This window comes from Nothoprocta perdicaria, unplaced genomic scaffold (genome assembly GCF_003342845.1).
Source record: "Nothoprocta perdicaria isolate Ctin4 unplaced genomic scaffold, notPer1 scaffold_96, whole genome shotgun sequence".
Lineage (NCBI taxonomy): Eukaryota > Metazoa > Chordata > Aves > Tinamiformes > Tinamidae > Nothoprocta > Nothoprocta perdicaria.
The window spans coordinates 651,054-787,361 of record NW_020456265.1 but is presented as its reverse complement, the minus strand read 5'-3'; the positions used below and the strand labels follow the sequence as shown (position 1 = coordinate 787,361).

Sequence of the window (136,308 nt, the reverse complement as noted above, 5' to 3'; positions counted from 1 at the left end):
TTGAAAAAAAAAAAAAAAAAGCCAACTGACAAAATGGCGGCGGGGCGAGCCCGTTGCTACGGCAACTGTCAATCACGCCGCCCAGACTCCCCACCCCGGGCGGGAGCTGACGTGGGGAGGGCGAGAGCGGAGGGCGGGGCCTCGGTCGCCGCGGCAACCGCGGGTGCCCCGCCCCCGTCGGCGTGTGACGCCACCCGCGCCAGGGCGCGTGGGGGAGGGGCAGCCGCTTTCGCGCCGCGGCGCGAGGCCCGTGACAGTTTAACGGTTTAACGGTCTGTGGGGAGGGCGCGTCGCCGCTGTCGCCTCATGCTGATCCGCGCGCCTTCCCCTGCTTTCCTGGTCCTCGTCCAGATGCGGAGGGGCCGAGCCCTGAGGCGGCGGAGCGGGCGGCCCCGAGGGGAGCAGCGCTCCCCAGGGATGGGCGCCGCTGCGGCAGCCCGGGTCCAAGGTAAGGCGGGGGCCGCTGAGGCAAGGGGTGGGTGGGCAGGGGGCGACGCTGCAGTTGGTGTCCTCGCCCAGAGSTGCAAGAGGGAAGGAGTGTCCTGAAGTGCTTGGTGGGTGTAACATTTCTCTCCATCTGACAGAGATATATTTAAAAGCATACATGCCTTCTTAATAAAAATAAATACATGTTAAATGAAAACRCTAAGGTGTTTCCTCATGGGGCGTTGATGCTGTGGATATGTGAGGAGTGGAGAAGGGATCTAGGGTTCCTGGGGGAATACTGACTTGATTCCACTGTATATTATATACATCTATGATTGAGATTCTTGTTTTTTGTTTGTTTGTTTGTTTGTTTTTATCTAGGAACAGCCACAAAGATCCAAAAAGTAGAATGTGGCCTTCACCTAATATTTTAATTCTGATTTTCTTTAACCTATTTGTTTTAGCTCACAGTCAGCTTTGTCCCTTGAAGAAATCGGGACATGTTACAAACACTTGTGCTATTACTCCTTCTTTCTCTGTTCCCTTACTGCTCTCTGAATTTCAGAGCTAGAAATAAGCAATTTAAGGTAGGTACATTAACAGCCAAAGTTGTATGTTCTCCAATTATCTAACCGTGGCTGAAAAACAGCAGTTTTATGAGGAGTTCAACTGAACTAAGATTTTGCCGTTTGAGAATAACAGTCCACACCGTCTTCACCTTCAGCCATTTAGTCCGTCTGTCCATTTCCTACAGCGAGAGGAGTGCTAGCATTGAGTAATGGACACACTGACCCTTACCAAAAGGAAAAGTCATATTTTTTCCTAAGATACCTGCATGAAAAGTCTCTCTAGCACAAGAAATGAAAAGTATCTAGCAAGCATCAGCTGTCTTGCATCTGCTCAGTCCAATGGACCGGTAAGGAAGGGCAGCTCATACCTTGGTGACAGTGGGATTTGTCCCCATCAGGATTTTGTAAACCTTGCTAAAATCTCCTTGCTGCTCTGCCTGATTGGTGGCATACATGCAACAGTGGAGTACTGGAAGATTAGCTCTCTTGTTCAATGCAACTGCAAAACTCATACAAATGTATTGTGGCATTTGCTGTATGTTGTAGCGTATGTAACAAGTTATATAATTTGGGGGGGGGGTGTCTAGCAGACTTCTCATGCATTTACACACTTGCTCAGTAATCTTACGCTTTTATTTTGCTGGTTTTAGCCAAGTTTGCAGAGATGGATATGTGACAACTGGGGCTGAAAACACATACACCCTGTAGGAGAAATTTAAAATGTCCTACCGGACGTAAGGTGGTGGCTTTTTATCATTATTATTATTATTCCTCTCCTGCATATAACATCAGCCTTGTCTTGTTCAGGTAATGTTCTTGATAATGAATAACTTGTACTGGTCTTTTCTTGTACAATAGTCTTTCCTTAAATGTCCGTTACATTAGAAGCACATACATATGAAGATACACACCATGTAACGTTTTTTTTTGTCTGTTCAGCAATTCAACAGGTAAAAAGTGCTGAAGCTGCTAACAGTTAAAATTAAGGAACAGGGCTCTTGTGAACTAGATTTCCACCAGAATCTCCTGCTCTGGCCACAGCTCTAGGATGAGAGTTGGTATCAGGATGAGYTTTTATATCTGTTTGCATTGGTGGGAGGTTTTGTTTCTTCTATTGCATGCAGGTTTAAGGCTGGGCCTAGKGATCTAGGCTTGCACCCAGTCAAAATCTTGCCCGCTTGCACCCTATCAAAATCTTGCCCGCCTAGGAAGTTGGCACATAGGCTAATAGTAGGAGCTGGAAGTCTTCCTATGTGCTGAAGGTAGGAGAAGAGGGTCTTCCAAGTGGGACGCTCAGCTTCCATGCAGGTAAGTGCTTTGTTTTGTTTTAAAACTAGGTCAGCTCCCTGATCTATTGTCTAATAAATCCCACAAATGGTTTTACCAGAATAACCAAGACATGAGAAGAAATATACACAATAGATTAGAACAAACGTAAATGAAATAATGAAACAGTATGTTCCTCTTTAGTTCAGTAAGGGCAAAGTAAAGAAATCTGTAACATTCAAAATATCCTAATCAGAAATTTGCRGTCAACCTTTGTTGATAAGTCTGTCTTTCCTTCTGCCTGTCTTTTGGTAAGATTATAGTAAAAAACATAATCCTTCCTTTTTTTCTCTACTTTTGGTTTACGTTTGCRCCTATGCTGCCAGCAAAGTAGACTTGAGACTGGTATGTAAAAGGTTGTGATTCTCTGAACCTAAAGAATCCAAGAGCTTTCAAAAGCACAGGCTAGCACAAAAAGCATACAGTCAAAACAAAGGTTTTCCAAAATTGGTGGTTATTATTATCAGTATTGGGAAAACACCGATTTTGTCAGTATTGGGAAAACACCAGTTTTGTCATGTAAAAGAAGAAAAGGATAAGGCATGACAGATGAGTATGTTGATGAATAAAATAAATATTTGTGTTCCTATTTCCATGCTCTTTTATCAAGTAAACAGAATAGAGAGATCAATAAATCATAGGGGAAAGGAGAAAATTACATGAATTTTCATGCTTTGGGGCTTCTAACTGATAACGTTTAGCAAGGAATTACTTGCCAGGTCTACTTGTTTGCTTTAAAATTTCTGGTGGTGGAAGCTACTGTACAAGAGACAGCGCTGAAGTGGATGGACTCCTGGTGTGATAAACATGGCCCTTCTATGTCCACAGCGGCCAGTTCTCATTTATTTCTCAGCTRATTTGCTTGCCTCTGTTTAGGGGCACACTGTACAAGTTGGCCTGTGAGGCCTATTCTACCTATCTTAGCTTCCGGATGCTGGAAGCAAMAGACAGTTCCAGAAACTTCTCACTCCTTGTCAAAGACTTACCAGGATGTCATTGATTTTGAGTTAGGAGTTTCTTACGAACACATGAATTGCATCAGTAAGTCTCTATTTACAGTTTCTGTGGTGAAGACATTTTCCTAATTAAGGGGTTTRGTACTTCCCAAGTCTGCTGAAGTTGTTAAGTGTCTTACCAGCCTGGTTCCATCTCCTTCTCCTGCTTCAAACTATAGATAATCATGGAGCTGTTTCGACCACATATTATAGTATGATTATGGGTTATGTTTGCCATTTTTTCCTTGCCATATCGAGAAGGAAGTGTCCACTTGCCTCTTGGCCATATGTGCTGAAACCATAGGTGACTTTATTTTGTGATCCAAATCCTACAAAGCACTGATAGCCATGCAGTTTTTCCTTTGGAGCGTGTGTGCTCCTCTCTGAACTTCTGTCACACCGGTCATGGGGTCACTTCCATCTTTCCAGGGGTCAATATTTGCACCTTGAGTAGATGCTTCAGTCTAGCAGATGCGTCATGCAAGTATCATTCAAAKAGTCCTTGGTATCATACATATCTGCTGTTCAGAGCCCGCCTTATGCCAGTAGACCTGGCTCAGAAGACCTTTAGAGAAGGTCTCTCCATGCCGTAGAGAAAGGAGGTGTCCACAACTCTGTGAAGCCATGGCTGCTGGGCAAGGCCACGGCGTAGCTCAGTCCCTTTGGTGCTGGGCCAAGTGCAGCCCCAGGAGGGGTTCTGCTCCCTGGGTTACAGCAGTGGCGCCTCAGAGGGAGCCGCGGCAGCTCTTGGGCAGGCTTGACCGGGCATCCACCCGTCGTCTGGAGTGAGCAGCTGGTGTTTCGCCTGTTGGAAGGGGCTGCTGAGGAACCCTGGGTCCATCTCTGCCCAGGCTGGAGGGGTTGCCGTGGTAACCTGTTTGCGTGGCGGTGGAGAGGCCTTTGAGTCATCCCGGAGCCCGGCTGGCACCGCACGRGTGCCGACTGGCAGCCAGCGCTGCCTGTTGTGTGGGCTGGCCCGCCCGCCTCTGGAGCAGAAGGGCCTGGAATCGCTGCCGGCTGAGGCTGCCAGCAGAGAACATGCGCTGCTCCCCGGCTTTTCTCTTGCGTTCTCTTGAATGGTTGCGATTTATTCACTTCATACGGAGGCAGGTTGAAAATTCCAGGTCCAAGTATGACAAGTTGCATCAAAGTCCTTCCCCAAAACAGTGGAGTCCCTGGGAAAGAGGCCATGGCATTTATCTGAGGTGAGATGTCTCCTTTAAGGTGCCATCAYGCAGGTCGTTTTGAAGCCTGTTTCTCTGATAAATAAATATGTGGCAGTGAGAGTGCCAAACAGTTTTAAGATCAGCCATCCTAAGGAATTATTCTTAGGAATGTTGTGAATCAGGAGTCTTGTCTCTCTCCTTTCTGGAAACCTCTTCAGATCCTAAATTTCCAACTCATAGGAAGATCTGTTTTCCCTTTATTTGGAAAGATGAAAAAGGCATAAAGTAATGTAATCCTGAAGTTCCACTCACATGCACAAAAGAGTACAACACAATGCATTTCTACCTAAAAAAATGTATTTGGTTCTGCCAATTTTAACACAGTTGGGTTAAGTTGACCTACAACTATTCCATGTAAAGCTTTTGCTTCTCTGTAGGAAATTCCTGGAAGAGTCAAAAAATGTCCTCAGTCCTGTTAAAATTAGGTTCTTCCTCGGCAGCTCCTTCTGAAGCTTCTCCAGTGATACGAAATACCGTTTCCTCACCCGGGAGCTGTGCAGCAGAACGTCTGTCTTTGCTGGCCAAAACACCAACTTTGTTCTTGCTGTCAAGAGGAAGCTTCTCGTGTTCCCTYGGGAGAGCTGAAGCTCTGACACATGATATTTGCAGTGTCCTGACTTCACAGACCTGTTCAGGAAAGTTCTTGGAAGCGTGTTCTGCCGGTGTACCCACATGGCTGTAAAACCTCCTGCTGGCTGGGACAAAAACGTAATCGTGGCAGGTTTAAAGTTACACTTCTCTGGAAGTGGCCACGGAGCTGAACGTAGCGCACTAAGGAATTGTTCGCTAGGCATTAGGCACAGCCAGGGCGGGCCCTCTGCCCCCTTCTCCTCCTGCACCCCCTGTCCCCTCCCTGCCCTGTATTTTATTCCACRTTTCCACATTCCCCCTGTACCCGAGAAGCTGAAGTGTGAGTGGTCCAGCGCGTGAGCCCGCACTACCTGAGCAAAGGGACCACGTCACTCAGGGTTCRCGTGGGAACATGCATGTGCTGCTCGGCAGGCCAAGCAGGAGCCGGTATCGGCTAAGGAGAGAGCAGCTTCCCTGCCACACGCCGCACCAGGGACAGGGACAGGGACGGCCGGCGCTGACCCAGCACTGGCACCATCTCGCAGCTCTGCGCCGCACCGGGGAGTGCAGAAGGGCTGCGGGCACCTGCGTGGGAACCACACGTGCAGCTGCAGCTCCGACGCCACGCGGGGAAGGATCGCGTCATGTGGCTGGATCGACTGTCCTGCGCCCTGCGTGCTCAGTGCCCGCTCCCGGGAGAGGCCTGTGCGGAGCAGGAATCCACTGGGTCTGCAGTGAGCCGGGCTGACTTGGCTCTTTGTCAGGCCTTACAGTTCTCCATTAAGTCCTCTCTTAAGGACTTACATTAAGTCCTTAAGACTACATTACATTACATTTTAAAATTACATTACATTGCATTAAGTCCTCTCTTAAGGAGGCTGTAGGATTTTCTGTTACTGCTGTCACTCCAAATTCCCTTGTGCTGGGACCCATTAAACTAGCTATTGAGCTGCTGGGATGGGAGGGAAAGAAAATAAAAGGTTGAACAAGTTAAGGCTTTCAGGCATCAGAAGATGATAAAGCTTTGCAAGGTGTTCGTGTCCCCTGCAAAACCAATCTGAGGTAACAGTAACGCATCCTTCTTCCACTGAGGTCTGAAAGTCTGATTGCTCATTTAGTCACTATGGGTATGCTTATGGAAAAAAAAGAAAACAGAAAAAAAAATCAGCAAAAATGACTGGAACTCTCTCCAAACCAGCTCAAGAAACACTGAGCTGGACCACGTACCTGCATTTTGGCCACGCTTTCTGGGCAAGAATGAAGGCAGTAACTGGCCCATAGGTTTTGGTGAATAGATGGTTGGGCTGTTTTTTCAGTGGTTTTCTCTCCACGGGACAGTGTGTTGCCCTGTGTCCTTTCACTAAGGTCAGCTCCTGCCTCCATACATAGTTAAACCTCTCACACAACAAGCATGGCTAGTACTAGAGCTGCCTGAAACTAGTGTGGTCACCTTGATCTGTTTAGAATCGTCTCAAGTATTTAAACACCGACCGTCAGGGCTGCAGGTYGCCTAAATATGCAGCCAAGTATTATGGGTACCACTCTGTTTGGAGCACATTTCTGAATAAAGCTGTAGATTTAGATTAAATATAAATGCCTAAACCTGTATTTAGATACTTAAAATGGCAGTGGCCTGGCTTTTGGGATGCCAMGCATTTTGAACCACCTTTGACCTTATGCACCCCCACTGACATTCATATTACCTCTCTTGTGTCTATGTAAATAGGTATAGACCTATTTACTCCTTTAGTAGGGTAAAGAATTTACTCTTAACTCTTTTAATAGGGTAAAGAATAATACCCTGCATAAGCGAATGGAGGAAAGAATGTACTGTTAGACTGAAGTGGTAGAACATGATGATGATGCTATAAGTAACAATGCTAGKCAGCAAATGAGAAACTTAGTTTTACTTAGGCAAGTAGGAGATAAGATGGTCAGAATTTAGGTCAGAATTCACTGGAGCTGCAAAATTTCCCAGTCAGAAACGAGGTGGGGTATTTCATGGGCAGAGTTCAGACAGCCAGCTTATGCAAATATATGTTTATTGCTGTAAACAAAATATAAATAGAATTTATACTGTAATTGAATATATTTCTACAAATTATAATAATAATGCTTCATATAAAGTTATTCAATTGGGGGCATAGGATCATAGCATAAATCAGGTTGGAAGGGGCCTCAGGAGGTTGCTTGGCCAATTCATGCTCAAAGTATGTTAAGATCAGAGGTTGCACCAAGTTGTTCATTGCTTTATCCCATCTGTTTTTCAAAACCTCCAAGGATGGAGATTCCCGTTCATTGCACATTCCAGCTGAAGCACAGCAGGTCCCCCCCTGATGTGGGAGCGGCTCTCACGGCTGCCCCGGCCAGAGTGGCACAGACAAATGGTAGCCTGTGTGCCGAGCCTGGTGTTTCTTGTACTCGTCTTGATTCAGAATTGTGCTTGCCGATCTCCACACTTATTGAATGGGAAGAATATCAAGTTATCAAGTCCCTAGACTGTTGGGACAGTTGGAAAAAAGGACCTTGTGTACACACGCTGTGTAAGGCACAGGCGCAGCGAAGAGGCAGAGGCTCCACAGCCTCGCACCTTGGCTGAGCGCCTCCCACTTACCACGCGGCTGGACTCCGACTTTCCAGGAGCCCGTCAGGGAGCTGATCCAGACCTGACACTGCTCCTGGCTGCTCCAGACCAGCACGGCTGCGCTGCTCCATGCAGTTACACGCAGGGCTGCYCCAGGAGGGAAGACGAGCTGGGAGCCAAGGGTGATGGTGACACAGCAAGGACAGCGACYTTCCCCATAAGGACACAGCGCCACAGACTTGGGAACAGAATCTAAGAGCCCCGTGACCATGGGAGAGACACAAGGGGATGAGTCAGGCACAAGGACAACGCGGGAAAAGCYGGGAATGTGCTGGGATGTGGGGCACCGCGCTAGGCCTGATGCTGCCTGCAGCACGCGCGAGGCTGCACACCTGGGCCCTGCGCAGCCGGCAGGTCGGTGCCCTCGCGGTCCTGCAGCAGCCCTCGCCCTCCTCGTAAAAGTAAAAACAAAACAAGTTTTAAGGCCGAATTTGACAAAATCATCAACTCCGGTATTCTGTCCCTGTTTTGCAAACACATCAGYGTTCATAACTTTTTCAGTAAGTAAGCATTGAGCTGGATTTTAAGGTGGATTCTGTTCCAGAGAGAAGAAAATACAGCACTACAGATACATTTTGTAGTCTACGAGCATTTCTTCAAGTTGCTGAGGTAAAGATCGCCTCTGTGGCAATTGAAGTCAAATGCTTTAATCTCACAAAAGTAACATTCCTCTATAAAAGTAACATTCCTCTAAAATTCCCCACCACCAAGCTTTATTTTTTTATCTTACAGATGAAGACTCTGTACAGTACCTTACAGAGAATACATATAAGAACTCAAGAGAACCAACTTTTCCATTAAAAATATTCTGTTTTCCCTTAAGGATGTATAAAGTCAATGGTATGCAAAGTTTGTTTACATRTATGTTCATTTAATAAAAATGTGGGTTTTTTTTCCAGTGAGATAAAATAGAGCATTTTGAGTCCCTGAAAATGCAAAATATGCTCATTTTAAAAACAACTTCTTTTTTCTTTCTGCTAGCGTATCTTTCGGTGCTAGGCACAGCCACCTCATATTGCTGGCCAAGCTCTGCAGCTCGCACACTACTGCCATCTTCTTGAACTCACCTTTATCTCCCGCTATCCCGCTCACCAGTACTAGCTGTGGAAGGTGTATATATCACTATGGGATGTATCGGAATAAGTATTTTTATAGGGGGGATGACAGCAGCCTGTTGAGTGTTGGCAACATAAAGCTGAGGTGCAGTTTTGTCCGACTGCTGTGGGAGCTGATTGCGACGCCGTTCTGCTCATTCCGAGCGATTTGCTGCTGCTTTTCGTGCATTTGCACTGRTTGTGTTTTATAAGTAGCATTTTAAACTGCTTCACAACTATTCCTTTCATAGAAAATGTCCATTTTTAAGTTGTGGCACAGAGTGGGTAAAAAGCCTGCGGAGATGTGGAAGTATATCCACAAAAGATTTTATCTATCAGCAGCTGCACATGAACTTGCGTGCCAGTGGTTGTACAAAACTACTTCTCAGTTCTCTCTCAACTGCATTGCCCGTAAATCTCTTCCCTTCTAGAGAATAAAATTAACCTAACTCCTGAGAGCTAATATTTTTATGTGTAGGCCCATCATGTTTATGAATGCACAGACCATATATGATGCTTATGAATACACACATCATCGAGTTTAAAGCATAGCATGTAACAGTTATGCTCACAGCACATAACTCTGGGTGTATAAAAAGCAGTTATAAAAAAAAGCAGAAAAAAATACTTCAAATCCAACTTTTTCACCTTTCCAATCTACATAACGTARCAAGTCCTTTCAAAGTAAGCTTCAAACAACTTCTGTATTCATTGACATATTTTTTCCTAAAGATATCACCTCAGTTATATAAGATGGTACTACTATAGCCAAATTATAGGCAGAACAAAATTCTAAAAACTTATAAAGTTATAACAAAGTTAAATTAAACTCAGAAAATGCCTAAAATATGAATATGACATATGACATTCATACAAAGATCTCACTAACTTCAGGGAAAACACAGATATATCCATTTTTGAAGCTATTTTCTTTAAAACTACCTTATCCTGGATGTAACCAAGATGCATCTGCAGTCCTGTAAGTATATAAAAAATGATGTAACATCCCTACTCTGATTTTTAAGCTTATTCTAAGTGTGTTGGTATTAAATGTAAATCCTGTGTTTGACGCCTAGAAGTCTGGATTACCTCCTATTCCAAAGCACCGATCGATACTCATATCCATGTCATAAGACGCTAATTACATACATGTCAGACAAATAAAAATAATGCTTTAACTTAGGTGTTTTATACCTGGAATAGAGAGACATAGTTCCTTTTCTATGTGAAATTCAGTGCAGAACATTGTGTTGCTTCTGCTCTGTACTAACCAGTCCCTCCAGCTAAGCCTAAGAGGGCAGATCCTTGCCCGTCTCRGATCTTCTTTACCTGAGGTATTCAGATACATGAGCCAGGCCCAGCAATATGCTTTGCCCAAACCAGCAAGCTAGGCTCGTGTAAAATGGACAACCGACACTGGGAAACGTCCCAAGGCTCCCYCGGTTTCTCTCATGTGAGCTCCTGTGCAGATGCCAAGGCGGGTTAGAGTTTATAAAAAGAGTCCTAAYATTTCAGTGGCTTAGAAACTGCAGCTATGATGTAAAGCGAGGTTGGAAAGGAGCAATCCGACAAAGAACAGAAAAGAGGCCTGTGGTCCAGGACCSATCTTAGGGCTTTGCCCTTGGCTGAGGTGGAAGCTGCTGCTTCCACCATTCAACTCCACCATCTCCTCACGCAGGGAGTTTATTATTTCCCCTGTTCCCCACTATCCCCCAGCCTCAGGAGCCCCATTCCATGTCCTTTCACATTCAGTGAGGTGCTTCCTCCTCTCGGGCCTCACTAGCAGAAATGCTCCGTGTTCTCTGTGCTCGTGCCCAGAGCTCTGATGCCACCCCAGGCCAGAATGGGCCATTTCCATCCCAGCCATTTCTCTGTGTTCGTTACAGAAACGGGACTGCTGGGGAATTTAGCAGGTTTCCCCTGAGCATGGGCAAGYTTCGATTCTTCAAAGGTTTGTAATTTTGTCTGGGGAAGGTAACAGGAAAGGCAGGGGGGTTACGTGTCACATGTTACGGAGCCACTGAGAGCGAAGTCACYGTATAGGGCACCCAGAGCCATATTCTACACTACATATATCAGATGTCTTGGACCTGCCGCACCCTCATGCACAATGTTCAGTCTCGAGCACCCTCAGTGTGAGCYCTGGGATAGATCTCCAGGGCACAGAAGAAACTCTCCCTCACACCCAGGCACCTCCTCTACCGACTGTGAACACCCGGGTCTGGGTAGCTCAGCTCTAAGTTGAAAGCCCAGGAGTTTTATAGAAATTTTAAATACTGTAATTCCTCCTCACTTCATTCCGAGAAAAAGCTGAAACATTTCTGGTCTTGTTTGTGTATGTGTGTGTGTGTTTTGTTTTGTTTTCTGCCCGGAATATTCAGGCTGACGCCTTGTTTGCTTCTTTCCCATTGTTTATAGGTTTGCCAAACTCTTAACTACTTGGAAGAAGCTCCCCATCCTGGCTGGTGCCTCCGGCTGCCTTTTTCTTTTCTTTTCTGAGAGGGAAGGAGAATGGGGAGATTGGGATTAGTCTGGAAAGAGTAACATTTCAGTTTGGGAAATTTAAAATTGCAACTGCAAAAAAAAAAAAAAAAAAAAAAGGGGGGGGGAGTTTAAAAGTCAGAAAACAACAGCATAAATCTGTTATTTTCTCAGGAAAGAGATTTCTTTTTCATTTTCTTCTTGTTCATGTTTTTCAGGGGAGTGGAAACAGTACATGGCAAGTTATGGTAAATAGCCCAATTCTATATATGTTAGTAATTTTCACCCAAACCCCAGATGACCCTAAGTGGACAACAAGTGTCTCTTTATGTGTTCCATAAAAAGGAAAAAAAGACAAAGCTTAAAAGTTACTTCTGAGTTAGGAATGGGAAAGGTTCTTTTGTTCTATACTGCATTAGTATAGATATTTCAGTTTTAAATACTTGTACCATGGATTTGATTTGCTTCAGACTTGCTTTCTCTTCCATCATGGCCCCACAAGCCACTCTTCATCATTTGTGTTATGGTTGTGTGACTTTTCTATTTGAGATTAATGGTAAACATAGTTTCCTTCATGGTATATATTTTAAAAAATAACTGATTTTGCTTAAGTTCTCAATAATTCTTGAGTTGAAAAAAAGCAAAAAAAGTTCCTGTGCAAAAGGATTTTTTTTTAAATAACAAAAAGGGGAGCTACACCCCTTACTAATACAGTTCAGTGCAACAAGCCTTGTGATGACATGGTGAATGTGCAAACACCTGAGGTAACATTTTCTTACRTACGGTCTGTTCTCAGGCTATCTTGATGCAACTGAATGGAAAAGTTTAATTCAGGCTGCACCGTAGCGTTATGCCACGTTCTCCCATACACCTGAGGACTGGGAGAGAGAGAAGTTCTGTGTGTACAAAGGGAGGAAATTACACTTTCTCTTCTGGCTGCCATGCTCCCTCTTGCATTTTTACTGCCCGTGGCTGAATTCCCCTGCTCCTCACAATGGCAGCATATCACAATACCCACCTACACCCGAAATGTGTGGGACAATTAATGGAAATTTCCCCTTTCTCTTTGGAGAAGAACTTSGAGGCGCTCCCTGCGACAGTCCTTCCTCTTCCATGGGGCCTTCCGTTCGCGTTCCTGCCTCCCAAGGCTCCCGCTCCGCTGGGGCAGCGGGGCAGAGAGCGGCCGGCCCCACGGCCGCCAGCAGAACCTGCAGCTCGCGGCGGCCCCTCCTTGCAGAGGCCACTTTCTCTTCTCATTTCTCTTGATGATTTTTAAGAGGCCACTGCGAGGTACGTACGCACGCGTGACCTACTTCACTGCCTAACTGCTTTTGACACCATTCTCCAGCTATGCGGATTAAGAATTTTCTTCCTGAAGACACTGGTGTCTCTCCTAGCCTTTCATGGCTCCGAACCATTTCATAACCTTCAACGTTTTATTAACTTACAAGTGTTCATGAACTTTGCTTCCACAGCCTCTGAATCTTCGGTGTATGAAGAATCATCATGGTGTGGATGTAGAAATCCGCTCGGTTGGTATCTGGTTTCCAGCAGCAGCGGCAGAGGATGCCCTGCAAAGAGCCGGAGAACAAACCGCGCGCGTTGTCCCGAGCGCTGCCCGTGCTCAGCAACCTCTGGTGCTGCAGCGTGCGAGGAGGTGGCATGTTCTCCTGTTAAACATTTCACAGGCTTTTCCTCTATTATTTTGTCCAGCTTTAACTCCTAAAGCTTTAGCATCTTACAGTATCTTGCAGCAAAGAGCTCTGCACTTTTTGGAGAACCCTTTTTTTTTGGTTTAACATGCCTCCTACCAGCTTCACTCATCCCCTTAGTACTTGTATGTGAACAAGACTACTGTAAATTACTGTTAGTGCCAGTAATATAACTGCTCGCTGCCTCCTGTAATTTGGTAGACCTCCATCATACCCCCCTCAGTCCTCTGTTTTATTCAGACTGCAGAGTTTCAGACCTCAGAGCTGTCCTGTTTCTTCCATTATCCTCATCAGGCTTCTCTGAACGACTTCCAGTTCCTTTATCTGCTTTCTGAGGTGTGGAGAAAAGACACAGAACTTTGACACAGAACGCCCCATGTGTATCCAATGTGTGGATCGATGCTGGGCTGGAGGCATTACAATGTTCTCTGTTTCGTTCCCCGTTCTACTTTTGATAATTCCAAATACTTACTATAGAAACAGAGAATCTTAAGGATGGAAGGGACCTCTAGAGRTCATCTAGTCGAACCCCTCTGCTCCAGCAGGGACACCCCGAGCACGGGGCACAGGGCGGCATCCAGGCGGGTYTGGAAGATCTCCAGAGAAGGAGACTCCACAGCCTCCCTGGGCAGCCTGTGCCAGGGCTCTGGCACCCTCACTGTTAAGAAWTTTTTTTTAAGTTTCTGTGGAAATTTTGGTGTTTCAGTTTGTGKCCATTTCCTCTAGTTCAAGTTGGTTTGCTTTTCTGAGGAAATGGGGATAYAGAGCCGATATTTTCAGGGAACTATTCATCAGAACCCAAAGGTCTCATTTGGGAGTAGAAAGCCAGCTTATAGCTCATCACTGTRTTCTCACGCACCTGCATGTCATTCCTCAAACTCATTTTTGATTTGCTTTGCAGTATTTTATATTAATGTGCTGAAATTTGTAAATCCATCTGCTTTCTTCATTTCCAACACAGGATCCAAGGGATACCTTCCTGTTACTAACAACCTCATTACCTTGCTGTTCAGCCATGCTGCCTTCCAGTTCTTCTGTGTCTTTCTTAATCTTGTAGATGCTTCGGTGGCCCAATGCCACTCAAGTGGATATCCGCTCATATCCACTGTTCTGGGAGAATGAAAACTAGGCCTCTCTTAAATACTACAGAATAGGCCCAAAGAAAGGCTGGAAATTACCTTCGAGAAGCAGTAACTTTGCATCTTTCTGGCAATACAGAACTTTTCTCAGCCATTAAAGGATCCTTCCTCCACTTACACTCTCCATCGTGCCACGTCCTGCTCAGTTAGCAGCAGCCTCTGCAATGCTGAACACCAGCCTAACTTCTCATACACATCTCAAATACATGTGGGCCTGATCCTCCTTGAAGAAGAGCAGGTAACTTGACCTTGCAGGCGCCTGTACGTGTCTGTATGGACCCTAGGGATAATTTCCATGTGGTTCCTCACCCCCTTTTAATCATGTTGCCATCCCAACATAAGGAAAGGCAGGTCAGTAGGAATGGGTAGTGATGATAACCTCATCGCCAATTGCACATGTAACTCCAGTATGCGAAAGGAAAAAACTATTTTAGGGACCGTGTTGCAGTTATTTTTATGGCACCAGAAGAAAACTAAAAAAGATATATGCGCTATCTCAGCTAGCTCCCTGGCCCACCAATCAGARGAGTATGGCTGTAAATATCCAGTCATTCACATACCTAAAATTGCATGCCCATTCCCATACTTCCTACAGCCAGCAGAAAGAAACAACAGTGGATAAAAAGTAATCCATAAATTTAATTTTAGACTTAGCGTTCAAAAACCTATTTATATCACATTAAATATGTGAACAGCTGAGTGTATTGRTATCGATTACTATTTTGTTTTCTTTTTTTCCAGTTCCAAATCAATATTAAAAAAAAAGAAAAAAAAGTTACTTACAAGTCTCTTTTGAGGCCACTATCAATTTAGTTATGCAARTCTTTTGTTTATAGCAGCTGATATAAAATATGAGGTTTATATTGCATTATTAGCAAGTACACGTATTTCCTTGCATCCTTGGATAACATGCTAATTTCTGCTGCTCTAACCTGGGTTTAATGACCCAAGGTATAAAAAACAAAGATCAAATTAGATCCAACTAGTGAGCTGTCTGATCCAGGATTCTGCTGTCTTTGAGAAGCGCCAACATGAGACTTGGAAAAATTCATTCTAAATAGACAGATTTTTTGATTTTTGCCTTTATTTTCCCTGTCCTTTTTTTCTTCCTCTGCTTAACTTGAGTATGAATGTTTTTAATATCCATAGAACACCAAATAATTTTTCAAGTGCTATTAGCACTCACACAATTAAATAGTCAGTTGTATACATTAATTTGGAGTTAAGCAAAATCTTTAAAAAAAACCAAACTTTGTCTAAATTTATTTTTGTTGGCAGAATATGAAAGTTTCAGTAGGAGAATGCAAGTTGCCTTCTACTTTTTTTTTATTCTACATATTCATATCCTGCCATATGCTATCTGGCAGCTTACCAAAGAGTTCCTCTATATTGATCAATTCTCCCATAACAGTCTGCAAATGTTAACTGTTTCATAAAGAATTTATTTTTTCCAGATCATTTTTAAGGCTATGAATTTCCAGGTCATCRGACAGAATCATACAGCATCCAGTATCAGCCTTTGGTCACTATGAAAAATTAATATTTATCTCTACACTTTATATTCTGATTCTCAAGTTCTTCCTTAAAGGATAAAACCTTCCCTGTCACTAATTTCTTTTCCTACCAAATTGTTCCAAGAATTTTGACTGTCTACACAAGATATATAAACTTGTTTGTTTCTATTGACTGTTACTTGTCACCCTCTACATATCTCATAATACTAAMATTTCCAAAATTTCCAAGATTTGCAAAAAGTTCTCACAGGAAATGCAATTCTCAAACAGCTCTAGCCCTTTTAAAACCACCCAGTGAAATTTGTTTCCCTCTGATGCAGGCCATTTGGTTGAAAAATGTGCACTTTGCCTAGATATCTAGTCACTTCCTCCTTAAAGGCCTTCAGAATTCCCAGGCGAATATTTTCTGATTTATGGGATTAATTGCACGTGGTTGGTGCTGGTTCCTTCTCCATTCCCRCAGGTCCCCGCGCAGCTTCATCCCTGAGCAAAGGTCCCTGCAGCCTCTGCAGGTTCCGGGGGCCACCAGCCCGCGGCGCCCTCGGAGCCACCAGCTGGTGCCCAGCGGGCAAACCAGCAAAAATCTATCACGGATTTCCATTGCACTGAATGCCCKTTTCATTCCTTTTGCCTCCTGCTAGTCGGATCTGGCTCTCTAATCTATACAGTGTATGTACGTGTGCATTCTTCTTCTTTGTTTATGCCTCTTGTTTTCAAGTCCTTGGGCATCTACTTTTCTCTTACTCCAGTAATTATAACTTTACACACTTTCTGGCTTTGATCAGGACCCTCTGTGTGGGCTTTTCTTCAGCTGAGCTTCATCCTGACTGTTTTCAAACTTAAAATTAAAATTAAAAAAAACCAAATTTGTACACATRTTGATATCTATTTGTAGTTTTCAATAGCCTTTTCTTGTCTGTATATATGCATAAAGAGAAAGCTTTAATAAGAAATTTCTATGCCAATGGAAACCAATTTTTAAAATTGGTAGGCTTTAATGTGTTTGTAGCTCCTCTGTGCAGTATGAAGATTTTAATTTCTTTATCTTTGACCTTTTGATTAAATTCCTCATTTCTGAGGCATTCAGAAATTATAATTTCTGARTTCAGAAATTATAATTTCTGAATTACTGAGGCCTTTAGAAACGCTACTGACCACTTAAGTGTTGGTATGATGTCTCCAACAAAGACCCTGAATTTAAATATTAGTCCAGTTGTTTAGTGGATCTGTTACAGCTAGTTCTTCAGCTAAATCCTTCATGTTCCTTAGGAGGAAAGAAGAGCCTTTCCCATCATGAGTTTCAAAATAGTATCTTTAAAAGCAGTCATTTCAGTTTATATCATCTCTCTGATTTCCCTCAGTGGTATCTGCACCCTGTGCTCTCCTACCATGAGACGAGTACTTCAGAGGATGCCTCCATTCCTCTGGCTGCAGCTCAGTGTACGTGCACCACCTGCACAAGTTATCCCACCGAATATCTTACGGTACTGCTGCTCTGTAGACTGCAGATATTGCAAAGTTATTAAATAAGCAGGAGAAGAAATATGTTTCAGCACCCCTATGGATATGTATCCATTTTGCACTGAYTAGACCTTGCAAGTTATAAATGCTATAATTATTTACCAGTCAATACATACATACAATTTGTTTTGAGGCAAATATAAGTCTGACCATTCTAAACAATAAAGAGATTTGTTAAAACAGTATCTTGATGGCGACCAGTTAAATCCAGAGACCAAGCGCGTGTCACATTCTACCACAGTTAACAGAATGTGTCCATTTGGTTGAGGTTCATCTGTGATAAGTTGTTCTAGCTCAGTGCTAATTCTGGCTTAGCAAAACGTGAAAACAATGGTTGACGTTCACAGTCAAGTTTGGGTTTGCTTCAGTTGCATCCATAGAGTTACATCCAGGATGAAGTGAAGGCTCCCATTTACTCAGAACATTCGTGCACTTCTGGTCTTCATCTTGGTGACCAAGTCGAGAACAAGCAGGAYGGATCTATTCAATTTTATTCTTGTAGCTGAATGCAGCACTGAATGAACCAGCAACATTAATTATACAAATTAAATAAGTAACAAAGAGCTGTCATGTCAAATATCATGTGTATTTCTACATCAATTCATATCTTCTAAATAAAATTATGTTCAAAAAAAAAAAAAAACAGGAGGAAGAAGAAAACTCCTTTAAAGGAAACAAATACTYGGTATGATTTTTCTCATTAAAATGCACATGCAGAGAGAGCATCTAAGGATTAGAGAAAACCTTAATATCATCATTTCCTATGTGACTCTCTTAACTCTGTAACCCTAATGACACCTACAAAGTCCCAGAAGCTGAAGAAGGCTCCAAACAAACAGAAGCAGCTCTCGAATTCTCCCATCTGCAGTGGTTGTGGCTCCTGAGGGATGGTCACCGGCGGGCTGGATCCTCGGCGGTGCAAAGGAAGCACCTCCCGTTGGCCAAATGCTGTCTAAAAATTTTCACTCTCACCAGTTGTCCAAATTTGGGGTGGATTTTTCAAGTGGACGGAGGCCGCACACTCCTGACAATRAGAGGAGTCGCTGCCAAATCGCAAGCCTTTGCTCTAAGGCTTCAACCGTGCAACTGGTTTGGCAGAAATCCTTCAAAGATTCCATACGAGGTGGATATTCAGCCTGGAAAATTTATTACTTTCATGAACTGGGTTAAATCAGGTCCTATGAAGAGTTATAGTTATGCCTGTAACCAGTAGCATGTTCAAAACAAACAGGAAAATGTGAGTGATGATCACCTATTGATCCATCATCTTCCCCTCAAGCAGCACTTAACCATGATAAGTCCCGTCTTTAATCTTGGGATAAAAGTGGTTAAAAGCAGAAAGTGAAAGTGAAAATCACACTAAAGAGAAGTGAAAATCTCACTAAAATCACGGTCAGAATCACGGTGTCAGATTTTGSGGAGCTGAGCTAGAGGTGAGGCTGGTTTCAGCTCTGGATTGCCCAAATCCGCCGCACTGGAGGTCACGCTCACCAAAGAGGTCCCTAAGGCCGGCAGGGCAGCAGGGATCGCACGGAGGGACTGGCCCGTTGGCACCGAGCCCCCGTTTGGCCTCAGCATTCCCCGGGAGCCAGCGCGCTCCACGGGGTTTGTTTGTGGCGATCCGCGTTGCCAGGCAGAGCGGCGGCTGCCGCCTGCACCCGCGGGAGCTTTTTCGGGACGCGAGGCTCCAGTTCCTAGAAATAAGTAACTGAAGTCCCTTTAGAGAAGTCTCCTAGCAGTGATAAACACCTGATTGTGGAAGTGGCGGCAGGAAATCGGTATGCTCAGAAGACAACAACATGGGCTGCCAAATATTTTTTTTCCTTTTTTAATTCTTGTTAGGCTAAATTACAAAAAAAAAAAAAAAAAAATACAACTAGCAGTCAGTGTTCCAAGTTAAATGCTCCTTTTGCTTTGCACTTAGCACTTTGGTTCTACCTTTGACATAAACGCTCTGTACGGGATGTGGAATAACTTAGCTATCAAACTTCTTTTCCCAGAACAATAAATTCCAAGTGTGCCGGCTCTTACTCTGCTAAGCTTTCTATAAKCACTTGGGCTGCAAGGGGGTACAGGGATGATGAGGTGGTCTTTCTGCTTACAGTATTAGTATTAAAACATGCCCATAGGGGAGGAGGATATGACCATACCCTTGGCTTCACATAGTGAAGAGGACAGGATGCAGACATGGAGCTTTGCATCAAATTTCATGCAACTTGCAGGTGCTTCCCCATCATTCCTGGAGTTTGTTCTTGCTTAAGAATGATCTCTCCGCAAGCTGTTGCTGGGTCATGTTAACCCAGCACTGATGGGGGCTCTGTGTTTATGTTTTTTTCTTTTTTTTTTTCTTTTAACTATGTGAAGCTAAAAAAAAAAAAAAGTAACTTTAGATTATTATTTCTAAATACCCATCTCTAAAAAAGAGCATTTGCTTATGCTAGGCAATTAAATTAAAACACACACTTCAGAGTTCTTGAAAGGTTTATTCATTCTCTAAAGTCTTCAAGACTTATACGTGTAATCAGTTTTCACTGGGAAGTGTAATAAAAAACCCGCTATGATTAGTCATCAAGCTCAGGTCAAGAAGATCTCTAGCATTGAGGCTTTAAGGATCTGTACCACCACCAGTTAACAGCTCCAGGAGTATCTTGGGCCACCTAAAGACGTACCGGAAGACAGAATTTCTGAGACAAATTCGACTGTAGCCCTCAGTTGCCTTCACGTACATTTGTGAGAGCAGGGCGAGCTGAGAGCAGCCTCACAGTCCCAGATTTTTTTGTCCAGGCTTTGGGCTGCCGTTATTTTGGCTCACAGTACTTGAAAAACAGAAACCCACCACAACCCACTCCAGAAACTAGTTACCTCAGGAGCAAACGGAGCAACTCCCACCTTCTGAACAGAAGAAGCAGAACTTACAGGCTAGTAAGATTTGTGCTTTTAATGTTGCAGTTAAGTGGTTGCCCCCCTCCCCCCCTTTCCCTTTTTTTTTTTTTTTTTTAAGATGGTTGGAGTAGCAGCTTTACAGTTTAGATACAGCACTCAACTTCGGAACAAGATTTATGTTGTGCAGATTTCCTCCAGGACTTAAAAGTACCAGTGATGAACAAATTCAATCCTCATGTCATGGGAATTTTTTACAGTCCACATCGGCAAGGCTGAACTACCTTCCTCGGAGCCCAAAAGTKACCACACACGTTAGCTGTTCACCTGCTACGTCTTCCAGCCAGGCTGTTCCTTCGCCCCAGCTGTTAAGAAAACGTATTTTATAAGGCATATCCTAACAAGTATTGCCTTTTTAAACWCCTGGCTGCGTGGGTGCTCCCTCCGATACAGCGCACAGCGACCGCCTCTGCGGCCTCTCCTCCCCTCTCCCGCCCCGCCGCAGAGCGCCCATGCCCCCGCGCCCCCCTCCGCCAACGGCCGCCGCGCGCCGCAACCACTGCGCACGCGCCAAGCCCTACGCAGCCAGCGCGGCCGTTACGGCGCCGCGGATCCGCGCATGCGCAGCACTGCCAGCGGCCACCGCCTTCCCGCCGCCAGCTCCTACACATCTCAGCATGCACTGCGGTTGCTCCCCGCCCGCCGGGCCCAGCCGGCCGCGCAAGGCACGCTGGGAGATGTAGTCTCCAGGGCGCGCGCGCGGCGTCAGCGGCGCCTCGGCCGGGGCGGCTCCATCTGCGGCCGCCATCTCCACCCCGCCCAGCCGGTGCCAGGGCTACCGGGAAATGGCGCCGCGGGGGGGACCCGGATGTCGGCGGGACGCAATTCCTGCTCTTTCTCCTCCCGGCCCGGGTGGGGCGCCATCACATGACGGCGGAAGAGTGAGCGGGGCGGCGCGGGCACGTGAGCGCGCGGGGCCGCCGCCGCGATGGGCACCGCGCTGGACATCAAGATCAAGCGCGCCAACAAGGTCTACCGGTGCGGGGTGAGTGCGGCGCCAACGGCCGCAACCGCCACAACCGCCGCCGCGGAGGGGGCTGCGGGGCAGGGGGGCTGCTGCTGCGGCACGTCCCGAGCCTCTTGCAGCGCCTAAAGCGCGTTTCGCTTCCTCAGATGCCCCCGGGGGCGGAAAACTGCTCTAAGCAAACCCGAACAGGGCTTACCGAGCATCTGCTCAGCGGCAAGGGGCTCTGGGGCTAAATTACCGTTCTGTGAATCGCGTGTCCTTTTAGGTGTCACGTCGAAGTGGTAGAGGTTGCTTTCTGCGTCTGCCTGGCATTGCTTTATTAATATACGTTTCTAAAGAACTTGGTTATTTCAGTATCATAATGCTATGCCTGTCTTCATTTTTCTCCCCACTTGCTTTAAAGCTCTGTGAACTGGAGCTGTTTTTACACAAGGAAAGGATACGTCTGCTGTCTTAAAGTCAAAATTAAATGGGCTTTTATAGTAACTATATGTGGCAGAATTGTTTGTTTGCTTCTATTTTAACTCCAAGGGAAAAAGGCTTACATTTTTAGTTGTTTGGCTGAAATTTGGAGGTATGAGTGATGTGAAGACACAGTGATGAAAGAGCTGAGCCCTAGAAGTGCAGCATGAATTATTGATAGACATTCCCTAGGCACATTGCATGCAAAACAAGGAGTTGCAAATTTATTTTTAATTAAGCATGGAACGTATTCAGCTTTTCTTTTTGCAGAAATTACGTGATTGCTATACACTTAAGTGACGTGAACTATCCTAATAATAGCTTCAGCACTTTCATTAGTAGCACTTGAAAATGAAGAGATTCCTTAAAAAAAAAATCGTAGTTCACCCCAATGTGTCTAACTATTCATCTGAAGGCAATAAGTCTGCTTATTGTGAGTTATTTTTGCTTTTCTTGTTTATTTAAAGCTACATTTGGAGATGAAGGAAGGTGATGTCTAAATTTATGCACTGGTATAGTAGTATCCCCTTATGCCTCTAACAGCTTAATATAGGAGCACAAAAAAAATTTACTAAGACATATTTAGCTTTCTGTGTCCTAACTTAAACACTGAATGCCTTGATTATCATGTCACTGAAACCCTGATTAATCCCGCGTTGCTCTGTAGTGCCCCTCTCTTTCCTAATCATTCAGTTCTCTTTTTTTTTTTTCATTTTTTTTTTCAAAATATTCTATGCAGAAAAGTTTGGCTCTTGTTCTGAATTAATTCTACTGCACTTATTTTATTTTAGACCAGTAATACTTTTCTGCAGAAGATAATTACTGGCAAAGATTGGATGATAATTGTAAAAGTTTTACCGCCAATTAAGCTTCTCCATAGAAAGGCAGAAAGGGGTCAAACAAATTTTGCAGGTATCTTTAGAGACTGCATCTTGTGCTTAGCTGCTGTCCGTGCGTACAAAAACAGTTGTCTTCAGTTAACCACCTATTATGTTAAACCAGCTTAACTCAAGTGTGTTTGCTGTTTGAAACGATCCTTTTGCTAAGCTGAAGTTTCTTCACTTCCTATTTTTTTTTCATTACTCAGTATTGAGTAGCTAACAGCTTTGCTCTTAGTAGTTTCTTTTTGTTTCTATATATTTTTTAATGGAAAAAGTTTGGCATGCATTTTATAAAATAGTTAAGCATTATGCAAGTCTGTACAGGCTGTTACATGCTTTTTAAAGGAAATAAAATAACACTTATAATCAATAGGGAATTTCAGTGTTGATTATTTGTAATTTTTACAATTTTTTAAGAAAGTAAAGGCCAACCTGGCAAACAGAAGAACTTGTGGAAGAAGTTGTGGGTCTAAACCAAGATTGCTAATTGTTGGGCTGAGAAAGAGTACAGGTATGCCAACAGCTTCGGATTGAGAGAGGACCTGGTTTTCGTGCGTAAAGGGGCGAGGGAGCTCCTGCACTTCACAAGTGATAGCAGGCTTCCCCACACACACGAACTTCAGCTGTCTCGCAGTATGTAATAGAAACAGCTCAAGTATAAAATAGTTTTGACTCCTCTCTATTCAAAGACAGTGGTTTTTGAAGAGCTTGTGTTAGGAAGGGTTTCTGAGTTGCCCTTTAGTTCTTAAGAGAGGTTCAATGTTAGAAAATAAAATGTTAACTTGAAGCTGTTCTTCTCCCATTTGTCCCAAATACRGGGAGTCTTTCTGCGTGATGCTCTGTAGATAGTAGCTTGGGAATGGGTTATGCTCAGTGCYAGGAAATTGGCCTTCCTAAATAAAGGAGTTCATATGTTCAGGATTGTCCTTGCTGCTTATAGTTCAGCTGTGCCCATTTTTTGATGCGATAACCTAATTGCTTTTGCTAATTAAAACCTGTTAACAGAGCAGCACAGAATTAGGGCAGCTCTTGGTCACCATCCGTTYGTGCTGGTGCCGGCTGTTCTCGGGGTTGCTGCAGGGCCTCCGCTTGGACTCGCCGTGCGTTCCCGTCCCCTGCCCCGATGCTGCGAGTTCTGCCGCTGCCGTGCGGGGCTTCCTGCGCCAGGCCCGCTCGCGCCGTCGTCCTGCCTGTTGTGCAGGCAGCAGGCTGGCAAAACTCGGATACCCTCAGCCAGAGATGCGCACAACTAGGCTGGGCTTTTCTGACAAAGTTAGAACATCTTCTGGGAGCAGTTTCCTCAAGTTCTCTGAAAATTAGCAYGCTACGTATGCCACTGCAGCTTGAGTGACAACAGGAGGAGAAATAGATTTAAATATATGTTCTTGTGTATTTTTTTTTTCTCTTCTTAGGAAATTCTCTCGGGAGTTGTGGTCATAACAAGTAAAGACACAGTCCAGCACCAAGGTATCTCGTTAACAATGGAAGGGTCAGTGAATCTGCAGCTTAGTGCCAAAAGTGTGGGTGTGTTTGAAGCCTTCTACAATTCTGTCAAGGTAAGAACCGGKGCAGATTACTGTCTTTAGCAGCAAATTTTTGTCTGGGTTCTTAAATCTTTCCTTAGTAGTTTTCAGGTAGTTATAACCTCTGATAGGAAGCAGAGSAATCTCAGCATTATCTATACTGTGAGGTTTCACAGAATCACAGAAGGGYTGAGGTTGGAAGGSACCTCTAGAGATCATCCAGTCCAACCCCCTGCTCCAGCAGGGACACCCAGAGCACGGGGCACAGGGYGGCATCCAGGCGGGTTGGGAAGATCTCCAGAGAAGGAGACTCCACAGCCKCCCTGGGCAGCCTGTGCCAGGGCTCTGTTACTCTTACAGGGAGAAAGTTCCTCCACACATGGAGRTGGAGCTGCCTGTGTTTCAACTTGCACCCATTTCCCCTTGTCCTGTCACTGGCCGCCACCGAGAAGGGCTTGGCSCCTTCCTCCCTACATTCCCCCTTCAGGTATTTATACATATTGATCAGATCCCCTCTCAAAATGTAGTGGGAGGAGCACACATTAGATGCAGAGTTTTCTTCGTGGCTGAAATGTAATAGCGTAAATAGTATGGTCACTGAGGATATGCTGAAGGAGCAGGATATTTAAAAAGAACAGAAAGCGTAGAGGGGAGAGAGAGGCACGAATATAACGCAGTTAAATTTAGTGGGACTTCTGTCATCCGACTGTTTTYTGCAGAGCCCCTGAGAGTGTTGCTAGGCAAAGTACAGGACCTGAACTGCTCCTGGTGACACTCTTGGCCTGCAGAGTCCTTGAAGGCCTCTGTGCTGCTGCTTTGAGTTTGGAAGTGTAGTCTAATCCCTGGGCATGGCCCTGCGCTTGGATTTTGCAGCGCCAGGGATCCCGAGCTCCATGTGCTGTGGCTGCGCTGGTGAAAGGCAAGGCTGGCTACGTCCAGAGGCAGGAGAGCTGTGCAAAGGGACTGGCGCCAGGTAGCCTGGCCTCCTTGCAGAGTTCTGAAGCAGTCTTCATTTGTATCCTCATTAATTTGTTCACAGTCTGAATAATCAGCCCCTGAGTGACTGAAAAACAGTAGAAGCAAAACTGTGGGTATTTTATTTATTCAGTCTAGTCTAGCAGAGGGAAAAGACTTGGGGATCAGAGGAATTGGACCCTCAAGGTGAAGCTGCGCTAAGCGTGCCTCTTCATAACAATGTCACATCCTTTTCTCCCGAGTGTGARGTCTGGATTTGTTGATTTAGCTTTCTTTTAAAAGAGAGATAGAAACTCTTTTGAGACAAAGGAAAACTTATTTTATAATGGGTGAAAATGATCTAGCTCACTGCCCTTGGTCAGCATTGCATCTACAGCTTTGGCCTGGCGTATTCTGGTTGATCCGTTTGACTAGGCTAGTGGAAAGAGAGGGGTTGCTTTCAATTTTTGTTTTTGTATTAGCTTTTCTTTGTTTGTTTGTTCTTTTTGTCCTGATAAACCAGTGGATTGGTTGACACTACTGACAGCTGAGATGAATGTCCAAGTCTGGCACAAAAGTAGAGTGACACAGAAGAAGAAAGGGAGCTACTTCTTTTAGTGTCAGTGAACTGTTAGATTGAATTGGTTCAGACATTGCTGTTTCCCATATTAAAAGCACAGGTTGGAATAAATGTAAGGGGATTTCAGCTTTCATCTCATTACATCTCATAGTAATGTGAGTAACACTAATAATTACTCCAGTTCTAGCAGTTTTAAAAATAAATATTTAAAACAACTGAAGAGTAACATGATGGGCGTCACCACCCTTAACAATGAGAGTTTGAAGCAACTTAAGTGTGTTCACCAGAAATAAAAACCCTGGAGAAAACCAAAATGCTTCAGCCCATACTGCACTGGGTATGCACACAGTTTCCTTCTCATCTGCTGGTTTTGCAGGGTTTGCTCTATTCCTTTGCATTTAGCAGGCAGCTGTCAGGATTAGCAGGCTTCCCCAGGCAAAAGGCCACTCACAGTTACCCATAGTTACAGGGAGAGACTAGTGGTAGATACAGGTCTTAGGGCAGGGGAGGGAGGAAGCAGAGAGCTACCTGCCCAGCTGGCACCGACCTGCTCTCCTGCCGGTCCCTACCGCTGCTAAGAGCCRTAACTTGGGAAGTGGAGCCCTGCTTGCTGGGGTGCTTGCAACTCTGCTCTTTAGCTCCCCACTTAGTATTGGACACAACTGCAAAGCAGGTCACAAATACTTCCCTTGAGGAAAAGCATTCTGAATATTTTTTTTTCGTTGTAAGGTTGGAGAAGTGCACATCAGAGAAATGCTTGCATTTGGGGGAACCTGGGAAGTCTGTTTAGCGGATGTTGCTGGTTCTTTTTGAAATCATGAGGCTATCACTTTGCTTCAACTTAATTCTCTTCATATTTATCTTTGCAGCCTATTCAGATTATTAACAGCACTATTGAAATGATCAAACCAGGAAAACTGCCCAGTGGAAAAACAGAAATTCCTTTTGAGTTTCCCTTGCAAGTGAAAGGCAACAAAGTTTTGTATGAGACTTACCATGGCGTCTTTGTGAATATTCAGGTAAGGCAGTCAGATCTGTACATAAAATCTGAACTTTTCTTATATTCTGAATATATTTTAAAGCATCTCTTCTCCTGTGGAAGTAGAGGAAATTACAGGAGACTCTTTTCATAGTGTGTGACTTATAATATTTTTTTGCTTAYGTCAATTCGAAGAATGACCAGAAAGCTGGAGATCCTTTGAAGAAAGTACCTTTTAAGCAGCTCTTTAGTAATATAGTATTCTTCCCTTATGTACAGTATTTTCTAGGTATGACTTAACATAAAACTAAAATCATGTTGACAAGCAATCATTACCTCCAGGTACTAGTTTTTTGTTTTGATTTTATTTTTTACAGATTCAGTATGAAACTGAAATTTTACATGCTGATAGTTTCATCTAGTTTTGATTTTTATGGTGAAAGAAGTTGCATTTCCCATGTCCACACTATATAGTGCATAGCCAAAAATAAATGTTGATATGTTAAAAAATAAATTTTGATCTAGTTTCAGCATTAAAAAACCCCTTGTTTCTGCTAATAATATTTCAAAATACTAAAAAATGAAGCGGGCTGGCTCACCAGGTCCATCTTAGACACAGGCACAAATCCTACTGGGACAAAGCTACCCATGTTCAGAGTCTGTTCTCCCGTGTTCCCTTGTCAGAAGCATCCTCCTGCTAGAGGAAATCTTTCCATGGCTCTTTGATTCAGCCCTTCCCTATTGAGCAGGTAACCTAGGAAAGATGGCAGAAACAGAACGGTAACGAGATGGCTTGTGTGAACCCCCKCCCGTCGCCGCTGTTTCAGTAGCTAACCACTTCTGCAGTAGTCACGTTGCATCCGTTATTCGGCTGAATCTACTCCCTTCGTGACTAGAAACAATACCCAGCTGTGTAATTGTGTAAGGAGGACTCCAGTCAAAGTGATGAGAGCTTGTCGCCTCTGCAGAAACATAAATTGTTTCCTTCTTGTAGAGATGCAGAGTAGAGTTTTCTGCCCGAACCTCTGTGTACAGCACAGTTGCAACACAGTCTGTGGAAATAGTTTTGAAATTTTACTTTTCTTGGTTAAATACCAGTTTGCCAAAGTGTGATTTGTCTTGGTTTGGTTTTATTTGGCTTTTCTCGTTTGTGTTGGGCAGAGGGGATGGAGGGCAGAGTCTTCCCAACTCTTGCATGTGCCCATTGCGTTAGCTGAGCCATCGGAGATGTGTCCTGTGTGCTCAAGAGGTGGAAAGACAGCCACTAAATGAAAACTTGCAGATCAGTACTAATAAAAAGGTATTGGTTATTAAAAAACAAACGAACAAACACCTTGTAAGAGCTTACTGAGAGAATTTGCTTTGACACTATATAAAATGTAGCTGAACTGAAAAGTTTTATAGAGAACAGTCTTGAATTAAAAGATAAACCAACCTACTAGCTTACTGGAATTAACTATAAGAATAAAGAATGTAAAAGTCAGGACRGCAGTAGACCTGTAGAATTAGACATTGATTTCTTGTTAAACTCCTTAGCCATGACCTTGTTTTCATGGAGTACAAAGAAGTGGCAGTGGTAGAAAAGTCTCAGATGAAATCCTTTTGTTCCGTTCTTAGATATTCGGTCTGTCTGGACATTGAATACCATGTGTTTTTCAAAATTGTATTTAGTGAGGTGATGTTTTTGGTTTACCTGCATCTTTTGCATCTTTTGCACGTGGCATCTTTTTAGTTACTTACTTTGAAAATGTTACTGAAATTTTAGATTTGATGTACACTTTGAGTATTATAATAGACGTGTAGGGTTGGCTTCCAGTCCAGCAAGTTTAGCTGCATCTAGAGAGGAGAGAGCTTTGCAGCAGTGGGCAGGGGTTACGTGCCGGGGGAGGAGCTGTGTTATTTCCCCATCTGGGAGCTCTGCGTGGTGAACAAATGGACATCACCACTGTAATAAAGCTCCTAGTCTTGTCTGAATGTGCGTCGCCTGCTGCAGTGTTTTCATTGCAACTTCTTTGCTTTTGTTGTTGTTGTTTTCATTGTTGCAGAGAAAATAACGATCCTGTTTTTCCTGCTTTTCAGCACAGGCAGGTAGGTGATGCTTTCTCAGTCATGGCAAGAAAACCCTGTCTGAAGATCTGGTCCTTGTCTTCCAAAAATCTAATTCACTGCTCTCTACCCAGTTTTGYCTCCAGCTCTCTGGCAAACTTTGTTCTTATGTCTGCCAGTCTTCAGCATCCATTAGAAACTCGCAATTTCCAGTACAGGGTTTTGGTTAATTCACAAKCAAGTTAAACACATTTCTGAAAGCTGGCCCTCCAAGCCATTTGCTTATCCTGCGTTCCCACCATTTGCACTCTTCCCACTGCTTGGCTTTCCGCCTAATGTAGCATTTGTTGTTTGCAGTAGGTATGTCAAAAATGGTGCCAAGCAGGTTGAGTTGCTTTCCATAATCCAGATAACTTATGATAAATACCTGTTGTTTTAAGATATGCTTTAACAGTAAATGTTTCTGATTTTTTTTTCTCGTTTACTCAGCTTCTTTTTACAGCCTGAGAATAAAGTGTAATTAAAAGGTTAATGATTTGGTCTTAGCCAATATATTTTTTTCTTAAATACCCTAAAGATGAAAATATAGTCTCTCCCAAGGCTATTTATTTGATAAAATTGATAAAACAGTTGCATAGATGAATTGGTGGAGTTCATTGGATATTTCTTTTTTTGGCGTTTAAGCAATTCAGGCTTGAATTGCTTAAAAAATTTCTCAAGCTTTAAATAAAGAGACCATTTGCTTTCTAGCTTGTTTATATTTCTTCAGACCACGAAATGGAAAAACAGACCATCAGCAGTACAAGGGTGCACCACCTATGTCCCCTGTGATGTCTGCGTAGCTAAAGGTGCTGTTTAAGAGCAGCTTTGGAGACCCAGCTGGTGAGGTGGATGGTTCATGTGCTACCAACCACCCTCCTGCTCCTCAGCCGCGGGCTGGTGGCTCCCGTGGGGAGCAGTTACCAGCAGAGTTAACCTTGCTCCTCCTTGACTTCCTTGTGCCCTGTTGCTGGGAAGTTCAGCTTCTGTGGTTAAAGGCAGATTCCTATTGAATAGGTTTCTGTCTGTTACCACCGTTYCCTGTGGGAGCAAAGGCAGAAGGGCTGTGGATATGTCCTACTGACAGCCGCTTGCGCAGTGCGTGGAGAGCGGGGCCGTGTTCGGTCTCGGCTGGACACCCCTCGGCTGCTCTAGCCCCACGGAAGTTCTGCTCTGTCAGGGAATCAGTCCCCCAGTCTCGTAGGTTGTTATCGTGTATTCCTGCAATACACAAAGTATTTGTGGGACTGTAAATACAAGCACTCTTTMATCTGGGAGCATCTAAAATCAGCGTCGTCTCATCTCCTCCCTTTGCACTCCCTTCTRCCCATCACTGGTACATGTGTGTTGCCCGTTAATCTCTTGTAAATGAAGTCTTAGGTATAAATAACCAGTAGCCTTCTGCACATATCCAGCAAAAAGAAGAAAAAGAGGCTTAGGGAGATCTTAACTAAGTCTCTTCCTTTTCTCCTCTGTCTYGTTCCTACCAGTACACTCTACGGTGCGATATGCGACGTTCTCTGCTGGCAAAAGACCTGACTAAAACTTGTGAATTCATTGTGCACTCGCTGGTAAGAATGCTTCATGTTAAATATATGAGGTGATTTTTTTTTCCCTACCTTCATTTAAAGTGAACTTCTGCAGTGCTTTTCATAGAAACAAGTAGCAGTGCTGCAACTTACAGTGAGAACACCTCTGATGTGCATGAGTCAAAACAGCTCCTCTTGAAACCAGAGTGCTCAGTAGAACAGAGGTGTCTTCTCTGCTAGGGGTTTCTTCTGGATAGAATTACACCTCTGTTGGTTTTTCTTCATTTAGAGAAGTCTTACCTGGTACAAATGTGATTTAGATAATAAGATGCTTGTATTCGTTTTATTTTCTTACTCATTCTCTTCACTTCTGAGACAGTGGTAGCTTTAGAAGCTAAACATTACAGTGGTCTCCTAAACTGCTTCAGCCAATCTGAGCCTTTCTTAGGCAAAGATGCCAGGCAGCCTCAATGTCAGTGGCGGAGAGGGGAGTGCAGTGGTGAAGAAAAACACCTGTCTTCTGTTCTGGAGATGATTAACTCTGCTTTAGAGCATTAGCTATCTCRGAATGCCCACGTTAGGAGGGCACCAAGCTGGAAATAGGTTTGGCACCGTAGTGTTATAAAGCAAGCCCATGGTTGGCAATATAGTGAGCACATATACCCGGGGTAACTAATGTTCAGATCCTGCAGATAGCAGCACTGAGACAGTTTCCTCCTGTCGCAGTATCTTTGTGGGACTGAAGTTTGCCTGTCTCACAGGAAGTGCTTTGTCCTGTGTTATCTGGAGGTTCCCATCCCAGCTTGTTGTTTCGAGTTTTCATTGGCTTAAACACATGCTCAGAGCATCTGATATCAGTACAGACCRTGCAGGCCTAATTAAATACTTTTCTTTTATCCAGAACTTGCTAGAACATACTGCTTGCATCGCTCCTTTGAACTCTGTAGCAGGGCCCKAAAGCATTAGCTTGTTTTTATCTTATTCACAAATACTGGTGAAATTGCAAAATGGTGAAAATGTTACTACTGTGGTACTCCTTTCAAAGTTTTGTCTAGGTGCTATGTAGAGGGCTCCTGTTGATAAGGTTTCGTTATTTTCTAAAATATATTATGCTGCGTTATATAGGTCCATTATTAGAAGTAAGCCATGGTTGTCAAAACAGTGAACAAATTATATATTATGCAGTTCCTGGTTTCATTTCTCGTTGCCAGTGTAGCTCGTGCTGGATCGTGAGTCAGTAAGTCAGGCCAGATCTCCCAGGCAGGGAGAATTAATGAGGTCTGCCTGCACATACCCTGCGCACTGGCAGCGCTCGCTGTACCGGGTCCTTTAGCCGCCTGCTTGACCAGGATTTGTCGGTCACAGAAAATACAGTCAGTCTTTCTGCTGATGCCTCCCATCTTGCAGCTGGGCAGCAGGAGCTATTTTGAATTCTTCGGTAGTGAAAGCAAATCCTAACTGGAGTATTTTCCAGTTCCAAAGTCTCGTTTTGCTCGATATAGCTAAGAAGCTAAACTGTAACACTAAAACAGCACTATACTGGATTCCATCAACTGAGGATCTCCTAATAAACTTCAAGATGGCTTAAGAGACACAAGCCCTTTGCTGAAAGGGCAGCAGGTAAAATGGGAGAGAAGGAAGATCAGAGCACTCGCAGGTAACAGAGGCCAGAGGGAGACTTTACAGAACATGGAGGATACAGACTTATGGGCCAGGCTTATTTATAATCCCCTTCCCACCTTGAATCATTTTTCAAAATCCTAATAGTGAAAGGAGACATTACAAGGGGCAAATGAATTGTCGTTGTTTATAAACACTGAAATGTAAAATTGAACTTTGTTGCAYAGTGCTCCAGGATGTGCTTCAGGGAGATTAGCAGTGCGTTTTCCAGGAGTTTCCAGGAAGTTTGCAGGTGTCAGCTTTGGTTTTGGCCTTCAATATAGGAAGGGTTTATGCCAGTGATTTATGAAGGGAGACCTTACAGTGGTTTGGTGCAATGACAAAAACATCCACAACTTAATGCAGTCTATCTGCACATTCAAAATTGTGCCTTGAATTTAGACAGTATCAATAATGAAGGTAGGAAATGTCAGATCCTTCATTACATAGATGCATCCTTTCAGCATTAACAGCCCTAAAAAACAGCCTAGGCAACAATGCTCGACTTCATTGGGTTTTTTTAGTAGTCAGCAAATATTTTGTAAATCATGTAGCTTATAGTTGAACTTTTTTGTCCCTCTATAGTCACAGAAAGGGAAGCTGATGCCAAGCCCAGTAGACTTCAAAATTACCCCTGAAACCTTGCAGAATGTTAAAGAGGTAAGTTTCTAACCTATATATAATGTTCAGGTAATTCTAAATGAGAGAAATAAAATAATGATTAAATGCCTTCCTGTAGGTAATTTCTTCTTTTTCTTTCCTTTTTTTCTTCTCTCTTTTTAAGTAAAAATCTGTTGTCTTCTGGTTGTGTGACTCATGAGAAGTTGCATGGTGAAGGAAAGAGCTAAAGGTGTGGGTAGAAAACGTGTTGTTTCCGTGCACCCCCCGCGCTGGAGCTCCCCTGCACCGGGAAGTATCCGGGGGCCGCCCCAGGAAGCCCCACAAGCTCTTACAGGAGCTGCGAGGCTCTCGCAGCTCCTGGGCTGTCCTCAGGCAGCTGTGGCCGCTGCTGCGAGCTGGTAGGAGAGCAGCCTCCCTCCAGCTGCTCTGAGCGAGTGTCAGCACCTCTGCAGTTGCCTCCTTTTTAKCAGGCAGGAAGAAATGCTGCTAGAAGGGTGATCCCGCATCCACAGCTGCGCTGTTGTCCAGCTCTTTAACCGGTGTATAACCAGCATACAGTACAATACAGTTTGAGTCAGATGAGCATGGCAGATGTCCTTTCCTTCCTTGCCAATATTTGCTGTTGGAGATAAGGTTGCAATGCTGGGAAGAACGCTGAAATGACGGCCCGTGTTGTAGTCCGCGACAAAACAAGGCACGGTGCCGCTCCTCGGAGCGCTGCCCAAGCCGACCATCCCTTCCACTCCTGCCAGCCRGTGGCTTCCAGCCCGCATCTCCCGCTCCGGGATGCGCTGCAGTGTGGAAGCGGGGTTAGATCCTCCCAGGACAGATTGCCCCTGGGCACGGGGATGCTTCAGAGGGGCAGTAAGAGATAATATCCTAATGCATCTGTGTACGGAGGCCTATTTAAAAACATGCATTAAGAAAGTTACTTGAGCCATTTCTGATTTTATAACCGCAATAGATAACTTTTCATCTTCTCTGTAAGGATGTGTTTTTGCCTCTGGCACTTCTTACAGTTATCCTTTGGCTTTGTTCCCTTCCCTCCCTGCCGCCCCGTCCTTTCAGAGAGCCTCGCTCCCGAAGTTCCTCATCAGAGGCCACCTGAGCTCCACCAACTGTGTCATCACGCAGCCGCTCACGGGGGAGCTGGTGGTGGAGAGCGCCGAGGCGGCGGTCAAGAGCATCGAGCTGCAGCTGGTGCGCGTGGAGACCTGCGGTGAGCTCCCTCCCAGCACCGCGGGCAAACCCTGCACGGGGCTCCCTTGGCSCCGGCAGCTTAGATGTGCTGCCTTGGCAGAAGTCCTGCAACTCAAAAGACTTTTTTGTGTGTGTCGGGGGGAATTAAAGCTGTTGCAACCAAAGCATAAATTAATGTAAACGATCTCCACAGTGCTAAACTCGAGAGCTCTCATCTGCAAAGTTACGGCAAAGGGCAGAATGTTTTGGGGTTATTCCCTGGTAAATGTGTGTTTGAGTTTTGACTACTGCTTTGCCTCTTCTCTTTCCTGCTCATCCTGTGGATCCCTCCCTGTCTCTCCCCAGGCTGTGCAGAGGGCTACGCCAGGGACGCCACGGAGATTCAGAATATCCAGATTGCAGATGGGGACATCTGCAGGGGACTGCCCATTCCCATACACATGGTGTTTCCCAGGCTCTTCACTTGCCCTACGCTGGAAACAACCAACTTCAAAGTGGGTGAGTGCAGGGGCCGGGCTGGGCAGGCATCTGTGCTCGGAACGAGCCCCACGTCTCCCTTCGGCTCCTGGCGGGAGAGGTAACGAGAAAATCGCTGTCAACAGAGCAAGAGAGCGGAGGGAATAGGTTCTCCTCTAGAGGYTCCTCGAGCAGTACTGTCGTACTGCTGTGCTCCTTTTTATTCCTCCTCCTTTCTGTTTCCCACTGTCCTGCTGCACAGATCGGAAGTACAGCTGCTACAAAACTTCACCTCTTGATCTTCATGGGCCCCGTCTTACTGCTTATTTTTGGCCAAATCCCGCATTTTCATTAACAGACACTTAAAGCCCAGGTCCCTGTCCCAGGCTTTTGTTCTTCTGCTTTGCAAGTCAGATTTTCTAATTTGTGCAGCATTTCTTCATGATCCTCCATGACAGCCCGTTGGTTTCTTGTGGATTTGTTGGGTGTTCCCAGCTGTGCCGGGCTCGAGCTACGAGCCTGTCGTGCYGGGACCGCCTCCGCTTTCGTGCTGCGTATCTTTGGACAAATGAGGGAAAATTTTCCAGTTTAGAGTGCCTGTTTCCTCAAAAACATGTTTGCACCTAATCTATACAGTGATTTTTTTGTTTTTTTTTCCTGTGGAATAATCAATAGCTTTCTGTTCTACGTGTAGCACTTCTAGTAATTTATAATGACAAATTGCGACTGTTAATACATCKCTTCTTCTCTGAGAAGAGCCTTTATATTCTGTTACAAAGATACTGAAAAAAGGATAACAACTTATTTATATGCATTTATTATATATAAATACATACGTTATTATATATATCTTTCTCTCTAGTTCCTTCCAGTTAACTTCCTGTGATTTTTGTATTCTGTCTCCATTTAAAGACATAGCTCTGATCCRTGTTCTTTTTGGAACAGCATAGAATACAATTGGGTACATTTTCTTTTGAAAACTTATTCATGGAATGCAGGTCATCATAGTTTTTTAATTTACTGCTTAGGTTCCTTTCCTGTAAAGGCCAAAATGGTCTGAGAATATTGTATTAAGTTCTGTGTGCGCTGACAGCACTAACAACCAGGTCTGTCTGCCACCTCTTTCACTTCCTACTTTCTTCTAAACAACAAACATGGTTTGGAGAAAGACACCCCAAGCCAAAGACTGTTTTTAGGGCGATGTTGGAGCTCCCAGCAGAGCGGGATGAGCCAGGGATCTGTGTACGGGTGGTCCCGGGTGTTGGGGTCAGGTTCCGCCTGCAGCAGCTTGCTCTTCCCTACGCTGCCGSACTACTTGGCTGCAGAAGAATCCTGAGTCTTCCAGCAGCATGGAAGAGCCCTGAAAAGTGATGTACGGGAAAGCAGGTGGAACCTGCTGCTGATGCCAGAGTTCATGCCAGTTGGAACCTGTTCTTTTTTCCCTCTTCCCGCAGAGTTTGAAGTTAACATCGTTGTCCTTCTGCATGACGATCATCTCATCACAGAGAACTTCCCCCTGAAGCTCTGCAGAATGTGAACAGCCACAGGAGAACCCTCTAAGGAGCTACCCAAAAAGGAGGAAATGCTTCCAAGACAAGGTGGAATTTTGTCCATGGATTAGCTTAACTAAAATCCCATTCCTTCTTCCTTACTGCGGGTAGTTTTCATGTGTTCAGCGCTCTGTGCATCTTCCTGAAGGCTGCCCCTCTGCTCTCAATACGTGAGGCAGGAGTGTCCCGCTGGTCGCCCTTGCCACCCATCTTTCTGACTCAACAGCTGKGTCTCCCTGCTTTTTCTCAGACAAATCCGGAAGGGTTTGTGGGTTTTGGCACTTCTACAACTTGCACGATGTAGTAAGTTGTCTCTGGAACAAGTACTATGTTCTGAAATACGCAATGTTCTTTAGACTTCTTAAATCTTTAAGTCCTGTTATATACTGTGTATATTATGTATGGGGAGATACTGAATGTGTGATATAATGCACAATAGAATGGTCTAAGATATAATAAACAGTGCTGCAAAAATATCACATGGAGTTGCATGGGTACTACAAGGTGAATGTGAAATAACAAGAAACAAAGATTCTTCTGGTCACACAGGGAATATGAATCTGTCTGGAACAAATGATCTTGGAGATGAAGTTGCTTGTTTTGTGTGTGTGTGTGTGCGTGTGTGTGTGTGCGTGCGTTGTGTGTTTTGTTATTTCCTCCTCTATTGCATTGGCTCTTCCTAGCCTTAGACAAATTATACTCTTTAGCTTTGCTGTTTGCATGAAATAGCCTTAAAGAACCAGGATCAGTTGAAAGTCCTAACAGGGGACTCTACTTGATGTATTCTCTGCATCATAATCTCTCCCGCTTATACTTTCAAAGCCCAGTGTTGATGTGAAGAGGGGCTTTGTAAACTCTTGTGTTGGGGATGACAGCCGGCACAAACTGCCTTGTTGCCTCTTCTGGCCGACTCTGCTCTGAAGTAGGGAAAACTGCTTGGAAAGATGTTCCTGCTGTGGCAGGTTGTGACTGAGTGCAGGACTGGGCACTCCAAGGGTGACTAACCCACTGCTCTTATTAATGAACTTAATTAATATTGGCATGCATCTCAGAGTATAATCTATGCTAGAATGGTAGTGAAGGAAATCATATTCATTTACSCTTTTAGAAACTCATGAAAATGTTTCCCAGTATACAGCTTAGACCTTCCTGTGAGCAAGGACAGTGAGTAGAGGGGAAGCCCAAGAAATAACTTCCCTCAAAAGGAACAGAGAGTGGACTTTGTTTTGTAAAGTTAATGTAACAGCCACAGCTTTCCACTTACTTAATCGTTTTCAATAAAATTTTGTGTAAGGAAGGTGGCAGGCTAAGAAGGTGAGGAATAACATAAGGTTGTCACCTTTTTACTCATACTTAAAGCAATAGCGTGAAGAAAACTACTCAGACAAGTTTTCCTGAAGCTTTATGCAGTGATACGGTGGAGCTGGAGACCCATTTTGCGCTCTGTATATAAGAATAAGGACCCGTGCAGCCCGCTCGAGSTCGCCCCTGCGCCCCGCACGGCAGCGGACGCCGCCCCGGCGGTTACAGCCGTTACAGCCGTTACACGGGGCGCGGCCGCTGCCGCTCGGCGCGGGGCCGCCCCGCCCTCGGCGCAGGGGCCGCCCCCGCCTGAGCGCGGGCCGCGCGGAGCTGCCGCTGGCGCCGCGCGGCGGTGCCGGTGCTGGTGCCGGTAATGATGTCGGTACCGATGCCGGTACCGCTGCCGGTACCGATGCCGGTACCGCTGCCGCCGCTGCGGCTGCGCGAGGCCGCCCCCAGGCGTGACGGCTGTGCGGTAGGGTGCCTTGAGCCAGCAATGGCGGTGATAAACCTGCCTTACAAGAGCCTGAGGGATCTGCCCTCTTGGAACTTGGTCTGAAATGGCTGGCGCTGTTTACCTATTCTAAGGCTTTCTCTTTAAAGAGGTAGAAAGACTTGCCTGTAAATAGCACTAGAATCCATTGGGTATTTAGGGAAGAGAAAGGACCAGGTTCCTGGAACAGTAGCTGCCCTGGCCTTAGCTGGGCTGTGGCATGAGACCTGAGGAGGAAAGGTACYGTGGCTGGTCACAAAGGTGCCTATGGGGAACGGCAATTCCTGGCCCTGAACAGGCTCARGGCGCTGCCCCTTCCTGCTCACGCAGTTTTGGCCCTGGGGGCTGATGCCCAGAGGGCCCCTTGGGGCAAGATCTGGGATTGTCCCTTCCCCTTTGGGGAAACAGGGAAGGAAGCAGCACAGCTGGCAGAGCAACCCCCCCAGCCTCAGCTCCCCCTCCGGCACCATCCGCAACTCAAGAGACTCAGCAAAAATAAAGGCAGGAAAGCGCAGGGGYTGGAGGAGTAACTTTATTTTGTCACAGAATACCAGTTATCACAGTAGCAGGCTGAAGCTTTAATCAATAGCTTACTCCATTTGGGAAACATACAATCATCCTTAGCATGRGCTACTCTAATCTCTTACCATCAATGTGATCCTGCTTGTACCGAGGCCACAGGCSTTCCCGCTTTTCCTGAGTGCTTTGCTGGACATGATCTGACTGGTCTTTGGGCGATCTGAGGCGAATCTTACAATAAAGAAGGGACACAGGGAGGGATTCCAGCCCTTTAGCTGTTTCGCTTCTCTACCTCACTCTTAGCATTCCTGCACAGAATGCACCTGAACAGTGTTGCCTCACCAGAAATAAAAGCCCTGTAGTTCTGATTGAAACAAATCAACTCTTGACCGAGGAGGGAAATTTGAGGCCCCTGCAGAGCTGAGCTGAGCAAGATTGAGCCCAGGAAGCCCAAGTAAGGCTATGCAACAAAGTCATAAGAATGCTTAAATGCTTTTTATTTTTGCTTCAAAATAGTACTAAAAGAAATTGTTTAAATGGGTTTAATTTGAGCTGATGATTTATACAGAGGCTAGAGCCACAATAATATCAACTTCATTTATAATGTAATTAGGCTTTTCATGATCATTACCAGGAAAAACGACGAGGAAGAAGTCAAAGCTGGGCTGTCCAGAAGACTGCTGGCGTGTCCTGCACATCACCTACTGTATGATACTACATTTTATTTGTAACATGTCAGCTCTGGAGGGCAGCCTCCCTCCCTGCTGGAGCTGTGCCCAGGCCTCACCCTGTGCCGAGGGAAGGCCACAGGGAGGTCAGAGAGCCCTCAGCCAAGAGCCTGAGCGGCGGCTCCCGACACTTGGATTTAGGGATCTGGGCCTGCGGCAGCTCCAAAGCGGCCGCCTGGCAGCTCCGTGTCCAGTAGCGCGGGGGGCACCGCGTGTGCTGCTCTCTGCAAGCCAACCGGGGCGACATCCTTTCCTAGGCTCCCCTCACCCCTGCTTTGCTTTCCCTATCGTGGTGGTTAGTTAGTGCAGTACCAGTGCATTTCCTTAGCGTTTGATCAAATAAAGCGAGGTTAAACGTRTTTGTTTCGCGGAGAAAGTTCAGGAAAGTCTTCGGGTAGCAGCGCGTGAACACGGCAGATGGGGCAGGTGCTCGAATGTTCCTTGAGCCACGTTCCGATGCACTGCAAGGAGAGGGAAAGCCAGAAAACAGCTCAAGGCTGGTGGGAAGCACTCACCTCAGGTAGGCTAATACTTACACCCTCGGCAAACCGCTTTCCAAAGGGTCCTGTAGCCTCTTGTTAAAATGTGCAGTCAGAAAATGGCTCTCTAACTCTGATGCCGTACTAAGCAATCTACACTGGACGCTATTTTCAATAACAAATAAGCAGCAAACAAATGTGTTGGTGGATAAAGATCACTAGCAGCAGTAACAAAWTATTAAAATATGCGTTTTTTTACTACACCAAGTTGTATATGCAGCTACTACCAGGTAACAAATACAGGTTTTGCAGTGCTAGTCCACGCTGTAGATATTCTGCAAACAGAAAGTGGGACTTTAGCAGGGACTTAGAAACCAAGCTGACTTAGCCCCTGAGGAGGAAGCTTAAACTCATTCTCATCAGTTACTACTTTGGGTAAGAGCTAAACACCCAAACTGGAAACAACTCACAGRGTAGGACAACTCCTAGTGTACAAACTACATAAAGGAAAAGTGTGTGCACTTTTTAGCCATTTTCTTTTGGCTTTCAGGAAATGTTGTGTCCACGTAAACTCACACAGAAAGGAGAGCATAAAATCCTTACTTCTCTGTGAAAGTGATGTCCACACTCCAGCTCACACGAGTCTCTGCTTCGCTCCTCGTGACATATTATGCAGAGTTCGTTGTCGGAGGCCTGTAATAGACAGCGTTGTGTCATTTGAAAGCTAGCACCAATTAACTATCCAATTCCAGAAAGCTAATGATTATAATGTTAATAAAAGCGCCCACGACATCCTTGGGTTATTCCATGTCTCATGTTAGCCACAAACAGTGCATGTTAATAACTTCAAGGCCAGTGAAATGGTAGAGAACTTACCGGATCATCTGACTTTTTCCATTTGGACCTGGATGTTGCTCCAATCTTTCCCCAGGGCTGGGAATTGGGCCGAGATGGATGTGGGTTTTGACTTGTGGCGCTTCTAGGCCTTGCCTGGCCCGGGCTGGGCACAGGCTGCTCCGCAGCTGCTGCTCGAGCTCCGCTCTGTCCTAGGGCGGCGGGAGGCACCGACCTCGCAGYGCTCCCTGCTGAAGCTGGAGCCTGGCAGGCAGCGGAAAACAGGATTGAGCAGTTCCCAGCCCGGAGCTGAAGAGGGGCTCTTCAGACTCCGCCAAGCTTGTCTCCCACCACGCAGAAACATCAGCACGTTACCTTGCTTTGGTGGTCCAGAATGAGCTCCGTCACCCTCCCGAGGATCTCCTCCAAGCCCAGGCCGGACAGCGTGTTTCCGTTCTGCATCTGAACTTCTTTTACGAAGTTGACCAAGTCTGAACTGAAAGACAGGAGTAATTCSAGGCTGTTGATCCTGCGGCTCCTGGGCTGAGCGCAGCACTAGAGCCTGCTGCCTCCTCGCTGCGCGGCTCGTACCAGTAGAGCCTGTAAGGGACGCCAGCTTTCCCTATGCGATGCAGCCCTGCTCGCGAGAGCCTGCTTCCAAACCCCCTCTCAACAGCCAGGCTCTAGCCAATGTAACTGAATATAAAAAAAGCCCCAAATATTAAAGTGGTGGTTCTAGTAGAAAAAGAGGTCAGCACTGTAGATCTATTCCCTTATGGATCATCTCCATGGAAAGAACAGAACCCCTTCCTCTTCCTCTCTAAAATTAGAGAAACATCTCATGAAACATCCACTAAGACACAAGACATATAACTAGGGAAAAACATTCTTTTGTATTTTATCCTTTGAGGTCTAGTGAAGAAATGCATTAAAGAAATACCTGCTGTAATTTGGGAAGATGGCCTGCAGACTGGCAATGACTCTGTCAAACGCTTTGGGCAGCCCTCTGCTGTTGGGGGGCGCGGGTGGCCCCAGCTGGGCGGCCGCGTCCCCTGGACGGCTCTGGTTGGGCCGGCCCTTGTGGGAAGCTGCTCCGGGGGCRCGGGCCGGAGGCGCTGCCGAGGCTCCACCGGAGCGGGCTCCTTCCAGGGGGCTGGCGGGCGCTGGGGCCGCGCTGCCGCTCGCAGGGGCCGCGGCACCCGCAGCACCCACGCAGGCAGCAGCGGGAGGTGGCGGCACCGCAGCCGAGTAGGAGACAACGGCCGGGTCGCCGAGGGGAGGCCRGCTCTGCTGCCCCTGCGAGGAAGCAGATCCCCCAAGTCGGTAACGGGCCTGGGCAAACGCTCAGCGCGTGGGGCAGGAACGGGCCGTGCCCGGTCCCGCCGGGCAGAGAGCAGCTCCCGGCAGTTCATCTGCACCGGCCCACAGCCCCTCGGCSCGCGCTGCCCTCGGCCCGGCTGCTGCCGCTCGCACCGCTGCCCTGGCCCCGTTTGCTCCCCAAAGATTTGGTGCCCGCGGACAGCTCCGGCTTTACAGGRCGGCTGCAGCGGAAAGGGCTGCTCCAATAAATGCCCCCAGCCTGGCAACAGAGCACCCCCCTCTCAGCTGGTGGGGCAGCCTGCACAACGCAGCGTTGGGGCACACGCTCTGCCCGCTAGCGTCAGTGTCGCGGAAGTCGGAGCTGGCGTCGCCCAGGAGGACTTTTTCTTTTCCTCTTTTTTTTTTTTTTCCTCCTCTCTTTCTTTTTTACCCTAGCTACTCCCTTCCATAAATGGAAAGAGCTCCTAAAAGTGAGCTTGCTTGTTTGACAGCATCGCTGCTATCTGCTCCAGACCTTCACTGCTTTAAAAATGTTTTCCAAGCTACAGAACTAAAATTCTATAGTTATTCAGGTTTGAATTGTAATGACGGGTTCTCAGTGTTTTGGTTTAACACCTTCCTGAGGTGATATTTTACCTKCTCTGTCTCCTTTGTTTCCTTTGGAGAAGGCAAAGAAAGTAACTAACTTTTGGAATAAGGTATTGATCTATGAAAAAAACAGAAAATCCTACACTTTCCTGAGAATATGAATTTGTTTTATATTTATAGGTTATCAATCTAGTTTTACCAAATCAAACATATAAAGGATGAATTTAAACATTACATAGTAAAGCAGTCTCAGATTGCTAAAACCGAGATGAGTTTTTATAAGTTTCCATATTACTTAGTTCATAGCCTTATTTATTATATTTATTATATTTTTTGTGTACAGAGAAGCCTAAGCTTCAAAGATAAACTTAAGTAGTCAAGAAAAAAAGGACTTTTCATCACTAATTTTTTCATTTGGATTCACTATTYACATATGAAAGTTTTGAAGCTGAAAGAATTACAGGAATATCTGTCCTAGGAAGCTAACGTTGTGTCTCTGCAGGGACCAAAATGTTTCCAGTTGTGTTTATCTGGGATGCGGCCGCTCTAGGTTAATTCCCATAAATGGGATAAACTCCCTCTAGCTCACGGCAGATGCAACCGGGAGTTAATTTGGGCATCCGCAATCAGTTACACGTGTGGGCAGAATGGGGGCCTCTCTCCAAGGATTTGAGTGCGACAAGCAAGTCCCAATATCCACGAACGTGCCTACTAATTCAGATTGAATACGAAGGGTTCTGAATTTAACCGTCAGCACTCGCCCCTAGAAGGGCTCGGGGATTTGTTCCTCACTGAGCTTCATCCTGCTGCTCTACGTCGGTTAAGCTGGAGATGAGCAGGGCCGGGTGACCCTGTGCTCACAGCTGCAAATCCTGGTTCTAACGCACCTGGCTTAGGAAAGACAGCCAAGCTGAACCTCCTGGGTGCCTGGGAGCACGTGGCTTGGAGATGCAAGGTACGTACCAGGACACAGGGAGGAGGCGGRAGCGCTGCCGCCTGCCTTTTGGTGAGGCAGTTCCTGGCACCATTTTTCACCATCTGAATTTTTTCTTCATATTGAGACTGCAGACAGAAAACAAATCCCCTTCCCAATTAGCACTAATTTAAGCTCTTTCCTTAGTCAAAGTTGCATAAACATAACTACATTTTGCAGAACAATAAAAACACCATGCCTTTCAAATGGGATAGTCGGGCTGCAATTTGGTATAGAAACATATCTTTGGTAAAGTACTTGCATTAGCCTGAAAGGGTTTGGGAAACAGAGCGTGCAGCGTGTTCACTTCCACTTCTTAAACTTACCCCAGACATTTTAGACAGCTTTACTCTTCAAACATAACAGAAAATTCACTCTCACTATAAAGAAGTTGCATGGACTGCTGATGCCCAAGAATTGACTGCTTGGACTTGTTTATCTGGGAACCAATTTTGAAGTTCTATAAAGAACTTTTTTTGCTTTATAAAACCCTAAGCCGTTAATTGCAACTTAACTATACTTTAATAATCAGCATTTATTGATGCTTTCTTTTAACATTACAAAACTACTCTTCAGTATTTGGAGGACAAGCTACTGAAGCTTTAAAGTCAGTTAATAAAAAAGGGAAAKGCAGAATCATTTAAGAGACACTTGTGCTTCTCCAATTTCCAAATTGGTTTGGCAAGAGAAATCAAGACTTACCTCTACTTCTTCCATTTGTTTCTTAATACTTAGAAGAAATGTTTCCCAAGAATCTATTTGTGACTTCTGCTGGGGTAATAGCGCTGCTGAACTGCGGAAATACAAAGGTTTTTGGTTAAAACTCCAACATTCCCACTCCTTTTAAGACTAGTATCTTAGGAGAGCCCTTCTCCCCCCATCTCCCCCCCAAGCTAAATCCAAGTTATGGACTGCAAGGAATTTATATTTAAACTACTGGCACCTAGATCCTATCCACTTAGAAGTGGACTCCTCCAACAGATAGCAGTATATGGGCAATCAAAACATGAGGAGGGCTTTTCAAGTACCCCACATCCGGGTAAATTACGACATCAAAAACAAGTTATACTTAATACAACACAAAAACCATCTCGAGTAATCACGCAGCAGTTTCTCTCAGTAGGCAGCACTAACTGCTGCATTAAGTCCCTACCTGCCCCCCGACTTCAGCGCCCGGAGAGCGGCCTCCGCGCTGGCAGCCGCGCTGTGCAGCCTGCACAGCTCCGCTTCCTTCCAGTTTTGGAGTACTGACACCTGGAAAAAAATATATATATATATATATTTGTTTTTGTTTTATATATTTTGTTTATATATATATGGTTTTGTTTGCTTTAAATGCAGTACAAGCACTACTTCGGCACCAGGACTAAAAACTCGTGCTAGATTCCAGTAGGCATCTCAAACAATAGTTTGCCGATGCCGAATGGGAAACCCATTCGTATTAATGCGGCTTCCAGGGGCAAGGAAGGCCGAGTGCAGGGACAGGCACCACAGACCCTGGACCAGAGCAGGGGCTGCAGGTCCAGCAGGAGCCACCTGCCTCTTACAGCAGCATTCAAACCTTTTGTAAAAGGAAACCATACTTCGAGATAGTTGTTCAACACATTTCCAATATAAAATATATTGGATGGCAGAGATCTTCATATTTATCAGCACTCCCTTCCTTTCAGYGAAATACTCAAGTGAATTGTTGAATTCTGAGTCTACGTGCTACAGAGGTAACTGTCTATTCACTCATCATGACTTACTTCTAAAATGAATTCTTACTTTCCTTAGGTTAATGCATCTATTCATAATTGTGTGCGTGTGTGTGTGTATATATACATAATATATAAAAACAGGATAAGTATTAAACTGTCAATCACTAACTGCATTTTATTTGGGGCAGTCCTAGATGCCCCAAGCRTTCTGTCTATGCACTTTTAGTATTAAGCAATGATAAAGTGCCTTGACGAGCTGAAAAGTTTGGCAGGGCAGTGTCACAAGCAGCAGTTGTCAATATTTAGCACTTTTGATGTATATTGCTAAGGAGCCTTAGAAGCTACTTAAAAGCAAAMAGTCTTCATTAAAACTTCTCACCAAGTGTTCTCCAGGCCCCCACCTCCTGACCCAGGTTCCAGCAAAAAAGTTTGAGGATTTTTGGTTTGTTTGTTTGTACCTCTGCGGATATCGCTCTTTTCACCCACTCTTGGCAGTCAGCCTGGCTCTTTTTTATAAGTTCTTCCAGTTTTCCTTTTTCATTAGCAAATTTATTACTGTGGGGAAAAAAGAAAAAAAAAAAAAGTGATGATTTGATCATTTGATTAACCTTTACAGCTAATGGAGCAGTGCTGAAAAGCGGGGGCAGGTCTGTGCCCCTGCATCAACAGCGCAGTGCTGCGCTCGGCAGCCCCACGGCGGCCCTGGGGGCAGCCCCACGGCGGCCCTGGGGGCAGCCCCACAGCATTTCCCAAGCACATTCTGCTCTGCGGGGGGAGAATCTCAGAGGACTCCGAGTACAAAACTGTGATTGTTCTGAGCTTAACACAATCGGTATAAGAGATGTATTTGTAAATGACATCCTGACTGTACAATACACACAAATAAATAACTTTTAAAGTATTTAAGATGCATTTACGTAAAGCTAGAACTAGACATGTGCAGAGATCCTAACTGCATACAACATCAGTGTGTTTGTCCCACATGCAACTTSTAATGTGCTCTAAAATACATAAAAATACCATATATCAAAGGAACTACCTAAGAGTATTTTTTAAAACCCTTTTATTTTGAATTCTAAATACCTATCTAACATTTACCTGTGCTAAGGAACCTGTATCACTTATTCTGTTAGTCTACTTTTTAGCATGCTTATTTCTTCTGTGCATTCACTCCGAATGAGTGAGACCGACAACTCTAACAAGGACAAGTCAGTAGAAAAGTGTAAATATTGCTGAAGGGTAAGAGAGTTTTACCTGGTCTCGAGGCATGTATTGAAGTACAGCTTATACTGCTTTTCCTTCTCCTCAATGTTCTTAGAATACCTAGAGTAATGAAACCCTTATTAAACATGCTCTGAAAAACATTTCTTCACTCACATATAGGTTTCACATTCCTCTATAGCCATAGTGGACAGTTATGCAGTAAATCTATATATCTGATTTATAGGCTGTTCAAGTACACTGTAAGGGTGCATATATATAGATATATATTAGTCCTAATTAAGGACTAATCCAAGAACTGCATTTAACACATTTTCAGAATGATGCAAGTAGGGTCACAAGTTTGGGCTTTTGCTCTGCGTGCTTCTCTCAGCTACTCAGTGTTTTTTTCATGCTTTTACATAAAAAAAAGAAGTTTATTATTATTTAGCTGCAATCTAGAGTCACTACATAAGACTGAAACTTATAAGTCTGTTGGATACAACATTATTTACTATTGCTTGAAGAACAAGGTACTGTAAATCTGCATTCAAAGCGAGCACCTACGTGTCATTGGACTCAGTGTGCTTTTTGATGCTGTGCCTTACTGCTTTTAAGCTCTCTTGGTTTTCTTTCTTCTCCTGCTGCCATTTTTTCTTCCTTTTTTCTAGATCTTGATCCAGCCACTCCAGCTCRCTCCTTGATATCTAGGAGCAGCAAAGGAGAAAGCAGAGGGCATCGTTTCCGAGAAGCCCTTTTCCCACAGCATGCGCTAAAACGGATGGGCTGCTCCGTGCGGGAGCGGGGCCACACGCGGCCAGTGCTGCATGTGCTGCCCCGGGCCCCTCCGCGCTGCCCCCCTGCACGCCTTGCCCGTGGGGCAGCCTCCAAATGGGCAGCCCGGCCCCCCGGGCCGAGTGGGGCACCCAGGCACCCCCAAGCGCAGCTCACAGGTCTGTGATGCAGCCCTGCAGCTGCCCTGATCGCGTTGAAATCACCACGTCAGGAGGGAAACGGGCGCCACGAAGCCCAGACACAGGCACCCGCATCCGCTGCGGACAAGTCCAGCTGTCCTGGCCGGCTCAAACTCTCCGAGTTTCCGTTTTGGGGAGCACCCATAGAGAAGCACGGGCGTGAGGCTCCGTTCTCCCCGCTGGGCAGTTTGCCAGGCCGCTCGTGGCCAGCACCAGCGCGAGAGTTCGGGAGGTGCCGAGGGGCAGCGCAGGGATTTAGGCCAACACGAGCTGCATCTCCTCAAGGAGCAGGGAGGCAGCACTGCAGAGCTCTTCACTCCTTGGATCCAACCCAGACCGAGGCCTACCCAGGGACAGAGGCACCCAGGCCCCGTGCGYGCGCTCCCCAGACGGGCAGGGTCTTGGGGGTCACTGAGCTGGGCTGCACGGGCGTCAGCTCTGCCATTTAGGTCTCCAAAATACAGTGAATTGATCACCTGCAACATGAAACTAGGGAGTCTGTCTTTACTAACCAAACTGCTGCAGGAATAAAGACGTTACCTCTATTTTTTCTGCACTTTTTTTTAAGAGCTCTTTTAAAACGCTGATTTCCTCTGAGCTTCGACCTTGTAACTGTTTGTATTTTTCCTGTGCTTCTTTAAGTTGTTCTTTTAATACCTGGTGCTCCTTTTCCATACGCAGCATATCTCCCTGCAAATCAATGAGGAAAGAGACTCCAATGGTCATTATCCCCAGGGCAGCAAACATCCAGGACAGGTCTGAAATGAGCAGTCTACTTCCAGGTGAGATTCAAAAAAATCTGTAGGATTTTTCAGAGGAAGCTGTGCGACAGTCGGAGTAGGTTTCAGCAAGTTAACGTTCACATCTGAAACTAATGCAATATGAAGAGTCTGAAGGCCATATCCCTGCTCATCTGCTGCTACAGGCAGGAGACTGACACGAACAACAGCCTGGGCTCTCTCGGTGCCCAAGTGGAATATTTGAACAAATTCRAGATTTTTGAGGGGAAGTATCAGGCAATGCACTTTAACATCTACATAGCTACAAACAAAACCCACACACCTCCAAACCCACCTTCTTTATGGACCTGAGGTTTATACCAAGGGCAGCGAGGAGTATGTCCCAGCATGAAGGGCTGAAGGCCATAGCTGTTATTTGCATCTCATTTGCTATCTTATTTAGCTTATTTGTTATTTGCTATCTGAATTGAGGAAAGCTGTTTTTGCACTACTAGGGACTCCTTTAATGTGCCTCACGAAAAAGGTAAACACGCACATAGGTCACTTACCTGATGCACTTCAAAAGGATGAAATGGCAAGGTATTAGTTTCCCTGTCAGCTACTTCACGAGTTACCTGGAATACAAAGCATCCTTAGCCAAGAAGTGCTCCTGGCTGCGTGTACAACTAGCAGGACAGTTTTCCTGCCTTGGAGGGCCTAGGATACCTAGCTGACAGTCTTACAAGTCCACCAATTTGCAACACATTCCTCTACACTCTAAGAAGAAATTAAGCAAYTGTTTGCAGTCCATCTAGGAAAAGCACCTTAGTACTTTCCAAACTGTCATGYTCTTTTTGACCATGACTCTCAGAGAGATAACTCAAAAATGAGTTGCACTTTCAGCAGAAACATGGGGAAAGATGCTGAACATTTCCATTAATTATTAAAAAGCACTACAAACACTTTTTCCATCTTCATTTCTTACCTGAAAAGCTACCATCTTTGTATGAGGATTGTTTTTCATTAAAGGTTTCCCTTTCCTTTCTTTTTCCACCTTGATAGCTGGCACGCAATGCTCAGCTTCACTCATACTATTTGCTGCAGCAAAGCTGTCTTCAGCCAGGGCGTTATCCGGGTTCTGGGGCAGGCCCTGAGGGTCTCTGCACGTCTGTGTTTCAGTTGGCGTAAAATTATCATCAGAGACATTTGCATCTGTAACTGCTGGTTCACTATAATCCTGATGAGCTGCGTGACCACCATAAACATAAGGTTGCTTGGCAAAATCTGAAGCGAGAGGCATCTGGAAAGGTTCTGGCAAAACTCCTTCATACTGATAACCCAGCGAAGTCTGAGGCAAAGATGCATCCAGATTTTTAGTATCAAGGCAGTCCAGTAAAGCATCTGAAAAGGAAGACTCATTTTCTATGGTATTCACAGCATCCAAAAAGGAAGGCTCGTTTTCGATGGTATTCATATTCTGACTATGGAAAAAATGCATTGATTCGTATGAAACAGGTARCGAATAGGCCAGATATTCGGGGATCTCGTAGCTTGTGTCTGATCTGTCAGTAGAGGATGAAACACGAGGCTGTTGAGTGTAGGACAGTGGCTTGAATTCCTTAGCAGTTGGATTCAACTGTATTTTGCTCCGAGATGAAGTTCCTTGAGTATCAGAGCATGTAGAGATTCCTGCTTCCTTATCCCCGCACTCATTTAGATGGGTAATTTCTTTAATCAGCGCTGCATGCCCTAGTAAGCCAATAACATTATCGATCATAACGAAGCGAAGGGAGCYCAGCAGAAAGGGCTTCAGACCACCTGCATCTTCAACAATTTTGCGAGCTTCTTCGGGGAAATCTTCGTATTCTCCAACTAATAACTTATCAGTAATTTCCATGGGACCATGCGCTTCCAAGATTTGAGAAAAATAGCTTTAAAAAGAATATATRTAAGTTGTTAATCAAAGTCTTTTAATTAAATTAATCAAAGCACCAACACAGGATAATTCAGTCAAACAGAAGCAAGAAGTATGGACATTAAACACATTCAGTGATCTCTAATGTAAAGCTGGTGACCTGTAAGTTGCTAATACACATAGATGTATATCAACATAACCATTAATAACATTTGTATTTAGGTATGTACTACCTTATATGCCTTAATTTTATCTTGACTAAGAGCAACTCCTGCGATCACCAGTAAAATAAATAAGGCAATTCCATCTTCAGRTGTCAGAAGCACCACCCTGCTTACAAATTCAGGACAAAACTCCACTTTTTATCCGACTGTTTTTCTATGTCACTTACATGCACATTCACAAATATAAATTCAAGGCCTTAGTTTCCATACACTGGTCTTAAAAGAAAATAATAACAACGCAGTTTTGGTAGTATTAGTCATTGCCAATTGTCAAGAACTGAAGAAGTTTTGTTCCCAACTACTACTGCCACTTCTTTCTGGAAATAACTCTCTAATTCCCTAATTGTCTAATGCCAAAGTACAGAATTTACATGGATATAAGCTAGAAAATTCAATCATTAACACAACTGAGCACAGCAACRTATACATACTCATATAAACTCTCACAGGTTGGATCCAGGTGAGTATCCAAAACRCTTTGGTAACTGTTACTATTTGAAACTTCACAGAGAGCCTCAAATTCCTCCATTTGAAGATAGTCTGGGATTACAAATGGTTCATAAGGATTCATAAAGTCTCTGCAACAGGTTAAAGAAAAAAAAAAAAGAGCATGTGAACAATTGCATATATATTTTTTTTCCCTGAGAAAGTAATCATGTTTTTCTAAAACACTCAAAACAACTCATGGTAACTATATAGTCCTCCAAAGACACCCCAACACCAAACTTTTCTAACAGCCAGAACAAACATTATCCCCCCAAACACTCAACCACTCAGATTGTTAGGAACGGATAATGAAAGACCAACTGCAGGAGCAAGGCGTCACCCTGCCCAGCCTTTCCCCCCACATCCAGGCCTGTCTTCTCACTTGGAGGGAGTTCAAGAGTTCAACTTGGGACAAATTTGGAGTCACACACACTGATACATGGGCTGCAGGAGATCCCAAATCGACCTTAGCATCCTCTTGAATTAGTTGAGAGAGCAAAGACCAGCTGTGACTGACAGAATCCATATCAATTTGTCAACCAATTTCTTCTTACAGTAAAATAGAAGAGGAGGAAAGGAAGGTCCTACTTGAAAGAACAGTTTTCAGTCTAAAAAATGCCCTGGGCTGCAGCCAGGTCACCTTGTGGTTGCCTCTTACAGCCTTTTTATAAAAGTTAATTACAAAATAAAACCCCTTACAGCCTGCCTGGAGGAACAGAAATAATGGCCCTCTACAAGTTTATATCAAATTCATATAAAACAAAACAAACAAACCCCCCGAGATGTGAACCCAGGCTTGGTGTTTCGAAGCTTTCATCTTCCCCATTACGCGCAAAGCACTTTGGAGTTTGGGCAACGAGGCAAACGTGCTCCGTGGTACTTACAAAGTATCTTCTTCTATAAATATATTTTCTTCTTCTAGTGGTGCTGTACTCACTCCACTGGACAATACTAAAACAGACTAAWGAAAAACAGATTATTAGTTTTTAAGCTCCCAGTAGTATGTATAAGATGATCTGCTCTAAAGCGCTTGAGTAACTTAGTTACCAGAATGATTTTCTCTAATATCACTGTGTTCARATTCCAGAAAATGAGCTGGAAAGCTCAACCAGGGAAGTTTAACTACCCATCCTGCAGTCCATCCCCAAAAGTTTATAAATAAATTACCAGATTCTTCTTCAGAACTTAGCCAGGATACAGGAATTGGGATATTYCGCCTAGCTTGTCCTTTTTACTGATTTAATCTCAACACTAAATGCATTGATTTTCCACCAAATGCAGATTAAATAATCACACATGCAAACACCCTATGGCTTCACTGTTGCTAACATTTCTGTTCRAGTTCTTTCCAGTGGGCTACAGATCAACTGTCTTTAAGAACCACTCCAGCTTTAGCAATTTTACTGCAAGTTCTCACTTACCCTCAGACCAGATTGTTTATGTCTCTTGTGTTCACAATTATAAGCATGGCATTTATTTATTTATCCTGTAACTTTAGGAAAATTTAGCTTTGTATATGTGCATCTTGGACAGGAATAGAAACCTCCCCATTGATGACCATAGTAAAGATCTTAACTTTTGAAATTCTATTAAAAACAAAACATGAAAAAAGGCTGGATACAGGGAGGGACAAACAGAAAGATTGCATTTGATGCTTTCAGTAAAGCAAGTTGTCCCTGAGGCAGGGCAAAAGACAGCATACATGCTAACTAGGATACTATTCCTTACTGAAATTTCCTTTACCGAAATAAAATTTTTCTGAGCATTAAATGGAATATTCTTCACTTCTTCAGTCCCTGACATACCCTTAGAAACTGCCAGCAAAGTCAGTTGAAGATACAATTTCAAATCGATTTTATCAGAGGTATAAGGACATATTTTGCTTTCTCAGGATGATTCCAAAAAGTTCATTTTCAAATTTATTGCTTGTCACTGACAAACAGGAGCATAAAATATTAACTGCTTAGAGCAGCAGAGTGGTAACTGCAGCGGTTCTGATTCTTCTTCTCCAGCTCTGCTGTCTGCACAGAAAGTTTGTCCTTCCCCCCCCCCCACACACACACTGCAAATAAAGATTAAAACAGGGGTTTAGTATGGAGATTTTTTGTGTGTGTGCAAAGACTGGGGGTATTTATACAGGATCAAAGCTGATACTATTTTTAAAAGACTTTCTTTTTAAATTAAAAACTTCTTCTACAGTGATACGTTCCTACTGTAACAAAACAATTACTATTGTACTAATTGGCTCTCTAATGTATTTTCTATTTCAGAGAAAACTACCTCAAAATTGAGTCTCCATAAATTATTTAGCCTCTACAATTATACAGTTCTAGTATCGTAGCAGTTCCAGTAAATAACGTATTTATAAGTAAGTGGCTAAAAATATTACTGACCCGTGACTCTTTTGGCTTTTTTTTTCTGTTTTTGTTTTTAACTTTGATACTGTTAGTCTGAAACAGAAAAAAAAAAAAACAAGTTAATAGTTTATCAGAACAAAGTTATGCTTCCAAAAGCAATGTGTAATTTAAAAATTTTACATCACAATTTGAAATTTTTGACTCTTGGGGGGAAAAAAACAGAGCAACATTTACAGGGTTAGAYATACATTTCTCCCACCTGCCCCTGTGGAAATACACAAACAGGAACAGAGTTTGCAAAATCTTATCTGTTCTGGTTTTCATCGTTCTCCTCCTTAAATATGCAGCACATTTAAAAGCAAAATATTCAGTTGTGGTTACATCTCTGCTCCTGGTCCTTACATGAAGCAGAAAGCGAGTCTGTCATCCCATAACGGGGCAGCTGTCACAGCACAGAGCGCAGCTCCAGGCAGGAAAGGAGAGGCCAACAGAACCTACTGCAAGTTTTGCTCAAATTTCTAGGGAGACAAGCAATGAAGGAACTAAAAATCCATCTTTGCCTTTTAAAAGGGCAGATTATAGGTTCACAGTTTTCTACCTACCAAAGGCCTCATTAATCATGAGGTTATTTTAGAAGTAGTAGTAGTAGCGATGGCTTTAATTTCATTCTTGCATTTCTTGGTCATGAAACTCAAGAGCAGCCAAGGATTTCACATTCTCTTGAGATATCAATTAATTAACTCTAAACATTTATTCTGTATATCAGAAGTACATGAGAAGTAAATCTTGGTTTTGTAGGGATCAGTTAATCTGGAAGCAAGAGTAATTTGGGAATTKTGAAGTGCTTCAAACACAAAATGAACCAAGATCTCATTACATACTTCTGCCAACTAAAGACCAACCTTATTAATGCTCAAGACCAAGAAGTGATTCAGAGTGCTGTAGTTTTTAAAAGTTATGGCTTCAATCTGAAAAATATCTATAAAAATTGTAGTGAGAAGGCAAAATGCTTGTGTCAAGCCCCTCAAATTTACTCTGCTTATTAGCAGAGCAAATTACTAATTCCTAGTCCTGCAATTCCACGACCTCTGTAAGTAAAGCTGCGTTGGGAGGAATCCTCACGTTGTTTTGCACTGTGGAACAGTACAAATTACGTCCATTCAAGAAAGCAATCGGCTTCAGTTCCAGTTGTTACGGGGATTATGCAGATAGGGCATCTAGCAAAAGTCTGCTTGCAAGTTGGGCACTTCTTTTTCCCTCCTCCAATGCTACTTGCAAAGTAGCATTTAACATCATATTTTTTAATCATATTTTTTTGCCTTTTATTAGCCACTTTTCACATTTAACCACAAGATGCTGGTTTATTATGGGGCTTATTTGCCCCATCTGAAGGAGCAGGTGCAGCCGGTCACAGCAGCCCCTCTGCTGCCACCGCAGCTCCCCCTCATCTTCCTCTTCCAGATCCTCAAGCTAAAACATATCCCGTTGCTTCTCTTTAGAGAAAACCCTACACAAATATTTCACAGAGGAAAGTTTAGAGAAAAAAGGAATGTAGTCTTCAAATACTTTAAGAGATGGGGAAAGGTGGTCCCAAAAGAGTAAGTCATAAATCTCGATCACATCTGAAGAGGATATAAAACAATATATGTTTCTGCTCACTCATTTTGGCACATTTTTGAAATGAAAACACTTTTTTTTTGAACTTATCCCAAAATGGACATTAAGTTAACTTACTGAAATATCTTCATTTTCCTGCTTCTTTAATATAATGGTAGGGTCACCTATTAAAAGAGTAACAAAGTCACTTTTTAAAACATAAACGATATTTTTTCATGTAACTTACAAYATTAAACTATGGAATGACTAATGATCATTATACAGCTCCATCATCAAACATGAGAGTCTTCTCAAGACTTAGAGAGCAGTTACTTAGACTGGGCTTATTTTGGCAGGTCAGTTTGTGTACCAGCCTTGGACAAACTTGGGAAACAAGCAGCAAAATGCAGCCTTTAAGAGGACATCTTGGTCCTTTGGACTACACTGTATTTTAAGCACTGAATGGAAAAGATTGTATGGATGAGGTGTTTAGAAACTGGCTGAGTTTCATCATTTTATGGAGCTCATCAAGAAGTGTAGTACAGCGGTCCCAGTAATGAAAAGATTTGCATATTTACCCATTTTATCAAAGAATTCATCTAAAGCTAGATGAAGAAATGGATATTTTTCTCTGTTATCTTCTAAAAGCCATATAAAACAACGGGCTTTTTCCAAAGGCGCTTGTAGGAAATAATCAAGGATTTCTTTGTCCTCAAAACTGGTCATCACATAGTCCAGTTTATTAGCGTATTTTTCATTCCAGAGCGCRGTTAAAATACTAAGATCAAGCTCTTTTAAAAAATGCCCATACTGAAGGAGAAAGGTCTTTGTAGCTTTCAAACCTAAAAAAGAAAAGAAAAAAAATCATTTAGTCCTCAGGACTCATTTAGTTCTTGAACTGTCATTTTCTTCAAGGAGAAACATTTTTTTTTTCCAAATACTAAATATAAGGTAACTAAAACAGATTATACAAAACCTATTCTATCTTGCAAAATTCCAACATAAGTTATCAGTGAGTTTACTTTTATTGAGCAATCAGTTCTGTAAAAGTAATTTAACTTGATTTTTCTGTAGTGTTGGCTTGCCATTTCCTATTGAATTTAGATGAAGATATATTTTTGAAGATATATTCATCTATATTTTGAATATAGATGAAAATACCTGAAGTTTGGGCAATTTGTTGTTGKTTTTTTTTGTTTGTTTGTTTTTGTTTTGAACTCCATTATGTTGCTTCTGTGTCCCCACAGAATTTATATATATTTCTTAAATTACAGACAACTAAATTTGCATGATAAAAAGTAAAAAAAGAAATAAAAGAGTCAAACAAATAAAAAAAGATAGCTTTGGTTTAGGAACTGAAGCTAAGCAGCAAGACTGCAGAGCAGATAGGTTTTCTTTTCCTTCATAAACTGCAGGATTACGAYGTGTCAAGTTCTTCTGCTGTCACTTTAACGGGGGACCTACCCAAACTGTTGAGATGTTTCATCCACTTGTGCAACTTGGGATCTACTTCTTCCAGTTCACTTAGCACATGAACAAAAAGCCTTGTTTTAACTTTGTTTTTTTCCTGAATTAAGTTATTGATGAGCTGTTCCATCACTTYGTGTGACGTGCTGGTCATTTTGGAATATGACATGTAATCCTCCCCACTGATGACACACCAGGAAAGCAATTCCTTTAATAGTYTGGAAACATCAAGAACAGCTGTTTTTATTTTCTCAGCATTCTGAATAATACACTGCAGGACTCTGTCACCAGCATACATGGACTGGACATGACCTGCAAGAGGACAGAAACAAGATTTCATGTCTTTTTAAAGTCGATATGCTTTAATTGTAGCAAAGGACAGATCATCTGGACAAAACTGCACTTTTTTCATATTTACCACAAACCCTGCTTGAAGAACACAACCAACTTGTTATCGAAATTATGCTTACCATTTTTAAACCTGCGTTTGGTCCATTTTGTGTGTGTTTTAGATAAGAAGCTGAGGGTTGTTTCCTTACCTCAACCCGCCAGCAACAGTAGCCTCAAGCAACTGGGTGTGCAGATTTCTGCACGTGGCCTGCACAGGGCCAGAGCCAGGGCAGAAGGAAACCTCAGCCCCATCCCGTTAGGGAGCCACGGGCCCCTTGACTTGCCACTCTTCAACTTCCTGCAATTTCTCCAGTAAGGAAATGGACTTTTCTTTATCTGATCTCTCTCTCTTTTTTTTTTCTTTTTTTTTTCCCTCCCCCACTACGCCCCCATGTTTAGGATACAAAACTTTATCTAAAAAGCACTTTTAAACAGGTAAGGTAAAAACTGAACCTCTGACTCAGTGCTTATATCAGTGCTTATATCAGTGCTTAATCAATGAAACAAGAACAGAAGTTTTCTTAAAGAACTTAAACAGCCATACACTAACAACATTTTTCAAAAATAATTTTGCTTTTATTCCGGTTCTATTCTTAAGTATAAATGCAAGCTTTTTTTTTACTTTTTTTTTTTTTTTTTTTTTTTTAAATCTCTTTTATGAAGGAATCACATGTATTTTTAGTAATCTGTTGGAATTTGATTTGGGCCATTCGGAACTCTATTCATGCTACCCCATAATACCTCTTAACAATAACCTGTATTTCCACATACCGCTGTGACCATTGCACTGTGATGGCTCACTTCCCCCTTGCTTTTCTTCTGTTTTCCTTTTAGCAGAATTCAGGGCCTCTTCTCGTGCACGTTTTCTTCGAAGTTTTTTTTCTTGTTTCATTTTCAACTTCCTAAGACTGATAAAAGCAATTAAGCAGTGAGCCTAATGACAGCCAAAACAGACACGCTGAGCTCCTCTGACAGAGCAGATTATTTTCTATTTCTTACAGTATTTATAAGCTTTTGACTATAAAATACAATGTTAATTTTCATTTTAAAGTTATTAAAAGACCACAATTTCATTAAAATTTAATAACAATCAAGTATACTACTATAAGAATAACTTACACAATCTTGCAGAAATCTCGCAAGAATCTTTTACTTCCACTACTAATTCCTGAATTAGGATCAAGTGCCTGAAACGTTGTCAAAAGTTTTTTTTTTAAGTCTACACCTTTGTATTTTGCACAAAATATTAATATTGAATTTGACTTTTTTGACTGAGGACATTTATATTCAAAGGATAGTAAAAATGCATTTTATTCCAACTAATTCAAGAGCCAAAACAACAACAGCTCTCCAAACTGCCTGCAGTAGTTTAGCAGTTCTTAACAATGAGCCTGTAATCCAAGCCTAAAGAAAAACTTTGTTTGCAATTTTATTCAACTTAGTTTTAAACGGTAGAGAGCTTACCTTGAACATTTTTGTTTAATACTCGCCCTGGGAGGCTTCTTAGTTCTTGAGATTTTTTGTTCAAACTGTCAACATAAGTAACATCACATTGATTAAATTTAAAACAGATTTTAAGTACATTTTTTTTTTCATATTATGAAGTATTGACATATTCATTCATGCCTAGGATAAAATAAAAGCAGCAGTACAAAACAGACAGCACAGCCTCGTAGGCTGGCAAAGCCTTAGGAAGGCTGCCTAACAGCAGCTTCCACTACCCCAGCTTGGACCACAGCAGCTCATCTCCATCGCAGAGAGGAAGGTTGCAAGAGGACAGTCAAGGCCAAGAAGAACCCGGRGGCCACTCTGCTTTACTGGTGGGCAGGAAGCAAGTTTTCAATCAGGTTTTTGTTTCACCCAAACTAACACTGCTCAAGGAAGAGGATCCCATCTTCCACTGACTCAGCAGAGAATAAAAGCACTGTCCTAAGACACCTGCTTAGCAAGGGTRGTTTGCTTCAATTTAAACAAGTTTCTTCCATATCATGCCTAATAAATATAAAATAARGCTGCAGTTCCCATCAATGAGAGCTCCCTTATGTAACTCTAAAGGAGCTCTAAGGTAACACCTATTCCGCCAAGCTAAAACAACAGTTAAAGTTTCTAAATAATATTCAGATTCTGTAATGAAGATAGCATATTACTTAGGAGTTTGTAGTTAAAGTGAAGACCAGAATGCATCTACTTCAATGAATAAATATTTTTAAAATGACATTCATATTTCTTACTAATATTTACTTACTTCACATTTTATCAGACCAGAAGAATTGAAAATAACTATTTTTGAAATAAGGCCTGTACAATCAGGAGTGAAACATAACTCTTGAAGAAAATCCTGTAGGAAAAAAAATGAATTACAAGAAAGAAAATACTTAATTCATACAAATTCTGTGTTCTTATAGAGGTTACAGTTACGTAATTTGAGGTGGCCCAGGTGTTTAACACTAGCATGGGCCTCASATCACACTGGATGAGAAGAGTAAGTCCTAGGAAACCGGGTAAGAACCACAAATCAGCTCCTGTATCTGTAGCATATAACCCTTATTCTGAAGGCTACAGAAAAGCCCTCTCCATCCAACTTTAGGTTCAAGAATCAGCATTATGAATATTAGTCTATCAGCTCATGAATGGAAATCTGGGGGAGAACATATTATATTAATATTCCCTGAATAGTGGCCGTCAAAACTGCCTTTTTAGGCGCACTGAGCATCAGACTATTGCTTCAACCAGAGCTTGGAAGAAATCAAACTTCCTTAAAGCATGGAATAAATGATGCAAGAAAAATGGGCCTCACAGAGAGGCCTTTCTTCTGCACAGAGCTGCAGCCTTTACGCACACCTGCAAATCAACACAACCTTGCAAGGCTCTCGACTTCCCTGCCTCTCCTCCCACCAAAAAGAAAAAGCAGCCACTTCAGTACAGGTAGAACATCAGGCTGGAGCTCTCCATGCATCACAAACCACTAAAATCCTTACTGGGATAAAGGGAGAATAAAACGGTTCCCTTGTGACACAGATCTTACCTTATCGTTCCTATCGCTGTATTTTGTAGTTTTCAGTTTCTTCCAGCAGCTGATATGAAACTCCACTTTGCACTGCTGACAGCAAGCAATACGTATAAAGCCCTAAAATCAGGAATTTAGAGTCTTTAAAAGGAACAGAAAACAGTGTACACTTTAAGAGAAAATATGTTGGAACTGTATTTTCCAGATAGCCCTCTATTAAGAAAGGGGACATAAAACACGGTAAGTTTTAATTTCTGAAAGTCTTTTAAACCAAAATTTACCTTAAAGCCTGGGTCTGTAAAAAATATTTGCACTTTGGAGTGGCCCTGGCATTGCTGGTAACGGCAAACGGCATCTGGTTCCGGAGGAAACCGGCACTCCTCAATATAATGCTTCAACCTCAACTAAGAAACACAACATGATAGAAGACAACTTGCACACAAAACAGAAAAGGATCAAACAGCTACTTAGAAACTTTTAGCACGCTATAGAGTAAAAGGGACATCATTTTTTGATCAGTAGACAACCAACACCAAGAAAATAAGTCTTGTCTAATGCAAGTTACAGAAGTTGGCCTTTTCATTGTGAAATTTAAAAAAAATGTTCAACTCTCATCAGATAAGTAAAAGGCAGAGCCATGTCACACACTGCATAACCTAGCAAGCTCTGCCGTGTCAAAAATGGAGGCAGCAGCTCACAAAGTAATTCCATGAAAGACCAGTAATGGGAAAACCCTTCAAATTGACAGTGATTTGATTATTAAAAAAAAATTATCAGCATGCAAGAGTGATGTGTCAGAATCCTCACTACATTTACCAGACCTATACAGATAATAGTGCTGTTTGATTTTAATATCATCTGTGTTATTTTCAACTTCACATTCTCATTTATTCTAATTTTGCTTGAATCTCTCTATTATTATATTGTATATAGTGTTCACATGGAGTTCAAATGTGATGACGTGCAACTGAGAAGTTAACCCCTAACAATTCCTTGTAAGAGCAGATTGAAACTATGCCATTACATGAAAATATCCAGGTGTAGACACTTAGATTTCCCTGCGCTGTTACTGGGTTGCCTTCCACTATATAACTTAGTGTCACACACATTTCAAAAAATGAAAAGAACAAAAGCAAAACTGCTGCATCCCTACGAGCCTTGGACTTGAGAACGTGCTAGACAGGGAGCAAGGCAACCTGTGGCTGTTCCACACTAAACACTCCTTTCTGCAGCCCCTTCACCCTCTTCGGTCTCGGTGGTGGTGGTGGGGACCCAAGGACTCACTACTGATCTTGGGCAAATGCACTCAAGTTTCAAAACATGCCTAGGAAGGCTCTGTTTAATAGAAAAGGATCTATTAATGTACCTGTAAATTCCCTGTCCGGGTCTCTTCAATGACCTTCGATGTTGTGGGCCACGTTAACACTCCAGGTACAATCTTGTGGTTAACCATCGTTTGTGATTTCATGAACTGATCCAGCGCATCTGCAAATCTGAAGTTTAACACGGGAACAAAAGGTTCAGAGCATAGATCAGTAACTTACATGTGACGTGCAAAATATTTCAGAAAATAAATCACCACAGATCCAAGGGAAAAAGAAATACCCACAACTGTAAGAATGTGTAGAAAGGAAATGAAAGAAGGTGTGGTTCATAAAGTTATTTAGTTAAGGAATATTCAGTAAAATAGAAACAACAAATAATAAGGAAAGTAACAAATGTAACACGCAGACATACAGCACAGCTGAGTGAGGATAACGGAGACTGCAKGGAAGACCAGAACTTCTCAGCTACTGACTGACGAGCCATTATTATTATTATTATGATTGATGAGAAACTATATCCATAGTTTCTTAACTTCCCGGGCACAGCCTCGAAGGAGCCCAGCCTGAGCTTTGCCATTGACAGAATGGGGAAAATTTGGTTACCATGAGGAGTATAGAACAGGAGCGGGCTTGTGGGACTAGGGAAAACTTACTATGGATCAAAGGGAAGGGTCAAAGGTAGAGAAAGGGAAGGAGCAGGGTGCACCTGGGAGGAAGCAGGGAGGGAGAACAAGAGGAGGGAGGGGGAATGCGGCTGCTGACAGGCTAGCAGGCTGGGGGTCAGCGCGCCCCACACCCAGCTGCCCYGGCCTGTCCTCCAATCCTCCCACATTCCTCCACGTCTCTATTCCCACGTGCGGGCGCTGCGTGGTTGATGGGCGAGTGTCACTGCTTGGGGACCCCCGAGCTGGGTGTCCGGGGGGGCAGATCTGCCTCGCGGGGCCGCGCGCTCGGCCCCGCTACGGCCACAGCCGCAAAGAGCAGCGGCGGCCGCGGCCGTGAGGCTCGCCGAGGGCAGGGGACGCCTCTGAATTCCCCCCGAACCTCTGCCTGGGGAYGGCGAGGCCCCTGGGCCTCCGAGGGCACCCCGGGGAGCGCAGCAGCCAGGAGGGAGGAATTCCCATGCCCTACAGTCTGCTGGAGTCAGTGGTTTGCATAACATCTCTAATGGTAACAAACGTAAAGCTGTAGTAAGTCAGTCTGATATATAAATTTAGTCCTTAATAAAGGACAATGAAAACAAGACCTCTGTGCCTTCTCAACTGCAGCTTTTGCATCAAATATTGAAGCCTTACATTATACTAACCTGTTTTGTCTGAGGTATACTCTTCCAATTCCATAGTAGGCCAAACAATCAAATCTTTCTGACTGGTACTGTTCAATTATTTTTTTGAACTGGTCTTCTGCTTTTATCAGTTCCTTCAAAATAAATTTAAGGCAAAATACATGACATTTACCCAAATATTTTTCATTTCATTTTCTCCCTCTCCTCCTYTTTTTCCTACTTCCAGAAAAGCAGTAAATTCAACACGCCCTATTTTAGGAACAGTAAAGTGCAATAAATAAATCTTACGCTCACATACAAAGGATTTCTTTTCTTTAAGGAAACTTTGGAGCTACCTAAAATAACAGACTGAGCTGTCATACACTCAATATTTTTTAAACAATACAGAAAAAGAAGTCTTCTATGCTAGTATTTTCCACAACCAAAAGCATTCTTTCCTTTTTTTTTTTTTTTTTTTTTTTTTTTAATATAGTTTTGATTGAAAGCAACATGGTTGTTCAATGACCTACCTCAGGCTGTCCTATGCCGAGAAGGGCAGTGGCGTGTCCATAGATGATTATAACATAATTAATAACACGAAGGTTCAGCAGCTGCAAAGAGAGTTGCACTGTAGTAGTGACACGCACAGAAACTCCCAGCCAGTAACTCCTACTATCTACTGTAAACTGATGGTCCTTATAGTAGAAATAAGAAAATATTACATCATTCTATTTATCACAGCCTGTAAATGGATCACGGTTATAAGAAGAATAAGAAGTGAAGGTTAACAAAGAAGGTTAACAAATTTGACTTTTTCTCATGGCCTTGTGATCATATGGCCACCCTGTGTATTTCAACATAACACATCCTGATTTTTTGCCTTTAGAAACGCTTTAACTGGGCCTTAAYGTTGACTTTATATAATGCAATGAGTCCCTGCTAGACTACAATACTCAGTTTCTCAACTTATATTCACAAGTGAGAGGATTCTACTAATAAAAAAACAAAGAAATCAATCAAGCTCATCTTCTTCTTATAAAGCAATCATGACAGTTACAGATGCATTGATGCATCAGTTACTTAGACAATTTATATAAGACTCATTCTTCGCACTGCAATAGCCCTTTCGGGAATGACAGCGCATGCACATACACCTAAGCACACAAAGCTGACACCACAACACGATACTTGTGAAACCAAAGATAACAAACAGATTAGTAGCTTAGATACCAGCCCACAAAATTTCAGTGTTTTTTTTTCCCCATCAAGGAGCTATTTGACCAGAACCTTCACACTTTTGACCCCGCGCTAATAGGAATAAAAGTGAAGCTGACCTCACACAGTAGTGTCATATTAAATGTTTTGGCAAACAGTGCACCTAAAAATCCATGTGTATATGCTCAACATTCACATATATCCTATAATACTATAGCTTTCTTATCCTGTTCTCCATTGTTCTCATTTGTAAGCTTGTCAGCGCAACACTTATTTCCATCACTGCTACATCTATGGTGAAGTCAACTTGACAGGCAACCATTCCTTACTAGAGATTATTCTGGGAAGGGAAAGCCTGAAACACAGTTTTGAAGGCATAAAGCTCAATTACTCCTAATATACAGGTGATTCTCCTCAATTTACCTTTAACTCGGAAGGACTTAGCATGCTCAGCAGCTGTGAAAAGACCTGTTCAGCAATGCGACACCTTTGGTCCATCAAGGCTGTATAACCTTCACGAACAAGAGATTTCATCTTCTCCGGCAACACAGTTAAATCCACCTGAAATAATTGAGAAAACAGTAGGTAAGAAGAAGCATTCCTTTCTCTTATACTTTAAATGAGCTGTTTCCTTAGAATTTTCCAATAAACTATTGTCAAAATTCTGTTTTCTACAGTTTTATCAGATTAATAACCCTGTTTCAGATTCACCTTTKGCCAGACTTACTACAGTCAATCTCTTAAAATCTGGTCTTTGTTCTACATCTAGATCCCATTCTCTTCAAAGTCTCACAAATTTAGTCCAAACACTGTAGCACTTCCTGCTTGTGTAAAAGTATTCTTAAAGTTTAGGCTAATTCAGCCTGCCTATTCTCTCCACCTACATTCATAATTAGCACTCAAATGTATCAGAATTCATTAAGTTATTAGGTTTTCACTACAGCTGCTGCTTCAAGTCAGCAGGACTTTCCATCCTAAGGCTAATTCCACACAGGTAGTTTCAGAATAAGACTTTTTTTTTTTTTCCACCCTCATTGATTTAATAAAACACTAAAATAAAGTTAGTTTTGGGAAGCAGATCATTGTGCAAGGATACAAGAATTAGAAGAAGAAGTAGTCTATTTAAGAAGCTCAACCACCATTTATTACTGCAATCAGAAACAAAATCAAATGAGAAGGTGGGGGTCAAGCCATGCACTTCAGGCTGGTGTACTACTATTAAGCTTTCCATTCAACATCACTACCCCACACTTTTAAGTTTTAATACATTAACATTTGAGCTTATTTCTCCATCGTGATTCTAAAGGCAGCATCGGAGCAGGAAAGAAACAGGGTAGGAAGTTGTGGGCAGAATGAGACATAAGAACTTTTCACTTGTCTAATTCCTCTACTGTTGTGCTGAACTGCGTTCTTAAGTGCTGAATTAGAATTTTGACATACCACATTTGATGCTCATCGAGAAAAGAGCGGCATGTGTCACTTCAGTGTCAATTCACATTTGTTTGTGTCAAAAAATGTTTTAAATGCTGTTTTAAGGTTACATTTTAAGGTATTTTAAGGATACATTTCTGAGTGCTCTAACATTCACCTGGCAACAGTGTAAACTTCGCATTCAGAACAACACTGATGCCACTGCAGAGAACAAGAGCCTTTYGTGCCAAGATACTGCTTACAATGACCTGCCTGCAGTGCTTGAATGACTGACACCTGGATCTGTTCCCCCAGCACCACCTACACTAACACAGTCATTACGACAATTTGGCAGACRCTCCTGCTGCATTAATCTAGTTTTTATAAGGCTATTTAGAAGCAAGGAGTCTGAGTGAAAGCAGAACATGTCTTTTCTTGCATCTAGTTTTGGCTTATATGGTATAAAAACAGACTAGTCAATTCTGGTATCTGTTCTAAATAAAGTGCAAAAGATACATGAAACGCATCCCTATGGATTCATTCAGGARCTTTGATGAGAATTAAGATGGAGAATTTTCAATTTGCCAATTTTATTAGGTTCTAAATAGTCATTCAACAAAATGTTCCACAATTATTTCCAAACACACATATCAAAATCGGGAAACTACATTTAGAAGGAACTCTGGGAACTACACATCCCTGAATGATTCCCAGKGATCTTTTACAATTTTTGCTTACAAATTGGGAAACAAGAGAGCTACACTACTCATCTATGCTTCTAACTATGTTATTCCRTGACTGCATAGGAAATCAGTGTAATAAAATTCAGCAAGAAATGTTATGAAATGTGAAGGTAACTTCATTGTACAAAACTGCTGAATTGGTTTTACTAATCCATACTCACATACCTGCTTTCATACCAAAAAAAAACGTTCAGGTGGTCTAGACAGGATGACTTTGATGYGACACGGAATGGCCCTTATTGACCTCACAGCATCTCTGAGGCTGATTTTGACYGATAAAGACCAGCAAGTTTTAGAGTTACCTTTCACACCATTAACAGCAAGTGCTGGTTGGATCTTTTTYCGCTTTGTCTTGTCACTCATAAGTCTTTGACTAAATCCCTTATTTTTTCCTGTTCTATTTTTCCTTATCCATGTATTTCATGGCTTCAATTCTGCTCTCCATGTTCTCAACATCTTTAAGTGACTTTTTCCCTCCTCTTCACTTGAGCAGAAATCACACATTCAGTACCCTGTGGCAGCTGACACTTACCTTCCTTTTTAACAAAGCTGCATTTTTCTCTGGCATTTGTACACATGTATTTTCATTCATATTTCACTCACACTAAACTTAATGTTTACATAACAAATTTCTGCAACTAACCTATAATGGCTCTTCTGGTAAGAGCCACAAGAACAGTCCTTTTTTTTGCCTGTGGGGTGGAAAAACAGTTTGATCTGAAAACCACTAAGGGCCTGGGTTAACTGTGCAGGGTAATACCATAACTTACAGTCATTAAACAGATGTATAAWATTCTAATGACGTCAATATAAAGCACACAATTTTAAAATATGCCTAGTGAAGTTATAATTAYATATGCATTAAGTAATTCTGAGAAAAGTGATAAAATCAGGTAAACTTCCTGAAATCAATAAGGATCATCTTGCTCTATTTTTATATGGTCACTACAATAGATTTTATTTCTCCCAGGCAGATCCTCCATTTCAAAAGGATTTTCAGCATGCACCACCACGGAAATAGGCATCCTTTCTGTCCCATTATGGTTAGATTTTTTTTGGATGGGGAAGAGACAGAGAGAGTGGGAGGGAAAGAAAAATAGAAGAAAGATAAAGAGAATTCTGAGCAAGGAAGGAATACAATCACATCACATAAGCTCTGTTTCCTGATAGAAACAAGTCAAACATGAAGCAGTGGGTTAGTGTTGTGGCTCWAGGTACAAACCAGGTTAAGGTCCAAATTAAGGTCTCACACCACCCAATCCCCATATTTACCTGTTGCACCGTACAGAAGAGTTTGTCTTCGACAGTTTTACACTCTATCTTCAAATCAAGGTGCTCTCTACAAATAAAAAGAGAAAGGTGTCACAAGCTTGTAGGTGTACTTCATGTGCAGTCTAATTGACAAGAAAGAAATGCCAGTGCTTTAAGCACCAGGCAACATTCACTTGCGCACCGGGAATCATCAGGGCAGCATCTTTTCAACACAGCAGGAACAATCGCTGGAAAACTACCACCATTCATGCAACTGTTCAGCCTTTCGCCCTGGGAACCACTAGGGCTTCGGGGGACCCGGGGCGCTCTCCGTCTTCGCCTCCCCTCTGTGTCTCATCCTGGGCCCATCGGCTCGGGTTAAGGAGCGGGGGAACTCGCAGGGGGACCCTGCCCCACGTCCGAGGCACGGSGGCTGGAGGGCAGCTAGGGCTCCAGGCACTTGTGACTGCCCTTTCCAGGCACTGGGAAAGAGGCTGCTCACATCCTCTGTTCCAATTACTCCTCCTCACCAGTGGAAGGGAAAGGAGAAAGCAGCTAAATGACACTAACGACCTCTCTTGTGGTTCTGCTTCATTTTCTAGTTACAGTGGCATTCAAAAAGTCATGGAAAAACACAAAGTCATTATACCACAATAAATACATCTTAAAAGAAGGTAGGTTTTGTGGTTACGCTCAGGTTAGGGGTAGAGATAGTCAGCTGCAGCACCCAGGTTTTCCTATAGACTTGGACACTTCTACATGAGAAGTGTACATTAGATAAAAATCTCATTTAATAGAAACTTGGATCAGCTTCCCTATTTTCAATAGKAACAGATTATTTTGCTCTCTTATCTATTTTTAACCACCCTAAACACAACTGAGAAAAACACTAACTGAAGTACAATCAAAGCAAAGTCAGAGCTCAATCGGACGATCTCCATAATTCAGAATAAAACACTGGAAAAGCTTCCATCTCTGCAYGGCCCTAAGCAATATGCCAGTATTTGCCTCACTAAACCAGTTAGCAGCATGGAGCTCTTCCTTTCTTATCTGGTTAACAGGGCAGAAACTCTCCAGCAAAGGCCATTACATAGAGRAGCAGTGACTTCCCCAACTCTACTTGGATCTTGCTGCCCCTAGTATCACATGAAACACTGCTTAATTTTTTAATTGTGTTTTTTTTTTTTTTTAATCTTATGACAGATGGGAACATGCATTTTTGATTAAAATTCATAGTACTTTTTCATCTCATCTAATTTAATATTGGCCCTAAACCATCAAATGTATGCACTTATATTCAGCATGTTCTACAGGGGTTATTCAGGTACTTGGAATTGGACAGCAATGTTTTAAGTCAAGACTCAAGTCCCACTAAAGGATTGGAAGCAAAAGCTCCTTTTTAGTATTAGTCCAAGACTGAGTTGCAATGCTTTCCTCAGGCCTGCCTATCTTCTTCTAATTTTAGTAAGTATGTGAAGTATCAAAAATGAAAAACTATTTGATACAAGTATAGAGAGGCCTTGAACATAAGACAGAGCTTGAACTATGCTGTGGTCCAAGTTTAAATGCAACAATTAGAACAAGAATCACATTTTCTTTTGTTGCAAAATTTTCATGTGTATTGTTATGGCTGTGAACAGAATGAAATGCTTGGGGGTAACTTTATTTTTTTAAAGAGAGCTTATTAAAATTATGCTTTTGTTTACAAATTCAATTGACCTTTAGCAAAATATTTACTTTTCAAATAATAACTCAGCCTCCCCATGAGAAGTGAATACTGCGAAATTTAATCTGCTATCTTAACACAAACAATATCCCGAGGAAGATACAAGCAACGCAAACATACACTAAGTATGCTAGATTTGAAATAAAAAGTAGTTATCAAGTCTCTGTTATACTTAATTCAGGCCGTTTTCCCCCATTTCCCCTTTTGCAGTTAGAAAAAGGAAAAGTTGCTTTCTGCGAGCCTTTCTCCTGCACACTGCCAACAATTTCTTGAGTTGCTTTCCCAACTCGCATGGAAATAGAGTCTGCAGTGGAAAACATGATRTACCCATTCTGCTCTCATGCTCTTCACTTGGGATTTGGAAATAGCCAACAGGCTGGCCAAAAACTCCTGTGTTAGAGAGGTAAAATCATTCGGACAACACCAATGTGCAAACTGCTTAACAACGACTAATTCTACTTGCTACTTTTCCTACAGATCCTCTTCTCTATCAAAGGGAATCTGAATGTCCAACCTTGATTATGGTGCTTGTCACCCTGGCAGAAAAGAAATGATTATTTTCAGCAGCCAGGCACTAATGCCATAAATGCTGATATGAAGGCACTCAGCCTGCAATGCAGCAAAGGGCCATCACCTGCACTGCTCGCAGCTGCTCCTGCCTTCCGCTCAGGAGGTTCCCCAGCGGGGGAATATCAGAACTGAAGTGTYCCAATTAATATTTAACCTAAAAATTTATAGAATAGCAATAGAAAAATACTAATAGTAATAATTAATATAATCTTTTTAGAAGTATTAGGATTAAAGCATTCCTGATGACAAATAATATGTGATATTTAGGGAAAAAATATGGCACGTGTTCTTCTACAGATTACCTTCTTTCCTTTAACTTYACCAAAATGATCATATTATATCTAAAAAAACATGCAACACTTCTTTGGAAACCAATCCACTAATTAAATATAATGGACACTTGATTTAAGAGGCTATAAAGAAGAAAACCCCACACTCTTAAAAGAAGTAACTAACAAAGAGCAGAGAGCAAATAGATGAAGCACTTTCAATAAAAAGGCATTTATTTCATGATAAGCATTGTCCATTCAACAGTATAAATACTAGAAGACAAAGTGGCAGCAGCACTTTACATGCTACAGAAAAGTATCTCAAAATAATAAAACTTGCCTCATCTTTTCAGAATCACTGGTTTTGTTCTTTGATTTTCCTTTGCATTGGTGACTCTGATCTGTAATGGAAGAAGAATTTCAAACAAAATGAATATTATTTWAAAAAAATAAACTCAAAGTTTCAAAATTCACATTTGATCTCACAAGTTATAAAAACTGAACCTGCTCAAAATGTTTTGTGAATCATTTATTGAAAACGATACTCAAACACTACTTTAAACGGGTGTCTGGTGACACAGCTCACACAGTAATAATTCCGAAGCCACACCATCTCACCCTATGGCAAGTTCCCCATAAAAGAAACCTTTAAATGCAAGAAAAGAAGAACCTGTTTGAAAGCCAGACTTTTCAACCACAATATTTTACCGTATACAGTACAGTGTGTATATATATATATATATATACACACACACACACGCATATATGGAAGCTACGTATGTGTGTATATATATTCCAGAGCTACAGAACATATATATATATTTATTATTTAGGTTTCACTTCAGGACCTGGTACATCATTCAAAAAAAATTTTAATGAAGAAAAATATTATTTTTCTTTGCATTATAAACTCTCCTAACAGCCTGGAAGTAAAGAGCTTTTCCAATGTTGTGACCAAAATCAATATGAGTCTTTCTCCCTACCAAAAAGATGAACTTACGAGCACTATTTTTTCATTAAATGAATTCCATATTAAAAGCCCTTCAATAAAAAATATTTAAATCAAAATAATCCAGAAGCAGTAACTTTTTAAAAATAATGGTTAAAAAACAAGGCTTAGCAAATTATAATAAAAATACTTATAAGAGAATACATTAATTCAATAGCATATATAATTCACTTACCCCACCAGCATTTAAAAATATTAAAAATAGCATTGCTTTTGCTAGACATTCCYACTAGGAACAAATAGAGGTATTTAACAAAAATACAAATGTGCTCAGAAAAGCAATACATGCCAGCAACAAGTGAAATGAAAAACAACAGCCAGATAAGATAGAGTGGCATAAAGTTTCTTCCCCTCAGTCTCCTGCAGGTCACTAGCCCTCCAGGGARCAGAGGGTAAGAAAAGGAGCTGCTCTTCCCAGCCCTGCTAAGCTCTGTACTAGTGAGTCATGCAGAGCAGGGCTCCTCCTTTCCAGGCAAAGGCAAATGTTGTCCTCCTCCTCAGGACTGACCTAATGAGGCTSAGGAGGAAGGAAGAGGAAGGCAGAACAGAGGGCGAAAAGAAATGGAATCAGTAAGTACTCCTGGTTTTTATTGATTTTAAGCTAAAGTTCAAGAAAACATTTCATGTTTCTATTATCTCTCCAGCCTAGAAATGTTTTAATTTCTCTTCCAACTCTTTTGTTACTCACCTCCCTCCTTCACTGCTCCAACTACTTCAAAATTCCCTATGGCAGCTGTGCAACTCGCACTTTGCCCCTCCATATCATTTAAGTGTATTTCTGCAAAATACCTTTTCCCTGCAAAATTTGACTTCCCCTTACCAAAGCCCTCCCCGAATTACACTTTCTGCACTAGATTCTTTCAATGCTTTTCAGTTTCTTTTTTAGTGTTATTTTAAACCTACCATGTCACACCTTTTCATCAGTTTTTCTCAGCTTGTCTCTTTTGCAACCTTTACATATGTTCCATGCCACAATAAACCTCTCGGTTCTTCCAGGTGTTCACACATGTCCCAGATCTCCAAGAGATCACTGCACATCTACACATAACTCTATGATACACCTTCACAGGCTTCTTAAAATTAAAGTGCTCTGCATTTTGGCACAAGGACAGAGCTGGTTCAGATTCCTTATAAACATTATAAATAAGAACAATTTCTGAAGGTCAAGAAAGAGATCTCAGGCTTTTGCAGTTACAGTAGACTTTACCAAGAGGGGGGGRAAAAAAAATTATTTTCAGAATGACAACTACTAAAGCTTGGAAGGAACACTTCTACCACAGGAAGGTGTCTTTGGGACTGTGGGAGGGKTTTTTTTAAGTGAATTGTGTGGAGCTTTGATTTTAGTACTTATAAATGAATACTGAAACTATGCATCATGAATATTGAAACTATGCATATACTTCTCCAAATTAGATTGCCTCATTTATAAATCCTTTAAAATCCTGAATCTGTCTTCAAATTAATAATAATTTTGGAAGTATATAGTTATAGGCTGCATTTCTAGCCCATGACTCAGCATTGTACTTTCTAGTTCCACTTTCAATTCCAACTTCATCCAGAGGAGTTAGAGGAAACTACAGAAACAGAAAGCAAGTAAGAGGGAGAAATACAGGAGAGAAAGTGTCTAAGTAACTGCATGAGAACAAAAACCAGATGGGTAACATGCTAGTTTTGCACTGTAAAGACAACACTAGCTATCCTTTTGGTAAATAATGGCAATAGCAACAACAACAACTGCCTCGGATTTGATAAACAGTAAAAACAAACTCACCTGGTAGAAACTCCAAAGACCAACTTTTGTTTTCTGTTCTTTGTGTATTGGTTACCTAGTAATGAATACATGAATCTGGTTTTACAAAGAGATTAAAATAAATGTGTGTGTGTATATATATAGTGTGTATATATACATAGATATATACATACACACACATATATATAAAAATCAGGCTTTATATTCACTACTTTCATTTTTCAGATTTAAGGACTTTATTTTTCATTTGCCCATTTCATTATTATCTGAAAAGGCAAGATTAAAATTAAAAAAGAAAGTCACAGTGATAATACCATATATGATGTCCCCAATTAAGAGGTACAAAAATACTCTAAGTACCAAGAGGTGGGTTCAAGAAGAGTTTCAACKGGAAGCCTCTTAAATGTGAATTCAAGACCAGTGACAAATGGGTCTGTATTTGAGGGATTAGCCGCTGGGAGGACAGCTTGAGAGCATGGTGCCACTCAACAATGGCTCTGGCCATGCCAGCRTGCCTTGTGCCACCCAAACCAAGCAGAGGCCGAAGGGTGCCCTCCACCTTCCTCCCCCTCCTGCTGCAAATCACTGAGATCACTAACTAGTGCCCGTGAGCAGCTCTGAGAAGCTGCGACGCCTTGAGAGCTTCCATGAGAGCACACGGCAGCAGCTGCCAACACAACATAGGACACAGCAACATGACATGGGCATCCATTACACGCCAAAAGCATCCAGCAAAAACATCAACCACAGCCCAGTTCRGCCTGGATATAAACTAAGCCCATGGAGCTTCGGAGTTTGAGGCAAGTCCTCCTCAGAAGCAGCAGGCCTGCAGCGGGGACACCTACATTTCAGGCCCTTGTCTTCCACATCAGCAGGCAGCTCTAGCTACGCAAAGCGTCTGCATGAAGAGAGTTTCAGCGACAGCCACAAGGAGACATCTCCCATCAGGAGACAGAATTTGGACACCTTCAGCTTCACTTCTGCTCTGCCGGTGGCACAGGCCACCAGCCCAATTCATTTTCTCCTTCCTGCAGCCACGTCACAACTTTGTCATGGCCCCAAGTACAGCATAGCTAGTCTACATTATTCAGAAACTAACTTTACTGTTAAGTATTGGTAATAAACTTATACCTTTAAAATTTTCATGTATTAGTAACAAATGCATCAGGAATTGCACTTATTTCAAGAGCTCTCAGGAAATAGCAATGAAAAATTTGAACTGGCCAGGATGGGAGCCCCAGTGCCCTGCTATACGCTGGTACTTCTGGCCTTTTCCTCCTTAATATCCAGCGCAAGAGTTACTCAAAGAGTTTGTCTTACACATTTCAGTGGTAACAAAGGAGCACTGGAGCATGTAATATACACATATACATTATATATACATATATATACACACACACACATATATATATATATTTTGCTGGGAAACTCAAACATTCATAAACCAAACCCCAAAGTTTTACCTCATCAGTAACAGAAAGGAAATAAGCATCCATAACAGTTTGAGCTCTGRGGAAAAGGCAGCAGTGCTTCAGATTACCAGTTCTATTACAAAGCTATGATCACCCAGTGTTACGAGAAAGATGTACCATTTGCAATTGAAAAAATAACCTACAACACTTTAAAGTAACCCTTACAGGTCAGGTAAGGGTTATGTAAGGGTTACGGTTAACATGTCCTCTAACATGTCCCTGTCCCCACCCTGTCTATCTATCCCTCCCCCCCCCAAAAAAAAAAATCTCCACTACACTATACCTTGCTGTTTGGAGTTGATATATTATTTTACATTTATATTTAACACTTTCCCAATTGTATACTTACAAAACTAAACACTAGCGTTTTTTCTGCAGTTAGTATCAATCCTAAAGAAAGACAAATTTAAGATCTGCATTGGAAAGTTTTCCTACGATAAAGGCAGACGAAAGGTTTCACAAGTTAATCAGCAGCTTGGAGCCCCTCTTGCACGTTCTGCAGCTTGCTACTTYTGTTTTTCACTGCATACTGCAACTTTCATTTCCTTTCCTTGCTTGGTTTCATTTTCTCTGCACAGAGTCACACTCTGCAGCCCCACCCATCCTGTGCATCCCCAAAACAGAGTTTTCACATGTATATGCTAACCATATTGATCCCACCATTAAAGCTATATCATTTAATATCTCGCTTCTGTGAGGGCACGACAGGATTGTAACACACACTCGATATACTGACTTGGAATAAATAAGCAGTTTGTAGATTAGCTAACAATAACAGTAAAGAAAATCAGAAAGGGCTACAAAAGTTTCTCTTGAAATAACAGTAGTGTGAAAGAACAACTTCTTGTAAGCAGACTAAAGCTACTAAGTTATATTTTCACTCCAGTACTGTTATATCATGATTGCCAAGGTCTGAAGGCATCCAGCAAGTCCAGCTCTCCAGAGAATTAAGGTACAAACACRCTTCGTGGCCTCTCCACAATTCTGGGCCTGAGATAGGAGCTAAGACAACAACAGCAGGGAACTCTCACTGACAGTTAATAAAATCCACTTAAAAGAAGGTAAGCACTGACATTTTCACTGACAAAAATCCCCACACGTTTCCAATGATTTTTTTTCAAGGAATAAAACATGGCAAATCATTGCACTTGCAACAGTAAAATAACTTTCTGAAAGGCCCTGATTTTACTGGGGTGTTCCTTTGATTGTTCTTCAATAACATATAACCTTAGACCCTCACTTCAATTATTTCTCAGTAACAAAAATACAAAGTGTTACAAACACAGTGAAGCTTACTCCACTCAGCGTCACCCTCTTTTTCATATAAAGCCCTCCTCATATAAAAGCCAGCATAGGTGACATAGGGGAATGTCAGCTGGTTATTTAAAATTGTWTTTTTTTTTCCTATACTGAAAGAACAAATCTGAGAGTYAAAGCACTTTTAAAATAACACAAGTCTATTTTGCATTTTAGAGGTATCCATACAAGCCAAATAGATATTTGAGAAACACAAATTCCTAAACACAGTTCAATTAAGGGTACTATTCAACCAACACTTCTTTCTTACAGAAATAACCTGTTCACAGAGCAACAAAATCACCCTCTGTAGCCCCTCTTATCTTCACTTAATGCCAGTGCATGGGTCAGTGCAGAACACTACGCWACAGCAAAGGCCTCAGGTATGAGGTAACTTGGGCTCGAGCGTCTTGCACTGAACTTCATTCGCTGAACTTCAAACGTTCGTTCACTTTAACTGGAGCCTCTCAAAGGCAAAGGGAGGCCTGTGCCCGCAGGCACATCAGGAGGCAGGACTGGGCCACTGATTAAATCCAATAGGCCTGCAGAGTAACTCTGAAGAAACTCCACTCTCTCTCACTACAGAAAACCTTCAAATTCACATTCAAGCAGCCGCTTCCAACCTTCTTTAAAATCTGAAGTTCTAAACTGCTTTTAAAAGTTAAACACCACTAGAAAAGTGTATTTAGCGGAGCAACACATACACTTGCTACGAAATTTGGGCCACCACTTCTAATAAAACGTTTCAAGATGAAGACATTCTAGACTGTTAGTCTTGAAATTCTACTTGTCAATAATGTAACTTACCCTGGTATCATGTCTTTGATGACACTGATGATCTTTAGGACCAGACTGTGTTCTCTTCTTGTCTTTTTCTATTTCTTTTGGTTCTTGAGAAACAACCAAATGAGATTCTGGAGAACTGCAATCTCTGATAAGTAAAAAGAAAAAAAAAAAACCCTTGTGTTTCACACTTTTTCACAGAATATCAAAGTTTTTGATCCTACAGTGATATGTGATACCTCAGATTGGACAGTCTATGGATAACCAAAACTTCCTCAACTAAAAAAACAAAATACTCCATTTCAAAACAACAAAACCCACCCCCTCCCCCAGTCCCCACCTCACAACACAAGCACCTATTTTCTATGTAAGAAACACAAATTGAACTAGGACACATTTAAAAACCAGGTCCTGCCCAAGGCCAAGTGTTACCAATGCAGTTCAGAAAAGGAAATAAGAAGATAAGTTTTTTCAGGATTTTCAGTTTTACAAAAAGCTTTTTAAAAGTTTGTTTATTAGAATGCCTTTGACTAACAGATAGCACTAGTGCTTCCAAAAGTACCGATAAAAGTCAAAAAGGTGTTTCAGCAAAATAGTTTCCTATAAAAGCGAAGGCATATACTGTAACATAGAACATGGGATTATGGAATATTTCTTGCTGTCTACAYGCAAATGAAATGGTACCCGAGTAAATCAGGTTTTCATTAATTAGTATGCTTTTTTTTTTTTTAACCATTGCAAAAACGCAGATGAATTTGTTAGCGCTCTCTCTCTATATACATATTTCTTATACATATTTATAACATATATATACACACACATACACACACACAAAAAAGAAGCCAATTCAGTCTAATCTTTTAGTGAATCTTATGTAGCAAAGCTAGCATAAAACAGTGGGGTGATTTCACTGTATTTTTTAGGCACTAAATTACCTCAACAGTTTAGAGCACTTCAAGTAGGGTGGAGAAGAAATAAGAAAATATAATTCTCTGTTATTTCCAAAACAGGTGAAGCTTAAACTGCTGAAAGAAATCACTTAGAAGTGGAATATACCACAAGACAGCTTATTTACTTCCTAATTGCTCTTCACTAATAGGCTACAGTCTGATACTACTTTATTTCTTTATTATTTTTTTGCTGATAGGTAATGAAATTTAAACAGTATCTATACAGTGCACTACTTAATCAAATCTTACATTAAGCACTATTAGTTTCAAAARAAAAGTAAATAAATCCAACTGTTGCTTACTTTTTCTCAAGAAGTGATTTCTTTGGTTTCGGCTTATATTCTTTAATACCTACAAAATTATATAGGAAGAGAAAAAAAAATAGAAAGCTTCAAAGGAAAGTTACCAGTGAAGGAATTTTGTATTGTTTAAGGCAAATCTTGAAACCAGAAAATATTACCACTGATTTCTTCTATTGTCTTCTTCAACTTGTCATTTTGCTGTATAAGATCCTTCAGTCCTTCAAGAATATTCTTGCACAGTTTCTGAGCTCTCTCATTAGCTTCCAAAGCCAATTCATGTTCCCCCAGTAAAGACAGAGCCTTACAGAAGTGGTAATGACCCTAAATGAACATTAATTTAAATGAGAATCAAATTTATGTTCTCCATCTCTCTCCAGAAAAAAAAAATATATATGAAAAAAAGCCTTCATAGGATGGTTGAGGTTGGAAGGGACCTCTAGAAATCATCTAGTCCAGCCCCCTTACTGCAGCAGGGACACCCAGAGCACGGGGCASAGGGCGGCATCCAGGCGGGTCTGGAAGATCTCCAGAGGAGGAGACTCCACAGCCTCCCTGGGCAGCCTGTGCCAGGGCTCTGGCACCCTCACAGTAAAGCTCTTCCTCATATGGAGATGGAACTGCCTGTGTTTTTTAAACTTACATCCATTTCCCCTCCTTTAGGTCTTGGTTTTCTTCAGGTCAAGAAAAATGGAAAAATATATTTTCATAGTAAAAAGATGCTAAATATGTTGAAGAAATCTGTATATTCTTTTTGAAATACTGCAGTAATATAAGTACCCAAAACAATGTAATAAATGCCTTATTGTACCCTTGCATGTTCAGTACAGCATCCAATATCACTTGTAAATATTCCAAAATAGGACTTTTTATATAAAAACACAAGCAAACTATTCACTTGGCTGACTGCAACAAAATTTTCAGTTCATCAGATACTGCATTCCTTCTTCTCCCACAGATGGGAACATTTAACATCTACCAAGGTCAACGCTGTAATTCAGAGTCTGGGATCTACGTTGGTTTACAGTGCTAACAAACACAATTTCAAATGAATGCCAAATGACAAAACTAACCTTTGGCCAATCCGGCTTCAAAACAGTGGCCCTCTTTCCATCAGTGAGGGCTCTCCTTCGACCGGGGAAGGGGGGAAAGTGAAAAAAGAATTATTTATTATTCATATTTCAGAAAAACTTTCAGACCAGAGTGCACTGTGCAAGGCACTAAAATTGTAAGATGAGTAAATGAATACTCATCTATGATGCCAAAGCCTGGTCAGACAGTATTTCTCAATTGAAGCTGATCTGAGTTAAAACAGTGTTATCCTTGCTATCTCACCCATCAGACACCACCCATCAGGTATTTATTCTTTTCCTCCCTCCACTAAGTCTTTCAGCAGATCATTTTACCAAGTATCTCATCAATATGCAATTGCAGAACACAACATTGGAGTTTAAAAACCAAGGAGTTACTTACTTATATTGTCTGGTGTGAATTAAGCAAAGAGCTCGGTTTCCATAAAGAAGGTGGTTTGCAGGACTTAAAAAAAAATTWAAAAAAAARRAAAAAAAWAAAGATAACGTACACCAATAGTGAGAAATTGTAAGAAAAAGAAGTTAAGTTTTCAGAAGAGCTGTCTGCAAACATTCTGGCACCAACATTACAGACAAGTTTCCCCAAATATTACCAGTGTTTTACAAGCTCAGTCACTGAGTTAATCACACACTTTGATTACAAAGATTTGAGACCACTAATGCAACTTGCAATCAATTCAAGTCACTCAACCTATTCTTTTTTTTGTTTGTTTGTTTTTTGTTTTTTTTTGAAAACAAAGATTTACACTCCCTCCCCAATTGAGAAAAAATGTTGTGAGAAAAAAACAACTAACACAAGTACTTCCACAACTACACCTGAACTTGCCAAAACCAGCACCTGCTCCAGTACAACACAAGCAGCAACACAGCAAGCAAACAATCTGCTGCTAACTCGCATTACATATGAATTATAGGGCACCAGGGCAAGTGCTCTATCTGCACCAAAAAAATGCAGCTTTAATTTCTGTATACCTATCCCTTCACAAAGTGAAGAAAAGTCCCAGAAAAGTCTTCCAAGATATTCYAGCATTGGGGGATTAATGGAACAAGAATTATAAAAGAAAATTAAGCCCAYGACATAAAAAGATCTGTCAAGCACTTACTTAAAAAAAGAATTATATGTACTTATTGCTGCTCACAGTAGTTTTGCATCACGCTTGAGATAAATTCTTTATGAACAGCTGATTCTGGTATCATCCCTCCTATATATTCTTCTAGCAGAACTAACTCACAAATATTTATTACTTTCAGGTTTAAATACTTACCCTTACTCACCCTAKATCAGGTTTAAGCTCTAAGAGGATGTGTGTGTGTCGGGGGCGGGGGAGGATAGGCAGGAAGAAATGGCCACTATCACCATGAAATAAAATAACAACACAGAAATAAAGTAGTATTTTTTTTTCTTCTATTGAAATATCATTTGGCCACTGAAGTGATACRTCCACTTCATATGTAAGTGATACACATACATATGTATGTATGTGACACATACAAATGAAGATGCATCTGAAAAGAGCTGTATATGACATAATAAAACCATAACCAGCTCAATTCTTACCAAAACTCTATGGCCTTTGTATATGAGATAATAGCACAATAGAAGTTTCCTTGGGAAAATTCCTCATTTCCTTTCTGTTTCATAGATTCACTGTTCTGTGAAATCAAGAGAAAAAACAGTTCTGTAACACCTGTAATCATACTCAGTTGCAATGAGATGTTAAGACAACATTTGGCAAGAGTCAGTTCATCTTCTTTCATGCTTKTATAAACAACATATTACATATTCACTATTAATTGTAACTTAGTATTGTAATGAGCTAATGTAAAAATATATAAAAAACAAAAAATAAAAAAGCCACACTGTTAAGAATATAATTAACAACAATTACGAGGTAAGACTAACATAGCAGTAAAACTAACATATTCCTGGGTTCCAGAATATTGACCTTATCAAAGGCAACCACGTGTCAAACTGCAAGTAAGGGAGTACTGCACAGTCCAACTAATTCCATGCTTTTTGGCAGAGCTCCTGAACTACAGTGTTGTACCAAGGAAGGAATTAGTTGGACCTGGGTAGAAGAATCAATCTGTACTAAAGAAAATCAAGGCAAATAGTTTATCCTTTTTTTTTTTTTTTTTGGTGCCAAAAGGATCAAGTCAAACAACTTTCCACCAGCACTAAACAAAATTCTTTGAACGTTCTAGGGGGAAGCGGGAAACATCCACTCCCATGAACACAGGCAATATAAACAACTAGTGCTCTGTTTATTAGGCCAGGAGCTTAGTCTTTTAAGTTTTTGAAATCAATGCATCTCTAATCGTTTTGTTCTAAAAAAAAAAAAGAAAAAAAAAAAAAACCTGAATAGGTCAGGAAGCTCTATCTAAATCCGGATAACAAATGTCTGAACTCCAGTCACTAGTTGATCTCGTATAAAAAAAAAAAGAAAAAAAAAAAAAAAAGCTGAAGTGCATTCTAATATCTTCTCTTACCTTCCTACAATTTTCACAGGTCACAGCTTTAAATTCTTCAACTAAATTACACCCTTCTAATGCAACTTTAGTAATATAACGTTTGCCTGCAAAAAAAAAAAAAAGAAAAAAAGAAAAAATTAAAATAATACAATAGTAGAAGTAACCAAAGACAAGAAGTTTATCTTCTGCTGTTAAGTATCACAGCGTATTTTACAATTGGAAGCAAATTTTTACATATGAAATAACAGAAACAAATTAAGCAACAGAAATGTTCAAAAGAAAAGGAACTACGAGATTCTTGCAGATAGTAAAATATTTAAGAATTTACCTAATTACAAGCAACAGGGTGAAGTTACGAGTATTACATAGCATTTGTGCTCTGCTACCTAACTACAAAAAAAAAAAAAAAAAAAAAAAAAAAANCACTCAATTATTTACTGTAATAGTTAACTTAGAATGTGTACAGCATGTAACTTAAAGCAAAGCCAAACAGCTTTGCAAGCCCATTTTCAGACAGAACAGGTGTACTGTGAATATGAGCTACTCAAAGAACCAAGGAAGAATTAATYAGTTGAAATAAAAAAAAATAAAATAAAACCTATTTTCCCCCCACAATTTACAGAAATTTACATTATTTTTTCAGCTGGGTTCATACTTTCATACTTACATTCAAAAAAAAAAATTTCAAGACAGATTCGACCATAATCACCAAGTTCCTCCAGCTTCTGCAGGATATTGGCATCACCTATATTCCTGACCCAATCAAGAGCATCGCTAACATCCAAGAAACCCTATTTCAAATAAAGAGAAAAAATATAAATATATATAGACACACACACACACACAAAAAAAAAATGGCAACAATAAGTCTATGCAAAGTAAAATCTTCTGAAAAAATATCCACAGCAAAAAGAAAATCTCACTGGTAACATAATGCAAGTATTTCATGTATATGCACTTGCTCCCAATTTGTTAGTCTTTCAAACGTTTAAAATAGGTGTTAGGAAAATAYTTATGAGCCATTTATTGTTTATCTRTCACATTACAAGAAAGCACAACAGAAAATGTTTAACGGTATTTATATTTAGAAATATTTTATTAAATATCTAGAGAATTTGAACACAGATCTATGTGGCTTATCCACAAAAGTAAACATTTCGTTGTCTGTAGGAGACAGGAGAACCACTGAAATACATATCTTGCTTTAGAAGATTTTGTGATGCATTTAAAATTGCTTTAGTGTTAAAGTCACAAGACTGGCTACTCTTCTCCCACCAGTTAAATATGTAGACAGACCTGACCTAATTCTGTAATTCAACACTCCCTTCCTAGTCAAAGTAAATTTAAGTGTTCAAGTTTTATTTGAAAGAATTGGAAGCGTGCAGAGTGGTTGTTACCTGGGATACTCTCACATTATTTGGTTCTACAGACTTTTTAAAAAAGTAATTTGAAAATCCACAAGCCTAAGTCAAATAGTACCAAAAATTCAAGTACTGGGTTATCCAGTAGTAACATACAGYTGCACCTATTCTCCTACTGTTACCATCAGCTATGATAAGGTCTTCAAAACTTCATTTTTGGCCGTTACAAACCAAGTTACTTAAGCCAAGTCAAATGAAMAACTTGTGAGAAAGCAACAAGGGAAGCCACTAGCAGATGCAGAAAACCAACCCTCAGGCTCCAGCTACACGACCTAGCCCAACCCATCCTGACGCAATAGCAAACTTCAAGAGAAACCATTTCTTCTCAGCCTTTGAAGTACTCCCAGAATTCTCACTAATCTTGGTCTTCCTACACAGATATTTATTTCACAGGTCTTATCATACAGAATTTTCTTTTGTGACTCACAGTTACAAAGACACGCCGAGGCCTACATATGATGCATCCCAGCATGTGTAACTCGGTATGTGAAATTCATTTAACAGTTTGACATCTGTACACCTATTTTATTTGTATCTACACATAAAGAAGCAATCCTAAAAGGTGTGTGAGAAACTTACATTTTCTATTCCGCTACCAATTCTCAGTATACGACTGATAAAAGATGGAACGTTCTAGGAGAGGGAGAGAAAAATCAAATGTATTAAGTTAATAACTGTTMACTTCGGTTTCTGTCTGCTCAGGTTCAACTCAATATCATTCTCTGTTCTGCTTGAATGCAGTACCTTTAGGACAGCGGCTTTGGTCCATTTCAAAGTGTCAGGAAACACTCTAGCATTCAGTAGCAATTCCCTTACTGTTTTGTTGAAAAACACTTAAATGCAGAAGTGGAAAGAGTAAATGAATGGAGCCGTGCCATCTGCTTAGGAAAGCCAGCTGCTTTAACCACTTCTGCAGTTATCTACATAGCGGAGACCCAGTTGATACGTCCAATGAAAGACATCCAAAACAACAATCCTTCCTCTCCTCAACTCTTCTGATCCTCCAGATACACTCTACTATTGCAAATAAAACCTTCTACATGGAGAAAGAGATAAAGGCTGAGGAAGTAAGAAAATGGAAATGGAGGTAAACACAGGAATGGGAATGCACCAAGACTCTGTAATATAAAGACTAAAAGTGAGACTACCACAGGAGGGAGAAGAATAAAGCTCCTATCACATAAGACAAAATGGAAAAGTAGCAGGGAAATCCTGAAGTACAAGAAGGTGAAAATAGGGTGCTTGGTCAGCCTACAGAAGAAAGCAACAAAAAGAACGCAAAGTTTGAACCTACAAAAACAACTTGGTACATGATTGTTCAAATATATTAAGTCATGCAAAAGTGAGTGGGATGGGAAAGCTGCTTGATGTTGCACACAATTTCAACAATATATACATTTTTAAAGAATTACAATTCATTTGTTTTAATTAAAATCATGTGACCACTAAAAACATTGATATAACACTCTCCTCTGCACTGTTAGGCTGCAACTTTAAGTCAACGACAAAAGCACATTTTAAATATTGTTTACTTAACAAGTGAAAAACAATTGAGAAAAAAAAGCATATTTAATGTAATAATCAGAGAAAAGCACCACTTGCCTCAGCAATATAACACTCGTGACAGCTTTTTATATAACGATCTAAAATGGCCCTTGCATTGTTCGCTATACAGATATTTAATAAAAGTTATCACAACTACAATAAAGGCCGTGACATCACACTTTCCAGAAAAGTATAATTCAACTGGCTATCAGGAGTCATATATTTACTCCAGCATATATTTACTCTTAATCTTAGATATAATCACAAACTGTGTAAGGTAAAGAGTTAAATTGCTTATTATACTTGGGAACACATACAAAGTTAAAACATGATACTTACAGCAACTTTCTTAATTAAATCAATAAGGTCTTCCAAAAACTCTAAATCATAAAGTCTCCTCCAGTTCTGATCTAGAAACAGTGAACTGCTTAAAAAAAAAAAAAAAAAAATTCTTAAACAAAACTATGTTACAAAGTCTTAGCTCCTAATATCTAAACAAAACAACAGTTACAAACTCAAACCAAGCCCTTCATAGAAAGAAAATAGCTGAGAAGCGTTTGGTACATCTAAAATATAGGACATCCTTAGACACAGACTTATATTCCAAACCTCAGGAACCTTTTCTTAATACTTGCATCCCTATATTCACAAACTATGTCTTCTGACCTTGACTTAATTAGCTAACTGATAAAAACATTAAGACAGTTTATCTTACTGGAAGCGTACAGCAATCTTTCACAGGTAACAAAGAAATGCAAAGAAAACAACTACTTACCTCCAGTCAGCTACCAAAGAATTACTCTCACTTTTGAAGAGAAGCGGCCAAAAGATGCGTATTTTAATAATGTTGCAATATTCTCTTAACATGTCAATTGGCTGACTGCACCACACTTCACAGGGGTCAATATCTTTAATAAAATAATTAAAAGTAGTAGACCAATTCAGGCATTGCAACATTATAATAAACAAAGTCTAATTAAACCTTCAAAAATACGTCGCCCCCTCCCCCAGTGTATCCTTGTGTATTATCTCACTAACTAGAACAAGATAACTTGAAAATTCTAAATATAAACAGTGACTTGTAGGGATTTTGTTTTGTTTTTCTTTTAGAGACTCTGACTTTTATGGGTAAAGATCCTCTTTTAAGTACTGAGATGCTATCAACTGCCCTCAGAGAAGCAGCAGTTTCAGAGTGTATGAGCATATACAAAACCTGATTTTATAGAGGTGACTGCATTCATCAGTTTCCCACATATTATATACTAAGTTTTCATTTTGTATATTGAATAATTTCAAAGAGCTTGGCATATTCTACAGCCATCTACTTTTCTGCAACTACCAAAATCAAATAAATACACATAAAAAGAGAGAGAGAGAAAGAAAAGATTATCTATATAGAGCAAAGATTATCTCTAAGTAACTACTGCACTCCACACCTACAAGGATCATCTTAGACATCTCCTCAAACCTATRCCACTAAAATATAGCTATGATTACAGTATATGCAATCAACAAAGTTTAAAATCTACATTCTCATAATGTTCTCATACCATTCTCATAACATTAACTGACTATACGAATGTGTAACTGGGTATTCACACTTTTCTCACATGTTATTCTTCTGCATTTTATATTAAAACTAAATGACAAGAATTGTTCCAACCCRAAATTCAGCAATACTTCCTTTCAGAAGAGACCAAATAACAGAGTACGGAACAAAGTAAGGAGAAGAGTGAACAGCAACCCAAAGATCTAAGTAAAGCACAGGAAGTGCATTAGCAGAAAGTTATGTAAAACTAGTTTAATTTACATATACCTGTTCTAGGTTGGTGTGAAGATTGCTGCATAAGTACTCCATGACCCTAAAGATAAGCATATCAATTATTAATATTGCGTAATCTACAAAAGTATTACGTCATCTACAAGAAACAACTGCTTAAATGTCCCTAGATATTAAACCAATTCAAACTCCTTACATCTGTGAAAGGGAGGAAGGCAATTGTTTTTCAGAGTAATTATTACAGACACTTTTACTTTCACATCACAGACATGGGGRACCAGTATAAAAGACTGTCTATGAAGATGCCTTTACAAGCCAGCATGATGAAATGGGAGAAAAAAAAAGAATCTATAAAGCAAAAGAGCTGATGTTGAGGAGCATACTTGCACATTACATGCTTCTCAGGAAAGTTTACTTTGCACTAGTTTAAGTCTAGTCACACAGACTAGGCACTTAATAGAGGTTAATACTATATCCTTGAAAGCAAAGGTCATTTCACCTATGCTATATATTGCTGCATGGGAAGAGGAATTGTACATCAGTGAGTTTGCATTTGGCAATACTACCATTTCCAACTTTCCTTAAAGAAGAAAAAAAAGAAGTAACTCCAAGCAGCAAGAAGATGCAACCACCACCACACCGGGTATTAAGACTCCTTAAGCATAACACTAAAGTAAGAAACAAAMTCTGATGAAAGTATCCTTGGAAATATTAAAACAAAAGAATACTAGATTTTGTGCAATATGCAGCTAAAGTGAACAGAGGAGTTACTGGACTCATAAAAACTAGAAAATAAAACTGACAAAAGCAAAGAATAAATGAAGACTACACAATCAATTTGCAGTCTTGAACTTACATAAACTGATTTTGGAATATTCTGTGATGATGGAACTGAATATACACGAATCCCTCAGGAATACTACCYAAGCACAGGTCGAACTGCCAGCCAACAGACTAGTAAAACTATATCAACAAGATCTAGCTATATCACTGTCTAGTTTCACTTATCTGTCGCAGGAGAGTAGTTTACAGTGGCATACTTGCATTTCTTTGCATCAGTTGAAGGTCATCGATACCTGTAATCAGCCTATAGATCAAACTCAAGTATAAACCCCACAGGATCTTTCTGAAAAACCTTCATCACATTCCAAASCTACTCACCAGTTCACACCAAGATTTATCACGAGCACAAAAAGCCAAGACTACGGATTCAGATTCAGACAAAGGCTCAGCCATCGTGCACAACACTGAGAAAAGAAAAAGATAATAAGAACAATGCTGGGGGACAGAGGGAAAGAGAAAAGTAATGTATTGACTTTACAGGGTGGGAAGTTATCACAACTACAATTTCCAGTAGTTTCACTGAAGAGCTGTATTCATATTTCCACATTACAGTATTTGGGAAGATAAAGTGCTGGACAGTTGCCTAAGCTAAAAACTGTTTAACTAGGCAAACTGCCCAACAGCCCTGCCAGCCTGGGAAGTRCCTGGTCCCAGACAACACCCCAGCACCCTCAGGAAAGCGAGGATCCCCAGGCGGGGATGGGGGCGACAAGSACACCGTCCCTGTCCCACGACGGCGGATTCGGGCACCGCGCCCGCCACAGTCGCGGATGTCTCCGCTCGCCCAGGGCCACGCACCCGATTCCCCAGCTCGCCCCGCCGCCACCCCGGCCCGGGAGCAGCGGGGCTCTCACCAGCGACGTGTCACCRGCAGCGGGACAGAGGAGCGGCCGCCGCCACCCTCCTCCCGGAAGGGCTCTGTGGCGGCTGCCGGGACCGCAGCTGGACCCGCCCCAGGCGGGCCAGGAAACGGGCGCCCCTGGGCGGGGAGCAACGGTCCTAGCCCCGGGCGGGGTTGGGAGGTGGGGGAACAGGCCTAACCGTCACCGCCCCCAACGGCCGCACGAGCCCAACGGCCGCCAACGGCTGCCAACGTCGTCAAAGCCGCCGCCGGGCCCCCCGCTCGCCCCCCCCCCCCCGCGCCTGCCAGCCCGCCCGCCAGCACCGGCCTCGCCATTGGCCGCCTGCCCTTTGACGTCACGGGGTAACGCCAAGGGCCCGCCCACGTGGCTCCCCGCCCGCCGCGAGCTCCTGCGCATGCGCCTGCTTCCCGCGGCCGGCCGGGCTTTCCTGAGTGCGCATGCGCGAGGCGCCGCCACCGCCGACAGCACCGAGAAGCCGAGCGCGGGGTGCCCTCGTTCCGCCGGCCCGTAAGGGCGCCCGGTGCGGTTCCCTTCCCGGGAAAGCCGCCAGGGAGAGGGTGCACGGCCCAGGGAGGCGCGCGGCTCGAGCGGGAGAGGGTCAGACAAGCTCCTGCGTGTCCGTTGAGGGGCGCGCAGGGCGGGGCGGGCTGGGCGCATGCGCGCTGCGGGGCGGGGCGGGCTGGGCGCATGCGCGCTGCGGCGCGAGGGGGAAGCGGCGGTTGCGGGGGGTGCGTCACGTGTGGGTGGGAGCGGGTAAATATCCCAATAAACGGTTTGTTCTCCCGTTTCCTCCCGATGTTGTGTAGTGCGTAGCGAAGTACCCAGGGAGCTGTCGGTGGCACCTCCGCTTTGCTCCTCCCGCGGAGGTGGAGGGAAGAGGCCAGCATGGTTGAGAACTCTCCCGCCCCGCTGCCCGAAAGGGCCATCTATGGATTTGCGCTCTTCCTGGGGTCGTGGTTTGGCTTTAGTAAGTATATGGTGTGCTAAGTAAGGTGCCGAAAAGGGTTGCCGTGTTCCGGAGAAAAATGTAATTCACGGCTGTCCCGTCTAGAAGGGTTACCCCTGCCATGCCTTGCCAGCTCTGTGAGGTGTTTCTTAAAAAAAGCAAACCTTGCCTTTTGTGATCGTCTTGTGTTTTGTCTGTCTTTAACACTACTGTTGGATCAAGTGCTTATTTAAACAAAATCTCCCAGTCCCATGTTAGTTACTTCTTCCCCTGAATTGCATGTGCTGTTGCTCTTCTATAACCACCATAGATTCACAACCATGCAATGCCCCTACCTACCCCCAAGTGCCAAAGTCCTGGCTRTTAACAGATATTCAGCCCACAGCAGTGGGAAAGGACGAGGGTCCTACCAYCTTTTCTGAACTGTTGCAACAGATGCTTCCCAGTTTCACTGGGGGTGTCTTCCACACCCATGCAGGACTAACCCTACACAGAATAAATTAAGGGACAACATCTTTTTAACAAATGAAAAGAYGCTGCAAATAGATTGTAGCTGAGCAATAAAGTAAGGGCATTATGTAAGTCTTAAATGTGTTTTGGAAGTAAGTGGCAATGCAGCCAAGCTGCCTTCCATTTTTTTCCCAGTATTGGTTCCACGTTGAGTCACTGCGGTTCCAGATTGTGTGTCACTGGTGACTAAGCTGCTCATCTTGGGTTTTGTTAAAACTTGCTCTGAATTTATTGTTTGGGAGATTTTTTTTTTTTTTCTTTCTGAGTTTATTTCTTCCATCCAAGCCCTGCAGTTTTATCTACCCTTCTTTTAGTTATATGACATTGTGTTTTAGTATTCACTGTGTGCAGGGTCACATGGTGTGCTTTTGCTGAGTCTTTTCTGATGTAGTTCTTAAGCAGTGCACAAAATTCCTGTCTACCTACACAGAGAATCAAAAACTTAATGTTAAGGTGAATACAAAAATGGTAGTGTATAATCACTACAAAAAACTTGTCCCTATTCTGGGTGGCTTTTGTGTATGAGTTGTGTATTCAGCCACGTTGTYGTAGACCTACTTGGGTTTAAAATTAGTGAAGACAAAATGTTAAGACTATGTATTGGTGTGGAAGTAAAACTTAAGTAAAACCTAGCTGTAAAACTTAAGAAATCCAAAACAGTATCACTTGCACTGATAACTTTTTTTCTTTTGCACAGTCCTGTACCTTATCTGGGCATACATTCCTGAGACTTGGCTGTTCTCATTGGGACTAACATACTGGCCTCAAAAGTAAGTTCAGATGATTAAAAATTTTTAAGCAAACCTGAATATATCTATTCATGTGTGTTTATAATATATATATACAAATATATGTATATTTGTATAAAATATGAATAAATACTAATAATATGTATSTATGTGTATATATGTATATAGACTTGGTTATTTATACTTAAATATATATATGTTTTATATATTTATGTATGTATTTTGTTATATATATAATAGACATATATATAATATATACTGTATGCACAATATGTAATATATATTACATATAATATATATAAAATAAATATATTATATAATAAATATATAATATATAAATATATAAAATATATTWAAAAAGGTATATATTCTGACTTAAGAGTGTTTAGGGTGTATAAATGCATACACACACATATATAAATGCATATATGCATATATACATTTATAACACCCTGAATGAGTTTCTCTATTTGACATTTGAAGTTATATATTTATTTTGCAACTAGTAGCCTTGTATTTAGTCTGTTTTCCCCAATGATAAAGGCCTGTTGTCTTTTTTTGTGAAGCATTATTTTATAGCACTAAATAATTACCGTAAGGAAAGACATTGTGTAATGAAAGATATACTATCCATTTTAGTGTTTTATAATTTTGAAATTTTATATTAACCAGTTTTATTGATGGGAATTCAGTGAATTTTAAGTTTTATATTAAAAAAAAAAAAAAAAGTTTGCCTATTATAGCAGACTGGCCACAGTGACTCTGTAGTCTTGGGAGGAAACAGTCCATACTTAGTAGAGGTGTTTCTTTTCATCCTAGCTGAGTTTGTACTGGATACCATAACAGCCAAAATGTTACAATTATTATGTCATTGTATGTCATATTGTCATTTGTAAATATTATATGCAAATTTAAAATTTTTATTTTTCAGGTACTGGGCAGTTGCTGTGCCTACGTATTTACTAGTTACTATAGGAATTGGCTATGTATTACTTTTTGGTATTAATATGATGAGTACAGCTCCACTCAACTCTACACATACTATTACAGGTAATGTTGTGGTCCTTCCTGGAGGATTTTGGTTCTTAACTGGCTGTAAATATACAGATACATGCATGCATATATATACATATGCAGAAATACATCTACACCTGTATAAGTTTAAATAATATCACTCAAATTTTAAGCTGTTATTTTCTCAGCTAAGTTAAATAGGAGAGGAGTTCTTGGAAATATTTAATGTACTGGAGCCAAAAGATAAATATGAATTTGTCTCTTCTTATCTTCACTATCTTATGACAGTAGTGTCCAACTGGTTAAATGTAGTCCACTAATAAAATAGGCACCATGACCATTTTTTCTTTCTCCAGAGGGTTCAAGTTTCCTAATTTTGCTCAACATGCAATTGGAATGTTTATGCTGATACAAGGAAGGGAGCCGTGTGATGATGGCAACAAGCAACCAACATAAACGACATCTCAYGGTGGAAGTTCTAATATAAATTGTTCAAACAGCAGCCTAAGCCGTTGGGGAGGGGAGGTGGGGTGGCTGTTTGTTTGTTTCCTACACTTAGTTATTGTCCTACAGAAACTCAAATCAAATGAAGTATCAGATAGTGATTCCAACAGGAAGGCAGAGTTGATCTCTGCAGTGACTGTGTTTCTGAAGTGCTTTCTAATACTTCAGCAATTCGGAGCACTTTTGGCAATGATTTCGCTAGCTAAATGTGTGGAATAGTGCTTTATTATAAAGAAATGCTGTCTTTTAATACGCAGGATGTATTTATTGTTTCCTGTAGATAACTATGCAAAAAAGCAACAACAGAAGAAATTTCAAGAAGAAGCAATTCCTGCATTAAGGGATATTTCCATCAGTGAAGTAAACAGAATGTTTTTCCTTTCTGATAAAGACATTTCCAATAGCAAATAATGATATTAAAGGTCCGTCTAAATAAAATATTAGTAACAACACTGCAGAAATGAAATGCAAAAGGAAACTCTATCCATGCCAAGAGAGGATACCTTCTGCTAGTATACGAAATGTTTTCTTCTAAATTTCTATCTTAAATTTATGTAAACATACTTGATATTTGAAATGGATGAGCTTTTTGAAAGGGCCTTAATAGTTTGCTTTGGTCTAAAAATAATGCCAGATTAATTTAATTTAACCTTCTTATGGTTTAAAGGAAATGCTATGTTAACTTACAGATTGTTGCTATATTTTTCTCTCTCAGTGTTAAAGAAAAAAGAATTTGAGTCCAATTCTGTTTTTCATAGAATTCAGGGAGATTAAATGTACTCTGTTAGACTAATGCTTGAGGCTCTTGAAATTTTGAAATCTCTCCAGTTTACTTGTTTGTCTGTCTTTTTTTTTGGTTTACAAGACACACAAAACTGAAGTGTTTCCATTTTAAATACACAGTTTGTGTTTGTAAATAGTAATAAAGTACAGTTATTTTTACTCATTTTAAGTTAGCTTTTTTTTCTGTTATTCTTAAATCTATGTCTTGGGTCAAGGTATATAGAAGTAGATTTTCTTTATGCTTGACAGTCTCTGTTGATTTTTCTGCAAATTGGCTAGGACTTGTTTCCAGTAATCTTGGCATTTTAGTAAGAAAGATTACTGGAACACAAGCTGAAACAACCAACATTACAGAAAACAAGCTGTGAAAATATTCTGCAGCAGATCATAAAATTATTTTTTATCTTTATCCTTAAAAATATAGAAGAAATACAGAAATTATTAGCAATTTGAAGAAATATCTGTATATATCAGAACCCACAAGTCCATCTTGCTATTGTGTAGATCCTAACACAAAGCACATGCAGTTGTTTCAGCAGTGGCTCAGACATTTCTTAAGCATGGCATTTCTTTGTTTTTATGTATGCATTAATGAAGAGACAGACAATACATATTTACTTTCTTCTGAAGGCCAAAAATGTAATTATTACTGCTTTTTAAAGTATTTCTCTTCAGTAGTAGCAAATATTAATCTTTTTCGTTGTAAAGACCAGTAGATAAAGCCATATTCTGTCTTGGTAATTCTACAAGCCAACTTCTAACTACCAGAGAATAGAGTTATAGAAATTCCTATTTCATTACAAGCATATAGAGCTTTCTAAAAATTTATGTACGAAGGCTCTTAGGCCTTTAGAAGCAACTCAAAACAGCCATGAGTTTCTGTGGGAAATTTTTATGACCTGGCCACCATCAATCAGTTTGGTACAACTCTGAAAGTTGCTATCTAGGGCCTACAGATAGGAACAGAAAAATACCTTCTTAATTTAACAGAAGGTATCTGTGAGGGATTTCACTCTGAGGCAGTCGTCTTTGGATGTGTAGCTGTTAAGGAGCATTTTCTGAGAATGAATATTGGTGCACACGCTCCATGACTATAAATTAGTGTCATGCTTATTCACTTCATAGTTTTAGGCTGCCATGTGTATATTTGTGTACACGTTGGTGCTTTTTCAGCTTGTTGCTGCCATTGTCCTGTCCCCTCTCCTGTTTTTGCCTTTCTATTTACTTCAACTTGTACCTTACACACCTGTATGTAGGGTCAGTTCAAGATTTTATGGTCAGCAGACAGGAAGATGTGTTTACTATTTTGTCAGTAGTCTAAATACTGAAGTATTGACTGCAGAGTCATCTTATATAATATCTGGCTGCGTTTTATGCTCCTTTTGATTTCTGAGGAAGCACTTTCCTTTAATTCGAAATGGTCGACCAGTGAAGGCTGCATTGCTGCCATCCTGCAATGCGAAGATTAATTTAGTGCTCAGTTGAGAATAACCAAATCTCTTTGGGATAAAAGAAGAGCTACTGAAACGTGCCCTCAAGTCCTGAAAACACACACATTAAAGGACTGTAAACCTTGGACTAAGATTTTATCAGTGATGAATCTGCTGTTTCATTTGACTGCTGCCCTCATAGTTATGGGAAAACTAACTGAGGCATCTCTGGGAATAGACAAACTGGGGCCGTTTGTTTTAGTAAAACTTGCAGACATGAAACTCGATCTTCCCTTTTCTGTCACTGCCTTGTGACAGTGCTTCAAAGACACTGTAGTGACCTTTTCTTCCACTTGAGGAGTGTTTGACACATCAGGAGTTGCCTCTGTCACCAAAGCAAAGCTTTAGGTCCTGTAATTAACCTATTTTGTCGTTGTTTGTTTCCTGGAGGATTTATAACGCTTCCATTTTTATCCTTCAAACTTATTGATGGCATGTCGTTACAGTGAAAGCAGCAGTAACCTGTAGAATTAGACCAACTACTTTGTTGCTGTTGAAGTAAACTAAATACTTAAGTGTCAACAATGATTTTTTATGCATCTTCTTGGATTTTTGGGCAGTATTCATTGACGTGGGCGTTCATGGTGCTTTATACAATTCAGCATAAAGAAAATTCCTTTTGTAAGTTCCCCAAATACGGTAATTGAATGTATGTGACAAGCTGTCATTAAATAATCAGAAATACATTGGTGCAAAGGGAAAACATGTGCYAGTGAAAGAAGTGGGACACCACTTACCAAGGTTGACTGTACAGTAATAAGAGCTCAAGTCTTTCTCCTTTCTGTCTTATCTGTGAAAAGAAGGGTACCGGTGATGCAGGCAGTGTGTTTGGAAGCTGAGTTGATGTTGAATTGAGAGAAAGAAATTGGGAGTAGGAGTCATCCAAACACTGAAAGAATGGAAGTTCTTTTGGTTTTTGATTTTTGAAATTAAAGGAAGAATTTGACCACTGACATTGAGATAACAGGAATCTACAGCAGAAGAGTAAAWCAGAGAAGTAGAATATGCAAGCAATTCCTACAAAAAGCTAGCACAACTTTGGATTTCTTTGTGCTTACTGTTCCTACCAGTAGAGTGACCCATAGAGGATAAGGAAAGAAAAAGCAGCATGGAATCTCACATTTTATTTCAGTGAGTGACCACAGCAGCAATGTCCTTGCAGGAAACTGTACCAAGGAAAGAAGCATCTTCTGAGTAGAGCAGCCCTCTGCCTTGTAGGTTGCTCTTACAAGTAGGCCAACCTTAACTACACCACTCCTAAAGCATTCTGACGTGTCCAGAACATCTTCAAACTTTTTTTTTTTTTAATTTTCTGTAAGATTAGACATTTACCTGAATCAAAAAGTTTTATTCTGCTCACAATGTGCAGACCTGAAATTTTTCTGAGAGTAGGAGAAGGAAGGAAAGAAGGAAAGGGAGAAAGAAGAGGAACGAAGGGAAATTCACATTCATAGTGAAGCTCTCACCAACAGGTACAATGACAGACTCAATATTTTTAAGAAAGACATTTCGAATGCTTGGATTCTGTACAAGGCCCTTCCTATGGACTCCCATTTCATTTCTGGGAATAAATAATAAAGTATTTTTGGCTTACAATCAGAATAATTAATACGAGATTTCTATGTGAATATCTTTGGTTGCATAATGTACCTTTTCCACTGGCACTTCAGTCTGAGTGCTTAAAATGCTTGATGCAAAATCCCGCTTGCTTGCATACTGGTATGTTTTTGGTCAGCTGTAGAACAACTGAAATAATTTTTTAATCTCTTCCTGTTTTTTTTTTTGTGAATTGAGCTGTCTTATAAGCAGATTTTGGAAACATTTAGTCCTGCTCTGCCAGTGTCCTTAAAGAAAGATTGCCAAAGTACGTTTGGTTTGTATGTTGTGCAGTATCACAGAAGGGTTGAAGTTGGCAGGGACCTCTAGAGATCAGCTAGTCCAACCCCCTGCTCCAGCAGGGACACCCAGAGCACGGGGCACAGGGCGGCATCCAGGCGGGTTTGGAAGATCTCCAGAGAAGGAGACTCCACAGCCTCCCCTGGGCAGCCAGGGCTCTGGCATCCTCACAGTGAAGAAGTTCCTCCTCACATGGAGATGGAACTGCCTGTGTTGCAACTTGCCCCTTGTCCTATCAGTGTCCTGCAACCATTACCCCTTSTCCTGCACTAAGAGGAGTTTGACCCCTTCCTCCCTACATTTACCCTTCAGATATTTTTACATGCTAATCAGATCCGTTCTCAGCCTTCTCTTCTCCAAGCTGAACAGGCCCAACTCACTCAGTCTCTCCTCATACAAAAGATGCTCCGGTCCCTTAATCATCTTTGTTGCTTTCTGCTGGACCCTCTCCAGAAGCTCCACGTCCCTCTTATACTGGGGAGCCCAGAACTGCACACAGTACTCCAGGTGCGGCCTCACCAGAGCTGAGCAGAGGGGCAGAATCACCTCCCTTGACCTGCTGGCAACACTCCTCCTGATGCAGCCAGGATCCCATTGGCCTTCTTGGCCACGAGGGCACACTGCTGCCTCATGGTTAACTTGGTGTCAACCAGGATTCCCAGGTCCCTCTCCGTGGGGCTGCTCTCCAGCAGGTCGACCCCTAATCTGTCCTGGTGCCTGGGGTTATTCCTCCCCAGGTGCAGGACCTTGCACTTGTCCTTGTTGAACCTCATGAGGTTCCTCTCTGCCCAACTCTCCAGCCTGTCCAGGTCCCTCTGGATGGCAGCACAGCCCTCCGGAGTGTCGGCCACTCCACCCAGCTTGGTGTCATCTGCAAACTTGCTCAGGGTGCACTCCGTGCCCTCGTCCAGGTCATTGATGAACAAGTTGAACAGCACTGGGCCCAGYACTGABCCCTGGGGGACACCACTGGCCACAGGCCTCCAACTGGACTCGGCCCCATTTATCACCACCCTCTGAGCTCTCAGTGTATATGATGAACTTAAATTTCAGCCTGTTAGTAAAAGGAGCTGATAGATTAATCCAATTTGGAAACATGGTTATATGGGATGTAATCTACTTTATAAATATTTCAGTAAAGTTAGTGGATAATGCTTAAAAGGACGCAACAAAATCATGCAACAGACACGCTCCCATTCCATAYATTTATCCTTTAAGAGCTTGTCATTGCAACAGTGCTTGGAAGTAGAATTCAAGACCATTTTATATAATCATTTTAATTTTTAACAGGAATAAATACAGCAGAAGCATAAACACTGTTGATATTGTGTGTAGTTACTTCTCTAGCATTCTGCCAGTACCAGTGGAAATTGTCTTTCAGTGTTGTAATTTTAGATAAAATGAAATGGAAATGCTAAGGTAGTATTTGCTGGAAACATTACAGTAGAACAATAGCGGAAGTTCTGTGGACCAGAGATCCTGAACTAACATTTAATTTAATCTGGTCATGCCTTTGAAGTCGTAGGGTCATGATGAACTCGTTAAGGGGAGGTGCTTTGTTGTCTTTTTCCTGCAAATGATGGATGATTCAAAGGTTACTCAAGACTTCCCAAGGTCAAACCACAGATGAAGTAACAAAACAGAACCGAAAACTGAAAGTCTGCAGTTATTTAACAGAGATGCTGTAATGAGTTAATTTGTAGCCACCCCCTTAGTGATTAAGGATCTGGTGGGGGGTCCCGATATATATTTAAGTGTAACACAACACTTATTGTGTATTAACACAATAACCTATGGTCATGCAAGGGTTTAGGACAAATAGTCCCATCTGTTGATACTAATCCCTTTATGTTGAAACGTCATCTTCATACAGGAGGATCAGTGTAGCCTGCAGCTGGGACCGGCCTCCGTYGGTTTCTTGTGGACCTACGGAGAGCGGTTCCTCGCTGCTCCCGCGCAAGGACAGCGGCCGCAGCTCTTGCTGAACGTGGCCCTGCTGGTCTCCTGTAAAGGCCGAGCACAGCACAGCSGCGGGGCACGCGCTGAAGGGGGAAGGAAGAGGCAGCAGAGCCTCGACGGGAGGGTGAGGGCCTGCAAGGAGGAACCTGCTGGAGGACGAGCAGGGAACCTCGCTGGGGACCTGAGCCGTTCCGGAATAACCAGAGTGACCCAGTGGTTTCTGTTGAATCACAGGGAAAAATTACAGCCCAACATGTCTTTAAAGATGAGAAGAAGCCCTGCTAGAGCTTCTTGTAAGGAAGAAGTTGAGGYTTGAGGTACAATAATCTGACCGTTGTATGAGATATGTTATTACGGGACCTGTTAAGTGACCTTGGATGCTCTTCCATTTAGATGTGCGACAAATCAAGTATGATGAAGCTTAAATATATATATAATGTATAGATACGTGGTGAGAGAAGTAAGGGACGTGTTACGTGTCTGCCTGTTAGTTCCCAGTATTGTGAAGGGAAGATGTGTCATGCCAGGGCCTACAGAGTCAACTAACTTTTCATTTCCTGTGTTACAGGATGTCRTGTTATTGTGTAAATTTAATTACCAGATACTGATCTGGTGAGTTTGTGAGTTTGTAAATAGAGGGTTTGGGTTTTTTAATCTTCATTTTAATATGTTGGTTCATTTGAAAGCCTCATTTGCCAGATTTACAATTTAGAACACTATCACTTTGCCTAACTGCATCGTGCTAAGAAGAAGATCTGACACAAGTGACTCTTACAACCATCTCACATTATCTACACTACCAAAAGTTGTATGGGTAAGATTAAGAATTTTAGATTCTGTCTTTGAATCGTCTCCAGAARAAATAAGATAATGGAAGCATCATAAGTCTGAAACATGGTGTGGCCAAAAAGCTAATTGAACTACTTTAAAAATGCTGCCATAGAAATGCAAATACTAGTTCACTCTCTAAGGAAATAAAATTATGCAAAAAGAAGTTTGCTTTGCACATAACATTTTTTTTTTTGCACATAACATTTTTGCAGTTGCACATAACATTTTTTTTCAGTTCTCTGAATGAAATAAATTACACTGGGAAAAAAAACACAGGTTTTGGCTATTTGTCTGTGTTGGAATAAGTTTGTCTAAACTACATGTAACCATAAGGTTGCTTATGAAAATAACTAACGTAAGTCACCCTGAACATCATTCTAAAGAGAATTTCAAGGTAGTAAGATACACATCTAAACCACACTAGCTAGGAACCAACAGTATGCCAGTTATATTAAAATCATAGATTCAAGCACACTAAACTGTAGAAATAAGATTTGAATATTCTGGTTAGGACAAAAACAAACATAGAATTTAATGCATGTTTTAATGGGTCATTAAATCATAGTTTTAATCAAAATTTATATTTATTTCTGACTAAGAAAAAGGGCACTTTTCTGATTAGAGGAGGAAAATCTGGCAGTAACAGGGCCACAGATAACATCCCAAGACACGTAGAATTTGTTTTAACAGGGGATTATACTGGACTCTGGAATTTGGCATCTAGCATTGATGTCAGTRTAAGTGTGCCTCACAGAGCTAATAAGAAACAGGCTTAAATAATTTCAAATTATTATTTGAACATAACATTTCAAATAATGCTTTAATTTTTTGAAATTTGATGTTTCAAAACCATCAGGTTATTCGAGGTTGTACATTATAGCATGTACCTGTACTTAATCATTTCAAGTTTAACAGGRCTGGTATGTAAAAGAAGCAAGACACTAAATATGATGCTCGTAATATTCTTAGGAGAATTCTGGGAGTCACTTAACTTAAAATACTTCTGTTAAACTTTGAGGTTTAAAAGTTTCTCAAGAAGGCAAACGGATTTCCACCTTGTTTCCAGTTGCACTGACTCATTCTTTTTGGCAAGACCTTTATAATAAACAGTTTTCAACACTCTTTGATGCGTTTCTTCATTCAGTTAGATGTTTGTCCACACGTGCATTACAGATCCTTTTTTGTCCCTTGCTTTTTCTGTTCATGTGTTTGTCCAAGGCTAACTGCTGTTGGTTATTGGGCTGAAACGACCTCCTCTTCATCCTCCTCGGAGTCGATGTCATCGTTGTAGAAGTGAATTGTAGCTTGCACAGGGAAACTGGCCAGAACCTGCTCTCCGATGTTGCTAAGGAACTTCAGGGATTTGGACCTGGGCAAATAAAGTCTAATAAGAAAATATGTTTTAAAAGAAAAGGTAAACCTATGTGAATCTTTCACAACCAAGCTAGTGTGAGTACTAAAATTTATTTTAGTAGTCCTGGAGCTCCTTGATGCTGTCTCTTACATTAAAATTTGCTAAGAGGTACTGGTGATTTTCAGTTACCTCACTTTCTTGAATGAGATGAATTTTTTAGCACCAAGCTTCCAATTGYGGGAAGCCTGCAGAACATCCTGGAATTTGGGAAGCCCTCCTGATAGCAACTGAGACAGTGCTGGGTTGCTTGTTGCATGGAGGTTGATATTAGGCTTTTTTTCTGCCTCCAGGTGAAGGAAATGTACACCGAGAGCAGCTTGTTTCAAAATTTGTATTSTTTTGCATTGAAATTTTAAGCCTACTGTCTCCATTTACTTTTCAGGTTTTCACCTGCTTTCCCACTAAAGCAAACTTTTGAGATCATGCTATTTGTATACAAACACATATGCTTTTGTGTTCATGTGTCTTGCTTGTTTCCMCTTCGGCCAGTCTTCAGTTAAATTTGACAGAGGGAGAAAGGTCACACAAAGTTTAAGTTTCTGCAACTCGCGCGAAAACAGGGGCTTGTGAAGAGGAGGCTCCCTATGGCCCTATGTGATGTCATCAGTTCTCCTCCTTAAACAGAAAATCTACATGAGAKGTTTGTAGATCATTAAGCCCCAGAGAATTCAACAAATGGGAGTGAAAATTCTTATGAATTCCCCAACCATGGGAAAAGTTTACCTACATGCTCTTTAAGAGCAAATGGATCAACCTCAAGCCATTAGGAGCCACTAATGTTAATTATTTGGCTATGGGGAYGTAGCATCATACTAATAAATGTTAGTATAAATTAGATCAGGCAGGATAACGCTGAGTTTCTTTTCAGATTTTTTTTTCATATTTTCAGTATTAGCATGTTGCTTCAGCTTCTGYTTAACTTAGGCATCTTCGTGGGTGGATAAATATCAGTGGAGTTCGTTGAGTAGCTGAACAGCATTACTAAAAAGACATACTGCAAAGACAAACATTTCCACAAAAGGAATATGACTTTGGGGGAACGTTCCATTTTTTTTCTGTGTCAAATAATACGGTTTATCTCACCTCACTGGATGCTGAAAACCCAGGGCTCCTTTTGATCTAAAATTTCTTAGTTGATCATCCTGTTCTGACTGCAAAGAGACATTTAAAATAGAATATAAATGAAGGTTCCKGTACAGATAACTGTAAAATTCTGAAGTAGTGTGGCCTTTTTTTGATGTGCTGCACACAAAATCAAGAAACAGCTATAGACTATTTATTATTAAAAAAGTAATGTTTTCTTTTTATACGCAGATTACTAAACCTTAAACCTTGTAATACGTAGAGAATATTGTCCTTTTTCTTTGCTTCATTTCYCAGTGGTTAGAAAGTCTGCTGACCTGCAAAGTATTGGCACCTGCACACATACCTTGCTCCTGGCAGACAGGAAAGACGTTAATGTTGCAATTAGCTTTTCCACTTATACTTAGATTGAAACAGTGCCAGGCTCTTAGCAGGCAAGTGGCACATTTCATAGGTGGTCTGTTTGCCCCACACAGATGGGTAGAAGCCCAAAAGTGAATTAAAACTTTTGAGCCGGTTAGGTAGTTTTCTACAGAACTGCAATTTCAGTCTAAAACCACAACTTCCTCATTTCAGRAGCCTCATTGCACTGAAATCCTTACTCTAGGCGTGCAATTCTTCCCGTGAGGCTGGGATTATCCTTGGCCAGTTTACAGGCGCCTCTGACAAAGCTTGGACGCCRCTAGGAAGGAAGGAGGTTCCATGAGTTTTCCCCAAGCTTGCTGCCGGGAATGCAGCTCTCCCACTGAGCTGTCCAGCTACAGCCTCCGTTTTCAGGAGGCAGCAGGAATGAGAGAAAGGGCATTGCACACATTGGAATATTAGCAGAAATTCCCTTCTCTACAGGCTCGCACTAAGGCGAGCTGGTTTAGCCTGCCGAGCCTTTGGATGCAAAATTGAAGACATCGCTATGGATCTGAAGTGGCAAAAACTTATGCAGATACTTAAAATTGAGCATTTGAATGTGCTTAAATCTGTATTTTTTTTTCTTCTGAGCTTTCCTACACGAATAAGTAAAACTCATAATCACTAGATGTTTCAAAGGCACTTTTCAGAGATACCAATTTTTTTAGATTGAATCTTCTCTTGATTTCATAGCTGTTTCAGCTATACTAATATCCCTTCCAAAAACAATCAATAGAATCGTAATAGAAAGGTATGCTTGTTTTAACTAATATATTTTCAAAAGATATTTAGTTGAAGTCATTTTCACTCAAAATCTCCTCCCACAATACACAATATCACAGCCGGCCTGAAAATGTCCAACTGTGGATATTCTTACTATTTTTGTAATTAAGCAAATCAAAACTGATGTTAAAAAGAACATGCTTGCTGTAGCTCTTTAACAGCTGATAATAATTCTATATCTGACACAAAATTAGAGATATTCTTTTAAACATTATCACGTATAGAACAAAATGTAATTTGAAACACTTTTAAGACCACCAACCAAATAAAGAACAAGTGAAGAGAAAACCAATCCTCACTTGCTATGTTCAAACAGTTAGAGTTTCTGCCCCTATTTTCTAYCAAGATTATTTTCTCCAGAATTTGACTCACCGTCCTTGGACTTTCTCTCATTTCATCAACTCTTGCTGTGTGTATCCAGGGCCTGCATAGAGCTTCAGGGCTGCTGAAAGATCAAGATAGAGTAACACTTGCACAGGTAATTCATGCAGTGATTTCCACACAACATTCTCCCCTATTCTTTTGAAATAACGTGGGTTTTTTTTTTCCCTTCAACACATTTTGATTAGGTAAATCCAATATCTATGGCAAAATTAATCTGCCCTCTGTTTGGACAAAGTAGATAATCACTTGAACGTTTTTCACTATGGTAATATCTCCCCTTGGGATTTCACAGTTCAAGGCATGATAGCTGCAAATGATTAATTAATACTGAAATCTTTTTATTATGCAGCATTGCATGACATATCTTCAAAACAAAGGTAATAAATAATCCTCCCTGCCTGACAGCATTTCTAATAGGAGGAGATCGTATATAGTCATGATGTGGTTGATTATTATTGATTAAGCAACTCTGGTCTTAAATTAACATGGGTTATTTGAGCTAATCAGGTAAGAGAGCAGAGATAGTGGTGGATGCAGCATCTGCCTTCTGGTAAGACTATTTGGAGGGGGCCTAGAATTRCACTTGCTGTTTTTAATAGTAATTTTATTCTCTGTGGCTGGGTAAAAGGCCCATGTAGTAGGGAAAGCAGAGTGGTGCTTCCAGGTGGACAAGGAAAAAGAATTAAAAAAAATATATATAGTTACTGCACATTTAGTTATAATTCCCTGGAGCTGACTGAAAATTAAGTTCTGATAATTTGACTGACAAGGATAAAACATTGACAATTAAAATTTATTAGTTTAAAGTATCAGTTTAAAGTGAAATGTTTTCAGAAAGRTATTTTGCCTTTGTTTTTTTCTGAAGCAGAAATCAGTTTTCATTGTCCCTTCCACGTCTAAATCCTCACACTCACATTGCACCCAAAGCCCGAGCTTCCTAGCAGYCTTCCAAGGGACCACCCGCTCAGGGCACCAACTCTTTATTGCTCGTGTTAGGACGCTGCAGGCGGTATCACTGTCTAAAAAGGGATATTTGCTGATGGCTACAGACAAGCTCCGTCTTCTCCAACCACATYCCTGTTTTTAAGGGGGTCCCGTTGTTTCCAGCCCACGGTTTCCCTGCCGGAGGATGGAAAGGGCGGCYGGCGAGGAGCTCCTCTCCTGCCTTACCTCTGCCGCTGCTCTCGCGGCCGGGGCCAGCGCAGCCGGGCACCTCCGGAGCAGGGATGGACCTTGCCCGCGCTCACTCGGAGCTGGGAATCGKCCGCGGCACCCTCCATGGAGCCAATGGTCTATGGGAGGCTGGGTGCTCCCCTCGGCCCGTCGGCTCCTCCTTCATCCCGGCGCCCGAAGGTGCAGGTCGCCCCCCACCCAAAGCAAACAGGAGGAGAAAGGGGGAGAAGCTCCTTGGTGGGCTTTCCCTTGACTCCTCCAGGTGTTTCAAAGACAGGGATCTTGCTCACGTGGTTGTGCTGTCCTGGGGATGGTAGTTCTGGAGAAACGGAGGCTGCTTGTTAAGTTTCCTTAGCGGATCACATTGAAAATAATCCCTACCTTTTATCTTTCTGTCGCCTCTTTGCAAAACTGGCTCCATATGAAATGCCATTTTTTTGGTATCTCTGATCATTGTAATGGAAAGAATATGGTTTCTGAGCAGAAATTCTAAAAAAGCTTAATAGAGACTCAAATGTAAAAGAAAAATTTGAAATTTTACAAGAAATATTTTCCATTTTCTAGCTTTTAAAGAGAAAAAGATACCCCAAATCGATGAAAACAAGAGGATTTAAAGAAATGTCCCTTCCTCAAGGCTATAGGTTTTRATTCCTAGTTGAAGGATGGGAGAAAAATCTCATGCCAGGGAAGATTACATCAGGTAGCAAAGCCAGGTGCTTACGAATGGCACTGCTTTGAGCTATCTTCTATTTCAAGACAAGTAATAAAGCTTTACACCTACAAAGATTAAACTGAAACAGAGTTTTTCCAGGCTTCCTTCCTAATTCTCTCGTKTGTGCTAGGCATGGCTCGCAGCCTATTCCACTGTACGAGAGCAATTTGTTATCTGCTTGGTGACATTATCTGGTTTCCACCGATGTGGTTCATTGCTCCAGTTCTCTTGTTTCTCTTATTTCTTGACCACTGCAGAGAGGGGAGAGGTTTATAAGACCTTAATGACGAATCTTCTCCCCACTGGCATTGTTTACCCACTGGCCTCAAAGGGAACAGATTGAGCTCCCCAATGTAATTGGTTTCTCCCAGGAACTTTCTTCCYGGAGAAAGAAAAACAGTTCTATTTACTGAACAGGGAATGGCCATTGATTGTTTGGTCTCAGCTGTGTTCTTTCTAGATTGCTGAGCTGAAGAAACCACCAGAACAGGCAGTCTGAGGGACTGCCAGGACAGTGCGGGCTCTTGGTGGGAATCAGGCTCCTCCTCTGCAAGGAGCAGCAGCTCCAAAAGCTCCGGGGCAGCTGGGGGCAGCACGTGTCCAGCTACCAAGAAGGGCCACGACTCCCACATAAAGCCTACTGGACCCGTTCTTTGGAGAGAATACATTTTTTTTTTCCCAAAGTGCATCTTTGAGAAGGAAATTTACTGAAATTGGGAAATGAAATGTCTTCTCTATTAGAATACATTGTATAGCTCTCTGCGTATGTGATTCCCTTTGTGCCTTCCACTGATTTTGATTAAAATCAAATATCTTTCTTCTAGACCCTGGGGAGGAGTTTAGCTCAGATTTGATTTTCTTACAGGGATGCAAGTTGCACAGTTGTGTTAGCTACCTARCACTTCCAAAAAAACAATACTGCAGAAACTCTCAGGTATTTGGAGCAATCTTTAGTAAAATACTCTAAAAGCTGATTTGTTGATGTCAAATTTTTACATTATTTTTCTCTTGTTCTTCAAAACATCTGTCCTTGCTTTGACAAACAGCCACGGTTTAAATTTAAAGACCAAAGCCACTAAGTGCTATTCTGGGAAGGGCTGGGAATACAGAACAGCAGCTGAAAACTGTCCTGTCCAATCCCCCTACATTCAGATACTGTGTAATATCTGTAAATACATAAATGTCCCTCAAAGGGGACAATATATGCATGTCCTGTATAAAATTAGAATATAAAGGAAAGAATGAATGAGGAAGGTGAATAATGTTCAAATAAGCTATGTATTAAATAGGCAGCATGGGTCCTAAGGAAAAAAAAGGCAAACTTCTTAAGTAACCCAAACTTCTTAAGTAACCCAAACTGTGATTAAATATCTTGCTGAATTACAGCCTTGAATACACCTAGATAATTACAATAGCTGAGTTTCATATAGGTCTAATTTCACTCGACAGTTGAAAGGGAAGTGTGCCTTACATAACCAATGTCTGTTATTGCAATCAGGTCCTTCTGCGAGTGTAGCTAAGACTTASAGCCCCACACAGAACGTGCCAGCATGGGCATTAGTGCAGGAATGGAGCCTAAACTACTAGTGCGTGGCTCTTAGGAAGATGAGAGCTATCTCCTCATTATCTTTCAATAAAACTCTGCAAGACCATATTAATTACAAAATTATTGGAAATACGAATCGTTAATAAAGCTATAATTGAATGCAGTGGCTTTATTTTGTGTCATTTGTTTTGTATATCTGTGGGGGAAACCTTTTTTTTAATGTAGTTTTGCCATGAAAGAGCCCTAGCGYACTTGCATGATCAGAGAAGAACGCCGTTATCTAAACTGGTGCAAAGAAGGAGACAAGACGCCTCTAAAGAAATTAGTTTTAAGTTTTAAATAATTTCGGGCACTAAACAGCATGACATAGGCATTTATAGTCATTAAAAGGCTCTCAAAGAGAAATGTGGTGGAAAAGCTTTGAAGACACACAGAGAGCAGGAGGAGGAGAAAAAATGACACCAAGCCAAGCAAGGCCTGTTTCATATCCCTCCTCGGAAGGCAGAAAAAGAGACTCCTCTGCCCTGAGGCTACCCATGGCCGTGGCTCCCTGTCCCAAGGCGCCTTCTTCAGGTGTCTTCCTACACGACTGTTCAAAGAGCCTGAGGAAATCGAATGTGTCTAGACTGCAGGCGGCCTCGCTGAGAAAGCCTCTGGTCTGGGGAGACGGGCTCAGCCAGCTTGCGGGCAGAAATCCAAATTCAGGCCCTAYTCACTTTCCTCAGGGCTTACCAAGTTCCTTTAAACAAACTCGAGCCTCTGTTCCTCGGCTTGCAACATATTCCTGTAATCTTTTCTCTGTGATAAAAAGCCAAACATGCTGGGAAGTCTGAGAGTGAGGATTACTCACCGTCTCTTTCCAAGGCTTCCTTCCACCCTTTCTTAAGGGAAGGAAAAACAAAAAAAGACTGGCATAGTTATTTTGGGATACCTATTTTAGGAATTTTCCAAGGTCTTGTCYTCACAGTAATAAAAAATAATGCTTTTCAACTTAAATCCATGTTAATCTGAATTTATCATGATTAAGCCTAAGGTGCATTAGGACCACAACTAGGACAGGTTATCTACAGCACCATTAGCAACTTCCCATTGTTCTAATGGAAAACGCGCCAACATTTCGCTCTTGAGAGAYTTGCCTTAAAAACAGTGACCACTTTTGCCCATATGTTGTTCTGCTTTAYGTTCTCACCTATGCATGACTAAGGTTTGACTTCAGTTTTCTCATCTATTCTGGATAAGGAAGCCTCAAAAATACAAGGGCCAAATTATAGGTGGCTGCATTGGCTGTCACTGTGGGATACGCACAGTSTGTTCCGCACTGTCCAAAGCTTAGGCAAACAGCAGTGTCCTCRATGGAGAAAGTGGATGCCAGAGCCGAGAGCTTTCCTTGGAATGGGACTTTGCTTGTTGTTTGTTCTTCGGATGTGCCCGTGCAAGTGTCTTGGTTTCCTGCAGAAGGTAAAGTCACACCAAGAGGCTGGTCAGAGCAGTAGAGACTTTGTTCCTCTCTCTGCTGCACACGTACAGGATATTGTGGCACCTCAAGGCTAAGTATTTTGTAAGCTTGAGATGGAAGGAGAGAATGGTTTAAGCTCTTTGCCTTTCCCACCATTTCAGCCATGTGCTGTGGAAATCAAATTCATGTCACAGATACCTGTCATTTTGGAGAGGCTTCTCCTGTGGGTGCACATTTAAAGAAGTAACAATATACGTCTGTCATAGCAGCAGTGGGTTTCTGCGTGTTTTTGTTCTCATGTTGATGMCCGCTCCAAAATGCATGGTACCGATTTGTTCCATGTTTACCTCCAATGCCCAGCGTGCTGGGGCTGGAGATCTACTTAAGAAGCTGCTGCAGTTTTTTCAGATAACCCATTTTAATAAATTTCCAAGAATGAACAAGGCCTTGGCTTCACAATAATAAGAAAGAATGTGCCGTCATGTCCTGTTCTGGAAATGACTGCCACAACTGTTCCTGTTAGTTTCTTTTTCCAGCTTAAATCCTCTTTGTCTTTTCCTCCCCCTTTTCACTTTCTCTCTTCATTTACCCACTAAATCTCTGCTAGCATCAGATTGATATCTAAGTTCTTATTACACAGCTGAACGCTGTGGCTACACAGAGTACAGATACTTACACTCTGTACAGATACAGACACAGATACAGATACAGAACAATGAATGTTTTTCATTCTGTGAACCCAACTGTGCCAAAGGAACTGAAATCCAATCTACTAGTTCGAGCCTGTTTTGCCCTCTGGTGGCTATTCTAAAATCAGCACAGGATCTTCAGAGTGATGTTGTAATCACCGTGTTTGTAGTAAGAGAACACCCACTGCTTCTCTAAGAAATGATCAATTCAGAGCTAAGAGATGATCAATTCAGAGCTAAGAGGTGGTGATGTATCGTTTTTGAGGAAGATGCTGTAAGTACAAGCAGGAAATACTGGGGCTCTTACTGCTTTATCTCCCGGACATGCTTTTATATGACCAACAGCAGTAAGGCCAGATGCATTTGACAGGATAACAAATTCCTTAGGTAGAAACCTGGATTCAGTTCTCTGTATTACAGCAGATACACTGCAGACACTAATGGGTGTGAGGTACTTTTAGCTGAATGGCAGACCCCATAATCTGCCAATGTAAAACCAAACCAAACTAAAACCATTAAATTGTCACACTCACCCAAAAATCTTGTCCGTCAGAACTGGGTTAACCTTTGAAATCGGGAGTTCATTGATTCTCTGCGATTTTAATTATCAGCGAGGAATAATGCTGAAGATGTGTTGATGTTAACAGAGAATTATTTTTAGATAATTTAGATCATAGGGTCATATTTCTTGATAGTCTTTACACTATTTGCTGGTTTGGAAAAAAGGAAGAGGTTAACAATGGAGGTGGGAAGAAATTGCAAGATATCTGGTTTGTTAATGGAAAGGAATCAGCTGCTGATGACAGCGCATTTCCTCTCTAAAAGTAAAACAGAGAAAAGGGAGGGGAAACAGTTGAGAGGAAAAAAGAGAAAATAAGGCACAACTCCCCATCTGAGGAGAGGCAAAGGGAGGGAAAATACTTCACTGATTTATGTTGTCCTAGGTTGTTCAATTCCTGTCTTGGTCAGAGATTTTCTTTATAATTTTCAGTGAAGCATCTCACTGTCTGCTATAGCACTTTGTCTTAAAAATATGGCTAATATCCATCTTAGGGGCCTATAAATGCAAAATCAGTGACGAAATTCTAAAGTTCTCAAACAGAAGGGTGATAAGGGCAGTAGATCCCCCTCAGCCTTCTSTTCTCAAGGTTGAATAGGCCCAGCTCCCTCAGCCTTTGCTCATAGGGCAGATATTCCAGACCCCTGATCATCCTCGTAGCCCTGCGCTGGACTCTCTCCAGCAGCTCCACATCCCTCTTGTACTGGGGAGCCCAGAACTGGACACAGTCTCCAGATGTGGCCTCACCAGGGCTGTGTATAGGGGGACGACCACCTCCCTCGACCTGCTGGAGACGCTCTTCTTAATGCACCCCAGGATCCCGTTGGCCTTCTTGGCCACCAGGGCACACAGGGTAAGCTGAGGTGCATTGGGCAGAGTGTTGGCAGGATGAGAAACAACAGGCACAAACTCAAGCACAGGAAGGTCCATCTGAACCTGCGGAAAAACTTCTTGATGGTGAGGGTGCCTGAGAACTGGAGCAGGCTGCCTGGAGAGGTTGTGGAGTCAACCTTCCTTGAAGATACTCAAAAGCTGCCTCAACACAGTCCTCGCAAAATGAGCTTTCAGTGACCCTGCTTGAGCAGGGCRGTTGGACTAGATGATCTCCAGAGGTTCCTTCCAGCCCCAACTCTTCCATGATTCTGCAGCCACACATAATACATGACAGAACATATCCCCCAACCCCAACTCCCCTTTTTAACTTTTTTTTTCACTTTACATGTTGTTCAAACCACAATTATTTCCTACATCATGGGGRAAAAAAAGCCATTTTAGGCACATAAACGCTACTAGTGTGGTCGTGTCATTCCCTCACTGCCCAATGGAGCGTTTCCACCCGAGACGGGCTCGCCTAGGAGCGGCGCGTGCAGTGAGCGGCCAYAACGGCGCCTCGCGGATACCGCCTCTCCCCACGCCGACCGCTACCCGCGGGCTCCTCCGGGGGGCGCCGCTGTGGGCGGGGAAGGTCTCAAATGGGCGGAGCGGGAGGTGGGGAGACGGCGAGCCAATGAGAGCGGCGGCCGCCCGGCCCAACGGGGGAGCGCCTTTCTGTTTGGCGCAGAGGGAGGCGGGGCGGAGGGAGGCGGCCAATGGCGTGGGCGGGACCGGCTCCGGGGGGCGGGGTCCGCGCTCGGCGGCCGTTGGCGGCCGTTGGGCGGCCGTTGAGCGGCCGGGCGGGCGGGGGCGGGGCCGTGCGCCATGCTGATCACGCTCTGCTATCTCTACCTATGGGCGCGCTGGGGGCGCCGCTCGGCCGCGCTCATCCGCCGCACCGTGCGCCGCCTCCACCGCTCCCGCTGCTCTTTCACTTTCTGCTGCTGCGCTGGCCCGCCCGCGCCGCCGTCTTCCCGGCAGTCGCGCGCGCAGGGGCTGTCGCGGGCGCCGCTGCTGCCCGAGGAGCGCGTGTGCCTGCGCGTCGGGAACAAAGTCTTCTTCACGGGCGAGACGCAGGTGCGGCCGGTGGGGGCGGTTGCGGGGAAGCGTTGCAGGGTAGCGGCAGTGGCGAGCGAGGCTGCGGGGGGAGCGGGAAAGGTTGCGCAGCGGGCGGGTCGGGTCGGGCGCGGAGAAGGCGCAGGTGAGAGCTCGGAGGCTTTGCCTGGTGTTGCGGGGATGTTTGTAAAGCTGCGGTTCCCCCTGGGTACTGCGGAGAGCGGCCGTGGGCTCACGGGCCGAGCGCGGCTGTTGCCATGTGCGAGTGCAGCGCTGCTCCGAAAGCGCCGCTGTGGCCGCAGGAGCCGTCGCCTGGGCGTTTCTTGGCATCATGGCATTTCCTGACCGATAATCTGCTTTTAGATCAGGCGTTTTTGCGTAAAAACGTAGGCTGTGCTTATGCATTCAAGTTCTGGTGTTGAGAGATTTTAAAGTTGGGTGAAGCTGTCATGGAGTCCGAGTGCAGTTTTTAGGTACGGGGAATTGCACACTCCTCTCAGTAGAAAAACACCACTTTAATCGAGGGAGACATGAGCTGAAAAACACTTTATCACGAGGGGATGGTAAAATAGTGAAAAACACGATCTGAAAGCAGCTTTCTTGGAAGGGGATGGTGAGACTGTAGGGTGGCGTGAGGCCGTGGTGGTCCGCGGCCATGAAAAAATGCCATACTCGAAACTGAAAGCTTTAACTGCTCAGATTCAGAAATGGGACTCCCCTGCCTCTTGCTCCACCCCTGCAAATCACTCCAGATGTTTTGAACTACATTTTAAATTAATATTGGACTTGCCTACTCACTAACCACTAGGATTGGAGCGTGCAGGTGGGTTACCCTGAGCTGTCCCRTTTGGAAGTGTTTGTGCATGTGTGTTTGTGGGAATTATTTCAGCTGTTTCCTGCTCGGCTTAAGTGAGCATGACAGATGTATTCATGGAGCGCGCTGTTGACTGTATAGGGTGGCTTTTCAGAAAACAGAAAAGCTTTGCAGCAGTTGAATGGGTAAAGAGGGCCTTTTCAGATAAAATCAAATTACAAATACTGATGGAATTAGTTTACAAAATAGTCTTTCAGTTTTGCTATCTAGGGATCGGATTATTTCATGCTTCTTAAAGATGAGAATCTCTAACCAAAAAGTTAGATACTTGAATGGAATATAAATGAGCTAAAATCAGCCCTTGAGGGTGTGTGTGTGTGTGTGTGTATGTATTCGTATTTTCATCCATGTGTTCAGAGTGTTTTGTAAATCATGCTGAAACTGGGCAGTGCTGTCCTTTGCTCCACTTCTGCTTGTTTTTGAAATTTGTTCAGCTCCTTTTATGTTTCTGTTATGTTTCTGGGAATTGGGAAACCTTTTAGGAAACAGTAAGGTGGCTTAAAGTTTGGCATAAAGTCATGTCAGATGATATGACTAACAGGGCTGTCATTCAAAATGTTTTTATCTCCTAAAAATAGATGCTTTATGTTACTGGTTGTATCTCCTAAGTTCCTGTGGACGATGCAAGCCTTGTTCTGGGAATTTTACACAGATGTTAGGCATGTCTGTAGTGGTTTGCATTTCTAAATATGTGCCATTGGATATGTATATCTTTATATATATACTTTATATATATACTTTATATATATATGTATATATATATATATATATATATACTCTCTATATTCCTTAACCTAGTACTTAGGATCACAGTAAATTTCAGTCATGTAATGATAGTGAAGAATATCTGTGTTGGCTGATCAAATTGTACTGTATTTATTTATTTATTTGAATTAATCTATCCAAACATTTTGCAAAGATATTCACTTAAGTATGCTATAGTCTTTTTTTTTTTTTCGTTTTGTTTTTCTAACTTTGGTCCTCAGTAGTATGACAATATGATGATTCTATCCTGACTGTATTAGAGACAGCATCAGTGCAGAACTTCCCTGCTACTTAGTACACAAATAYTATGAACAGAAATAGATAAGTTATCTCGCTTCCAGCTCCTTGAAAGTTAGTTGAGCTACTTTGCTTCTGAAGTAGGTGTAAAAGCATGGACTGTGATCAATATCTCCCWTAAGATACTGGAAGTCATAAATGATGACCTCGAAAGGATTTCTTTGACCTTCCATCAAATCACATGCTTAAGATAATTCAGAAGTTCAGTTTAGTTGACTTTCTGTGGAAACTGGTTGTTTGCTCAGTCACAGCCTCTGTGCTCTGTAAGGCATTCAACAATTRCATCCCCTGAAATTTGGCTTCTATAAGCAAGAAAATATTTTGCTGTTTCCATTTAGATTTGGACTGCTATACACACACATTGTGTGTTAGGGGGAAATTCTCTCCCCAGAAAACTTTTGAAGGCGCACAAAGCCTGTGTTGGTTTGATATGTTTCTAGTGCAGTAGTATGAAAAAATTCTTTTAATGTTTTCCCTTTTTAAACTATGACAAGAAAAGAATAAGTTCTATGCACTATCTASAGAAAAAAATGCTGTAATATGTTATAGAAGCAGATTCTATATTTAGAAATTCTTTTAGAAGACCATTTAAACCTTCTTGGTCCATTGATGCCAGCTGTTGAGCTTTACTTGCTCCTAGATAGTAACCAGAGAGGAAATGATTTATAACTTAGAGAAGAAAACAATTTACCCAATGATTTCTTGAGTGAATAGCCTAACCTAAATGGCAAACTTAGATTTATATAGATTTAATAAAGATTATAAATTAATGCTGAGGCTGTGTGTGTGTCCACTGGCCTTAATTGATTTTGGAGAAAAAAAAAAGTCCTGCAACTCTGCAAGTCAGGTAAATTAGATATCCTGAAAATGAGACATGTATAACGTAAAGCGCTTGACGTAAGGTAAAATCACTTGTGGCGCACGATGTGATTGGTCTTTTGTCAGACAGGTTTATCAGCTGTCTGTTATTTAGCCTGTGGCTGTATGTTTCTTARAGGGCCTCAATCTGACTGGCTTGAAAACCCCTTCTAACTGCCAGCCAGTCTGAGGGACTCGTGCTGTCCCTGCTTCCTTAGTCCCTGCCAAGTTGCAGAGTGGGCCCTTCAGCTGCCAGGAGCAGAGAGAGAAGCAATAGGGGCACCACTGGTGTTTGTGTAGTGAGAGGGAGGCTGCAGTGAATGGGAGGGAAAGGTTGGACTGGATGGGAGATACTGCTAGTGACACAATCCAATGCTGGAGTGGCCCATGGAAGCTCACAGAGGTTTTCAGAGGCCCACGTGGTTGTGCAGCTCTGCTGCGAAGCTGGTACACGAGTTGCTGGAGAAGCATGGCTTGCCGTTTTTTCACTTTACTTTTGATACGTTCCTGCTTAATGGTGCAGACCTTTATCCCCTTTCCCTTCATGGGAAGTGTGAAGCAGTAGAGACTCTTCATTTAAGGATGAAGGATCGGGTTTGAAGTTAAGCTGGGAGTGATCTAAACATGAATTATTAAATCAGACTTTCTATATAATTACTTTTTTTTTCCTTGTTACTTTCAGTCCCTTGAAGATTTAAACAGGTGGAGTCTACTACTTATTTCTCCTTTTATTTACCCTGATAAGTTGCTTGAAGCAGAACATATAGCTTTTGTGACAGAAAGCATTTCAGCTCAAACAGATAACTCGCAGAAAATACCTGACTGCTCAAAAGAGGTAAGCAGCTCAGTTTTTCTTGCTTAGGAGGTGATAGTACCACTAAGTCATTTAGTAGATAACTTTCTTCCTTCAAGCCTTAAAAATTGTAAGACTAGACAATTTATGTATGTTTGGATTTCCTATTAGGAATAAGAATGCAAGCTGTATGATACTGTCAAGACTATTGTAATCGTTAAAACCAACTTGATCACTATTATGACTAATGGTTTTATATTATGCTTCAGATAAAGTCAGAGGTGTTTTATTGAGGTCTTCTGTTAGTAGCAGTTCACTTCTCTGGCTGTGGCTTGAAACAGCAGAATTCCACTGTGGCATTGGGAAAGGCATGTATGACTGGATGTGCTGAACAGGAAAAACGGAGTGTGAGAGCTGCCTCTSTAAGTCAGATCTAAGTCAGAAGTTGTTTTAGCCCAGTGTCCTGTCTAGTGGCTAAAGCAAATGCTTCAATAAGAATATAWAAAGTAAATGTATGCAAAGCTTTCCAAAGTATTTTCCAAGGCTCCAATTCAGCTGTTGTGGAGAGTTGTATTTGAAATAGAAACCTCTCTTCGAAACTCTCTTTGAGCGTGATTTATAAGTACAAGTTTGGAATTGCACATTTTGGATGATTTTAACCTCAATTCCAGTCACGGCTTTCCCCAGTTTGAAGCTGGCACTTGTGTTAAAGTTGGGAGCGTAGCCTCTAATTTAAAGCATACAGCTGACCTTGTGACCAATGCCAAGATACTGCCCGCATAGTTTCCCCTTTTCATCTTTTTTTGAAATAAGTTTGATTGCTAATAATAGGGGTAGGTGTTGCCTTGGAAGGTACCGAGCCAGTTTTCTTGGTAGGTCACCAGYATGCCTTGGGTAGCACATGTGGCTATTAAGGTTGTATGAAATCTAAGCTTCTTTGAACTTGTTCAGGGGAAATACTGTAAAATAAAAAGTCTGAGACTACATGCATCATATTCTGAAATCTATTTATTGAGGTAGATTGAAAGGTAATTTTGGCTGACTTTCTTATAAATTATGAACAAGTAGAATGTCCGTGAGCCCACGCTCATTTCATATACTCAAAATAGGTGTTTTCCTTACTGTATTTAATCAGTGTGTTGTATTTTATGCATAATAGTAAACAGCAGAGCTTCATGAAAGTAGTCTGGTGATGATAACTTTGAAGTATTGGAGTTACTGTATGAAAATTGCCCTGTCTTTCTGTATATTAGAACATGGTATGTGAGGAAGTCTACGTTTTTCTTAGGTCATGAAAGCAAGTGGTGCTTCATTGGCTCTAAAAACACCTTTGCAGGTGAACAGTAACATTTTGTATCCTATAGAAGACAAGGGCTGTGGGAATAAAACAATAAGTACTACTTTCCAGCTATGAATCTGCAGACAGTTCTGTAGTCTTTAATTAATATGGCTGCCATTCAAAACTCCTTTTGTSTTGTTGAGGTTTTTATAATTACACTTGCTATTTGTTCTTCAAGCCAGTGGTGGTGTTTAGTTTGGGTTTAACAGACCTTCTTGGAAGGTGGAAAACCCAAGTGTGTCRCTTTGATAATTAATCTTTTTCTGCTTTCTCAGAGAACTGTCGTTGTTGTTCTAGATAAGTGACTTGTATCTTTGATCCTYTTAGTTAATGCTCCTGACAGATTAAATTAATGAGTGTATACTTTTTTAAACTCCAGTAATTTGCAGTTTGTATCAGTATTCTTTCCATAATATATGTTGAAAGCCATGTCTTAGAAATAGAAAAGCATGAAGATTTTACTTAGAGAGGATGACAGTGCTTTAATTCAATCTTGTATATGTTTTTTGAATCCTTATGGCCTTGATTTTCTGAGAAAGAAGTGTTTGTACGCCCTCTTCCCTTTCAATTCAGTTTAGGTGTTGCTTTGTTGCTTCCTTTCAGGTCAGAATGGAAATGAAGCTGGTACTGTTTGCTGTGTGACTCATTCCTGAATGATGTTCTGAAATACTGTTTTGCTTGTATTTGGTCTCGAAGATTGACATTTGTAGGCATGAAGGATACACTTTTGTGGGAAAGGAGATTCCAACTTAAATTTTTATTTCTAGTTGAGATGTTTTGTTCAGTAATACCATTAAATGTATCTGTCATTTTAAACACATCAAGCATCATAGAAAAATATCTTAAAGGAAATTGTGCCAGTATAGCATTTTGTACCACTAATAACAGAATCGCAGATTGACTGATGGTTGGAAGGGATGTCTGGAGATCATCTAGTCCAACCCTCCCTGCACAAGCAGGGTCAGGGAGGGACAGCAAGCTGTGCTTTTTAACGTTTTTATTTTATGGCAGTCTTTAAAAAATATTTCTTGTCTTTGAATTTTGCTAGTTTGAATATTTTGCTTTCTTAATGTTCCTGTGTTGCCTCTCTCTGTCTCTAAGTAAGTTTGCATTTGTTTTTTTGTGCATCATGCAATTTCATAATACTGTTGTATTTGTTTTTTNTTTTTTTTTTTGGCAACACTTTTCAGTCTGAAAAACGTATTTTTTATTCTTAGGTTGTGAGGTGGTCAGATTATTGTTCACCTTTGGCCTTTAAACCTGGTGAGCCTTATAAATTAATTGCTGAAGCAAGCATCGATAACTTCAGTAACCTTGGGATAGCATTCATGGAAGACAGGCTGCAAATGGATAACGGGATGGTGCCACACAAGATAGTTTGTAAGTACCTTTGCAAATTGTTTTTAAGGGCAGACTGTGTTTTGTTTYGTGGTTATTCTGGGGTTGTGCGTAAAATCTTTACATCTACACACATAACTGTGCTTTTGTTTTTGTAAGGTGTTGTCTTCCTATTGTCATTCTAGGCAGATCACCACTCTGTCGTGTTACTGTCTTTTAAACTTGAAACTGCCAAATGCGGAGATTCTTGAAAAGTCAGAGCATTTCTTGAATGACTTGCTCTTTACGGAGCGTGTCACAAATGCAACATCAGAAATAGCAGGAAAATAAAATTCAAAAGATGTTGTTTTTTTTTTTTCTTTTGGTTGATGTTTAACAGCTGCTTTAATTAACCTTAGTAAGATGAGATCCCTCAATACCCAAGATACTGTGATACTATTTGCTAGCATTRAAGTGTATGAACATGAAGACAAAGTTAGAAAATACTATCTCTGTATGTTGCTGAGGTTAAGTCCATTAGATCATCTGATCTGGGTCCATAGGCTAGTAGCTGAGAAATTTTCCTGGAAGATGAGAAATCTTGCCTCAATTTTCTCTTCTAAATGAGGTGAAGAGTATATGGTTTCAAGGGAATTCACATGTTCTTAAGAGAGGAAAGTGAAACTTGGATCTAGTATGTTGTGAGCTAGCTGACTCTTTTATTAATCTCACTTCTCATTGAATTTCTTTGAGAAATCAGCCACAAAAATTAGGCATATACAATATACAGACAGCCTTGTGGGAGCAGAGGGATTAAAGCARATGTTGCCTACTTTGAATCATCTGCCTTTGATATTTCAAATCAACAGATGGAAAAAAAAAGCTATTTATTCTGAAGATTAGTTTTTTTTCTTTCCTTGTCCTTAATTGGCTTGCTCTCTGAGGTTCTGCACTAACAGTAATTATTTTTGACCTTGTCTCATTTGGGCTCCCCAGAAACATATTATCTTCACATTTATTTTTTTTAAAGCAATTGCTATTTGTCCCTTRGATTCTTAGCTCATGTGTCTTGATATGGAAAGGTATGTCTGCTTTTGTGCAGACTGGGAACAGTTCAGATTTTTCTGCTCCCTTTTCTTACTTGTGCCAAATTTTTTTTTTTTTTTTTAATGCCTTTAGTAATGCAAAAAACACTGGCCAGTGTTTCCATCTTACCCAATATCATCACTGTTAAAGGTTACTTCAAAATAGTTATTTTCAAAGYAGCATCATAGAGTTTTCCACCCTGCATTCCTTAAGAAGTCAGATTTTTTTTTTTCCATAGGTACTTCCCTTGCTTTCTGTCCCTTTTCAATCAARGAGACACAGGCAAAATTACCAAAATTAAACATTTAGAAGTGACACGTTTGTAAGATAGCCTCTTTACTTTCCTATTTTGCTAAGTCAGAATGGCATACAATAACATTTTTGTTTTATTTTTATGCAAATATGTCTGTACTCGCAATGAAATTTGTGCTTAAATATTCCCGCAAACTGAGTAAAATTGGATGTTGTTCTCTGTCAGACAATTCTGGAACAAAAAGAAGAGTTAGGGGTATAAAGGTATTATATTCTTAGAGTAGTAGTTTTTAATGTGTCAAATTAGTGAATTTTAGTAGTATAGATCACTTATTCTGAAATGAACCTAAAAAGCCCAGTTGCATGCTGCTATGATGAATATCATAATCTCTCTTTTGGTGTATTTTTATAACCCTTTTTTGTTATTCTTTATTCTTGCAGCTGTCCATTTGCAGGAGTCTACTCTGAAGGAGTTGGGGCAGGTGGACCCATCAGAAAAAGAGAAAAGCGTAAGCAGTGCACAGATGCATGATTCTGCAGATACTTCTGAAACTGCTGTTAAATCAGAATTAGAAATAGCTGCAAATCCAGGTGATCCGCAGTCAGAAGAGGAGAAATGCAAGCTAGAGCAAGCAAGCAAGCATGAGGAAGAGTCCAGTAGTCTCTCTGACAGAGAGATAGGTCCTGGAGAACATCATCACTTGCATCTTTCCAGCTGTCATGAATGTTTGCAACTTGAGAACAGTACTATTGAGTCAGTCCGATTTGCCTCTGCAGAAAACATTCCTGAGCTTCCTGATGATTGCAGCAGCAAACCGGAAGATAAAAATGTTGAATACATAGCAAGTAAAATAAAAAGAGTAAACCTTGCTGGAAAGCCCCCTAACATCTTGATTTATGTTGGCTCTGAAGGTTCAAAAATGCAGTTTGAGCAGGTAAAATCAGTCCTTGAAGAATGTGTTGATGGAGACAGCTACACCATCTACCATCTGCGTGARGAGCAAGTTCTGAGAGATCCCTGGGTTGATAATGCAGTGCTGTTGGTCATTGCCACAGAGGAGACTATTTCTGAGGAAAGTCATAAACAGTTTATCAAGTTTTTATCCAACGGTGGAAAAATTTTAGGATTTTCTTCCTTGTTTACATTTGATGATATTCAGATAAAGAGAAAGGACAAGCTGAAGACTGTTCGTGAATTAGTGGTCTCTAAACCGGACAACACTGAAGTTAAGTTAGATTTTTTGATCAGTGGCTGCATTTTTGAGGAAGCGATGAAGGAAAATATCAGCAAAGTGAAGCCCTTGAGCCACTTAAATAATGCTGACAGAGATCTGGTTATTATTCACTTGCCTTATGGAGACAATGGAGGAGAAGCTGTTCTTTCCCAGGTACTGTGTGTGTGGAAGTATTAATTTGCTTGTGGCTACTCTGTGTTGTGATATACTCGAAACAAAACAAAAAAAAGTCACTTGTGCTGATTGCAAACTTCTTGGGGCGCTTGTCAGGGGATGAACCAAGGTTGACGTCTTGGTGAAGACAAGGAATATGAGGAACATACGGGGAATCTGAATGCAGGACAGTTTTTGCTTTCCTCAGGCAGCTGAAAGGGAGGGAGAGGGTGTCCTCGCTGCTCCAGYTCTGCATCTCCACCATGTCGCTGTGGGTTCTGCTGCAGCACAGGGCGAGGCAGAGAGAGCAGAGTGAACAGTGAAGGTGCAGCTGCAGAGCAGAGCTCTCCACTTCTACCTGCCCGGGGTGGTTCTGTGATGCCGCTGTGCTTTCCCGTGCTCTGGGAAGYGGGAGCTGAATTGCTGGTGAACTCAAGGAGGAAGCTTTTACTTGMAACATTTAAAAAAAAAAATCTTCCTTATRTAAGTATGGATTATACTGAGACAGAGTTGGGAGATGAGGTAAAATAAAACAAGAAACTTGAAATGAGTCTGAAGACTTATTTCTTAAGTATATATTAAAATACTTAAGTATTGGCGGCCAAAGCCAGCCCTTTGGAAATCTCTGAATAGAGACTGAGAAAGTTCCAGCGTTTCTTAGCTGCATATAATATGTAGAAAAGCTGTTGTATAGTTTGATGCTTGAAGAAATAATTATATTGTAAAGGTTAGTCTCTGTCCTGAAATGCTACTCTTGATTTCGGTCTGCGGGTCGGATTTCTTTTGCAAGAATTGTTGATGTCTCTTACGTTTTCTTTTTATCCTAGTGCTGTGAATGAACCAAATCACTTAGTGGTGTTTTCCTTAGTAGTGTTTTAGTTAAGTTCTCAATAGATGTTAAATTCATGGCATTGGTGTTCTGTAAATAAAAGGAACTATTTTTTCAGCTTCCTCCTCCAATTAAAGCAATTAGATTGCTTCTATCACTTGCATTTATTTAACTTTCTAAGTGTTGAYATGTATGTTTTCAGTTACTAATACATACTTTCCATTTTTGTCTSTTCTGCTTAAAACTCTTGCTTGTTACTTCCTCAGTCTTCCTTCAGGCTTTAAACTCTAAATTTTGCACTTAATAATGTATAGTTCAGAGCATCTCTAATGGAAGTGTGGGGACAGTGAAAGAATGATCCCAAATCATCATTTCCTAGTGTGCATTTTGAGTTGGCCTCAGCGGGAGCCTAGGTAAAGGCTTCCTCTTTAATGTGGCTTTTTGTTGTTATCTCACTTRTATTACATTGCTTCAGCAACACAGGAAGAAAAGCAGAGCAAGGTTTATTTACCTGCTTATAGCTAGACAAGGAACATAATGGAGAACAAACTTTAGGAAAGACTCCAGAAGCTGTTTTTATTAGTGCTGTACCTGCAAGGGAACCTTTTCAAGAACCCAGACTGCTTAATTCTGACTGCCTCCCTATCAGGGAGCACTCGCTTTTCTGCTTTGTGTAATTGCTAGAAATATTCATTAAGTTCCTCCAGTGCTTTCCTCTCTTGTCAGCTTATCAGACTAACCCTGCTAGTTTTTTGAAAACTATTATACAGAGTAACATGTTTATAGTTTTGTGTGAAGAAAGTTCCCCCCGCCTCCATGCTGTATATGTATACTAGAAAATCAATTAGATGGCTCTTGCTCTCCATTTCTGCAAGCTGCATGGTAAAACCTTTGCTGTACCATTTAAATTGAACCTTGAGCTGTAGTAAAAGTTAATACTGCCGTGGGTTTCCCCAGAAAAAGGGCATTGCAGTATGACTTCAGAGAATCAGATTAAAAGGATCAGAGTGTCATTTTATAGTTTGAAATGATTTCCAGTCAGGATTTGAAAAGCATTATTGTTTTCTCTTCAGGGCGCTGACAGTGACATCAACCATTAAATATTCTGCACASACTTTGCTCTTTCTTCATTTCTCTTTTTTTGTTTCTCTTTTGTTTCTTCCTCATAAAAAGTGCCAAATTGTATAATTGCATAAATGCAAGATTGTAGTATTATATAAATGAACACAAATAGCTCAGTTTTTATGAGAAACAATAGTTATGCTTTGCTTGGTTTTTGGTTGTTTGTTCTTTACAAAATGAATGTGCCTGGGATAGAGTACAAATGTGTTTTAAATGACTTGGAACATTTGTTTAAAAATATTAGGAGTTCTAGACCAGATTTTTTATTCTGTATTTCATTTCTACTGTCAAACATCTGCTTCAGCCCTGAAGAGTAATTCTCTGCAAAGTTGTGTTTCAAGTTTTTTAGTTAACTTTGAGACAGCAACATTTCTTTAGCTCCCTTGATAGTAATTTAATTCTTTTGACACTTGTTCAGGCTGAGTTCTGCTGACCTTGTGCAACCCCTGGATGAAATACCTCCAAAGATAATGCAATTCTGCTCTTGTACAAGCCACAAGCTGGGCAGTATTGCTGGTGTCTCTAGGGGGCTTACAAATATAAAATTGGTTGCAAAAGGGAAGTTAGTAAGTACATACAAGTTTGAACAAGTCCTTCAGGAAAAGAGCAGTTTATTAAGAAGGGATATTTTGTGTAGACTTCAAAGAAAATTGTAGTGTTTTGGCAACTGTGATCCCCCAAGGAAGTTATAAATATACTGGGCTCTTCCTCCCCTGGTGTATTAGGATGGTAAAGCCCTACTTGGAGATATGATGTGACAAAGACATAAGAGATTTTCTTTTAAAGCACACTGGGTATACTAGATATCTTTTGGTAGCTAAACAATCATATTTAGTACCAAGCTGCTTTTAGTGCTGTTGTATCTATTTCTCTTTGCCACTCCAGAATGTATGATATAAACTCTTATTCATTCTCTTTGCATATACTTTCAGGTGCACTTAGAGCTGGATATAAACTCTATGGATATCCAAACTGAAGAGGATTTTAATTTGCTTAAGATGAGCAATACAAAGAGATATGAAATTCTGAAGGAGATTCTGATATCGCTTGGCCTGAGTTGTGAACTAAGGGAAATTCCTATGTTAACACCTATCCATCTACTGTCCTCCGATGAGGTAAGGCTTCTACATCTGTTGGATTGGTTAAATATAGCCCACAGGGTAAATTCTGTGTTCATTTTAATATACATTGCTTCTTGTATAGGTAGAAAATTCTTTGTATGTTGACAACAAAAGATGAAACCTGAGTTGCAGAGAATGGGTCAGCAAACCAGAACTGAAGGACCAGAGTGAATGGAAAAGAGTGTGTAGTTAACATTATTCTTCAACCCAGCTTTCTCCTTGAAGCTGGGTTGTTGCCACAACTAGGTGAGGTTGAGCCCTGCCCTTTCCCTGAGTTTTGAAAACCCACGAGGATGCAGAAGCCTCAGGCTCTTTATGCAGACTGTTCAAGTGTTGCCATACTGTTCTAGTGAAATTTTTATCCTGATTTCCAGTCTGAACTTCTTAAGAGGAGCTTTATGGTCATTGCTGCTTATGATATAATCTAGCACTGCTCAGAAGTATTTGACTCTGGCATCCTTTTATCCCTCCTTTGAGTAGTTACAGAATGTTTTTAGATTGGCAAAGAAGAGGCGAAGAAACAAACTGCATTATCCTGTCTCCCTCATCGTCCTCTTGTTGATCATTTGCTCTTTTCTCCCTAATAGTAGTACGTTGCTGGATCCAGTCCAATTTCTTCATATGCCTCTTGAAATTGAGGCCAAAATTTAGTGCAATGTTTCAGATACTGTTTCATCAGCTGGTTCCCTACCTCCGCTGCCCGCAGTCTTTCTAATGTAGCACTGAGTGCAATGTGCATTGTTTGCTATGAGAGCTCACCAGATAAGGCTGGCTGCTTGAAACTCCTTGAATTTCATGAGGTTTCTATTTGCTCATTGCTTAAGTTTGTGAAGGTCCTTTCTGGATAGATCTGCCACTCCTAATGTTGGCCATTCCCCTAACTTAGCATCATTTACAAGTTTGCAGAGAGTGAGCTCTGTTATCATTCAAACTGATGAAGACTGAATTACTTGGAGTCCTCAGTCTGCAGGATGTGCAGCAACTGCTCAGCTCATGTGGGTTTTTGAATATGAGTTACAAGAGAGTGGATTTCAGGATACTTCCAGGGGCTGAGATGGTGCTGCCTCCCTTTTAGTTCCCTAGTTCCACACCTGTGCTTGTGGTCCCTCCCCCCACACAGCTCTCCTTTCTTGGAAGTTGGGAATTAATTCTTTTTTTTTTTTTTTTTCTCCTTTTTTTTTTTTCCCAGCTGTTATGGACCTCCTACAGCCCCTGTAGCTTTTCATGGATCATATACAGTGACCTTGTAGGATCATATACAGTGACCTTGTAATTGCCTAAGCCAGTTCTTTTTCAGAACCCTTGGTTGAATCCTGCTTGACCCGTAGATGTGAACATATTCAGTGTCTCTTGAATAGTCCCTAATCTGATGATCCCTCCACTGTTTCTTTCCTGTTTCTTTCCCAGATTGTGCCCATACACACAGATGCCTGGGAACAGGCTTTGCCTGTGACGACCAATGCTTTAAAAAAAGACATTAAATGCTTCAGCTTTTTCTGTGTTGTGTATCGCTCATTTGTCTTTCCCATCAGTCATTGCACCCATGTTTTGCCTGAATTATTCTTACTCCCAATGTCCTTCACTAATCTTAACATAGGAAGGTGAATGCCCATCTGAAGTTTTGTCTCTAGGTACCCAGACAATGCTTTTATATACTTTGTTATTATTTATTCATACCTGAGCTCTCCTAACTTTTGTTTAAAAATCAGTTATATCTCTTGGGCATCCTTCCCATTTGTAGTTGTTTTCCAAGGAATCCTAACAATTCCTTGAAAAAGCCTAAATCTGCTTTTATAAGCCCTGTTCCTGCCTTCCAGGCCTTCTTGCGTTCACACGGTTGCTAGATCCAAGGCTGCCATCTCTGACAACATTTAAAATAAATTAGTTTTTTTTTGTTTTGTTTTTTTCCTGTTTGAGAGGAGTAAACTAAGAAGTTGTCTATTTGGGTGGCAAGTGAACAAACAAAAGTAAAACTCATTCAGACTCTTTGGTGTTAAAGATGTACTTGGAGTTTATGAGTTTATGCCTACTTATCTTTCCTACGCTCTTGCAGTTTGCGAACTGTATCATACTCTCATACTATGAATTAAAAAAAAAAAAAAAAAGTTAGCTAATTTCTATCCAAACTTGCCATCTAGTGGCATGTTACAGGTTGCAGGCCATTAAATATATCTGTCAAATACATCTTGTAGAGTTGAAAATTAGACCCCTAAATAATTTTAAAACTGTGATAAAACGATAAGACGTTAAGACTATAGTTTTTCTGTGTTGGTTTATGCAGTCCTTCATTCAATATGATTTATGTATTAGCCAGCAAGTGCTTCTGGAGTAGTGTGTGAAAGGAAGCTGTAACTTGTAAGTAAAAACAATAGTTATAATGGAGAGAGACATTGAAACGTGAGGAAGATGTTAAGCTTCCCAACACATTACTTTTTTTCTGTATGTATCTTAAGTTTTTTTCCTCACATTTCATTGTATTTTTTTGTTCTCTAGAAAAGTATCTGATGTTAAGTAATATGAGATATACTTAAATGACTTTAAGATCAGATGGAATCAGTAGTCCTGGAAATGGAGATGGAAAAACAGTATCTTACAAGTCTTGTCCTCTTAAAGTGTTGTTTTTGGTCCCCATTTGTGTCAAAAACTTGTCCGGAATGTGTCATTGGACTGTATTGAGTACCCTATTCCTTCTCTGAGAAAGAGCCTGAGTAATGTGTCTTCCACTGACTTTTTTTTTTTTTTTCTCTTTTAAGCTTCTGGAGGATAAGAAATACCACACTGGGGCAGTTGACTATCAAGTTATCTCAAAGCTAGATATTTAGGGGARAAATGGAGGAATGAGAAATGTGCTTCTCCAGGTTTCTGGGAGTTGGCRGTTCAGGGACTTGCCAAGCTGGAGGTTGCACCTGTACCTGTGCATTTGGAAAGCAGGCTGGCCCGATCCGTCTGCTTCCTTCTGGAAACTGCCACTTCGTTTCTCTTATGCTGTGAGGAACAGTGATTGTCTTTGCTCTCTGTTTTCTGCTCTGCTAAGAGAATTACAGAAGCTTTTGGACATGTTTTTACTGACACTCTCTGCAGACTCAAAAGTTCTTCTTTGTTTGGTTTCATCCTTATGACCTGTGCAGTTCAGTTCCCGGGAGATTTTGTACCCTCTTCTGTGTTGCTTGGTTTCTCTTTCTGAGCCTTTTTCCTCCTCAGTTATCAAATCAGATCTCTTTTCTGTTACATTGTGGACCTGAAAGAATCACAGCATAGCTGGCKTTGGCAGAGATACTTGGAGAGCCTCTGTTCCAGCTTCTTCAACTCAATTTTATTGAATATATTCAATATTAAGGCTATATAGAYCTTATTCAACTTTATTATACAAGCAAATAGCTTCTCTTATTTTTCCTTCAGCTTGGAATTCCTGAAGAGTATGCATTTCTCCTGATCAGCCCATCAAATCTATTATGTTGGTTGCTATAAATTTGATTATGGACTAAGACTTTCAGTTCCTCCTGTCCGTTCTCTGTGTCTTGAAAGGTGGATTTTTAGTGTAGATTTTGCAGCTTTTGGGTGAGTTTTGAATTTTGAGGAGGGAGAGTTAATATTCTCAAGTTTTAGTTTCTAGATCATATGATGACCATAAAATCACAGATTTGTCAGAAGCAGAACTTGCATTAGCTTTCTGAAAATCAGTATAACTTCAGAATTCTACGACTCCTTTATAATACTAACTCAGGAGAAGAGGGGGATTGAACTTTGTCTAAATGTCAGGATCTCCTATATATTCTCCAATTTTTCTAAAGTTTATGTGCATTGAGAACTTGGGGTTGCAGTTTGATGTATGGAGAACTTGGCAAAGGTACAATTATTTTAGACATAATCAAATTTGAAAGGAATATGTTTCCTTTTGAGGAAGGGGAAAAAAAACTTGGAAAGGCAGAGTTTATTTCATATGAGAAGTTACAGCCTTTGTGATGCACTTTCAGCTTCTCGCRTATGGAAAAAAAATGGTTTAGGGTGGAATGTGAATGATTTGGGAAGAAATATTTAAACCTTGACAATAGTAACTGTCATTGAAAATTCTGCAGTTAAATTTTATCACTCGGGAAAATCACATTAGGAATGGGATGGTCAAGCTTTTAAAAAATGTAGTATATTTACTACATTACTTAACATTATGCGGTTTATCCAGACTAGACTTATACAGCTGATATTGTTCCAGAACAGAGGCTGAGATTTCCAGCTGTTCTGTGTCCAAGTTGGAGTTTGGACGAGTTGGAGGCTGTCCTAAGTAAGCAGTGAATCTCATTTACTCTTAGCAATTGAAGGTCTGGTTCTAAACAGTGGAAATTAGATCATGTTGTTACGAGTGTTGGGGAAACACTTTTAGGTTACTTGCCAAAAGAAAGCTGAAGTGGCAGAGATGTCAAATTGGAAAATACAGTTTATGCAGTTTTTGTGCCTTGCAATCTTTCAAATAGATGATCTCATATCTACAATTGATTCCCATATCTCAGGGTTTTCATTTATTTTTCCTTTTTGTGTCTTTTCTTAATATGTCCACAGGCTCTACCAATCTGGAATTGACATTTTGGCAATATTTTGGCTTGAAGTTGAAATAGAAGTTCTAGTAATTGAATATTGCATGATAATATCTGTCTGTTCAGAGGTCTAGACCTCACTGTGTGGCGTTAGGCTAGTCTTATCCTCRGCTAAAGCTGCCTGCTCTTGGTGCTGAGGGATTGCTATGAAGTATAAAGTATTGGGCCTGGAAAATAATAGCAGTTGAGGCAACTCTTTATCAGAAAACTTACACTAAGACTCCTAAGTATGGCTTGCTTCGGATGTGCACATATGGACAAAAACTGAGAACTTGAAAACTCGGTTAATTGTGGAAAATCCATATTACGTTGATACGGTGCTACTGCAACAATGCAGGCTGTGTTTAAACCGACAGCAATATAGACGAAAGGCAGGTTGTTTGCTGGATAAAAGTTCAGTTAAATCTGCGTGTTACATGTGCAGGTTTAACTAGGTTTTAAATATCGTTTTAGAGACAAGTACTGATACTGAAACACGGCACTTTCTTCCCCTGAGCCCCTCATTCCACCTTTCCTTGATCTGGTGTAAAGTAGTTTAGCAAATTGTAGATGTGTACGTTGCAGTAGAAAGAAAATTCCATCTCACTGTGGTGCTGGRCGAAATCAAAGTGTTGAAACAACTGGTGATCCCTGGATGCCTGTTGTCTGGCACCCATATGTTCAGTGGCAGCTTCAAGCATACAGATCTGATTTTTCTGCAGCTTTGCCTTTAAACACTCCGAAATATTTATTCTTTCCCATTGCCATCTTGGAGGATAACTTTTCAGACATAAAGGCTAGGATTGTATTTTATTGCTGGACGTTTCAGCATAACATTTTGTAGGTTTCACAGAAACTCGGAACAAGAATTTGCTCCTTGAAGAATGAGGGAAATTTGTCAGAATGGTAGTGTGCTGCATTTTATGTTGTTTTTCCTCTGCTAGGAAGTGTGATCCTGAGTCACTTCTTCAGCATCTCCACACTGGATGGCAGCCAAGTGATGAAATGCAATCACAGCCTTCTTGCTGGGGCTCAGCTAGTAACCATCTTCTAACCAGGCTGTTCTTTCAGGGTAATAAACAGTCAATATAAACATACTGGCACAGGTTTGGTGCTAGAGGCTTTAACCTTTACTTACTGGAGGAAGAAGGAATATTTTTAAAAGTATAGTTAAAAATACTTCTTAAAAATCAGGCTTTAAGGCAGAGTATTGGAGCTGCAGACTAGCGTGCTCAGAAGGGCAGTGCTGCCTACTCGCATCGTGCCGCAGCTCCCGCCTCGAGCCGCGCTCGGGGCGCTCTGATGCTCTCGCCTCTTGCTAAATTCCTACTCTGTTATGTCAGCAGGGAGAGTATGGAGTTACTTTATCCTTAGATAAATCTCTCTTTGAGGATGGGAAATTTGAACTCGCAGCTAACACTCTAATGAACGCAGATTTCAGGGTACGTTTTGAGAAAATTGTTTCTGAAATATTCCCCTACGAATCGATGTCTCCTGTAGAACTTGAGATTTCAGTTTTTTTCTTTTTTAACTGCAAAACTGCCAGGCACTTAAAATTTCTAGAGCTGAAGTCCTGGATAGTTATGCTAAATTTTAAAGACTGGTCTTAATCCAATTCTTTTGTAATTCGAAATGAAGCAAAAAAGTATAGCATACAAAATAGTACACTGGTTTATGTCCTATGTCCACTTCTATCATTCCTAAAGTGCAAGATTCATCCCTGTCTTTTAGCTAATAGGACAAAAAGCTGGAGCTGTTTGGAAGTACTTATTCCAGAAAAGAAATTTTGTTTTCTGCCAGTAGCTTAGTAATAACCTCAGAACTGAGAAAAATCCTTGAAGAGAAGGACACTGAGAAAGCTCTGAAAGGATCCTATTGATCATTGATAATGTTTCACTGTCTCCTCTTTTTTTTCTTTCCTTTTTCATTAATCTGTCTGTTGCTTTGTTGTTAGAAATCTTTGCCTGTACTTGAAAGCTCTGCCCATTGTTTTTTTCAGCTAAGAGGGAACACTATCAATGAAGTTATTTCAGAACCTCTTTTTAGAAACAAGAAATGATGCAGATGCAGATGGACCAGTAAAAAATGCCTATTGGCTGAAATAACTTTTCTTTTGGAAGACACTAAATTCAGACACTAAATATATACCATCTGTAGTATTCTTTTTGCTCCTAAAAGGTTTATTTCTGCCAGACTGGTTACTCAGTGCAGTTCACTTGGCAAACCATGTGAGATCTTGGAGACGGCGTGTTCTCATCTTTTCAGATGCTTTCTGAAGAATTCACCTCTAAAATTTCACCCAGGGTTTGAGAACAGAAAGTACGATCAGTTCAAAAATATTTGGGATTTACCTCTGTATGTTTAACCTTTTTGTGCAATAACTTCAGTTACCTGCTTGCTTGCAAGCTTCTGAGGGCTGCGCGTGGAGGAAGGCTGCACTTGCTTTTCTTGGTGTTTTTTGTGTTTCCATTACATCTGCTTTTTATTTTCTATTCTTAGATTGGTCATTGATAGCAGGCTTTTTAATAATAAGTAGACCAGATGTTTATACCCTAATTGTCTTAGCTGTATATGCAGGTTATATTAACATATAAGCCTGCATACAGGTTAAATCAATGTGTACAATTAATAACTAAAACCAGTATACATCACCTGAAACAGAATCCTGATTTCAGAGTGTTCTTTCTAATCTGGAAGACTTTATTGTTTCATATAGGCATTTGAATGAGACAACCCTGTAATTTAATAACCCTACGTCTGCTAGTGTTGTTTCAGATGTTTCTGGAGGACGGAGGAAGAGCTTTCAGGTGATTTTTAGGCCAGGCTCTTCTCTCCAGCACTTGTCCCCGGGAAAGCAGTGCTGGCTGTGGTTTGTTTTGGGTTTTCTTCCTCCAAGCASCTCTCCTTGCTCCTTCTGCAGGGTGTACAGGAGCTGGAGGCGAGGCATGGCCCCCGGCCTGCGGCCTCGCTGAGCGAGACTGGCTTTGAGCTTCTCCCAGCCTGCGGTGGGTGAAGAAGAGGGAAGGGGGGGACCCTTCAGGCTTCTTTGCACCCTGCTCTTGCCTGTGCTGTTATCACATTTAGTTTGTGAAGCTTTGCTCATAGCAACAGTGAACTGAACTGCTAGAGGGACAGTGGGGACTTTCGTCTGTTGCTCCATTGCCTTCTGACCATCCACCTTGGTGGCAGCGAGTGTGATATAACAGCAAATGACAAAGTTGTCCTGGTGATTTCATGGTTGTTTGCCTGGTTCAGTGTGAGGAGACAAGCTCTGTATACGAGAGCTGTTGTCCTACAGGAGCACAGTAGATGGAGGCAGAATAAGCACCTTGTATTTTAATGCATCTTTCTCCTTTTTCTTCATCTGTCTATTGTACTATGTACCTTTATTTGCCTGGTTTCCTGGGATCTGAGACTTAGGGAGTTATAAGTCAATTCCTCAGTAAATTTTTAAACTTTGAATTCCAGGAAAATAAAATTTACAGGAGCAGAATAACTAGATCTGCTGCCTCCCTAGATTCTTCCCCATGGCTGAAGGAGGCGATGGGTGCCTGGCGYGGGACGCAGCGTGCTGCTGTCACACAGCGTCCATCCCTGCATTGCTGCTTTGGCCTCACTCCTTCCTCTTCCTCTGCCCACGCTCCTCCCTGTCAGAGACCTCTCGAGCCTCGAATCACTGCTGTGACCAGGAGCTCTGGCCTAGAAACCTCTTGAATGCTGCAAGGAAACTCCTTTCATGGCTTTATCGGGCAGAAGCAGCTTCCTTGGATCAGAGAGAGACGTTAAATTGGCATCTGACCTTGCAAATTTATTTGATTTTTAAAACTGAAGTTTTGCTTGTGCTGCTGAGAAGCATTTATGTGATCCTGTTGAGACAGGAGAGAGAAGGCGTGGGAGATGCTGAAGGGCCCATGCTGGGTGTCGCAAGGGCCATGAAGTAAGTGAAGATAGGGAGTTTAGCACCTAGGCATGATACACAGTTACAGGAAACCAGGTTTTCCTGATCCTGCTGCTCAGAGAATACACTTTTAACCAATCTTAAGAGTACAAAAATGACTATAAAATTGTAAATGGTTTTAAAATAACTTTTAAGACACAGTTTAAGTGTTGAGTAGCAATTGGTTTTCCTAGTTGCTAGCTCTGTAATTCAGACTTGGGATCTTACTGGCAACTGAGCTTCRTTCTTGCTGGCTCCTGCAAGTAGCCAAATTATTTCTCAGTTATTTGCTCATTAATATTTTTTTTTTCTGTCTTCCTCTCTGGATCTGTTTAACARTTTATGAAAAAAATATTGAAGAAAGGCTGGCACACTGCAAGGTGGAGTTGGTGAATTCTCCAGGGAAGAGACTGCTCAGCAGTGTGAGACTCCAGTATCGATCCGAGTCTCTGCACGGCTGAGCTATATTAGTGTTGGCATTACATTAAAATCGCTAGAAATCCCAATTGCTCTGAAAAGCTGGAAGCAATTGTGGCTTTTTATCCAGCTCCTTCGGTAAGGGAAGGGGTTTTGCCACTAGAGGTCTCGTCTGAGCTGAATTTGGAGAACATATAGTTAAACCAAAAATACGGAGGGGAGAGAAAACATTTTACACAGTTTATTGTGTATAGATTTGCATGAAAATRTCTTTGCACTTTTGTGACAATTGGCCTGTGTAGTATTTCCTCAGTTTTAAAACTGCACCATAAGTTCCACCAGAATGAAGGGTATGTAGTGTCCAAATACAGCGAAACATTTTCAACTAAGGCATTTTGATGAGGGAAAAGCAGCCTCCAAATGTGGAGCAATACTGGTTGCCTTCTAAAGCTCTCTTTTGCTTTTCCGTTATTCACAGTCAGCAAATACTTATATATTGGGGGRAAAAAAAAAGAAAAAGAAAATACGGCAAACATTCCTTTCATTTTGCAGTGTTCCTAGTTAAAAAATGTGTTTCCTTTCTTAAATGATAGTAAAAAGTGTGCTGTGCATGCTGAGCAGGAGTGGATCACATTTGTAGGCAACGCATCACAATTTGTAAAGAACTTCTTAAGCGATATGTTGATTTAGTAAATATAAAAATATTTACAGAATGGCAGTTTGGAGAATGCAAAGGGCTTTGAGGCATGAAAAAAAATGTTTATAGCTATATGTGTTTATATATATATATGCTATGTTTATTATTAGCCATATATATATGTATGTATGTATGGCTTATGTATATATAAGCCATATTTACAGCTATATCCATAGAAAGGTTCTTTGTGCTGCTGTGAGAACTAAAAATTAATGCCTTTTGTAGCGAGCAGCATTTAATCTTATTGTGGAGTTAGCCCCCACATGAAATTATTGCATGTGGGCAGCTGCACAAGTGCAACTCATTGCAGTCCTTTCTGTCGTGTTCCAGGGCTTGCTTCAAGTCTGCGTGTGTGATGCCCCACAATCATTTCCTTCAGTAGCATATATGCTTTCTGTATTATGTGGAGTGGAAAATACTGGTTTTGGTATGGCTGACACAGTGTCTATTTAAAAGATTCATGAGCTTTAAGTTGATGTTSTCTGCTGATTTCTTGCTCCTTGAATACAGGACAGCATCAGGGCTGAATACACGTATTCTTGAGCATAGGTCATTCAGATAATGTAGGGTATTGCAAGCCAAGAGACTAGGCTGGGTTTTCTTGGTTCCAGTTTATTTTTTTTTTACTTAAGTTCTCACTGTAAACCTAAAAGCTGGAATCCCCTGGGKTGCTAATCCAAGCTCATGTTGGCTCTGTCCTGTGCAGTCCCACGTGCTAACTTGGTGCAGGGGCTGTAATTAAAAGACCTCACCTGGGGGTTTGTTTCAGCACTCAGAAATTGTAACTGATAAACGTAGAGCCTCAGTTTAGGGTAGTGCCTTTGAGCAGATGTGTGGTTTTAGATAGCAAGACTCTGCAGCTTGGGACAAGCGCTCTGAAGATGCGTGGCAATTTGGCGTCGATTCATCGGCTATGACCTCACTGGTAAAGATCTGACAAAAGTGGAGTATTTCCAAACTAAAGATACTGCCCGGACTGTCAGTGGGGCCTGTAGCTAATTTATGTAAGCAAGACTGGGAAAACGAGAGCAGACTTGGCATCAGCTGGGAGCCGGGAGGTGCTATCGCGTTCCCATTGCTCTGAAATGATGATACAGCCCCACAAGGAAAAATCAGCATGCTGGTTACCTAACAGTTTAATTACTACATATTTCATCTCTTTATTTTTAAGCAAATTGCAGCTAGACCTCAAACACAATAAAATTATATTTTAATTAAAGGGAGAAACTGAATAAAATGGCGTAAGCTTTGGGAAATGCAAGGCTATATTTATAGCTCTTCAGAGAAGAGAAACTGTAAACTTCAGAGTAAGGACTATTCTTGCCACATCCAGGGCTGCTGAATATTTCTCCAACTCTTACAATTCTCTGACAATTTAATATTGTTGATGCTCTGTAGAAAAAAAAATCATTCATGAGACAAAGCTTTTTATTTAGATTTATTCATATTAAGYTGAATTTATTCAGGAAAATTATGATGGAATTAATTAGACATATATGGATTTGGAAGACGTTTCCAATATTTTCAGACTGTAGTGTATGACCCATATGTTTCAAGGGGAGCAGACAGACCCTGCAGAAGAAGTCCAAATATGGCTTGTGTCAGGAGTTGATAGGAAGAGATTGACTTATGAAGTCTGTTGTATTTATCTCTTGACAGTACGTTTTAAAAAATGGCCTGAGTTTTCTGGCACGTTGAGGAAATCCTGAAGGTCCAGGTGCTTTGGAAATGGAAATTGGCCCGTGATTATCTGGCTGACATAACGTAATTTAGTGAAATGCTGATTAAAGAACAGCTGTTAGATTAAATCGGATATTTGAAAGCTCRCTATAGTCTTGGCTTCTACTTTTGTGTAAAAGCTGCTTTAAATCTGAGTTTTAGTCAGTCTTTACAACAAGAGGCATGTGTTCCAGGTTAGCAAATCACTACACTCGGTTATTTGACAGTTGTAGTGGTGAATTATAGCGGTGGTCCATTCATGACAAAGGAATTGCACAAATACTTGGGATTTTTGAGGAAGCCTTGCTTCCATAAATCTCGTTTTGTTTTGGGGGTGTATCTTATCCTGCTCTCGTAATGAGATCCTTTGTGGAAGTGCCTGTGCAGCTAAACCCATCCAGTGACCTGTGTTCCTCCAGTTAGCTAATGCAGACCTGCCCTTCTTGGCTTTACACCATTGGAGGTTGGGCTCGATGATCTTAAAGGTCCTTTCCAACCATACTGATTCCATGATTTTAAGGTTAGGAACTTCAGCCAGTCACTGTTTTGTCCATAACAACGTTTCCTTGTATGCCTCATGAGCTGCGATGCTGAAGATCTGCACTCAAGTGTGGCACTAAGTCTGTGTACAAGCAAAGCTTAGTTTATTAGCTGCGTTGGCAACCTCAGGCTTTAGAAATCAAGTCACGTTTTCCTTCTTTACTCCTTCCTTAACTCCGAAATGTAATTAAGTCTGTGGTATAGCAGAGAAGTGACACAGGCCTCGAGATAAAGCCAGGCCCCGGAGCAAAGTCACTCCAATCTGGAGGAAGAGTAGAGAGATGAGAGTTGTTCCCCTGCGGTGTAGCTTGGAGCATGCTTCTGGACTCACRAGGAGGAGAAGATTTTTGAGAGAGAAAAAGCTTGGGAAGAAATGCTTGCAGATCTAGTTTGAGGCTGGCTGAAAGAGAAAACACTGTGTGGGAGGAGGAGAGAGGGACCCGGAGTAGCAGCTGACGAGGCAGAGGTAAGGAACAGAAGCCTCTGCCGTGTAGAGAACAACTTGTGTGCTGCATTTTCCAGCATTCCCTGCAGCTGCTGGGTGTTACAGTGCATRTCTAGAAATTATTAGCTATAAAATYGGTGTTACTCAGACTGATTGTTTCGGGACAGCGTTGGATTTTACAGCTTGCTTTATGCAGGCTCTTTCCTTRCTTCTCATGTATCGCTTCTCAGATGGGTGGTACACTGTGTTGTTGCACATGCTTAAAAGATATTTCAAGTGCTATTTTATAAATGTGCCATGTTTATGTGTCAAAACATCTTTAATTAAAGATGAATAAATGCACAATTAAAACAGTTAAAACAATTTTTTAGTTTAAAACTAAACCTTAATGGAATCATCATTCAGGAAGTTTCTGCAGTCTGTCCCTCTGTTTTAACACAAACAAATCTTTACTGTGATTCAAATGTAGTGGCCATTATAAATTTACATTGTTTGGATGTGCTGAGAACTAAGATTTGAAGACAGAAAAAAATCTAATTTTCCAGCCAAAGATTCTAGAAATGAGTAATGACTGCAGAATATTTCTTAAAAATATTCTGTGGACAAACAATCCACATGTAGCTTTTCGTTGAGCTTTTTGTTCTTAGTCTTTGATACAGAATTTCTGAAAAGAAAACACCACTTTTAACTTCTTCAGTGAAAGAATCTAAGGATAAGGCAATTTTATTTGCTGAGATCCGAACACGAAGGCAGGTGTTAGATATTAAGGTATATCACTAGGTGTGCCTAGCTTTCCTTTATTTTTTTCCTGTTTTGTTGCAATGTTTGTTTAGGTATTATACTTATAATAAAATAATTTGTCATTATTACTTTGCAAATGACCTTTCAACAGTTGCTGTAGGTCATAAGCTTGGCAGAAAAGATTAGATTATTCTCATTATTAAAAGAAAAAAAAMCTGAAAAGAAGATCTAGTCACTGAAAATGTATAACCTTCTCCTGTATGCATGTCTGCAACGAAATGGAGCAAGAGATTCTCCATCTAATGTACAAAACCAAGTTTTAATAATTGAAAAACATCTCAGGATTCTTTCAGATGTACAATAGAGAGAACTAGTTTGTGGGAACATATCTTAGCGTTCCTATGTTGTTGAGATTGACAAAATGAATTCCGGGAGATATTTCTAAAATTCTTTTGATAGATAAGAAAAAAAAAAAAAAGTGAGGTTTTGTTGCATAATYTTTGAGATGTAAATCAATACATACAGCTTGTTTTAACTGTATGACTTTCAATGAAATAAGCAATTATCCATGCATTTTTCTGGTCTGGAAGATGCACTTTTTTCCTTCCAAAATGAATGCATTAGTATTAGGGCTAGTTTTCAGACTACAGCTACCTGACAGGAACAGTGGCTGCAGAGGTAGAGGTTACCTAGTTAGTTTTCTGGTTTTGACTACGTTTGGTATTTATTCGCTGCTGAAGCAGAAAAATACTAGCTGAAAGCGGATGCTCATTCTTCTTTATTGYAGAGAAAGAGATGACTTCCCCAAGTTAACAAAAGCAGCGTGAGCTGTGAGTTATCCTAACTCTTCAAGATGCATTTTTGAATTCCTGAAATTTTGTTAGGAATTCCTGAAAACATATTAAGGTACACTGCTGTCCTGAGCGTATTTCAGGAGTTTCTTTAAAGGAGAATATTTGGTGTCAGAAGAGTTTTGCTTTGGGTTCCAAGGACGACTTCTCTTTCACAGAAGAATGATCTATTGGAGCTGTGAAGCGCATGACTCCTCTTTGGCTCAGAAATSCCCATGATGTAGCTTACTAGAAGAGGGGCAATGACTTTATGCTGCACTCTCTCCTAGGGGTCTGCTGCTGACTGCTGTGGGAGACAAGGTGTAAGTCTAAAGGGACCATTCACTTGATATGTGATTGTTTTCTTCCAAATATTTTCAAATTCTAGGAGTTGGGATGATCCACTCGCTTTAATGATGCTCTTCACTTAACAGTTCAGCACTAGCAAATTAAACRTTTTTGGACTGCAGTAAACCTTACATCAATTTATTGCTTCATACAAAATAATTTCTCCATGTATTTGARGAAGTTTTCTTATGGGCACATTTTGAAATATTTGTAGAATTGTTCTTTTACAGATCTTGTCATGTTCCTGACATACATAATAAACCTAGTTTGAAAAACTGAAAGTGCCCTTTCAAGTCAGACTTTAGACTAGAAATTAAATGATAAACACTTCATTTGTAGTCTCTTATTGTTTTTTGTTTCTGAGAGCAGAACCTCAAATAGTCCCTATTTTACCAAATATAAATGAATCTGTAGGTGTGATAAATGGAATACACAGACTTTCTGTGTAGCTTCRGGAGAGTGGTGCTATTCTGGTAAAAAGTTTCAAACTTGTTTGTTCTGCATTTCTGTAGTGATTAAATAATCACTTAGTAAAAGTAAAAAATAAAATAATAAAATAAAGGTTTCCCTCAACTTGATTTTTTTTTTAAATTAACTGTCTGATTCAGAGGTCTCAGTTAAGAGCCTTCAACAAAGATGCTGAAATAATCAGCTGAAAGTTTGCCTTTGGAATAGGTATATGCAGAATTATTTTCCAGTCTTTGATAGCTTTTACTTCATTTGGACCAGGTCCTTGATTCTTTTGAAGTAAAGGCTAAGCAGGCTGTAGGAGTTTTCTCCAAGGCTATCTTGGCCAGACCTTGGCTTGTGYGCAGAGGGATCCTCTGTTTCTTGCCAGCAGTACCACAGGGCACTGAAGTGCTGCTTCTGCCATCTGCCTGTGCGCTTTCAGTGATGGGAAAAAAACATTCCTCAGCACAGAGAAGGCTGTTTGTCCTCAGAGACAAATAGCAGGATCAAAAGCTCCTCAAAATGAAGACTGCGATTTT

At 41.3% G+C, this 136,308-nt stretch overlaps 5 protein-coding genes across 10 annotated transcripts in view; 3 read left to right on the top strand and 2 right to left on the bottom strand.

Moving 5' to 3' along the window:
- The first annotated feature begins 21,085 nt into the window (after window positions 1–21,085).
- Window positions 21,086–36,065, top strand: VPS26C (VPS26 endosomal protein sorting factor C). The gene is made up of 8 exons (XM_026053041.1): window positions 21,086–21,142; window positions 23,880–24,023; window positions 26,394–26,543; window positions 30,079–30,159; window positions 32,362–32,436; window positions 33,466–33,616; window positions 33,943–34,095; window positions 35,508–36,065. Exons 1-8 carry the CDS (start codon window positions 21,086–21,088, stop codon window positions 35,588–35,590), a joined length of 894 nt encoding a protein of 297 aa, XP_025908826.1. The 3' UTR covers window positions 35,591–36,065.
- A 2,102-nt stretch (window positions 36,066–38,167) lies between these two features.
- On the bottom strand, window positions 38,168–86,299 carry TTC3 (tetratricopeptide repeat domain 3). The gene is made up of 46 exons (XM_026053022.1): window positions 86,213–86,299; window positions 85,677–85,762; window positions 84,552–84,597; window positions 83,511–83,643; window positions 83,075–83,162; window positions 81,770–81,823; window positions 80,437–80,560; window positions 79,788–79,873; window positions 78,856–78,950; window positions 77,680–77,742; window positions 77,280–77,334; window positions 76,368–76,530; window positions 76,210–76,258; window positions 74,982–75,105; window positions 71,428–71,482; window positions 68,988–69,048; window positions 66,104–66,170; window positions 63,102–63,239; window positions 61,994–62,074; window positions 61,506–61,618; window positions 60,241–60,367; window positions 59,156–59,278; window positions 58,893–58,994; window positions 58,113–58,205; window positions 57,332–57,396; window positions 56,639–56,775; window positions 55,475–55,789; window positions 54,589–54,852; window positions 54,149–54,195; window positions 52,451–52,507; window positions 50,942–51,018; window positions 50,003–50,149; window positions 48,418–49,363; window positions 48,002–48,067; window positions 47,254–47,403; window positions 46,307–46,446; window positions 45,794–45,862; window positions 44,998–45,094; window positions 43,993–44,093; window positions 43,542–43,632; window positions 42,674–42,928; window positions 40,899–41,254; window positions 40,334–40,454; window positions 40,001–40,222; window positions 39,728–39,817; window positions 38,168–39,106 (listed from the first exon to the last, which is right to left on the bottom strand). Exons 2-46 carry the CDS (start codon window positions 85,749–85,751, stop codon window positions 38,996–38,998), a joined length of 6,039 nt encoding a protein of 2,012 aa, XP_025908807.1. The 5' UTR covers window positions 85,752–85,762; window positions 86,213–86,299; the 3' UTR covers window positions 38,168–38,995.
- A 406-nt stretch (window positions 86,300–86,705) lies between these two features.
- On the top strand, window positions 86,706–90,893 carry PIGP (phosphatidylinositol glycan anchor biosynthesis class P). 3 transcript variants are annotated; one of them, XM_026053016.1, is made up of 5 exons: window positions 86,706–86,728; window positions 87,028–87,188; window positions 88,375–88,447; window positions 89,358–89,476; window positions 90,225–90,893. In XM_026053016.1, the coding sequence occupies exons 2-5, from the start codon at window positions 87,107–87,109 to the stop codon at window positions 90,353–90,355; spliced, it is 405 nt and encodes a 134-aa protein (XP_025908801.1). In that variant the 5' UTR covers window positions 86,706–86,728; window positions 87,028–87,106; the 3' UTR covers window positions 90,356–90,893. The 3 variants fall into 3 exon arrangements, with proteins under 3 accessions (XP_025908801.1, XP_025908800.1, XP_025908802.1); XM_026053015.1 differs by lacking the exon at window positions 86,706–86,728 and having other exon boundaries at window positions 87,005–87,188; XM_026053017.1 differs by lacking the exons at window positions 86,706–86,728; window positions 90,225–90,893 and adding an exon at window positions 89,797–89,938 and having other exon boundaries at window positions 87,005–87,188.
- A 7,025-nt stretch (window positions 90,894–97,918) lies between these two features.
- RIPPLY3 (ripply transcriptional repressor 3) lies at window positions 97,919–101,004 on the bottom strand. Of its 2 annotated transcripts, none has more exons than XM_026053054.1 (3): window positions 100,961–101,004; window positions 99,401–99,468; window positions 97,919–98,287 (listed from the first exon to the last, which is right to left on the bottom strand). In XM_026053054.1, exons 1-3 carry the CDS (start codon window positions 100,979–100,981, stop codon window positions 98,137–98,139), a joined length of 240 nt encoding a protein of 79 aa, XP_025908839.1. In that variant the 5' UTR covers window positions 100,982–101,004; the 3' UTR covers window positions 97,919–98,136. The 2 variants fall into 2 exon arrangements, with proteins under 2 accessions (XP_025908839.1, XP_025908838.1); XM_026053053.1 differs by having other exon boundaries at window positions 97,919–98,272.
- A 7,801-nt stretch (window positions 101,005–108,805) lies between these two features.
- HLCS (holocarboxylase synthetase) overlaps window positions 108,806–136,308 on the top strand; it is a 109,066-nt gene continuing 81,563 nt past the window's right edge. The window contains exons 1-6 of one of the 3 annotated variants that reach the window (XM_026053039.1): window positions 108,806–109,057; window positions 112,513–112,665; window positions 115,180–115,342; window positions 117,059–118,005; window positions 120,889–121,071; window positions 135,262–135,652. In XM_026053039.1, the coding sequence (XP_025908824.1) occupies window positions 108,806–109,057; window positions 112,513–112,665; window positions 115,180–115,342; window positions 117,059–118,005; window positions 120,889–121,071; window positions 135,262–135,321 (1,758 nt within the window). In that variant the 3' untranslated portion in view covers window positions 135,322–135,652. Of the gene's footprint in view, window positions 109,058–112,512; window positions 112,666–115,179; window positions 115,343–117,058; window positions 118,006–120,888; window positions 121,072–135,261; window positions 135,653–136,308 lie in introns of those variants that run through there. The other 2 variants (XM_026053037.1, XM_026053038.1) reach the window with 2 other exon arrangements.

Bases quoted from the DNA above. Each gene is read 5' to 3' on its own strand.
- VPS26C (XM_026053041.1), top strand. From the start codon at position 21,086: ATGGGCACCGCGCTGGACATCAAGATCAAGCGCGCCAACAAGGTCTAC. The intron at 30,160-32,361 runs GTAAGAATGCTT...GTCCCTCTATAG, and splicing joins AATTCATTGTGCACTCGCTG to TCACAGAAAGGGAAGCTGAT. The intron at 34,096-35,507 runs GTGAGTGCAGGG...CTCTTCCCGCAG, and splicing joins AACAACCAACTTCAAAGTGG to AGTTTGAAGTTAACATCGTT.
- PIGP (XM_026053016.1), top strand. From the start codon at position 87,107: ATGGTTGAGAACTCTCCCGCCCCGCTGCCCGAAAGGGCCATCTATGGA. The intron at 87,189-88,374 runs GTAAGTATATGG...TCTTTTGCACAG, and splicing joins GGGGTCGTGGTTTGGCTTTA to TCCTGTACCTTATCTGGGCA. The intron at 89,477-90,224 runs GTAATGTTGTGG...TGTTTCCTGTAG, and splicing joins CTCTACACATACTATTACAG to ATAACTATGCAAAAAAGCAA.
- RIPPLY3 (XM_026053054.1), bottom strand. From the start codon at position 100,981: ATGAGAGAAAGTCCAAGGACG. The intron at 99,469-100,960 runs GTGAGTCAAATT...GTCTCTTTGCAG, and splicing joins TGAGAGAAAGTCCAAGGACG to TCAGAACAGGATGATCAACT. The intron at 98,288-99,400 runs GTGAGATAAACC...TTTTCTTATTAG, and splicing joins GGTTTTCAGCATCCAGTGAG to ACTTTATTTGCCCAGGTCCA.